At 44.1% G+C, this 144,179-nt stretch overlaps 5 protein-coding genes, 2 long non-coding RNA genes and 1 pseudogene across 7 annotated transcripts; 5 read left to right on the top strand and 3 right to left on the bottom strand.

The window, feature by feature from the left end:
- Positions 1 to 5,100: 5,100 nt before the first annotated feature.
- LOC147961391 (uncharacterized) lies at positions 5,101 to 6,946 on the top strand. The gene is made up of 4 exons (XR_015611390.1): positions 5,101 to 5,728; positions 6,228 to 6,303; positions 6,440 to 6,583; positions 6,664 to 6,946. It is a non-coding gene; the product is annotated as an uncharacterized LOC147961391 (long non-coding RNA).
- Positions 6,947 to 36,348: 29,402 nt separating this feature from the next.
- LOC147961390 (putative F-box protein At4g22170) lies at positions 36,349 to 37,712 on the top strand. Its single transcript, XM_087536178.1, has one exon. It carries the CDS (start codon positions 36,349 to 36,351, stop codon positions 37,567 to 37,569), a length of 1,221 nt encoding a protein of 406 aa, XP_087392304.1. The 3' UTR covers positions 37,570 to 37,712.
- Positions 37,713 to 48,699: 10,987 nt separating this feature from the next.
- LOC147961389 (uncharacterized) lies at positions 48,700 to 50,048 on the top strand. The gene is made up of 3 exons (XM_087533788.1): positions 48,700 to 48,930; positions 49,123 to 49,329; positions 49,398 to 50,048. Exons 1-3 carry the CDS (start codon positions 48,700 to 48,702, stop codon positions 50,046 to 50,048), a joined length of 1,089 nt encoding a protein of 362 aa, XP_087389914.1.
- Positions 50,049 to 51,124: 1,076 nt separating this feature from the next.
- Positions 51,125 to 52,375, top strand: LOC147961388 (putative F-box protein At3g25750). The gene has a single exon (XM_087537607.1). It carries the CDS (start codon positions 51,125 to 51,127, stop codon positions 52,373 to 52,375), a length of 1,251 nt encoding a protein of 416 aa, XP_087393733.1.
- A 22,128-nt stretch (positions 52,376 to 74,503) lies between these two features.
- On the bottom strand, positions 74,504 to 75,749 carry LOC147961387 (putative F-box protein At4g22170; annotated as a pseudogene).
- A 1,680-nt stretch (positions 75,750 to 77,429) lies between these two features.
- On the top strand, positions 77,430 to 80,908 carry LOC147961386 (protein FAR1-RELATED SEQUENCE 5-like). The gene is made up of 2 exons (XM_087533787.1): positions 77,430 to 77,588; positions 78,308 to 80,908. The coding sequence occupies exons 1-2, from the start codon at positions 77,430 to 77,432 to the stop codon at positions 80,906 to 80,908; spliced, it is 2,760 nt and encodes a 919-aa protein (XP_087389913.1).
- Positions 80,909 to 81,542: 634 nt separating this feature from the next.
- Positions 81,543 to 83,459, bottom strand: LOC147961385 (putative ubiquitin-like-specific protease 1B). Its single transcript, XM_087537732.1, has 7 exons — positions 83,290 to 83,459; positions 82,991 to 83,168; positions 82,771 to 82,869; positions 82,553 to 82,675; positions 82,226 to 82,332; positions 82,037 to 82,109; positions 81,543 to 81,870 (listed from the first exon to the last, which is right to left on the bottom strand). The coding sequence occupies exons 1-7, from the start codon at positions 83,403 to 83,405 to the stop codon at positions 81,829 to 81,831; spliced, it is 738 nt and encodes a 245-aa protein (XP_087393858.1). The 5' UTR covers positions 83,406 to 83,459; the 3' UTR covers positions 81,543 to 81,828.
- A 1,996-nt stretch (positions 83,460 to 85,455) lies between these two features.
- Positions 85,456 to 87,248, bottom strand: LOC147961384 (uncharacterized). Its single transcript, XR_015609642.1, has 3 exons — positions 87,076 to 87,248; positions 85,802 to 86,027; positions 85,456 to 85,680 (listed from the first exon to the last, which is right to left on the bottom strand). It is a non-coding gene; the product is annotated as an uncharacterized LOC147961384 (long non-coding RNA).
- Positions 87,249 to 144,179: the final 56,931 nt, after the last annotated feature.

Here is a 144,179-nt window from a genome sequence, read left to right as displayed (position 1 = left end):
AGATGTTTAATTTAGTGGTTCTACTTGGGAGGGCGTCAAATAGTTACTACCTGATACAGTGATACTAACACCATTGTACGGGTCTGCTTCTAAAATTTGTATCACATCAACGCCTCAAGCCATATAGGATCTGTCCCATCATTTTATGGTTTGAAATTATGAATATTATTTACTCTCGCTGGCAGGTTCTGATTTATTTATGGCTCTAAACATCAAATTTGCTTTCATTTGTAACAACACAAGTAAGCTCATACTGGTAGGTACCGCTAAGCAAACACAAGTAATGAATGGATTTTAAGCTAACTTGGCACACCTGTCGAGCAGTTTTCAAGAAAAAAGCCCTTGGCTGTCCATAGATAGAGAAAAGAAAGGTTACTTTCCCCCTAATTGAGCGATGGCTAGCTTCCCTTTTGTAATGGATCCTTATGATCTTCTTTCGTTCCCTCTTCTCCTTTAATTATTCAATATATATTTAACTAGCAGGGGTGGTAACCCCTCCTGGTTATTAAAAAATGTTATATATGTATTATTACATAAGAGCTAGGAAGGGATCATTTATATTTAAGATACACGCGCCAGACTGGGAGGATCATTGCATCATGACTGGATCAGAGTGCTAGCACTAGCAACAATCTATAGGAGTAGTAGGAATAGCAGTAGCATTTGAAGTCGTCACAAGCGCCAGAAAAGGTGTTGGGCTTTCAGCTTGGCATACACCATTGCAACCGTAGCCATTGGCACCAAAGCACGGTCTGTGATAATTGCTGCTTATGTGTGTGTACAAAGAGTATCCGATGGACACCGACTGCGTGCATGCAGGGCATTGAATATACTAGCACACGCGATGCAAGAACGTGGTTATAATTAGCCCAAAGATTTTTCGAAACAACATATTAATATAAGTAGCATCAACCAACCAATTTAATGCCAAAACGACTTAAGCTGCTAGGAAAGATACGGACAATTCACTTATACTTCCACAGTTCATACATGTGCACATACATACCGGTGGCCACGATGACAATTAGGAGCACGATCGCACAGAGATTCTTTTCTGAAGGCGCCATTAGTTGTTTTTTGGAAAGTTTTTGAACGTTGAAGAAAAGAATGAGCTAGCAGTTTGGTGGACGATCGAGTGAGAAGTCTGACAATATATATAACACATGCCTAGTGTGTCGCACCATAAAATAAAGGCATGAACATAGGATTCTCCGATCTTAGTCTCCTAGTGTTTTTCAACAGAAGCACAAGAGTCTGTAAACATGTTTGTATTCGGTGTTCTATTTACAACCAAAGTTTCTCATCAACCACATTATATATTGTCAGCATTTGATGACCAGGTCCTCTCTGGATGTGGACTGAAGGACAGGCTAACATAGCTTAATACGCCTGACTAAGTAAACATGACACCAAGTTGCATTGGTACTAACCTACCTCGCTTGTCCACTAATACACTTGTTTTCACTGCATGAATATCAAAACACACTGCTGCGTTAAAAAATATATTCCTGCATGTGTGTGTTTCAGTTTCATTTTCTGATCCTCCATCAAAGCAAGCCTAATAATATAGCCTACTGCTGGTTGTATGGATCTTTGCAACCGGGCTCTTATAACCTACTCATACAGTAGTTAGGTATTCACTATTAATACATGACCCGCTTTCTTCTCTCACGGAGTTTCCTATTTCTTGTGCGTAAGGCCCTGTTTGGATGAGCTTGGACTAATGATTAGCTAACCAGTGATTAGCTGACTATTAGGCCATGTCTTACATGCGTCGAATATTTGGTGAGCATGGCTAGCATGCAGCATGCGTGATCAGTACTCCCTTCGTTTCCTTTTACTCCGTGTATAAAATTTGGTCAAAGTCAAATTACACAAAGCTTGACCAAATTTATAACAAAAAATATGAACATCTACAATACTAAAACTATATATTATGGAAATACATTTCATGACGCATTTGATAATATTGATTTCATATTGTGAATGTTGATATTTTTATAAAGTTAGTCAAACTTTACAAAGTTTGACTTTGACCAAACTTTATAGAGTTAAAAGCACCCCAGGTATCTCAACTTGCACAGAATATGATGATTTAGTCCCAAATTTGTAAAACTACACTCCACCATACCCTAACTTGCAATGGATGTGACGATTTGGTCCTGGGCCTATCATAGCACGACACTTGGCAGTCAGGTGGCCAGACCGGTCGTAGTGGCACTTCTGCAGATACCCCTCTGCATTTTCATTTTATTGCAGGCTGTAGAGAGGAAGAACCAATGAAGATAAAAATGACCAAAAACGGAATGCTTTATATCTAATATATAAAAATGACTGATCTGTTAAAGTGAACGCAGCATGCTCTCCCGAGTCACCATTCTTCTCATCGCCATCTCGCTCTACGTTTGCACTCCATGCATGGTTTAGTACTTTAGTTTGCTCTGGAATGGAACGTGCTAGTTGCATAACCGAGCATACACTTGTACATCCAATATTCATTTGCTGCATTTTTTTCCAAACAGATTTATTAATAAGCAATACATGGCGTAGGAATCTCATGGTCAATGTAGTGCTACATTGCAGTGCCCTCTTATCTCTACTCCTAATAAACGAGTTGGTTGAATAGTCCCATCATTTTCGTCTCGATTTTTTCCGTCTTGTTTTTTTTTTGTCCGCTCCCACCACCTCTTTGACCAAAAAAAACCCGACCCGCAGTTGTTCGCATCCTGAGAATGGTTTTTCTACCATGCACGGGATCTCCCATGCATGCTAGTGTCCCACCGTACTACCTATGAGGCTATGACTTGTAGTTACTCCACCCTATGACCCTATTTGATTCTTCCCCTTCTTATATTTACTCATGCATTTTAAGTCAGAGTCTGAAATTTTAATACCATGTAGCTTTTGAATGAAAATTTTGATTTCTTGTTTGTTTGCATATTTGGGGTCCTGAAAAGGAGATCTTTTAAACCAGATCAATCATGGATGTATTTCCATAATTTTTTAAAGGAATTTTATAACTTGGTGCAACTATAGAATATAAAGCCCATCAAATTACAAAACTGTATACGATGTTCTTAATAGAAACAAATTGACATGAAATGAGTTCCGCAGACTATATCATAGAATTTTACACCATGTTTCATGGAATTTCACCATATTTCGTAAGGTTTTATCATGTTTCAAAAATTATGAAAAATATATTGAAGAATGATCTTGTTTAAAAGTCCTCGTCACCAGGAACATAAATATGCAAACGAAAGTGAAATTGGGATTTCGGTTCATAAGATAAAATGATTTCAAACTTTGAAATCACATGAAAAAGCATGGGTCTAGGGTGCTGCATGGGAGAGGGTGGGTTCATTAATGGGTGAAATGCAACTAAAAAAGGTGTGCATGCATCCAAATCTCCATCTAAATCCAACGGTTGAGCCATGCACGGAACCTCCCATGGGAGAATTGCTTTTCTCTTCGCATCCTTCCTCTCGTCGCTCCTCGTCTCCACTCTCTCTCTCTCTCTCTCTCTCGTCTAAATCTCCGCCGCCCCTGCCTCTGATTCTGGCCAACGCCATCCGGCTCTCGCGTCGGCCACCATGCTGACGAGGCGCAACCACACACGCCGCCGCCGTCGCGGATCACCAGGACGCCGCCCCCGCCGGCGCTTCGGATACGTCGCGGATCTGCAGCCCACCATCTTTGCCCGCCTGCACCGCCCACCGTCTTCGCCCGCCTGCTGCCGCCCCTTCGCCCGACCTTCCTCCACCGGCGAGGCCTACCCACGTCCAGATTTTTCGTTCGTAGGTATCTGTATCTTCCTTTCCTTTTCCCACCCTCGCTTGATCTGGATTCAGAGGAGGGGTTGCTTCCCGTTCCGTCCCTTCCATCCAGAGAAGGAGCGCGGCGGTGGCGCTGGCCTAAGCAGCTGCAGAGGAAGAGGTGTGCTCGTGGCGCTGTCCGGTAGAAACGAGGTCGGTGTGCAAAGGGACGGAGCCCCGCTACTGTGGTGGTTGACCAACCAAGATAGAATTTGCGCCGGCCATGAAGATAAAGAGATAGGAGAAAACCCAACCACGTGGAGAGGCGCCTTGTCCCCGGTAGATTGCACCCAGCATGGCGTTCGCCCTCAGATCAGATTTGGCCAGGAGGGTGCAGTTATGGTGCGTAGAAGCCTTGGGGAGGCAGGGAGTGGAGGGACAGGACCATGGCGATGGAGGAGCAGCACCGCGACAAGGTACACGCATAGAGCGGCCACTGTCGTCAAGTCCCCGCATTGACTGGGGCTCGTCGCTCTGCGATGGTGTCAACTTCTCCTTAACAGCCTGCTTGTTGCTCCCTTCTGATCATCACATTAGGGATCAAGGTTTGCTAACTGTGGTTTTAACTTGCCACAAACATTGTACGTAATTGATGTTTTTAAACATGTATTATGTGTTGGGTTTATTCACCTGCTTTTTCTTAGTTATTTTGTTCAGGTTGCGATCTTCAACCTCCCGTTCCACCCGATCTGCTTGGATTGGCTAGGAAAGCACAGTGGCAAGTAAGCATATCTTAAGCTGAACGCTTGAACATCAGCTTATCTATTCTTGGAGATCTTCTTACTTTCTGAATTTTTGAAATATTCTTCCGTTCTGAATATGTGTGCTCACTTTGATCTACCTACTACCTTAGGTATGTGTAACGGGGCTGGTCCCTATTATGATACTGGTGACTGGTCTATGAGGCATCTGCCGGGGGTATTTTGATGTAAGTGGTCTTACTATCTTAGGCAACCTAACTTATTTTGCTTCCCAAAATCTGCAATATTATTTTAGGCAACCTCTTTCTGAACATGATCAATGACGCGCAATGTTATGCTGACTATCGTTAGTGATTTAAGTTCATAATATAATTCAGTCAGAGGAGGTTTAAACTGCCCCTTGTCATGCTGTAGTAGTTAACTTTGCTTTTTTTACAGATATATTGACATAATATGATCATTACTTCTTGATAATAGTTTCATGATGAAGTTCATACATTTAAACAAGCTTAACTTATACAGCGAGGCTCGCGTATGATTCTACTTGCTTGTATAAACCAAAGTAACATTCCTGAAAAGAAAACACCAAGGTAACGTCCTTGCTCTTCTTTATACTAGCAAGAATTTGACACATACTATCATCATTTTCTTGTCCGGAAGTTAATCCTCTTGCCCAACACACTGCGAGACTCAACCACACGATTTTTGCTGCCTAAGGAGGGAGAATCATGTTGCCCATGATATACTTACAACTATGAACTGTGTTGCAAGAGCTCTAAAGTAGGTTGACAGTTTGGAATATTAATGCACTTATAAATATAAATAAGAGGTTGTTCTAAAATACCTAGCATATGGATTGTAGTTTCAGTAAAGAGGCAACACATAACAGTTTGGTGATCTAATTTATGGTTTGACCATGTATCACGCTAGAAATTATCTGTAGATAATGTTTTTTTTTCTAATTTGAAGACGTGTTCGCTTTTTTCCTTGATTTGGTTTTATGTATTTTTTTCCTATATGACTTCGAATTGTTGTAGCAGACATCCGTAGATTAAACAGATAATCTGACAGTGCTCTTTGTGAAGGCCAACCTGATACTTATCTTTGTTTGTGTGCTACCTTTAGTTTGAAGATCCTGGTGCCCCATCTACGTAACAGATCATTCCTAAATGTTTGAGCTTCAATATTCATTCAAGTTCTGGTTTCTTTCAGGTTTGTAATTTTAAATGGCTCCTGGGAGTCGGCAGATATTCATTTTTGCATATGAGCTATTTAGAAGAATATCTCATCGCTCAATATATTCTAATGAGTCTTTGCATATATTCTAATGAGTCGGCGGATATTCATTTTTGCATATGAGCTCTAAAGTAGGTTGGCAGTTTGGAATATTAATGCACTTATAAATATAAATAAGAGGTTGTTCTAAAATACCTAGCATATGGATTGTAGTTTCAGTAAAGAGGCAACACTTAACAGTTTGGTGATCTAATTTATGGTTTGACCGTGTATCATGCTAGAAATTATATGTAGATATTTTTTTCCTAATTTGAAGATGTGTTCGCTTTTTTTTCCTCGATCTGGTTTTATGTATTTTTTCCTATATTACTTCGAATTGTTGTAGACGATGGGAGTCGGAGATTAAACTATAATCTGATGATGCTCTGTATGAAGGCCAACCTAATGCTTATCTTTGTTTGTGTGCTACCTTTAGTTTGAAGATTCTGGTGCCCCATCTAATGTTTGCAACTTTGAGCTTAAATATTCATTCAAGTTCTGGTTTCTTCCAGGTTTGTAATTTTTAATGGCTCATGGGAGTCGGCAGATATTCCTTTTTTGCATATGAGCTATTTAGAAGAATATCTCATCGCTCAATATATTCTAATGAGTCTTGCATATATTCTAATTCCTTATCATCTTCTACAGTGGGATGACTCAGAATTGTCTGGAACATGGAATTTCAGCTATTGAACTATGTCATCAGTATGACAACCTGATAAGAGGTGACTTCTATAATGATGTTGATGAATTTGAGGAGGAAAGTTAAGCAACTATGCCATTCTTGATGAGGTACCAACTATCTGGAATTTTAATACCTTGTACTGCGGATGCTCCTATATACCTTTACGGTCTCCTTTTCCTCTGAGCAGAACAGTGAAGGTTAGTCTTGTGCATCAAGGATTGGATGGTGTTGAGAAATATGAGAGGCGATGGTGGATGGTAGTTACTGTTGTAGTGTCGCTTATCATACAATAGTCAAAGTTGTGGTTTATCATAATGTAGTTGAAGATTAGTACAAGCAAAAGCTGTTTGGCAATCTGTAGTTTCTGACTGCAAGGGATGCAGCAAAATGAATCCTGGATAGTCAGTACAAGGTTTCTTGAGTAAAGATTAGTGTGTGTAAACTTTGTATCTTTAGCTCTCTAAATAAAAGCCTCGATTGTTAACATGGTTTATCATGATATGTTTGGAGCTTAGAAGGCTTCGACACACTGATGTTTATCAAGATGAGTCTGAAACATGCTTTGATCCCAATGAGAACATTTATTTGTATTTTTTGTGCAGGAATGGACATTATTAGTAAATTTTTTGCATGAAATGCACACTTAGCACTGAGACGGTAGGCTGCGGCATACAATGATTCATGACCTTGCTAGAGGTAAAAAAAAATTGCCGCTTGCCATGTCACTGATGACACATGAGAGGCACGGGATAAAAGGATTCGAGTGAGGGGTGCTGGAGGTCGGTGGCACGGGAGACTATAGGGTTTAGAGGGATGGCATGTTGACGATGGTGATGGAGGCGTGACTTGAATAGGGGAAGGGCGAGGTGGCGTGCGTGAGCACTCGTCAACTGCGGGTGGTGGTGGCGGGCGGTTAGGTAGGGAGTCATGGGTGACACTGGTTGGTTGTTAGAGCATCTCCAGCCGTTCGGCCCACCAGGCGTCTGAAATATCGCTGCCTGGGGCGCGCCGGTGTTATTTTAGGCGTGGGGCCGGTCGGATTCCCAACCACCGCCTCAAGCCGAACCCAGGCGCCGTCCTTTTGAAAAGTAAACTCGGCAAAACACGACAAAATTCGGTCAAATTCGACACATTTCATTGATTTTTTTACATAAAAACTTTAAAACATAATTAAAAACTACTGTGCCGCCTTCTACCGCACCTCCTACAGGCTGAAGAACGCACCGAAGGCGCTGTAGTCATCGCCATCGTCGTCGGCCTCCTTCTTCATGCCGCCGCCGTCCTTTCTACACCCCTCGCCAGCGTCGCCTTGGCGGACGGGTTTGGTTGTCAGCGGAGGTGAGTTGTCGTCACTGTCCTCGCGCGCCCACTTGAGTGCGGCCTTGTCGGCGGCGGCGGCCAAGTCGTTATGCTCGCTTTTCACGGCGACCAGCCTCGGCTCCGTCTTCGGCTTGACGAGGCGGGAGGAAGGGGAGCTACAGCCGCCCTTGTTGATGACGAGGGTGCCGCCGCGGGTGCGTCACTATAGCGACGTCTCCACAGGCTCGGCCTTGACGCTGGCGAGCGCCGGCGATCCAGACGAGTGGGAGTGGAAGGAGGAGGACCCACCCGCCATGCGCCACGGCAACCAAATGCCGACGCCGCTTCGGCGGGGGACAGGCACCAGGGCCAACGAGTACTGCAGCGGCGGCTGGTTGCCGCCCCGGGGAAGTACGAGGGGTGGTCGACGTCGGACTGCGGGGGGACTGGGACGCCTCCGGCGCTGAGCCTCCACCGCCCCAGCGCACGCATGTCAGGCGGCGCCGGGTAGTTGGCCTGGTGGAGGAGTTGTGCCTCCCACTCATGCAGGGTGCGGCGGACGAAGCCGTTGGCCGCCGCATCGTCGCCAGAGAAATGCTCACCCATCGGAGGACGTAGACGCGGTGGCTGGTGTCGGGGAGAGAGAGGGACAGTGGGCGAAGGAGAGTGCGTCTACCGGCGAGGAAGGGGTGGCTTTTTATAGCCGTCGGGGGGTGGTAGACGTGTGTCTACGCGTGGCAGAAGGTGGACGGCGCGTCGCCGGGTCTTCATTGCGCCGCCCGTGGGGAATCAATGGAAGGTTGACCGGCGACAACCTTGGCATCGATTCCCCGCGGGAAACGAGGTGCTGAGGAAGACGAGACGCGGCTGGTCAGTGACTCGGTGGGCCCGCCGTTCTTTCACACCAAAAATGCTTCCCCCGGCGCCCTCGGGCACCCCCAGTGCGTCGGGTTCGTCCTGGGTCCGCCGACGCCAATTTAGGCCCTAACCGGCAAAATTTGGGTTTCTGGGAGCACTACTGGGCCGATTTCTAGACGCCGGTGGTAAAAGAACGCCTTGGGTGGGGGGGCTGTTGGAGGGGAGGGGTGAGTGGAGATGCTCTTAGGCAGGAAGAGTTAGGCGAGTTGATAGGGTAGAGGAAGAAAACGGCAGCGGGGTGAGAAATAATTAGAAAAGTAGTAGCAGCGAGTAAATTCGAATGACACTGGTTTATGTTTTCTAGCTAACCGACACAGAGATGCTTCTTCAAAATTGTGTTGTCTAACTCATATTATGACAAATCTCACAAGGTTAAAATATCAATAATTTTCTGGTCGCAAATGGGAAATAGTATCCTCGCACAGTAGATGATATTTTGGGGATTTTTTTGCTGGATTAGGAACTCCCTATTTTGTACACCTTCTCTAACCCATTATGTCTACAGGGGCGTTACATGCTAATTGCAACTACATGCTGCAGTAATTTGTTTGCGCAATCCATCGTGAACAATCAAAGAAATAGAAGAAAATAGGTGAAAGTACGTTAGAGATATCTATTTGAATGGAGAGACAAGGAAGAATGTAACTTATGAGGGTCGCTCCCATCGTCTACTTATATGTCATTTGATTATCTGTTTGCTTAATACACCTATATTATCAACATCGAGACACAAATTATGTGTTACTAGTCGTTGACCCGTGCATCCGCACGGGCTAGTCATCTTGAGAACACATGAAGATATTAATAGGTTATCCGATACACATAGATCTACATATTAAATTATATAAAACTCTGAAATACACCTATTCAATATTAGTAATGAAATAGTTGAAGAAACTGCTTAACATATAGCAAAAAGTCTGAAATTTGTTATCTAGGAGAAGCACATAGGTCATAGACAGAATTCAAAAAAAGAATGCAACTTTGGACATAGACTACATCAAATATTTATTTGTCATGCTCCAAAATGTAAGATGAAAATGCATTCTCATCTACAATGCAAAGCATCGTGAATATATTGGCAAAGAATTTCGCTATCTCGCTTTTATGTGAACTCCTGCACTCTCCAATGTCTTGCAACAGTCTTAAATAAGTCCTCTTTCTTTAACTTGAACTGATTAGGTAGGAAAATAAAAAAATTGTTGGTCATATAAATAGTAGAATGAATCGACAACTATTGGATCATAATAAATAAGACTTGAAAGAAATATTTGGCATGTTATAACAAAATCAAGTGATAACTTTGGAAATTTTGGTCACATGATTCTTAACACATACACCTCATTATTGTGTTATTTTTTCAGTTACAAATGAACAATGAGAACCTAATTAAGAGGCACTATGATGACACCATCTTTACCAAACTCCATGAATTATTAATTACAAATCACCTAAAAATTAGCGACAGCAAGAGGAGAACCACCACAATAAGAAAATTACCAGGTGACTCCACATGTTCCTTTCTTTACCATTGGAAGTGCATAAAATATAAAAATATCTAAAGAAAATAAAAGCAAACATTAGCTTATACAACAAAACTCATAAGACAACTATGCACCCATAGCATCCAGATGTTCATAGCCCATGGAACATTTTTAAAACACTTAAATTATATTTGGAACTATGTTAGGTAATTATACTCGCTAGGTACTTCGAAAGTCAAACAGTTTGACTGGTTCTTATCATAAAGTAAAATATTCTCAAATGGTATTTATAAAAATCAATCATCTGTCCAAACAAAATTTGAAAGGGCAATCTCTAAAAGGAAAATGGAATAACTGCGTACCATTAACAATGCAATAAAATTACAAACCATCTTCTAACAAAATAGTACACCACAGACAAGAACCCACAGTGAATTAGTATGTGGCACAAACTAATATACCTATGGTCAGATCAATTGACAAAAAAATATTGTCGTATTAATGTTTCAGTACACGCAACCATGGAATAGAATAGAAGCCAAAGGAACAATTTTTAATTTGTAGTATGTGTTTAAACATAGTTGCAGTTTTGTAATCAAAAAGTATAATTTTATTTAATGAGAACAAAAAACATGATAAATGTCAGCAACTACAAATTAGCAGGAAAATAACAAAACAGATAATAATCCGGCCAAACTGCTGGCAGGTGTTTGCCAACATGCTAGCCTTAGCATCAGATAGCATAGCTTCGGCAGGGAGTTCATTTCACATAGACATTGCCATGTACCAGTTTATATATAGCCCCTCACCTGAGAACCATGTGAGCTGGTTCCCTTACCAGTCATTATAGTCCAATGGTATCATAACAAAGCTAGGGATATGTTAAATTCAACTCACATATGGAAGATTATTATATTCTATAAGTTAGAGCCTCATCCGATTTATTTGAACAACTTATTTAGGAGGTAATATATGCATCCACTATAAATAGAAATCAATCTCAAGGCAGAAGGATCTGCTCCTGACTTATGAATGTGTATCTATATGTTTGCATCGGATAAAATCCAATGGAAGCATATCACATCATTGTTCCAAGAAACTGAAAAGGTAAGAGCACATCTTAAACTCTAACGGCTACTGCTCAACTAAACGTTCAGTGTTGTATATAAATTTGGTACTATCATGTCGCTTCCAAGTATGCTTTGGCATGTCAACATGGGGATGATAATGCAACGGTAAATGTGTAAACAGTGTAATCATTGCTTTAATATTTCCTTACCTTTTAGTAAATCAGTAACAATTCGCCATATTCTTGCATCTAAAGTTATTGGATAAGCTGCGCAGACTGGTCCAATTCATCTGCATAAGTGATGACTAACATGAAGAGAACTAAATAGAGCAATAGTCAGTAGATGCTAATTGGAAAAGAATGCTCTGGGTTGTCGAGCAATGTGATCATTCTTAGAGTGGTCTGAAGTCTACAAATATCTCAATGCAGCATGAGAAAATCAAATCAATGAACCTAAAATTTGCGCCCTAGTTATTTGGCACAATCGTCCACAATACGCATATGTAAAAAATAAGAAAGTACAACTCTTGTATGAATTAGTTTATTTATATAGATGAAGTCAGTGCTAAGCTGCTGAAAATAAATACTTTTTAACCTAAAAGAGGGTTGACATAACGAACTAAATTCTGACTTTAGCATTGTTGTAAATTAATTATCCAAATCTCTGTTGACTGAACAGAGCATAACAGTAAATCTAATGTGGTATTTAGCCAAAGATACTTATTTTTTTTCAGATTTACTTCTGTACAAAGGATCAATGTATGCACGACACATACCTATTAGACTTTACGGAAGAACGAAATAACCAAAAAGAGAGAAGATGAGGCTGAATATATAGAGTCAACATAGCAAACAGTCACTTGGCTGCCCTACACACTCGCTGCTGATGCTCCTTCTTTATAGCGGAGATAATCCATCTGCATGCTTGCACATCCGGCTTGTATATATATGTACATGTGCGTATCGCTGCTGACTGAAGCATCGGCCATCAACTATATATATGTACATGTGCGTATACCTGTGCAAGTTGTGCAGCCGTTCAAGTAGTAGTAGGCCTAGCTTGATCCTCGTCGGGTAGTAATCACCAAGGGCAACAATATATGCTCAAGTTAGCTAGGCGGCTGCACTAAACTATCTCCATTGGGGTTGAGACATGTATACGGTTACTGCTCAACTAAACAACTTGCTTTGATGGAGAATCCATCAGTGCAGCAATGGTGAATCCATGGCATGGAGCAGAGATGCTAAAGTAAATCTGTCTTCCCTGATGGATGGATGCATCCTGGTGTGTGATGTGTACGCCAGCGCATGGACATTGGGTAAAAAAATCCTGCTTTGATGAAGAGCCTAATGGTGCTGCGATGGAAAGAGGAGAACAGCGGCGGCTAGACCCACACCACGAATCGGAGAACCTATGGGCTTTACGAAGGAAAGATGCAGGGTTGGGATACCTCACGACTTCAAAGGGATCGTATGGAACTCTTTTTCTTTTTTGAAGCTACGGGACTCTTTTTTCTATAGATATAATCGCACGGCATTGTTTTTTACCTAAATTGCAGAAAATGAAGAAAGTAAAACTTTTATATAACAGATCAAAAGAACATGCATTTTGAAGATTATTCAAGGCGCAAATCAAAAAGTAAGGAGTACTAAAATTGAACCAAATCTTGGTTTACCTGTTACTGTAAGCCATACAAACTGCATGCATACTCTCACAACATGATTTAAAAACGGTACAGAAAATCGCTAGAAAATAATTGGACAGAAGAGGCTTCGCTAATCCGAATCCAATGGTAAAGTTGTGATGGATTCAAGTATAAATCAGGAAAAGGATTAAATACCTGAACTTAAATTTTTTAACACGTGGTTGCGACAGGCACGACATGATAAAGAGCCATATCACTGCCTCTCACATCTCACACATTACACTCTCAGTTTTCTTCCATGTCACCGAAAGGGGAGTAATCTTTTTTTCAGTAGGATTGATAATAATCAATTCATATTATTCATGAAAGAAAGGCCTATTCCTACCCTCTAGCGAACAAACAACTACCATAACCACAACTGGGTATTATTTAAGAACCATAAGAAGTCAGAAACTCACAATAAGAAAAACTTATGCAAACAGGGAGAAAGAAGTACACACTTGGATAGAATTGGTGAGGAGCGATACAGAGCACTTGTGCTGTTTGCGTAAAGTGTTGGATCCTGTACTCTTGGATCTCCCCAAATGCGAATACTGATCCGTTGAATGCTTATAAACTGATTCACGTGTTGGTCCGGACTGGGCTCTTCTTTAACTGAGATGATCCGTCGAGTTGCGACATACTTTCTGGTGAAAGAGATATGTAAAAACTTGCTCCATTTGCTCCCTGTTGCGATGTTGCCTGAATCAATCTCCACGTATACAGCTAGCTTGTGAAAAACAAATTAATCAACCTGCAATAACTCACACCAAAATACATAATGCCAGAATCTATCTATGGCCAAAGACAAATAACGACACGTGTACATGCATGCACTGTACGTGAATCAATCAGCTTGCTGCCATGTACTTGCCTGCTTTCCGCATCCAGTCAGTTCAAAAAGTAGTCGAATTAGCTTCCATAGGTGTGTGATCGCTGGAAAGAACTCTGCTTATTGCATTGGCGAGGTCGGGCTGTGCCACCAGGACATCAGTCAGAATTTGGAATCCTTCTTCATCAACCAAAGACGTGTTAGACTTTGATGGGGAGATTGGATCGAAGGCCTCCAACAATTCTTGGTATGATTCAACGGTTTAGAACCAACAGGAAGATCATATCAATGCATTCATGTATGGAAAACCTATAAGTAGCCATCTATATTGTACTCCTAGTCTGTCAGATGTTCTGTATCAAAGCAGCACATGGTTTGACTTTGAGTAGGAGAGCATGGTTGCCTGAGATACGCGATATTTGTGTCGGAGCGGAGTAGAGGGGAAAGCAAGAAATAGCTGCAGAATATACTGTGGGATCTCCATGTAGTGTGGCCGATCTAGATGAGGAAATCAAATTTGAGGCATTAAGGTGTTGATCAATTGGATCCATGCCGCCAAACTCGTTTTCTTCAGGTTGGACAGAGATGATGGTTTCCTTTTTCATCAAGAAAGAGAGATTGGAGAGAGGAAGGGCTGGTGGAGAGAGACATACGGGGGAGAGAGAGAGAACAGAGAGAGATTAGCATACGGAGAGAGAGAGAGAGAGAGAGAGAGAGAATAAATAAAGGAATGTGAGATAACGGAGAGATAAAGGAGAGGGAGAATTAAGGAATATGGAGGGCTGCGGATGTTGTTAGGATTCTATTCTAGTTACAAATAGAAAGGTTTGTGGGCCTTTTAATAGTTTTTTTTGAGAATTGTAAAATAGAGATCTTTTTAATGCAGGATTTTATGAATGAGTCGATCTACATCGTAATAATTCGGTCCCACCAGATTGCTGCAGAATATACTACGGGATCTCCATGTAGTGTGGCCGATCTAGATGAGGAAATCAAATTTCAGGCATTAAGGTGTTGATCAATTGGATCCATGCCGCCAAACTCGTTTTCTTCAGGTTGGACAGAGATGATGGTTTCCTTTTTCATCAAGAAAGAGAGAATGGAGAGAGGAAGGGCTGGTGGAGAGAGACATACAGGGGAGAGAGAGAGAACAGAGAGAGATTAGCATATGGGGAGAGAGAGAGGGAGAATGAATAAATAAAGGAATGTGAGATAACGGAGAGATAAAGGAGAGGGAGAATTAAGGAATATGGAGGGCTGCGGATGTTGTTAGGATTCTATTCTAGTTACAAACAGAAAGGTTTGTGGGCCTTTTAATAGTTTTTTTTGAGAATTATAAAATAGAGATCTTTTTAATGCAGGATTTTATGAATGAGTCGATCTACACCGTAATAATTTGGTCCCACCAGATTAACGGCTCGTAAATTCTAATTATTATGGAAATTTCTAAGGAGTCACAAATTAGTATAGGTATAGACAGATTGCCCATAGCAACACACGGGCATTCAACTAGTATATATATACTAGTATATATATATATATATAAGAGGGCACTGCAATGTAGCACTACATTGGCCATGAGATTCCTACACCATGTAATGATTTTTTTTTTTGAACAAGCAAAGGCACCAAGAGGTGCCTAATTTCATTCAGGTCAAAGAGATAGTACAAGAGAGTTACATAGATCTGCAGATGATAAGAGGGGAGGATAAGCAGAAACTATGAGAACGAGCTGAAGAAAAAAAATCCTATAAGGCAAAGTGGAAGGACCACAATGCGATGACCAACATGATCAGGAGAAGCAGGATTACATACTGCAGCCGAAACATGGCAGCAGGCCTGAAGGGGAAAAGAGATTTAAAACAACCAAGCACTGCAGCCGCTAGATACTCCAAAGACTGTCCATCTTGACATAAGAAGCTTGCAGGTGCCGATAAGAGCAGTTACAGCAAAGCCAGACCTATGTAATGATTATTAATAAATCTGTTGGGAAAAAATGCAGCAAATGAATACTGGATGTACAAGTGTATGCACGGTTAAGCAACTAGCACGTTCCATTCCGGAGCAAACTAAAGTACTAAACCATGGAATGCAAATACAGTGCAAGATGGCGATGAGAATGAATGGTGACTAGGGAAAGCATGATGCGTTCGCTTTAACAGATCAGCCATTTTTACACATTAGATATAAAGCATTCTATTCTCGGTCAGTTTTATCTTCACTGGTTCTTCCTACCTACATCCTGCAATAAAATGAAAAAGCAGGGCGTATCTGCAAAAATTCCATGACGACCGGTCCGGCCACCTGGCTGCCAAGTGTCGTGCTGTGATAGCCCCAGGACCAAATTGTCACATCCAGTGCAAGTTGGGGTATGGAGGAGTGCAGTTTTGCAAGTTTGGGACTAAGTCATCACATTATGTACAAGTTGAGGTACCTGGGGTGCTTTTAACTCTATATAGATTGGTCAAAGTCAAAGTTTGTAAAGTTTGACTAATTTTATATTAAAAAATATCAATATTCACAATATGAAATCAATATTATCAGATGCGTCATGAAACGTATTTTCAAAATAAATAGTTTTAGTATTGTAGATGTTCATACTTTTTGTTATAAATTTTCTCAAACTTTGTGTAGTTTGACTTTCACCAAATTTTTTGCGCGGGGTAAAAAAAAATGGAGGGAGTACTGATCACGCATGTTGCATTCTAGCAGTGCTCACCAAATACTCAAGCATGTAAGATAGGGCCTAATAGTCAGCTAATCACTGGTCAGCTAATCATTAGTCCAAGCTCATCCAAACAGGGCCGTACGCACAAGAAATAGGAAACTCCTTGAGAGAAGAAAGCGGGTCATGTATTAATAGTGAAGACCTAACTACTAGTACATGAGTAGGTTGAGAGCCCGGTTACAAAGATCCATACAACCAGCAGTGGGCAATATTATTAGCCTTGCTTTGATGGAGGATCAAAAAATAAAACTAAAACACACACATACAACAATATTTTTTTTAGCAGTGTGATTTGATATTCATGCAGTGGAAATGAATGTATTAGTGGACAAGCGAGGTAGGTTAGTACCAATGCAACTTGGTGTTGTGTTTACTTAGGCGCATTAAGCTATGTTAGCCTGTCCTTCTATCCACATCCAATGGAGGACTTGGTCATCAAATGCTGACAATATATAATGTGGTTGATGTGAAACTTTGGTTGTAAATAAAACATTGAATACAAACATGTTTACAGACTCTTGTGCTTATGTCGGAAAACACTAGGGCCCTATTTGGAATGGGTATAAATTTTTACACCTGTATTTATTTTACAGGTGTAAATTAACGGTCACATCTAGGTTCCTGCCTGGAATGAAAACGACAGGAGGAGATCTGTATCCTAAACTAGCCAGAAACAAGCTGAAACGCTAATCCAATCGGGGGATCGTAGAATCCTATGTTTATGCTTTTGTTTTATGGTGGAACACACTAGGCATGTGATGTATATATATTGTCGGACTTCTCACTCGATCGTCCACTAAACTGATCGCTCATTCTTTTCTGCAACGTTCAAAAACTTCCCAAAAAAAACAACCAATGGCGCCTTCAGAAAAGAATCTTTGTGCGGTTGTGCTCCTAATTGTTATTGTGGCCGCCGGTATGTATGTGCACATGTATAAAGTATAAGTGAATTGTCTGTATCTCTCCTAGCATCTTAAGTCGTTTTGGTGTTAAATTGGATGGTTCAGGCTACTTATATTAATACGTTGTTTTGATTAATCTTTCGGCTAATTATAACCATGTTCTTGCCTCGGTGTGCTAGTATGTTCAATGCCCTGCATGCACGCAGTCGACATCCATCGGATGCTCTTTGCACACACACCTAAGCATCAATTATTACAGACTGTGCCTTGGAGCCAATGGCTACAGTTGCAATCGTGTATGCCAAGCTGAAAGGCCAACTCCTTTTCTGGCGCTTGTGACGACTTCAAATGCTACTGCTATTCCTACTACTCGTATGAGATCATTGCTGGTGCTAGCACTCCGATCCGGTCATTAACTTAAATATAAATTATCCCTTCCTGGCTCTTATGTAATAATACATATATAACATTTTCTAATAAACAGAAGGGGTTACAACCCTTGCTATGCTATATATATATATATATATATATATATATATATATATATATATATATATATATAATAATTAAAGAAAAGAGAGAAAACAGAAGATCATAAGGATCGATTACAAAAGGGCAGCTAGCCACTGCTCAACTAGGGGAAAAGTAACCTTTCTTTTCTCTATCTATGGACTACCAAGGAATTTTTTTTCTTGAAAGCTGCTCGACGGGCGTGCCAAGTTAGCTTAAAAAACATTCATTACTTGTGTTTGCCTAGTGGTACCTACCAGTATTAGCTTACTTTTCTTGTTACAAATGAAATTGTTGGACTTGTGGATCAAAATAAATTTGACTTTTCTCGAGCAAACACACACACACACACACACACACACATATTCGATTTGTCCCACCAACATGTCACGTGGATTTTTGACGATGAAAGCAAAAAATGATCTAAATATGATGTCCGGAGCCATAAATAAATCTGAACCTGCCAGTGAGAGTAAATAATATACATAACTTCAAACCATAAAATGATGGGACAGATCCTATATGGCTTGAGGCATCAATGTAATACATATTTTAGAAGCAGAACCATACGATGGTGTTAGTATCACTGTATCAGGTAGTAACTATTTTATGCCCTCCTCCCCCCCACCCCCCCACACACACACAAGCAGAACCACTAAATTTAAAATCCCAACACCGAACTTTTAGTCACTCTTATAGGAATATTTACATCATATAAATTTTATCTTATTTACAACATAAAAAGAGACAGTAAGAAAATATAATTGCTGTAAAAAATATATTACATTATGTAAAATTATAAACGTAAAAACATAGTGTAAAATATACATAAACTGCAAATTTTCCTTGTCTTATGACCTATATTTCTATTTTCTTATGCCAAATTTTACGTAGTGAATCAATAGAATGTAACTATTTGAATTCCCAATGTAATTTAAGTATGAAGTGATCGTAAGATTACCTCGGGTGAAGAATAACTTATTCTACACCCTGGGTGATGAATAGTAAAATTTATGGAATGTAAAATTATGGTGTATTCTGGACTTCTCGCTCGATCGTCCACCAACCTGCCTGCTCATTCTTTTCTTCAACATAAAAAACTTCCAAAAAAAACAACCAATGACGCCTTTAGGAAAGAATATCTCTGAAGTCGTGCTCCTAATTGTCATCTTAGCAGCCGGCCGGTATGTACGTGCACATGTATTAACTATTGTAAATATTAGTCTCTCCTAGCAGCTAAAGTTTTGGCATTGAATTGGCTGGTGTATGCAACTTAATATGTTGTTTGGATTAATCTTTTTCGAAAGATGTTTTTTTGATTAATCTTTTGGCTAATTAACCATATTCTTGCATGTGCTAGTATGTCACTGTGTTCAATGGAGTCTCCATGAGCGAAGCCAAGTCAATGTCGGCACCCGAGCGGCAATTATAGAGGGCCGTGCTTTGCCTTTACCGACGGTTGCGATACTACATGCCAACATGAAAGCTTTGATAACAGGTGGGGCGAGTGTGACTGTGACTTTAAATGCTACTGCTATACATGCTAGTCTGAGATTGTTATTGTATCTAGCGCTCCAATACAGTCATGATGCAGTTATCTCAGCCCGACGTTTCTTAAAAATAAATGTAAATTACCCCTTCTTGGCTCATATGTAATAGTAATACACACTCTCCATACTAAAAAATAGAGTCGTTTGAGGGTGAGATTCTATTCAAACATGAAGTTGTTTTACTTGCCCAAACTATATTTTGGACGACGTTACCCCTGCCCGGTCGTTTCGTATCCTGTCAGCTGTCATCAAGTCCCGATTTATAAAATTAATCATGCCTCGCGCCGTGTTGATAGAAAGAGTCCCTCGTGCCCCGCATGGAGGCCGGGAAGCGATGCATGGAGGCCGTCGCGTCATAGGACGTCATGGAAAAGTCCGTCCATCGAGCAGACTCCATCCCACCATAGATTGTTGTCTCACCAAACCCATCGCCGGAGTCTGTCGAGGCATACTCCATCGCGCCATAGATCGTCGTCTCGCCAAACCCATCGCCTTCCTCCTCGCCGATGTTCATCCGTCTCATGCGTGCGTGCTACAGCTACAGCACAGGCGCAGGGTTGCCGATGCATATACACGCATCGCCTACATAACCTGGAAAGCCAAGTCGCTGGAGCAGATCCCGGCATACGGGAAGCTAAGTTACTGAATCAGAGTAGTATTTGTTCGATCAAGATTAACGGCTATTTGGTTCGGATGACTGTAACCTAACTTATTTACAGAGGGTAATAGATGTCGTTGGATAGTGTTTGTTTTAAGCCTCGTGTAATCGGATAACGCGGTAATGGATACCCGACTTCACAAAAGCGATAACGCTCGAACCACAATGCTTTCAATCATGCCTAATAAATCATACCACGACTATATCTCGGAATTAATCTTTCCCAATGCTCATGCCTGCACATAACAATCTTGTTGCACAGATGATCTCAAGATCATGTTGCACTAGATTTGAACCAAAATTGATAGGAATTAGAGCAAACACACCTTGAGTAATAAATATGTCAAACATAGTAGTCTTGTATTTGCTGGAATTTGCTGGAGAGAGCACTAGGGCTTCTTCTTCTTCTCTGGTTTGCTCCTGCTGCTTGTGGAAGGAGCCGGAGATCTATTCCGGTGGTTGGCTGTGTTGGCTAGGATTGGGCAACTAAAGGTGATATGCATGTGCATCCATTATCACTTAGTATCCCATAAGGACTTCTCCTCTTATATATTTTATAAGCACAGTGCCACAGGGGGACCCACCTGTTAGATGATATTTGTGTGTGTGCGCCCTCAATCAGGGCAAAACGTCATACTGTAGCAATTCTGTAGCTACTGTTGCTACACTGTAGTAGCCTTACACTGCTAGGGAAACCTTATACACATAATCTTATCAGTAGCGCTAGATAAAAATAGGCGCTATTGCTACTTAGCAGTAGCGCGTGGTCAAAAAGGGCGCTACTGCTATCCACATAGCAGTAGCGCGTCAGGAAGAAACAACGCTACTACTATAATTGCCACACCATTGCCGCTAGGCTAAGTATAGTAGTAGCGCGCTTGCTGAAACCGAGCTACTGCTATGGCGTTTAGCAGTAGCACCTTCCCCTGACACGCGCTACTGCTAAACCCATCCTATCTTCTCCATCGGTCGTCCCTTACTCTCCCCTCTACACTCCAGTCTCACTCTCCCCCGCACCCCGTACGTCGTCCATTGCCGCCGACGTTTGGCCCTCCCCGACGACCGTCGTCTCCCGCCGCTGCTGACGCTCCTCACTAGTAGAAAAAGGCCCATTTGTCCTGGTTCGGAAACCGGGACTAAAGGGTCGGTACTAAAGCCCAATACCTTTAGTCCAGTCCCGGTTCTTATACGAACCTGGACAGATGGGGCTCCACGTGGCCGTTGCGGCTTGCCCAGGCAGGGGGGCCTTTTGTCCCGGTTGGTACCACCAACCGGGACCAATAAGCGTCCACGCGTCAGTACTTCAGGGGATGGGGTTTTTGTTTTTTTGAAGGGGGGGGGGGGTTGGGGATTTTTGGGGGGGGGGTTTATAGAGAGAAGTGTCCCTTCTTATCTCCATGCTTGGTCGACGCTACGTACTATACGTATAGAGAGGGGACTCGACATGCTAGCTTGTAAGCAAATGAAAGAAACCATTAAGTACACAAGATCGTCATGAACATATACAAAGAGAAGTGATTGACCTCTCTTTCTCCGAGAGATTGGTCGGACAATAAGTTTTCGTACATCTGTCTGACGCTACTAGCTACATATATACAATATAAGATCTCTTACAATCCCTAGCATCTGATGTCAAGTTCCACATGGTATTCTCCGTCTTTATCTATGACGTGGTCAAGAAAGAATCCCGCCAATTCCTCTTGAATTTCTTTTATGCGATCTTGTGGTAGGAGTTCATCCCGCAGCTACCAAAGGTAATTTGAAGAAGGGGGTCAATACATATATATGAATGAAACTCAACACAAATGATGGTAATAAATTAAAATTGTGAATATTATTGCTTACGCACTTCACAATCTTCTTTAGAGTAGCCCCGCTTAGAGGTCGTCGCGTTGTAGATGTACTCGCAAATGTAGTATCCACAAAAATTATTCCCGCCTTCTTGCCACAACCACTTTACGAGAAATAGAGGTCAATCTAACTGATAATCAAGCATTATAAATGGTATTGATGAAACTAGCTAGCTAGAATCAATGGGAGATGCGCGGAACTAGCTAGTAGTACTTACTTTCGGATGTGTAAATCGCAGCTTCCCCGGCAGTCCCACAGCTTCTACGGTGAACACTTTCCAAACCCCGCGAGACAAAGAAAATAATTATTACTTGATATCAGGAAATGAACAAAATTACCGATATGGTGTGATAATGATCGATTGAACTTACTTCTCGAGCATTTCAGTCATGGCCGCATACTCCTTGGGATCTTTTCGTCTTGAGTCTAAGACGGTTACTAGTCCCTGCTCAAGCTTAATCCCTTGGAGAATAAAGTGGAAGCTGCGCACGCATGCATAACTCATAAATTACATTACTATGACCTAGAGTAATAAGGGAAACTGAATATGCACTAGATAGTAACACTCATTTGAAGTTGTAAGGAAAGAGTATTTTATCTTTGTTCTGATTTTGAAACAACGATTTTAGCAAGTTGGCCTCGGCTTCTTTGGCATCATGTTTAACCGTCCATTCATCTATGATATTTGTGTTAATGACCCCAATATCATAGATTTGTCTTTTCTTGCATTCGACGATCTTCAATCTGCATAATATAGTGAGGATAATTATATATACATGCAATGAAAGAGCTAAGCTATATATAGAGACTTAATTACAGAAGTAGTACTTACAGACAGTAGCAAGTGATGATTATTTTATCGAGGACCTTCTGATTGAAAAAATGGAAGAACTCCTCAAATGGAATAGGCAACAGATCAATTCCAACGAGGTCGTGCTCCTCTTTAACTCTCAGCGTTAAAATATCCTTCCCAGACTTGCAGGTGTCCATGGACTACTTGTGGAATCTTCGCATCATCATTGATAGAGGAGGATATGACCAGGTTTGACGAGAGGCTTCCCGTACCCGTATTTCTGTTCGTCCACCTCCATTGTATCAAAATGTGCAAAGTCGGGCAGGTAATCACCAGGATTGGTACCGGGCAGCATCCGTGGCAGATTTGCAACGATATCGCTAGACATCTTCGGCGGGGTGCAGGATTGGTTCGCCTGTTCGCCGAGCTGGGGAATTTTTTCCCACTTGTTCGTTCTTGTAACCTTTTGTCACTTGAAGTGGTTCCCGACCGGCGTGCTTCTTGTGCTGCCTTTTTACGAGCGCGAACATGTTTGTCATCTGGCGGAGGCGGTTGTGGTCGCTTCAGGGCATCCAAAGTGCGCTTCAATTTCAATGAATCTATCCTCTCCTCCGGAGGTGGATGTTTCTTACCTCTTTGCATTTCAAAGAAGTCCTTCACATAGGCTTGATAGATCTCTGTGTTTTCCTCCATAGTCCTCTCATATGGTAACTTCTGTAGAGGTTTGAGAGATGGACCGAATCTGTATTCACTACTGCAGGATGCTGCTAACACGACACTACAATCAGAGACCCTTTGAGAAACTGTGTGCGATGCCATAATCACAAACGGTGCTGTATGAAAACCGTTAGAAATGTATAAAACGTTTGCGATGACGGATGCATCAAACACGGTTTAGGTTTTAGTTGCGTGTGCGATGAAGGGCATACGCTTCAGTTCAATTAACTGTTTGCGATGAGGAGGAACAAAAGAAACGTGCAGCCAGATGAAGGCGTGTGCGATACACAGCATACGGTTCACTCGGATGAACTGTTTGTGATTAGGCAACATAAAAGATACGGGCAGCCAGATGAAGGTGTGTGCGATATACATCATACGGTTCACTCGGATGAACTTTTTGTGATTAGGCAACACAAAAGAAACGGTCAGCCAGATCAAGGTGCGTGGGATATATGGCATGCGGTTCACTCGGATGAACTATTTGCGTTGACACAAGAGAACAGAAACGGTTCAACTTAACAAGACGTGTGTGTTGTGCGATGGGATTGCATGCGGTTCACTCGGCCCTTGTCATCAGTGTGTGACCTCTATGGCAACCGTTCACTCCCCATGCGCCTCTTCGTGTACCGTGGCAACCGTCCACCGACTCTTCGCCTTTCCCTCTCGATTTGGAACTGTTGTCGCACGCTAGCTCTTCCTCCCTCCTCCATTTGCATTCACCCTTCCTTCTGCCATTGTTTGATCATCTTCTCCATGGAGGGAACAAGCCGGAAATGACCCCGTTATTCTTGCCCCGATCTGAATTATGACGTGGTGGAGGAACTCATTGATTGGTGCGACGTCATCACCTCGGCTAGCATGACAGGTTTGTTCAAGACCATTCTCGGCTCAACTAATAACATCATTACAAGGAACCCAAAGGTTCAGGAGTGATTTGATCTCCCCTATCTTCTTCGCCATGACCCTGCTGATTGGCGCGGGGACGAGGGAAGCCTCGCATTGTGCAAGTTGATGCCGCTTGATGGTGATACGTATGATGTTAAGATGCCATCGCTTGAGGGCAAGGCTTGGGCAGGCGCAAATGGAGATTGGGTTGTTTATATTGGGTACAACTGCGAGTGGGAACTTGTGAATGTGTACACTCATCACCGGGTTCCACTTTGAAAAATCTCAGACGACTGCCCATAGGTTGAGTACACCGGTATTCTATGTGAGTTCAAATACGATCATGCTGACTATCGTCTACGGAAGATAGCAATTTGGCGATTTCCCAACCGCTCTTGGGGTTATAGGAATGCTTATGTTGTCGCTATCTTCAACAAGCTTGTTGCCGTCCTTCATGGTTCGACTCGATGAGTATTGCTCAAAAATCAGTTTCTATACACGGATGAGTACTGTGATGCAATTCAATACGAGGGTCTTGTGTTTGCTGCCACCACTCGTGGCACTATTTTTGCGTGGAATCCTCATGATTTTGGTACGTTTGTCTTCCACCGTAATTATAATTGTTTCATCCACATGCATGCGGGTTAGCTAGTTTCCCTTTACTAATTAACCTTCTTGTGTTTCCAAGGTCCTGTGAACATTCCACCACCTATACTTGAAAATTTTATTCACGAGCATGAGGACGAGTAGGACCCATATACTCAGTGGCGCCTGGCAACGTATTCCGATGGATTACCTCTTGTCTGTATACGGGCACTGCTGATGTTACTAAGGAAGCAGGTGTTGTCTCGTATGGTCGCACTCTCCAGACATATTCCAACATGCGTTGCAGGGTATTCGGGATGGATACTGGTGTACTAGCGCCAACACCTTCTCCCTGGTTCAGTATTGAAAGTCTTGGAGGAAACTCGCTCTTCCTTGGACAAAACTATCCAATGATGGTGGAAAGCGATCTAGCTGCTGTTGACACAACGTTACTACCATTTATGAGAAGCAATTATATCTATACCATGGACATTACTATGCTTCCCTACCGTCCCAATATGGGTATTGAAATAGGCCGCTTCAGCCTAGATGATCAGTCATGCGTTGGTCTCGAGATTGACAGTAGCTAGCCCTTCCCATAGAATTACGTCTGGTTCAAAGCAAGTGTTTCCAATGCCGACGAGTGGTTGAGCTGAAGTTCATTTCATCACTTTGTTATTTATTGTGTGAGAAAAACTTTACTAGAATGTTTTCTTGGAAATGATCTATAATTCAATGTGTATCCTCGTTGTCGCTGTGGGTTGATGACTTGTTGTATGTAATCAATGGTACATTTGCATATGCGTCCATGAACTCACGCCTACTAGTGGTGTCCATATGAACAGTGCTAGTGATTTTAGTTACAAAAATTAGATAGTGCTAGTGATTTGTAGCAGCATATTTTGACAAATCGCAGTGTTACAAGGTTAACAAATGGCAATGTTACTAGATAAACAAATGTCAATCTTTCCAGTTTGAGAAATGGCAACATGCCCAAAATGACAGATATGCAAATCTTACCCAATTGTTTGTACGTGCTTGCACACGGGTCATGCAAAATAACTGTTTGCTTTGAAGGGATGCAGAAATCCTGCTCGACACATTTTCTCTTGGCTTCCTGGGGAAGCTGTGGTTTACATACGGATGTTCTAACTAAAACGTTTGCGATGAGTGTTTTATATTTAAAAACCGTTGACGTTTTTTTCAGAAGAAAATCGTTTGATAAGTCTGTACATTAAGAGAGAGAAACGCAAGTTCGTTCAAACTATATCTTTCATTCAGTCACACTGGGAATTTATATTCATATGATCGAGAATTCGAGATACAGTATTAAACCCCAAAAAAACTATTTCCGGCGGCGGCGGAGGGGGCGTGCTGCGCCGTCGTTGTCGTTGTCGTCCTCCGAGACATCGTTGTTGAAGTCTTCAAGGCAGCACAAAATGTTCTTCACTTGTAAGTCAAACATCATATCATCGCGCGATCGACGGGCGGGGCGCGGGAGGACGGCAACTGGCACCGCTGAGAGGTAGCGGTCGATGGCAGCGTCCCATGCCGCCGAGGGGGGGGCACGGGAACGGCGGGTGCAGCCAAACGCATGGGGACCGGCGCCACGGTGGCTGGAGGGGCGTGCACGGGCACGGGCACGGGCGCTGGCGCTGGAATGTACACGAGCTCGCGCGGGTCCGCGGAGACCTCGCTGACGCCCGCGGCTTCCAGATCTGCGATAGTGCTCGGCGACCAGCCCGTCAATGCTACGGGGATGGTCGCTATCGCTGTCGCGGGGACGGGAGCTGGGACGGGAGCGGGGGCAGCAACCGCCGCGGCAAGCTCGTTCTGGGCCATGTCCATGAGGCCCCATTCCTCCTTATTTTCTATCTCCTCCGGCTTGGAGTCGACTTCACCAAACTTGAAGAATAGTGGCAGATGATCATTCTATGCCATGGCGGTGGAGGTCTGCGGGGGGGGGGGAGGGGAATGGGAGGCAAACAGTAAGGTTGCCCGTATTAAACAGCGGCTCGGGCGCCATTAATGGAGAGGGAGGCGGGTGGCTATGGAAGTCAAAAGGCTCGCTTCCCAGTGAGCCTGTGCAGCGTAAAGCTCGCACGCTTCCCGGTGAGCCTGCGCATTGGAGGACAGCTTGCACGCCTCTCGGTCAGCCTACACACCGGACTGCGGTCGCACGCCTCCCGTTCAGTCAAGGTCAAGCAGTTGTCCGCACGGCACCTCCTACAGCCATTAAAACCAAGACACGTGGCGTTACGTGAATGGTTAATAGAACGCACACTTTTTGAATTATACAAACGTTTGAGATATTAAAGTGGCGGCTATTTTTTTCAAAATGCCTTTGTTGGCTGTCATTATTCGAGTGCGCCTACTCTCAAAATGGACACGAAAAATACCACATCATGTCGGGTGCCATTCCATGATAGCATGCAAAGTTTCGTGAATTCCAAACGAGTTTTGGATTTACTAGAATTAAAAAATCAGGCATCTCAATGTTTTGTCGGCAATCAACGGTGCCCCGGTGTTTGAAATTCATTCATATTTATTGCATGGGACCTAAGAATGCACCCAATGACACATATTTGATTTTTTAACCAATTTATATGCACTGGAGCATGTGCATGTAGTTCAAATTTGAATTATGCACATAAATGCATTAAAAACTCAGTTAATGCATAAAAATGTCCAAAAGAACCTCGAAAATCACAAAATTTGACACAATACTGCTGTTGTTCTATGTTGACATGAGAAAAAAATTGAAAGCAATAAGAGGCAGTGGATATCGTTTCATCCCAAAACACTACTAGGAAAACCCTTACCAGTAGCACTGGTTTTTTGACTATTAGTAGCGCGGGCAGACGCGCTACTGCTACGGCGCTACAGCTATTTTTTAGCAGTAGCGCATGTTTGAACCAGCGCTACTGCTATCTATATCTAGTAGTAGCGCGCCCCTGTCCATCGCTACTTCTAATACTAGTAGCATGCCCCTACAACCAACGCTACTGGTAAGGCAGCGCTGCCACTACTCCAATGCCCCACGCTACTGCTAGTATTTTCTTTTTTTATGTTGTTGTATTTGTATTTTTACAGGTTTTATACCATTACAACATACACATACACTGAAACTATATGAAAAAGGAATGTCTCATCATCATCATTGAAGTGGTACAACATAGTCTCATCATATCAACTTAGTCTCAACACAAATGATGTCGATCTCATCATCATCTCGAAATAGCGATACAACGAATTTATGAGGACCCAAAGATACGGGAAGGTGCATTACGGAACGAGTAAAGAGACTTGCCGGTAACGAGATTGAACTATGTATGATGATACTGACGATCGAATCTCGGGCAAGTAACATACCGATGACAAAGGGAATAACATATGTTGTTATTGCGGTTTGACCGATAAAGATCTTCGTAGAAGATGTAGGAACCAATATGAGCATCCAGGTTCGGCTATTGGTTATTGACCGGAGATGTGTCTCGGTCATGTCTACATAGTTCTCGGACCCGTAGGGTCCGCACGCTTAACGTTCGATGACGATTTGTATTATGATTATGTGTTTTGGTGACCGAAGATTGTTCAGAGTTCCGAATGAGATCACAGACATGACAAGGATCCTCGAAATGGTCGAGAGGTAAAGATTGATATATTGGAAGGTGGTATTCGGACACCGGAATGGTTTCGAGTGGTTCGGGTATTTTTCGAAGTACCGAGGGGTTACTGGAGCCCCCTCCCCCCCAGGGAAAGAATTGGGCCTCATGGGCCATAGGGAGAGAGAGGGCAGCCCACAAGGGGGTGGTGGCCCCCCCAAGGGGAGTCCGAATAGGACAAGGGGAGGGGCGCGGCCCCCCTTTCCCTCTCCCTCTCCTCTCCTTTCCCCTTTCCCCCTCCGTTAGAACGAAGGGGGGCCCGAATAGGACTTGGAGTCCTAGTCGGTTTCCTCCCCTATGGCGCGCCCCTTGGTCGGCCTCCTGCCTCTCCTCCTTTATATACGGAGGCAGGGGGCACCCCAAAGCACATCAGTTATTCTCTTAGACGTGTGCGGTGCCCCCCTCCATAGTTTACTCCTCCGGTCATAGCGTCATAGTGCTTAGGCGAAGCCCTGCGCAGATCACATCACCAGCACCGTCACTACGCCGTCGTGCTGAAGAAACTCTCCCTCGACCCTCTGCTGGATCAAGAGTTCGAGGGACCTCATCGATCTGAACATGTGCTAAACTCGGAGGTTCCATAAGTTCGGTACTAGATCGGTTGGATCATGAATACGTTCGACTACATCAACTGCGTTAACCTAATGCTTCCGCTTTCGGTCTACGAGGGTACGTGGACACACTCTCCCCCTCTCGTTGCTATGCATCTCCTAGATAGATCTTCCGTGATCGTAGGAATTTTTTTGAAATTGCTTGCTGCGTTCTCCAGCACATCCCCCATAGTGGAGGACCAAGCATCGTCGGGGATGTAGGTCGATGGACTCAATGGCACGGGGTCGTCAGACACCTTACGTGGTGGGGCCTTCCTCTCCTTAGCTAGCGGATTCTTCTTGGCCAGATCCTCAAAATACTTTATTAGGATCAGCAGCGGGTTATTATCAATGAGCACCGCCAAGCGGTCCTCGTCGCACTCCTAGACCGCGGAGTTGACCCTAATGGAAGCTGCGTCTTCGGAGGAAGCCATAGCCGTGAAATCTCAATGCGTACACCTTTCATCACACAATGAAAAAATTATAAGAATCAAACATCAAAGATTACTTCTAAGCAAATTAATCGTGATGGACACTCTCTCACGGATATTTTTACTTTTGGTGATGGTCGAATGTATATCACAGGACGAACTCGCACAGATTGACCTCCATTGGCAAAAGTTGATTTACAAGAACAACTCTCATCTCTCTCACGTATATATGGTGGACACTCTCTCTGGTGGTGGTGTATATGGTGGACACTCTCTCACTGGTATTTCGATTTCCGGTGATGGTTGAACTGGGTGAGCCCATCGTGCATTATCAAGATATAACATGAAAAGCTCACCCAGATCGACCGTCATCCTCAAAAGTCGGTTTTCTTTCCGGTTATTGGCCATTTGCTGAGTGTTCGTGGCACCCAGCTCCGTGGCACTCTGCATATAGGGCGATTCCAATAGCGCAAGGACACGAGCTACGGCACGCGGCGTGTACGCGAGGCGCCGGCGGTGGCCGTGGAGGCAGACCGCCATGACGTGCAGGCAACCCGGAAGGCGAGGGCCTCGGGGAGCTCGAGGAGATGCATGTAGGAATTTTTGGTGTCTTCCAAAACATTATATACTACATTTATTTGGTTGATGAATGAAATCATACGGAATTGGTGTATGAATGATTGGTACAAATATTTGCAATTGAACTTGAGAAAATTTACTCAAGGAAGCCGGGTACAAACTATACTGGAATACAGTCTATATATATGTACTGAAATTATATGCTTGGGCACAGTATGGGTTTGGAATTTGCTAGACTATTTACAGGTTTGGCCCTATAGATTGATAAGTCTACATTTTTAAATAGGAACCATATACTATTTAAACGTGGCATATATCTCACATACATGTGCTTAGGGATAAGAAGGAATTTGACTCGGAAAATAATCGGTTATGATCGTGGTTGGTTAATTCGATTAGGAGTCTAACTGAATTCTATCTGGATACAGATTTGAACATTCAGGAATATAGTATAAATATGTTCCTGCCCTCTAGCCTCATATACGCATTGTGAGCTGCACCACGGATTTGGCGGAGGAATTAGAGGGTAGATAAATATACTCGTGCTATATTATTTTCACAACATTGGCATCGGAGCAGATTGCAACAAGTTTTGACGGCCGTACAATATCTCTTTATTTGAGATAGGAAAAAGGACGTCAAACTCTTGTATTTTCCTGGAAACAAACTTCCACTGCGTACTCGTACTTTTGCCATAGCCGGAACCAAGCCACAAAAATCGATCTCGCCGAAACTGCTTGCCCGATCTCGTGATGCCCAACCTCGCCGCCTCCTGCGACTTCCGACCGCGGCCGCCGCCTCGCCATTCCCGTCTTGGTCGGCCGCCGCCTCGCCATCCTCGCCGCGGCCGCCGCCTCGCCGTCCCCGTCTTGGACGGCCACCGCCTCGCCGCCTTGTCGTCTCGCCGTCCCCGCCGCGGTCGCCGCCTCGTCGTCCCGACCGTGGCTGTTGGCTCGCCGTCAACCAGCCGGGACCTCCGACCCGCTGGAATCGCCGCTGCTCCAAGTCCTCTGCCTAGAGAAGTCACCAAGCCACACGAGCTGTTGTTGGGTACTCTGAATCTGCAGGTCACGGCCTTTACTTGTTCCTGCTTGCTGCTACAGATTGATTTCTGGAATTTTGCTATGGTAATCATCCTTCCCAATGGCTTCCAACAGTGTGTTTGCTGGATTACTTAGATCTTGTAAATTGGATGGTTCGAATTTTACTGTCCGGAAGAGAAAGATCATGTTTCTCCTCACTGCTGATAACATTGATTATATCATTATTCAATCTAAGCCTACCCAACCATCTGACGAGGCTGAAGATGAGGAAAAGGAAAACTACCGTGAGAAAATTACTCAGTGGACTAAGGACAACAAAAAGGCTAGAGTGTTTATGCTTGGATCCATGTTTGATTCTCTAGCCGGAGAATATGAACTAGAGGAATCAGCTCGCAAAATAATGAGGAGATTGGAAAAGGACTTTGGGGAAGTTTCACTTATCAAAGTTCTTATCTTGGTGAATCAATTTTTGACTGCGAAGATGACAGAAACCACTACTGTTAGTGCACATCTGAATAAATTATGTGTGCTAGTAGAGGAACTAAAGAATGCTGGGTACCCTTTCCCTGAAGAAGTTCAAGTTATGGTTGCTCTTAACTCTTTGCCAAACTCTTGGGAACAATTTAAAATATCATTTTGTCATACTGAGCGTGTGCTAAACATGAGGACACTAAGGCATCATCTACTCATGGAAGAAGACAGGAAGTCCACACAAGGGAAAGAAAGAAGGTCTCAATATGATGAACTACACCTTGGTGAGGACAAGTCTTCAAGTAAGAGGAATTGGCAAAAGAGGAAATATGGGACAGATTTGAGGGATAAAATAAATCAGAAGCGTGATAGGAATGATTACAATGGAAGAAACTCAAATCAGAAGGTTGACAAGAGGAAATTTAATTGCCATAATTGTGGTGAACAAGGACACTTCAGATCTGAGTGCACTAAGAAGAGGAAGCCAGATGATAAGAAGTATAACAACAACCAGTCCAAGCATCAGGATAATAGAAGGGGAAATTCTTCACCTGATGGTATGTCACATGTTTTTGTATGTTCAGAATCTCTATTTATAACTTCCTTGTCAAATAGTTGGGTGGTTGATTTTGGCTCCACCTCACACATTGTAAGAGATAAGAATTCTTTCTGTTCATTTAAACCAATACAAAAGGGAACTAGATTTATTTATCTAGGAACAACATCAAAGGCAGATATACTAGGAATTGGGGACTATAATCTAAAACTCCCAAGTGGAGGAATATTACTCCTTAAGAATACTGTATTTGCTCCAGATATGAGGAAAAATCTCATATCGGTATCTAGACTAGAATCTGCAGGCTTTGATGTTAACTTTGGCGATGGGAAGGTTAAAATATTGCTAAAAGGAAAATTAATACAATCAGGGAACCGTGTGGAAGGCCTCTATTATATTGAAGATATTTCCGATATTGATGCTATGGACAGTTTAGTTGCTGAAAACCACTCCATTGTGAGGAATATAGCCGGAAATGACAATTGTTCCGAATCCTACCTATGGCATTTAAGGCTAGGACATATATCAAAGAACAGGATTAAAAGATTGATTAGTTCTGGAATTCTGAATTTTAAATGGGAAGATTATGGAATTTGTGAAGCCTGCATCATGGGAAAAATGACTAGAGCTCCCTTTCCTAAAGCCGAAAGATCTAATGAGCCCTTAGCCATAATCCATTCAGATATTTGTGGGGAAATGACAACACCCACGATAGGACAGAAGGTGTATTTATCACACTCATTGATGACTTCTCTCGATACGGTTATGTCTACCTCCTTAAACACAAGTCTGAGGGTTTTGACATGTTCAAAACTTTCAAGGCTGAAGTGGAAAACCAATTAAATGGGAAAATTAAAGTCCTTAGGACCGATAGAGGAGGAGAGTACACATCCGGAATTTTGGATGAATTCTGTAAAGAACATGGCATAGTACACCACTACACATTACCCTACACACCCCAACAAAATGGTGTAGTGGAAAGAAGGAATAGGACGTTGATGGATATGGTTCGATCCATGATGGCTTACTCGGATTTACCTTTAAGTTTTTGGGGGGGGGAAGCACTGCTTACTGCAGTTTATTTGTTAAATCATTCACCCTCAAAATCATTAAAGGTCACTCCCTATGAGCTTTGGAAAGGGAGGAAACCAACACTAAGGAACCTGGCTGTTTGGGGTTGCAATGCTCAAATTAAAATCCCGAGCCAGAACCGTACTAAAATTCAACCTAAGACCACTCCAGGAATCTTTGTTGGATATTCTACTGGTTCCAATGGTTATAGGTTTTATGATCCCAACAATAAGAAGTTATTGGAAAGCAGAGATGCTATGTTTTTAGATCAGGACACTCCTCGTCGTGCTAAGAGAGCTAGAGTGGAATTGATAGAAGGAGAATCCGAGGAAGTAGCAAATGACTCTGCCGGTAATCTTTCAAGCCAAATCCCTGACATAAATATGGAAGAAACTCCCTCAACTAGTATGCCTAGAAGAAGTGGGAGGAACACACAAACACCATCTTATCTAGATGATTATTTTGTGTTTCTAGGGGAAGTACACTCTAAAGTGTCTTTAGAGGAAGAACCTAAAACTTACAAACATGCCATTGATTGTGAGGAATCTGGACTATGGTTGGAAGCTATGCGGGAAGAACTAAACTCCATGGAAAGAAATGGTGTTTGGGAACTTGTTGATTTACCCCAAAACCGCAAGGCCATAGGATCTAAATGGATATTCAAAAGTAAACTCAATGCTTCAGGAGGTGTGGAAAAATATAAAGCTCGATTAGTTGCTAAGGGATATACACAAAAGGAAGGAGTAGACTTTGTGGAAACATTTTCTCCTGTTGCAAAGGTCACTTCTATTCGCATTTTATGTGCCTTAACTGCTTATTTTGATCTTGATCTCCATCAAATGGATGTCAAGTCAGCTTTTCTAAATGGTTATTTAAAAGAGGAAATCTATATGACACAACCAGATGGTTTTGTGGAAAAAGGAAATCAGAATAAAGTATGTAAGTTAAAAAGATCAATCTATGGTTTGAGGCAGGCTTCTAGGCAATGGAATACCTTATTTGATGCTGCAATCACATCATATGGTTTCTCTATGATGGAAGGAGACCACTGTATTTATTTCAAAATAGTGGGAGGAAACTTTGCATTATTATCTTTGTATGTCGATGACATTTTAATTGCTTCAAACCATGAGGGAACCTTAATGGAAGTGAAATCTTGGTTATCATCCACTTTTGATATGAAAGATTTGGGGGAGGCCTCTTATGTTTTGGGGGTGGAAATACATAGGGATCGGAGAAGGAAAGTTTTGGGGCTGTCTCAAAAAGCTTATCTCAAAACTATTTTGAAACGATTTTCTATGGAAGATTGCAAATATGCAAATGTACCAATGATAAAAGGAACTAAACTTAGTGAGGAACAATGTCCTAAAACTCCCAAGGAAATAAGGGAAATGAAAAATATACCTTATGCTTCTGCTCTGGGGTCTCTTATGTATGCAATGCTGTTTACTAGATCAGATTTGTGTCACACTGTTGGAATGTTGAGCAGATTTCAGAAAAATCCCGGGGAAGCTCATTGGAAGCAAATAAAATATGCTATGCGATATATAAAAGGAACGATGGACTTTTCTCTTTGCTTTAATGGTGATAATCTTCAGCTGCAGGGATATACTGATGCTGATTGGCAGGGAGACCTTGATGAAAGGAAGTCGACGCCAGGTTGTCTATTTACTTTGGCCGGAGGTGATATCTCTTGGAAGAGCAAGAAACAAACTTCTGTGGCGCAGTCTTCTATGGAAGCAGAGTACATTGCTGCGAATGAAGTTGTAAAAGATGGCGTTTGGTTGAGGAACTTTCTGGTTTCTCTAGAGATAGTTGAAAATGCGTCTGATCCGGTCACTGTTTATTGTGATAATCAAGCTACGATTAAACTTTCCAAGGATCCCAAGTTTCATAGCAGGGCTAGACATATTGAGGGAAAATACCATTATATTAGAGATGTAATAAATTGGCTGAAAACTGTTCGGCTTGAGTTTTTGCCGGGTATTGATATGTTGGCAGATCCACTGACTAAACCTCTTAGTCAGGAATTGTTTTACAAACATGTCAGGAACATGGGCCTTAGGATTTTTGATTGAATGTTTTTCAGACAAGTGGGAGATGTAGGAATTTTTGGTGTATTCATTTATTTGGTTGAAGAATGAAATCATACGGAATTGGTGTATGAATGATTGGTACAAATATTTGCAATTGAACTTGAGGAAATTTACTACATTTATTTGGTTGAAGAATGAAATCATACGGAATTGGTGTATGAATGATTGGTACAAATATTTGCAATTGAACTTGAGGAAATTTACTCAAGGAAGCCGGGTACAAACTATGCTGGAATACAGTCTATATATATGTACTGGAATTATATGCCTGGGCACAGTATGGGTTTGGAATTTGCTAGACTATTTACAGGTTTGGCTCTGTAGATTGGTAAGTCTACATGTTTAAATAGGAACCATATACTATTTAAACGTGGCATATATCTCACATATATGTGCTTAGGGATAAGAAGGAATTTGACTCGAAAAATAATCGGTTATGATCGTGGTTGGTTAATTCGATTAGGAGTCTAACGGAATTCTATCTGGATACATATTTGAACATTCAGTAATATGAGTATAAATATGTCCCTACGCTCTAGCCTCATATACGCATTGTGAGCTGCACCACGGATTTGACGGAGGAATTAGAGGGTAGACAAATATATTCATGTTATGTTATTTTCGCAACAATGCATAAATCCGGATCAGGAGATTGACGGGGAGGTCCGACCAGCCTTGACTTGCCATTGTGAAAAGATCACGTTATCGGTTCATTCTTAGAGAGGACAGAAAATGCATGTCAGCAGATTTAATTATAGATAAGAGCCTATACGGATTGAAATCGGTTTCCCAGTCTGAATCATATACTTTTTCTTGTCCGATTGGGCAACGTACGCGGGCGTGTTTGTGTCGCTATAAAAATCTGCTCATATGTAAATTTTCCTGACGTGATTTTTTCTCAATGACAGGACCTTATGCAAGTCCAGGCTGGTCGGACCTCCCCATCGATCTCCTGATCCGCATCCTGCTTCTCCTCGAGTTACCTGAGGCTCTAGCCTTCCGCGCTGTCTGCCCGTCATGGCGCTCTGCCTCTATGGCCGCCCCCAGTGTCCCACCTGGCTGCACACCGTGGCTTGTGTCCTTGGCCACCGAGCCACTTCCTGGAGGGGAACACAGTCGCAGACTATGGGATCCCACAGTTACTTCCAAGTTCCGCAACCTCCTAGACGAGAAAGAATTTAAGGTCAGTTTCCCCCGGGGCCAGGCTGTGGCCTGCTGCGGCTCCTTCCGCGGCTGGCTGGTCGTGGCCAACGAGCTCTCAGACCTTGTCCTCTACAACCCCTTTACAGCGGCATTGCTCCCGCTCCCGCCGCTCACCGGCTTCTCGTCGTGCATCGAAGGGAATGTCATTGGCTATCGTTATAGGTGTCTCCATGGTGGTAATGGCAGTGTTTATGACATGGATTCTCTGGGCAGGCATTTCTATTACAAGGTTGTGTTGTCTGGTTCTCCATCTGCCGGTCCCGCAGTTGCCTTGGCCATCCACTTGGACGGCAAGCGGCTCTCTTTTGCGAGGGTAGGAGATAGTTCTTGGCGACAAGTTTCAGTGATAAGGAGAAGCCAAGATAGTTTTGCCGATTGTGTCTACCTGCGAGGCAGATTCTACGTGCTGTCAATGACAGGTAAATTGAAGTCTTGGGACCTCGGTGGACTGGAGGACATACCACGAAAGAAAACGATCATCGCCGAGGAAGACGATGACTTTTTCGAAGTTATCACGAGATACCTGGTTCCAACTCCCTGGGGGCATCTTCTGCAGATTCGTGTCTTGGACAAGGATCAGGATCATTGCGTCAGTGTTTATGTAGACAGGCTGGATCGCAAGAGCTGCCAAATGGTAGGAATAAGCCCCGCGAAGGCTCTAAGGGGGCATGCTGCGCTCCTCGGACAGAATAGCCCGGGTCTCTTGTCCGTGGAAAAGTTCCCTGAGCTGAGACCGGACTGTATCTACTTCACGACTCCCCGTCTCAGGGGTGACATTTTTGAGCGTCGACATAACCAATGGAAGGGTGTGAAGGTCTATGATTTGAAGAATCTGACGCTGGAGGATGCATTCCCGTCAGGTGGTGGTCATTACGGAACAATCTATCCGTCAGAGGTCTGGTTCATGCCGGGCCTGTGATCACTTAGGAACCATGTCGACTGGAAGATGTTGTGTGCTGCATGCGCATGTTGGTGCTTTGCTATGGCTGTTTTCTTCTAAATTTTGTATGCAATAAATTGATGAGTTGTGTTGGATGTATATATAGTACTAGTAGTAGCTGGCATGCCGGCGATCATGAGTTTGTATGATGTCCTTGTTGGAAAAATGAGCAAATCACTACGAGATTTAATCCGAATAAATAGGAAATAGATCATGACAGCAATATCAAAGATTAAACTAATCATACGAATTAGCATGGTAGATGAATAGATCACATCTAGGGCACATACTAGAAATATGAATTCTACCACGATTTCGAACAAGAAGGATAGAATAATATACGGTGCAGCAGGTGCAGCACCGCCGGCGTTCACGTTGTCGCCCATGTCATCGAGGATGAGGTTGCCGAGGTCGGGGAAGAAGTCGTCGTTCGCGAAGTCGTCGCTGCCAGCAGTCGCGCGAGTGCGCTCCCCAAAAACCTGATCGCCTCTCTCTCGTACAGGATCACGAGAGGCGGGGTTCCGGAGGCTTGCTGTCCCTTCTCCCGGTGCACGTCGAAAAGAGGGATGGAGAAGACTTGCTTGGCGGCGCAATGATCTGGAACGGTGGTGAGAAACCATACGAAGCGGCTGCGGCTAGGGTAGACGTCTGCCTGACTATATAGTGCGGGCCGGGTAGGGTAGAAGTCGTCACGATCCAACAGAATCGGAAATGGTTCAGTAATTAACGTTTCCGTTAATTATTAATTAATGACTCATTAATTTTTCCCGAGCAGCAAAAATATAGACAACGTGCATAGCTCTGTCCTCGGCTCGGCTCAATCCCACAACCCGCGGCGCGTCGTGACGAGGCGAGGCGTGGCGTGGCGTGGCGAGGAGGAGGAGCGCGCGTGTAGGTCTCCTCTTCTCATGCTCATACAAGTGGTAGAAGAGCTCATCTTATAAAGAGGTGCAACTCTCTCTCAACTTATGAGGTGGGACTAAACTTTAGCCTCACTCACTCCACTAACATGTGTGCATGAATGGGCCAAGAGAATTTCAAAATTTTAGTTGGGCTTTGGGCCAAAGGCCTACTAGCAAAATTCCAACAATCCCCCACAAAGTCTCATTGGCACATCTCATCATTTAGTTCCAAAACATTGTTTATATACCGGTGCTTAGTGGAGACTGTGAAGTTGAACTTCCACTTAGAGATTTATGCTACACTAGATCACAACTTGAATAGTGGACTATGCCTTGAACTACAAGTTTTCTGCGAGACAGTTTCACACAAATTCTTAACCGATACTGGGCTGCCGCAAGGCTTCCCCGCGGGTGGAGCGTATACGTCGTACTCCAGGGCCTTTTCATGAATTTATTAGAGAACACCCAATTCTCACAGACTGCGACGTTAACGGTCAAATTCATATAGGTGTGTTCCTCAGAAGATGTTCTGCAAGACAACATCTCTGCTTACCCGAATAAGCCACTTGGAACATATTAAGATAAGTATCAACCTGCCATGCAGATTAGGAGAGTATTGCATCTTCACGGAGTGGGATAGTTAATATAGGGATACTCTCCTCCCAGCTAACCAACAGCTTGTCTCCCACTTCTACTTCACGGGATCTCGGATCACATAGAGTGGGTTACCACTATGGACAACTCACGCGGTGGGTCTCAAACCCATCTCCATCGATGCATTATCTATCACATTACGTGATAGACCCTTTGTGAAGGGATCTACCAAGTTTTTCAACGTTTGGATATAATCCAACGTAATAACTCCGGAGTTCCTCATTTTTCTGACAGATTTTAGTCTCCTCTTCACACGTCTTGAGGACTTCATATTGTCCTTCGAACTGTTTATCTTGACGATCACAGTTTGATTATCACAGTTCATCAGGATAGGGGGTATTGGTTTTTCAACCGTAGGTAAGTCCATCAAGAGTTCACGAAGCCACTCTGCTTCAATAGTGGCAGTGTCTAATGCTGTGAGTTCTGCTTCCATAGTTGACCTCGTTAAGATGGTCTGCTTGCAAGACTTCCAGGAAACAGCGCCACCACCAAGTGTAAAAACATAACCACTTGTGGCCTTTATCTCATCAGCATCAGATATCCAGTTTGAGTCACTATAACCCTCCAGTACCCTTGGATACCCGGTGTAGTGAATCCCATAGCTCGCGGTGCCTTTCAAATAGCGCATAACTCTCTCAAGCGCATGCCAATGATCATCTCCCGGTTTTGACACAAACCGACTCAGCTTGCTCACAGCAAAAGAGATGTCAGGCCTCGTGGCACTCGCCAAATACATAAGCGAGCCAATAATCTGAGAATATCTCAGTTGATCTCTAGCAATCCGTTGATTCTTTCGAAGCAATACACTAGCATCATATGGAGTTGGAGAAGGTGTGCAGTCGCTATACCAAAACGACTCAAGACCTTTTCCACATAGTGAGACTGAAGCAGTGTGATCCCACCATTCTCATCTCTCAACAGCTTGATGTTTAAGATAACATCAGCTACTCCTAGATCCTTCATCTCAAAACAACGAGATAAGAAATCCTTAACCTCCTTGATTAAATCAAGTTTGGTTCCAAAGATCAATATGTCGTCGACATATAGACAAAGAATAACTCCTTCGCCCCCACCATAGCGATAGTACACGCACTTGTCACCATCGTTTACTACAAAGCCGACAGCAGTTAATGTTCTTTCAAACTTCTCATGCCACTCCTTAGGAGCTTGTTTAAGGCCATATAAAGACTTTAATAACTTGCACACCTTTTCTTCCTGACCAGGTACTACAAAACCATCTGGCTGATCCATGTAAATTTCCTCCTTCAACTCTCCATTGAGGAAAGCCGTCTTAATGTCCATTTGATGAACGAGAAGACCATGTGAGGCAGCCAGTGATAGTAGCACCCGAATTGTGGTTAGTCTAGCCATGGGTGAGTAAGTATCAAAGAAGTCTTCACCTTCTTTCTGGGTATAACCCTTGGCCACAAGCCGTGCCTTGTACTTTTCAATCGTACCATCAGGTCTAAGCTTCTTCTTGAACACCCACTTACATCCTACAGGTTTGCATCCATAAGGACGGTCAGTGATCTCCCAGGTACTGTTAGCTAAGATGGAATCCATCTCGCTACGAACAGCTTCCTTCCAGTAGTCAGCATCAGGAGATGCATAGGCTTCTGAAATAGTCCTGGGTGTGTCATCCACAAGGTACACAATGAAATCATCACCAAAAGACTTTGCAGTCCTCTGTCTCTTACTCCTCACAGGAGTTCCATTGTCATCCTCAACAGGATTCTCAACGTGTTCCATCGCAATGGTGGGTTCAGGAATTATAGCGAATTCCTCACTAGATGGAGTAGGTATCTCCTGATTTGATGAACTCGACATATCCTTCATAGGAAATATGTCCTCAAAGAAAGTTGCATCATTCGACTCCATAATCGTACCAACATGCATGTCGGATACCTCAGATTTTATTATCAAAAATCTATAGCCGATGCTATGAAAAGCATAGCCCAGAAGAACACAATCCACGGTTTTTGGTCCAAGCTTGCGCTTCTTGGGAATTGGTATATTGACTTTCACCAAACAACCCCAAGTACGTAGGTAAGAGAGTTTCAACCTTTTCCTTTCCCATTCCTCAAATGGAGTCATGGTCTTATGCTTTGTGGGAACTCAGTTTAGGACATGACATGCAGTCATTAGCGCCTCCCCCCACCATTCCTTGGATAGACCCGATGTGTCTAACATGGTGTTAACTATATCAGTTAGAGTTTGGTTCTTTCTTTCGGCTACCCCATTTGACTGAGGTGAGTTGGGAGGCGTCCTCTCATGGATTATACCATGTTCCGCACAAAACAGATCAAATTCATTGGAAAAATACTCTCCACCACGATTGTACCTAAGACGTTTAATTTTCCGATCAAGTTGGTTCTCTGCCTCAGCTTTATAGTTTTTGAAGAAATTTAAAGCCTCATCTTTTGATTTCAGAAGATACACATAACAATATCTAGTGGAGTAATCAACGTCATGAAGTATCTCTTTCCACCTTTTGTCAACACGCCATTCATCTCACAAAGATCAGAATGTATAAGCTCTAGTAGCGCCAAGTCTCTTGCCTCTGCAGTCTTATGGGACTTACGAGGTTGCTTAGCTTGCACACATACTTGGCACTTGGAGCCTTTGACAGTAGAGATTTTCGGAATTAAATTCATAGTGGCTAGCCGCGTCATGCAACCAAAGTTAATATGACAAAGTCGTGAATGCCAAATATCAGACTCATTATTGTGGCAAACATTATTAATAACTTTAGTGCAAATATCTAACAAAGATAGGCGGAACAAGCCTCCGCTCTCATAGCCTTTTCCAACAAATTGTCCATACTTAGAAATTACAACTTTATTGGATTCGAAAACCAACTTAAAACCATCTCGGCATAAACGGGAACCGCTAACGAGATTTTTATTGATGGACGGCACATGATGAACGTTCTTCAGACGCACGGTCTTCCCCGAAATAAACTTCAGATCGACCGTACCAACACCTCGAACGATGGCATGTGACCCGTTCCCCATCAGCACGGGTGAAGTCTCTGTTGCCTGGTAAGAAGAAAACATGGAGGCGTCAGCACAAACATGTACATTGGCACCGGTGTCAATAAACCAATCAGGGGATTGAAATACTGAAAGGATGGTAGGAAAAATACCGTACCCTGATTCCTTCATATCAGTATCACCAATGACAACATTAGCGGACTTGCCGCTCTTCTCATGTTCGCGCTCCTCGAAGCGGTTAGGACACTTCGGAGCCCAGTGATTAGGATCACCGCAGACATGGCAAAGTCCCTTCCCCTTCTTATGAGAATTCTTCTTGAAGTTGGTAGAATGTGATGACTTGTTCTTTGTATCAAACTTGCCTTTGCCCTGAGTTTTGTTCTTGTTGTTTTTGAACTTGTTGGGCTGGAAGTTCTTCTTCTGTACCATGTGGGCACTAGAACCTCCCTCAGCAACTCGAGCACGTGTGTCCTTTGCTCTCGCCTTCTCTTCAACATCAAGAGTACCAATGAGATTTGCAACGGAAAACTCCTGTCTCTTGTGTTTCAGGGAAGTAGCAAAATTGTTCCACGAAGATGGAAGCTTGGCCGGCAACAAATTTGTCCGGCAACACACACTTGAAGTACTCAAGTTCTTTTGCGAGCGATTGTATCTCATGAGCCTGCTGTACAACAGGGCGCTCATCAGTCATCTTGTAGTCATAGAATTGCTCCATGACATACAACTCGATGCTGCGTCCGAGGCACCAAACTTGGCCTCGAGCACAGCCCACATGTCCTTGCCGTTGTCAAACGACATATACGAATCCACAATGGAGTCACCAAGAACACTCAGAAGAGCGCCTTTAAAGAAGGTATCGATCTTCTCAAAAGCTTCCAGTTGTGCTGAATTAAGATCGCCCTCAGGCTTGCCCTTGGTGGCGTCATAGCAGCCCATGGTATAAAACCAGTAGACTACTCTCATGCACCACCTCTTATATTGCGCCCCCTTAAAGGCAGGCGGCTTCAGATGCGCAGCAAAACCACTCGGGGTAAATTGCCTATAATCAGGTTTTTGGATTGTTGGAAAAATGAGCAAATTACTACGAGATTTAATCCGAATAAATAGGAAATAGATCATGACAGCAATAGCAGAGATTAAACTAATCATGCGAACTAGCATAGTAGATGAACAGATCACATCTAGGGCACATACTAGAAACATGAATTCTACCACGATCTCGAACAAGAAGGATAGAATAACATACGGTGCAGCGGGTGCAGCACCGCCGGCGTTGACGTTGTCGCCCATGTCGTCGAGGATGAGGTTGCCGAGGTCGGGGAAGAAGTCGTCGTTCGCGAAGTCGTCGCTGCCAGCAGTCGCGCGAGTGCGCTCCCCAAAACCTGATTGCCCCTCTCCCCGTACAGGATCATGAGAGGCGGGGTTTCGGAGGCCTGCTGTCCCTTCTCCCGATGCACGCCGGAAGGAGGGATGGAGAAGACTTGCTTGGCGGCGCAATGATCTGGAACGGTGGTGAGAAACCATACGAAGCGGCTGCGCCTAGGGTAGACGTCTGCCTGACTATATAGTGCGGGCCGGGTAGGATAGAAGTCGTCACGATCCAACAGAATCGTCCGTTAATTATTAATTAATGACTTATTAATTTTTCCCGAGCAGCAAAGATATAGACAACGTGCATAGCTCTGTCCTCGGCTCGGCTCAATCCCGCAACCCGCGTCGCGTCGCATCGTGATGAGGCGAGGCGAGGCGTGGCGTGGCATGGCGAGGAGGAGGAGCGCGCGTGTAGGTCTCCTCTTCTCATGCTCATACAAGTGGTAGAAGAGCTCATCTTATAAAAAGGTGCAACTCTCTCTCAACTTATGAGGTGGGACTAAACTTTAGCCTCACTCACTCCACTCACATGTGTGCATGAATGAGCCAAGAGAATTTTAGAATTTTAATTGGGCTTTGGGCCAAAGACCTACTAGCAAAATTCCAAGAGTCCTATCCCACCGCAAGGGGGAGGAGAACTCCTATTCCGCGCGTTGTGCGCCAACTCAGCCGAGCTCTCGCATGGGGCGGCCCAGTAATTGCCGCTCACACATCTTTTACTGGCTCGTTCGCTATGTTGTTTCCTCGTTTGCTCCCTCAAATAGACAGGGTGGACTGTTGACTGTTAACTCTTTGAAAAAATCACGGATTTGAAAAGGTTAAAAAAGTTCATAAATCTAAAGAAAATCAAGAAATTGAAATAAGTTTGGGATTCTGAATTTGAAAAAAGTTCACGGATTCAAAAACTGTTCACGAAATTGAAGTAAGTTTGTGATTCTAAATTTGGTATAAGTTTGTGGATTCAAAAAATGTTCACGAAATTGAACTAAGTTAGTGATTCTGAATTTGAAAAAGGTATCGGGTTCAAAAATTGTTCATGGATTTGATAAAAAGTTCATGACTCTGCATTTAAAAAATGTCTCAGATTCTTAAAATGTTTGCAGTTTAAGAAAAAGTTCATGGATTTGAAAAGGGTTCATGAATCTGAATTTGAAAAAGGTTCACAAACACAAAAATGTTCATGAAAGAAGTTCTAGAATTGATTTTTCATGAGTTTGAAAATAAATCTAAAAATTTCGCCAATATGTAAAAAGTTTATGAACATGAAAAAAGGGAAAAGGGAAAAGAATAAAGGAAAAATGGAGCATTTCTTAAAACAAAAAAACTTAGATGCTTCTAGAAGCTTCCAAAAACCGGGTGAGCTTCCCACAATAACATGGCTAATGGGCCAACCCAAAACATCAACGCGTGTGCGCCATGTTGGAAAGTAACTAGAACTGGCAAGAAGGCGCTAAATAGGAATCAACAACATTTCATATTCAGCACTTCAGGCGCCGGTTACAGTGCAAACTTTAAACCGGCGCAACCCCCCCCCCCCCCCCCCCCCTCCCTCAGCTATGGGTCGGCCCATTTTACATCTTGTTTCTTCCGTTTAAACGTCAAAAAAGGTGTGACCGACGGGGTTCAAACTCGTGAATTCTTCGTTGCAAGGGAACCGCGGTAGCCAGTAGGCCATCAAGCCGCTCATGCACAATTATTCTTGTTTTTCCTTTTTTTCTTTCCACTCCGATTTTGGGAAGCTTCCAGAATCTTCCCAAACTAGTTTTCGCTGCTTCGCTGGTCAGTTTCCAAACGGTTTTATTCAGTTTTTCTTTTAACTTGGTTTTCTTTTTTTTCAAAAAAATCAAAAATCAATGTACTATTATGACAATTGGTAAACCTTTTTCAACATCGATGTACTTTTTTCAAAAATTGATGAACTTTTTTAGAAAATTGTCCAGCGTTTTTGAAAATCAATAAACTTTCTTCAAGTTTATGAACTTTTTTCAAAATTTTAAACTTATTCTCAAATTCTATGAAGTTTTTAAACTTTATGATATATTTCAAAATTGATGAACTTTTTTCAAAATTGATTAACTTGTTTTCAACATTGTGATTTTTTTCAAAATTGATGACTTTTTTATCAAATTCGTGAACTTTTTTAAAGATTGTGAACTTTTTTCCTAAATCCATTAACAATTTATAATTCAGGATTTGTTCTATTTCTTATTTTTATTTTTAAAGACAACTATTGACCGGTCATCTAGTCAAGCATTAACCACCTTTTAGGCGTTGCGGTCATCACTACGAGTCAAAGCAACGAAGCAGTCGTTGTTGGTCTCGTCGCTTGATAGTCCGTTCAAATCGAATCGTTGATTTGATGGGCTGCCCCACTCGCGTTCCCTTCACGTGCCAGGAGCCTACACCGGCGCTGAGAGGGTCGTTTAGGAGGCTCCCGAATCAACCCTTACTGTCACTTGAGAGTAACTAATTGAGGGGTACCCGGGAGCCCCTTAAGGGTCACTTCGGGTGGGTAGCGCGTCGCGTGCAGGGTATTTTCTCAGAATTTTGTTTTTTATTATGTATGTGTTTTCGGGTTATAAATGTGTTTTTTTTCTTCAGTTTTTCAGTTTTTGCCCAGTTTCCCCTAGGTTTTGGACCAAAATAAAAAAAAATTGCGTGAAAAATATGTTTTTTTTTCATCCTCAAAAGGCATAGATTTGCTCCTCATGAAGGCACAGTTGTGTCTCTCGAAAAAGGAAAGAAAGTGGATAAAAAATTCATGCTTTTAGCTCGTTTTTTTCTTTCGGTTTTTCATGAAAAAAAAATTGGTCGAAACCTTTTAACATGGGACCTAGACTCAAAGATCTCGACGCGAGAAATCCAATATGAAAACAGTTTGCGATGCCATCCAACGGCACTACGCGCACCCGACGCGACGCTGAACCAGTCGGTCGAATACAAGCATTTGCCTTAGAGCATATCCAGCCGCGCCCCCAACAGGCCCTCCCCAGGCGTTTTTGCCGTGCCGGCGCTGAAAAAACGGCCCAGTCGCGCCCCCAGAAGCCCGTTTTTCGCCGCCTCGGGCCGAAATTGGTGTCGGCGGACCCAGCCCAAACCAGGCGCCCTCGGAGGCGCCTGTGGGCACCGGCACAAGCGAAAAGGGCGGGTGGGTCCGCCCTGTCGGCGAGTCGAGCGCCTCTTCCCACCGTTTCTTCCCGCTTTTCTCCCACTTCCCTCCCGTTCTCTCCATTCCTTCCAGCAAGCTCCCTCCCGCTCACGTCCCAGTCGGCCGCCATGGCACCGAAGAAGCACGTCGTCCCCCGCGCCGCGGCAACCGCGACCGCCTCCGTCGCCCAGCCGAAGCAGAGGAAGTCGAGGGCACCGCCGTCCAAGTCACCGGGCATGTCAAATGCCGAGTGGAGAGCGGAAGTTCAGCGACGGGAGGCTGTCACCGCCGACTGGCGGAACAGGGCAATCGCCAAGAAGGCCTGTGACAACGCGGCGCGTGCGGGGGCGGCTTCGGCGGACCAAGCCGAGGCCGAGGCGACTCGCGCGGGGATGATGCACTAGTAGAAAAAGGGTCAAACATGAAGCACATTAGTGCCGGTTTGATTTTGGCCCGGTACTAATGGTACCATTAGTGCCGGTTCGGATGGATTTGCATTAATCCCGGTTCGTGTTGAACCTTTAGTACCAGTTCGTGGCACGAACCGGTACTAAAGGGGTGGTGGCAGGCTGGCGTCAGGCCGGGGCCCCACGATCACCTTTAGTACCGGTTCGTGGCACGAACCGGTACTAAAGGTCTAACCTATAGTACCGGTTCGTGCCAAGAACCCACGCTAAATGGGACAAGCCTTTAGTGTGGGTTCGTGCCACGAACCCACACTAAAGGGGGCAATTTTCAAACTCTACCCCCCCCCCCCCCCCGTGTGTCTCCATTTCAGTTCTGAAAAAAATCAAAAGAAAATGATAAAATCTTCAAAAAATAAAATCCTTCGAGAGGTAGTTATATTACTACATCTACTAGTTAGGAAAATTTGAAAACTACAATTTGGACATGTTTTAAAAAAGTGTAGGGAAAATGTAAAACGGCTATAACTTTTGCATACGATGTCGGAAAAAACCGTATAATATATCAAAAAATTCAGCACGAAAATCCGCATCCGATGGAGACGGCCTATGGCCTGTTTGCAATTTTTTAGAATCCTCAAATTTCAAAAGGAAAAAAAGATATGGTCAAATTTCAGTTTTTAAAAAAAAATTGGTTAAATCTGGTCAAACTACTTATTCAATAAGTATTAATGTTACTACATAATTATTCAAGAATATTAGTGTTACTAAATAATTATTTCAATTTTTTAAATTTTGGTCAAATCTGGTCAAACTATGGTCAAACTGTGGTCATACTATGGTCAAAATTATTCAAGAAATATTAGTGTTACTAAATAATTACTGTTTTTTAGAATAATAGTTTCAAACTCAAACGGTGAAACGTGTGACCTAATGCTCAAGCTAAACTGCTGAGGGTTAATAGGATTGACAGCTTACATTTGTCAGGAAAACAACAAGTGCAGACTTGAAATGTAGGGGGAATAGAACTCCGAAGTTAAGCGTGCTCAGGCTGGGGGAGTGAGAGGATGGGTGACCGGCCGGGAAGTCAGGCGATTTGGAATGAGTGATCCACACTTGAGCAGTTAAGAGAGGTGATTAGAGACTAAATCATCAAATTATTCAGAAAAATTAAAAATAAAAAAAATCAAAAAAAAATTCCAAAAATTTAAAAAGAAAAATTCAAAAAAAAACCCTTTAGTACCGGTTGGTAACACCAACCGGTACTAAAGGTCCCCCATACCAGGGCGCGAGCTCACGCCACGTGGTGGCACTTTAGCGCCGGTTCGTGCCGAACCGGTACTAAGGGGGGGGGGCTTTAGTGCCCACCCTTTAGTGCCGGTTACGGAACCGGCACTAAAGGCCCTTACGAACCGGCGCTAAAGCTCCGTTTTCTACTAGTGATGAATCCACCCGGCGGCGCCGCCCAGTACGCGCCCTGGGGCCAGCAAGGTGTCGGCTCTCCGTCGCCGTAGCCATGGGGATGCACGCCCTCGCCGGGCTACACCGACGGGGACGCGCACGGTGGGTTCAACCCCAACGTCACCTTCCCCCATGGACACCCGGCCCAGCGCACGCCCTCGCCCGCCTTCGCCGGCATGCAGTACCCTCCGCACAACTACTCGCCGCCCGCCTACGCGTCCTCCCCGACGCCCCTTCTCCGCCATGGCGCGCTGCCCTTCTCGCACCTCGGCGACACCGACGAGACCGAGGCCGACATGGACGAGATCATCGCGACAGGCTCGACCGCGGTCGCCGCGTCTCCCGGGTTCGTCACCCCGGACAACACGGTGGATCTCAGCGGCAGCATGGACGGCGAGCTCGGCTATGTCTACGGCGAGGAGGAGCAGGAGGAGGAGGAGGAGGAGGAGGAGGCAACTGCTCCGGCGAGGCGGCGCAAGAAGAAGAAGCGGACGGCCAGGTCCGGCGAGCCGCGCATCAAGTGGGCATCCAAGGAGGAGGAATGCCTCGCCGAAGCATGGAAATTCGTTTGCCTCGACCCGACCACCGGCACGAACCAGAGTATCGAGACGTACTGGGAGCGCATCAAGACCGAGTTCGACGAGCGCAAACTCGTCGACCCCTACTTTAAAGGCGTCTACATGCAATGCGGGGCGAAGGCGATGGCGAACCATTGGGGGCGTATCCTGGGGGCGTGCAACAAATGGCATGGGATGGTCGAGGAGGTCGCGGCTCGCCCGGAGAGCGGCGCCAGCGTAGAGGATAAGGTATGCCACGCCGGTCTCCCGCCTCTCTTCGCCGTGTCCGCCCACCAACTGTTTGTTCCTCCGCGCAGTTGCTGTGCATATTCGCCTTGTATCGGCAGGGCAACAATGACGCCGAATTCAAGTACCTCCACGTCTACAAGCGCATTGACATGTGCGAGAAGTGGGCGGAAGTCCGGCGCACCCTCGACAAGGCCAAGGAGACCTACAAGCCGGACGCGCCGACTCCGGGCGCGTCAGAAGGGCGGCCGGACGGCAACAAAGGTGCCAAGAAGGGGAAACACGCCGACGCGGCCACCGCTCGAGTGCAGGAGTCCATCGAGCACTGCCTTGCCGACGCACAGGCTCGGGCCGTCCTTCGTGAAGAGAAGACCGAGGCGAGGTGGTCCGCGTTGATGTCGAGCAGCGCCGTCAAGCTCGACCTACTCCGGACCAACGTCGCCGCGAAGAAGAGAAACCCCGACCTGGCTTTCCTGCTGGGCGGGGCGGACATGCTCCAGAGCACTGACGAGGCGGTCAAGGCGTGGTACTTGGTGGATCGTGGCCTCATCCTGAACCAGCTTCCCTCGACAAAGCCGCCGACGCCGCCGCCAAGCCCGAGCGATGATGCCGCCGAAACTTACCGCAGCACAGAAGCCACGCCGACGCCGCCAAGCACGGAGACCCCGCCAAGCCCGCGCACGCCGACTCCGCCGACGCCGGAGGCCGACCTCGCCGTCTGATGCGCACGCGCGTCCTTTCTGCTTTTTGTACGCCGAACTTGTGACCGCTTGATCGCCGGACTTGTGGCGTTTATTTTGTGAGCGCAAATGATAACGTTTGAATTTGCCGCGGCTGGGGGGGGGGGGGGGCGGCGTCTGGGAGCATGGCTGGGAGGTAGGTTGCCCCCAGGGGCCAATCTATCGCCGGTTCGCCCCCAGGGCGCTCTTTTTCGGCGCCCTGGGGGGCTGAACGGCTGGAGATGCTCTTATCATCTCCCCGGCTTGACCGCCCTGCCCAGCCGGCTAGACCCCGCTCTACGCCGCCGCAATCCAGCACCCCTCCCACAGTCCCACCCCACATGGCCCCCGCCATGGCACATGGCAGCCCTCAACCTACGCCGCCGGCACGATAGTGACAGCATCCCCCCTGCCGTTCCTCTTCATCGACCCGGCCGGATTTCACGCATCCCCTAATCCCCATCCCCTTTCTTTTGTTTCAGATGAAGAGAAGACCACGGGAGATACTTCCACAGCTGCCCCTATTCCCGATCCCCTTTCTTCCCTTTTCAGATCAAGGGAAGACCATTAGAGTATCTCCCTCGATGACCAATTTCCGAAGGCAACCACTATTGGTAAGCATACCGTAATCTGTCCCACAACGACTAGAAGGATCCCTTCTTTATGAGTTGTGTGTGGAGTGTTGTTGAGGGGACAGTTTTTTGTCCGCAGATATGCGAGTTGCTGGCAAACAATATGCGAGTTCCTCATAAAGATGAATCTGTTGGTTTCTACCGAAAATGTTGATGGAATCCGCCTTGTGGACATGCCTTTTCTTATTATCTACTCCTAGGCCGCGGCCTTCAGTTAGCTCGCGCGAATGGAATTGCGAATACTATGGCGCTGTGCTGTAAAGTTTTGTTTTGCTCTTTCAGTGGCTCAGTCAATCCAAACGATAGTAGAAATCGGTGTTGCCAATTTGAATTGTATACATATACTCAAGGGGACAAAGGGGAAGGGGCCTTGTCCGAGTGGGCAACGTACACGGCCTTGTTTACTTGGTTATATACATCTGCTTACATGTTCTTTTTTCCTTAACAATGGCAGGACCTTATGCAAGTTCAGGCTGGTCGGACCTCCCCATCGACCTCCTCATCCAGATCCTGCATCTCCTCGAGCTCCCCGAGGCCCTCACCTTCCGCGCAGTCTGCCCGTCATGGCGTTCTGCATCTGCGGCCGCCGGCAGTGTCCAACCTTGCCGCACGCCATGGCTCGTGTCCTTGGCGGATGAGGCTCTTTTGTCAGGGGATCAGCAGCAGCCTGTGCGTCGTGGATTATGGGATCCTACTGCCACTTCTGAGCTCCGCAACCTCCTGGATGCTGAGAAAACTTTCCAGGTCAGCTTTCCCTGGGGCCAGGCCGTGGCCTGCTGCGGCGCTTCCCATGGCTGGTTAATCATGGCAAACGAGCTCTCGGATCTCGTCCTCTATAACCCCTTCACCGCGGCGTCGCTCTCGCTCCCGCCAGTCACCGGTTTTGCATCGTGCATCGAGGGGGTTTACGGAGACGAAGGGAACGTCGTGGGCTATCGTTACGGTTGTTACGAGAGTGACAGTGTCTATGATGTGTGGTCTCTTGGTGGGTTTTTCTATGACAAGGTTGTGTTGTCCGGTTCTCCATCGGCTGGTCCTGCAATTGCTTTGTCCATGCACATGGACGGTAAGCGACTCTCTTTTGCGAGGGTCGGAGATAGTTCTTGGCGACAAGTTTCAGTGATAAGGAGAAGCCTGGATAGCTATGCCGATTGCGTCTACCACTGCGGCAGGTTCTACGCGGTGACAATGGAAGGTAAATTGAAGTCTTGGGGCCTCGGTGGACCGGAGGACAGACCAAGAAAGAAAACGATCATTGCCGAGGGAGATGATTACTTTTTTGAACTTATCACGAGATACCTAGTTTCAACTCCCTGGGGACATCTTCTGCAGATTTGTGTCGTCCTCGACAAGTATCAGGAGCACTACGTCAGGGTTGATGTAGAGAGGTTGGATCTCAAAAGCAGCCAAATGGTAGGAGTAAGCCCTGCGAAGGCTCTAAGGGGACACGTGGTGTTCCTTGGACAGAATAGCCTGGGTATATTGTCAGTCGATAAATTCCCCGAGGTAAGACCAAATTGTATCTACTTCACGACTCCCCGTCTCAGGGGGGACGCTTTCGAGCATCATCATAACCAATGGATCGGTGTGAAGGTCTATGATTTGAGTAGTCGGAAGCTGGAGGATGCTTTTCTGTCAGGTGGTGGTCATTATGGAACAATCTGTCCATCGGAGGTCTGGTTCACGCCGAGCCTGTGATCACTTAGCAACCATGTCGGAAGATGTTTCATGCTGCACGCCTAACTGGTGCTTTGCTTTGATTGTTTCCTTCTAAATTCTGTTTGCAGTTGTTTGTTCCAAGAACATGTTGCATAATGTGGAAAGTGTGATTCGTGTGTATATAGATTAATGAGTTGTGTGTATATAGTAGTAGCTGGCATGCTGGCGATCACAAGTTTGTATGATGTCCTGTCCCAGCACAAGGTTCAGCCTGATCTTAAGAGAAAAGTTCAATGCTGAAGCTTTGGTTTTTCATAAAGATGCATTTTCTCTGTTGGTTTCATTCTGTGCAATGCTTAGACCTCTGATTCTACCCAACAAAGAAATAATGGATTTTTTTCCTGTTCAACTTCATCTTGTAAACATGCTTTGTTTATTATCTACGCCCCAGGCTGTAAACTTATTTCGCTATTTCATCACAGCTTCGAAGTGAAAGAAACAATTGATTTGCTAATTCTCATCAAGATTGGAATTAGCAAAGTCTCATCTAACACCTTGTAACGACCAACCTAATAAGGTCTAGGTGTATGTGCTTACCATTCCAGCCCTGAATTGATTCACCAACATACACGGTACTGATGTACTTAATACCAAACGCAAATGCATCATTCTATTGCATCACAAAAGATCCAGAATAACATACTCCCTCCATTCCAAAATAAGTGTTGTGGTTTTAGTTCAAATTTGAATTAAAACCATGCACTATGCTCTCAAAGGAATAAAAAATATATGTGCTGCAATCATGCCATTTTCGAGCATCAAACACTTACTTTCTACAAAGATACCAACATAAGTGATGGATTTTATGTTATATTTGCAGCTGGTCTCAGCTGTTGGCACTCTCTTCTTTTTCCCAAAGTAAGTTGAAGGTAAATTTCAAAGTTAGTGGTCATTTTTTTCCTTTAGTTTAAATTGGTGTGCGCACAGCCGCACACTGTCTTGAGGAAACAAATCAGTTTTCTGTAGCATCATTTCTTTGAGCATTGTATAAAGTTTTAGAAGTTCAATATTTTAAAAATTGTGCTATATATATAATCTCTAGTGTATAGAAGATAAAATCCAAACTTTTACATGCTTTTTCCAAGGTCGCGAGCATAGCCATGTCCTATAAACCTCACATCATGAGTTGATTCATCATATGTGTGAATTCAAACTCTCATCATATTAGTGAGCATATCACTAGTAGAAAACGGGCCTATTGTCCCGGTTCATAAGGGCCTTTTGTCCCGGTTTCAGAACCGGGACTAAAGGGTCGGTACTAATGCCCTGACCCTTTAGTCCCGGTTCTAACCAGAACCGGGACAGATGGGCCTCCACGTGGCCTGCGCGCTGAGCCCAGGCAGGAGGGCCTTTGGTCCCGGTTGGTGGCTCCAACCGGGACCAATAGGCATCCACGCGTCAGCATTTCTGTGGCTGGAGTTTTTTTTTGAAGGGGGGGTTGGGGGTTTTGGGGGGTTAATTTAGGTATTTCATAAATTGTGTTAGATAGCTAATTAATAGAGAGAAGTGTCCTCTCTTATGTCCGTGCTTGGTCGACGCTACGTACTATACATATGTATAGAGAGGACTAGACATGCTAGCTAGCTAGTAAGCAAACGAAGGAAACAGAAGATCGTCATGAACATATATGCATACAGAGAGAAGTGATATCGACCACCTCTCCTTCTCCGAGAGATTGGTCGAACAACAAGTTCTCGTATATCTATCGTCCGACACTACCGGCTACATATATACAATAATTATCTCTTACAAATATAATCTCCTAAATTACGGACGCATGGTCCACATAGTATTCTCCGTCTTCAGCGATCACGTGGTCAAGAAAGAATGCCGCCGATTCCTCTTGAATAGCTCGCATGCGATCTGGTGCTAGGAGTTCATCCCGCATCCGGAACATCTAATTTGAAGAAGGGCCGAGGTCAATATATATATATATATATATATATATATATATATATATATATATGAATGAATGAAACTCAACACAAATGATGGTAATAAAATAAAATTGTGAATATTGTTATTTACGCACTTCATATTGTTCGGCAGAGTACCCGCCCCGCTCACAGGTCGTGTGGCGGATGGACTCGCAGACGTAGTATCCACAGAAATCATTCCCTTGTTCCTGCCACAACCACTTTACAAGAAATAGAGGTCAATCAAACTGATAAGCAAGAATGCCAAATGGTATTGATGAAACTAGCGCTTGAATCACTAGGAGATGCGCGAAACATGCTACTATAGTACTTACTTTCGGGTGTCTAAATTGCAGCTCCTTCGGCAGTCCCGGAGCTTTTTTGGTGAATTTTCTCCAAACCCTGCCGGACAAAGAAAATGATTACTTGATATCAGGAAATGAACAAAGTTGCTGATATGGTGGATAATGATCGATTTAACTTACTTATGGAGGATTTCAGTCATGTCCGCATACTCCTCGGGATCTTTTCGTCTAGAGTCCAAGACAGTTACTACTCCCTGCTCAAGCCTAATCTCTAGGAAAATATAGTGGTACCTGCGCACGCATGCATAACTCATCAATTACATTACTATAACCTGGACTAATATATAAGGGAAACCGAATATGCACAAGACAGGTAACACTCACTTGAAGTTGTAAGGAAAGAGTATTATATCTTTGTTTTCATTTCTTTTGAATGATCGTAGCAAGTTGGCCTCGGTATCTTCGGGCCTTTTTTCAACCTCAGTTGCATCTATGAGATATGTGTTAACGAATCCAATATCACCGATTTGTCTTTTCTTCAATTCGGCGATCTTCAATCTGCATAATATAGTGAGGATAATTATAAATACATGCAATGAAAGAGCTGAGCTATATAGAGAGACTTAATGACAGAAGTAGTAGTACTTACAGACAGTAGCAGGTGACCGTTGTTTTATCGAGGGCCAATTGATTGAAAAACTGATAGAACTCCTCAAATGGAATAGGCAACCGTTCAATTCCAACGAGGTCATGCTCCGGTTTAACTCTCGCATACAAAGTACTCCTCCCCTCAGACTCTTTGCAGATTTTCAAGTACCAACCACGCAATCTTCGCATCATCGTTGATAGATATTTTTCATCTTTGACGAGAGGCTTCCCGTACTCGTATCTGTGTATCTGCACCTCCATGGGATCATAATGTACCTCGTCGGGCAGGTAATCGTCAAGATTGCTATAACCGGGCACCATCCTCGGATCGACGATGTCGCTAGGCACCTTGAGCGGGGGGCACGATTGCTTCGCTTGTTCGCCGAGCTGGGCAATTTGTTTCCCAGCTGCTCGTCGTTCTTTCATCCTCTGATCACTGACTGTACTTCCCGACCGCTCCGCTTCGGCCCATGTCTTTGCAATAATGCGCTCATAGTTGCCTTTTGGCGGAGACTTGGGTGGTTTTGCCAGGGCAGCCAGAGCGCGCTTCACTTTCACCGGATCTACCTTCTCCTCCGGAGGTGGATGTCTCTTTGCTTTCAACCCTTGAAACTAGTCATCCACTTCGGTTCGCGCGATCTTCGCGTTCTCCTTCGGGGTCCTCTCATATGGTAACTTCTCTGGAGTCTTCAGAGAAGGACCGAATCTATATGTCCTCCCGCCTCTGGCTGTACTGCTAGACGCCGGCCGAACAGACGGGGCGGCTGTCTTCTTTACTTGCTTATGAGGCGGAGGAGAAGGACTACGACGCGCCGGAGCAGCTGCCAGAGCGGTGGCGGGTCTCTTCCGCCCTTGCTGACGAGGCGGAGAAGGAGGAGGCTGGCTGCTCGGGCGCACCGGCGCAGGCGGAGAAGGAGGCGGAGTGCCGCCACGCGCCGGAGAAGGAGCCGGCTGAGGGCCCTGATCGTTACTCGCCGGAGGAGGAGGCGATGGAGGAGGCGGAGTGCCCTGACTCGCCGGAGGAGGAGGAGGAGGCGGAGGCGTCCAGTTCGGAAGGTTGATGAGCTCCTTCCGCCATAGGCATGGAGTCTTCTGAGAAGAACCCAGCCGAGTCTCCCCTTCTCCGGTAGGGTGGTCAAGCGGGAGGTCCCCAAATCCCTCCGTTATTTCATCCACCATCACCTTAGCATATCCTTCTGGAATCGGCCGGCAGTGAAAAGTTGCGCCGGGTTCATTAGGAAAAACAGAGCCAACAGCCGCCTTGACCTTCATATTAATCCATTGCGTCATAAGGTGGCAATTTTGAGCCTCTGTGATAGCATCCACGGGATAGCTGGCAGGAGCCGTCAAGACTAGCTCCGGCTGAAGCAGCTCGGTGGAAGCCACACTGCTTCTCCGCTGAGATGGCTGAGTAGCTTCAGGGGAAGCTTCGGCAAGTCGTTTGCTGCGATTTGCTTCTCGTTCCTCTATCGCTTGTACCCTTGCGTGCAGCGCCTGCAGTTCGGTCTGCTGCACTTTTTTCCTCCTCTTGTGGCTTTTGTAACCGCCTGTGTCCGGAAACCCAGCCTTCCACGGAATGGAGCCTGGCGTGCCTCGTGTCCATCCAGGGTGCTCAAGATTTCCGAGGGCCTTTGTGAGCTCGTCGTTCTCTCTGTCTGGAAGGAACGTCCCTTTTTGCGCTGCATCGATATAGTACCGAAGCTTCTTCAAGGGTATGTCAAGTTGCTCGTCCGTCCAAATGCACTTCCCTGTTACAGGGTCCAAGGTTCCGCCAACCCCGAAGAACCAAGTCCGGCAACGGTCTGGCCAGTTCATTGTCTCTGGTTCGATCCCTTGTTCAACCAGATCATTCTCAGCCTTGGCCCACTTAGGCCGGGCTACGAGGTAGCCACCTGACCCCGTGCGATGGTGAAGCTTCTTCTTCGCAACATTTTTCTTATTTGTCGCCGACATCTTCTTACTCTTTTTCGATGTCTTGTTGGCCACAAATGCAGGCCAGTGATCTCTGATCTTCTCATGTCTGCCCTTGAATTCTGGTGTCTCTTTTTTAGCGACAAACCTATTCAGATCTTTCTTCCACCTCCTGAATAGGTCTGCCATCCTCTTAAGAGCAAAAGAGTTGATTAATTGCTCTTTAACTGGCTTCTACGGATCATCCTCTGGCGGTAGGGTGAAATTTGACTTCAGCTCAGTCCAAAGATCATTTTTCTGCATATCATTGACGTAAGACACCTCAAGGTCTTCTATAGCCAGCTTGAACCATTGCTAGATGCTGATCGGGATCTTGTCCCTAACCAGAACCCCGCACTGAGCAACAAATGCGTTCTTTGTTCGGATGGGTTCAATCGGTTGGCCGTCGGACGCGATTGCTATGATCTCAAACCTTTCATCCGAGCTCAACTTTTTCTTCGGGCCTTGTCTCTTTACCTCAGTTCTGCTCGATCCGGAGGGCTAGAAAAAAGAACAAAGACTTAATTAATATGTGTACATACCAAAACAATGAATGCATCAATTAGCTAGTCAGGACAGGCTTAACTAATATATATACCTGGCCGGACTCGGTTCGGTCACCGGAGCCGTCATCACTGTCTCCTTCTTGCACCGGCATTGGGTCACCGGAGCCGTCCTCACGTTCTCCTTCTTGCACCGGCATTAGGTCACTGGAGCCAGCTTCTTCACCCTCTCCTTCCAGACCATCGGTGTCGTTGAGAAACAACGAGAAGGCATCACTTCCTTCTGCGATTATGTCCCTCAACAACGCTTCTTTTGCTTCGTCTCGGGCGGCGTCCATAGTTTCTACAAATATTTACAACATGGCAATTATTATTCAAACATGACAGATGGATATATTAGTGGCAAACGTAGAACTAGCTAGCTAATCATAGTAAGGAATCATATATATTAATTAGTGGCCTCGACGCTACTTCTCTAGGGTTTGGGGTGGCCTCGCCAACGCTTCAAGGGTTTGGGGTGGCCTCGAGAGAGTTTGTCGGGGAGGGGCGCGGCGGGAGGGGGTAGGAGACCGACATCGTTTTATCCGAGGGGTATATCGACCCCCCCCCTCGTGTTGAAGTTATCGGGAGAGGGAATAGAGGAGAAGAAGAAAGGAATAGAGGAGAAGATCGAAGAAAAAAAAGAAGAAAAAAAGAGGAGAACAAGAAAGGAATAGAGGAGAACAAGAAAAAAAATAGAAATTTCTATTTTTTCTTCTTCTCCTCTATTCCTTTCTTCTTCTCCTCTTCTTTTTCTTCTTTTTTCCTCTTCTTATTTATTTCTTCTCTTCTTCCTCTCCTCTTCTTCTTTCTTCCCCTTCTTATTTTCTTCTTTCCTATCCTTCTTTTTCTTCTAAATTTTAGCATATTCTAAATTTTCTTCTAACTTTCTATATATGAACAAAAAACTTTCTATGAACAAAAAACTTTATATATATATATGAACAAAATTTCTATGAAAAAAAATTAAACTAACCACATACACATATACATACACATACACATATACATACACATATACATACACATACACATATACATTATACATACACATATGAAAAAAATAAACTAAAAAACTTAAGGGCAGGGGCGGCGGCAGCCAAGGGCAGGGGCAGCCGCGCAGGCAGGGGCGGCGCGAGGCGGCAGCGAAGGGCAGGGGCGGCAGCGCGCGGCGGCGGCGGCCAGTACAGGGGGAGGAGCAGGGGAATGGTGCGGCGCTCACCGCGAGGTGGCGTCGGTGACGAGGAAGGCTCGGGGACGGCGGAGGCGCGCGCGCTCGGGGGCAAGGGCAGGGGTGCGCGGGCTCAGGGACAACGTCGGCGATGGCGATGGGGAGGCACGGGCGATGGCGGCGGCACGGTCGGGGGCGACGGCAGGGGCGGCGGACGGCGTCGGGGCAGCCTGGCGGCGTCGATGAGCTCGGCGTCGTCGGGGAAACTGGCGAGGGAAATTGTGAAAATTTCCTAAGTGCTGCTTATATAGCTAAGTCATTGGTCCCGGTTCGTGGCACAAACCGAGACCAATGCCCACCTTTAGTCCCAGTTGGTGCCACCAACCGGGACCAAAGGCCGCCTCTTTGGGCTGCTGAAAAGAGGCCTTTGGTCCCGGTTGCTGGCACCAACCGGGACTAAAGGTGGCATTGGTCCCGGTTTGTGCCACGAACCAGGACCAATGCCCCCCTTTGGTCCCGGTTCGTCCCACCAACCGGGACCAAAGGCCTTGTGCTGCCCCGCGCCCAAAAGTTTAGTCCCACCTCGCTAGTTGAGAGGGCTCGGGAGCGGTTTATAAGCGCTGCTGCGCCCACCCTCTCGAGCTCCTCTCAACTGCAGGCTTTCGGGCCTAATCTGTCACTGCAATGCATGTGGGCCTACTGGGCCTGCTGCGGGCCTGAATCCTGGCCCATGGTTGGGTTTCTAGTCGTATTCAGGCCGTGGTGGCCCAGTAGGTGGCATTTTTTTGCTATTTTTTTCATTTCTACTTAGAACTAAATACTTATAGTTTTGTAGTGATTTTTTTTATTTTACGTCACAAAAATTATAAACTTTCTGTTAGTGCAATTAGTTTTAAAATTAGAATAGTTTAAATTTGAATTTTTTAAAATGTGTGTGAATCACTAGTTTATGAATAACTTTACTATAAAAATTGATTTTTGAGTCATTCTTTTTCCTGCTATTTAATATTACTGTGTTTTATCATTATACTCAATTTGGTAATTTTAGTTAGTCCTTCACATAGATAACCTGTGCCACATCATTGGCTAGGACGAACGGTTCGTCAATGTACCCAAGATTTTTCAGATCGACTGTTGTCATTCCGTACTGTGGGTCTACATGTACCCCGCCTCCTGACAGATTGACCCATTTGCACTTAAACAAAGGGACCTTAAAATCTTGTCCGTAGTCAAGTTCCCATATGTCCACTATGTAACCATAATATGTGTCCTTTCCCTTCTCGGTTGTTGCATCAAAGCGGACACTGCTGTTTTGGTTGGTGCTCTTTTGATCTTGGTCAATCGTGTAAAATGTATTCCCATTTATCTTGTATCCTTTGTAAATCAATACAGTCATAGATGGTCCCCTGGTACAACTCATCACAAACAGTGTTGTCACCTCTGAGACATGCTTCCAACCAACTTCTGAAAGTCCTAATGTGTTCACATGTAATCCAGTCGTCGCACTGCTCCGGGTGTTTGGAGCGCAGACTGTTCTTGTGTTCATCGACATACGGGGTCACCAAGGTAGAGTTCTGTAGAACTGTGTAGTGTGCTTGAGACCAAGAATGCCCGTCCCTGCATATTATTGAGTCCGCTCCTAGCTTGCCTTTTCCAGTCAGTCTCCCGTCATACCGCGATTTAGGGAGACCTATCTTCTTAAGGCCAGGAATGAAGTCAACACAAAACCCGATGACATCCTCTGTTTGATGGCCCATGGAGATGCTTCCTTCTGGCCAAGCGCGGTTACGGACATATTTCTTTAGGACTCCCATAAACCTCTCAAAGGGGAACATATTGTGCAGAAATACGGGCCCCAGAATGACAATCTCGTCGACTAGATGAACTAGGACATGCATCATGATATTGAAGAAGGATGGTGGGAACACCAGCTCGAAACTGACAAGACATTGCGCCACATCACTCCTTAGCCTTGGTACAATTTCTGGATCGATCACCTTCTGAGAGATTGCATTGAGGAATGCACATAGCTTCACAATGGCTAATCGGACGTTTTTCGGTAGAAGCCCCCTCAATGCAACCGGAAGCAGTTGCGTCATAATCACGTGGCAGTCATGAGACTTTAGGTTCTGGAACTTTTTCTCTGGGATATTTATTATTCCCTTTATATTCGACGAGAAGCCAGCCGGGACCTTCATGCTGAGCAGGCATTCAAAGAAGATTTATTTCTCTTCTTTCGTAAGAGCGTAGCTGGCAGGACCTTCATACTGCTTCGGAGGCATGCCGTCTTTTTCGTGCAAACGTTGCAGGTCCTCCCGTGTCTCAGGTGTATCTTTTGTCTTTCCATACACGCCCAAGAAGCCTAGCAGGTTCACGCAAAGGTTCTTCGTCACGTGCATCACGTCGATTGAAGAGCGGACCTCTAGGTCTTTCTAGTAGGGTAGGTCCCAAAATATAGATTTCTTCTTCCACATGGGTGCGTGTCCCTCAGCGTCATTCGGAACAGCTAGTGCGCCGGGACCCTTTCCAAAGATTACGTGTAAATCATTGACCATAGCAAGTACGTGATCACCGGTACGCATGGCGGGCTTCTTCTGGTGATCTGCCTCGCCTTTGAAATGCTTGCCTTTCTTTCGACATTGATGGTTGGTCGGAAGAAATCGACGATGACCCAGGTACACATTTTTCCTGCATTTTTCCAGGTATATACTTTCGGTGTCATCTAAACAGTGTGTGCATGCGTGGTATCCTTTGTTTGTCTGTCCTGAAAGGTTACTGAGAGCGGGCCAATCGTTGATGGTCACGAACAGCAACACCTTTAGGTTAAATTCCTCTTGTCTGTGCTCATCCCACGTACGTACACCATTTCCATTCCACAGCTGTAAAAGTTCTGCAACTAATGGCCTTAGGTACACATCAATGTCGTTGCCGGGTTGCTTAGGGCCTTGGATGAGAACTGGCATCATAATGAACTTCTGCTTCATGCACATCCAAGGAGGAAGGTAATACATACATAGAGTCATAGGCCAGGTGCTGTGATTGTTGCTCTGCTCCCCGAAAGGATTAATGCCATCCGCGCTTAAAGCAAACCATACGTTCCTTGGGTCCTTTGCAAACTCATCCCGGTACTTTCTCTCGATTTTTCTCCACTTTGACCTGTCAGCGGGTGCTCTCAACTTCCCGTCTTTCTTACGGTCCTCACTGTGCCATCGCATCGACTAGGCATGCTTTCCGTTTCTGAACAGACGTTTCAACCGTGGTATTATAGGAGCATATCGATGTGAACTATGGGTGTTAACCACATAAAGATGTGAACTATTGATGTTAGATCACATGGCGATGTGAACTAGATTATTGACTCTAGTGCAAGTGGGAGACTGAAGGAAATATGCCCTAGAGGCAATAATAAAGTTATTATTTATTTCCTTATATCATGATAAATGTTTATTATTCATGCTAGAATTGTATTAACCGGAAACATAATACATGTGTGAATACATAGACAAACAGAGTGTCACTAGTATGCCTCTACTTGACTAGCTCGTTAATCAAAGATGGTTATGTTTCCTAACCATGGACAAAGAGTTGTTATTTGATTAACGGGATCACATCATTAGGTGAATGATCTGATTGACATAACCCATTCGATTAGCTTAGCACCCGATCGTTTAGTATGTTGCTATTGCTTTTTTCATGACTTATACATGTTCCTATGACTATGAGATTATGCAACTCCCGTTTGCCGGAGGAACACTTTGTGTGCTACCAAACGTCACAACGTAACTGGGTGATTATAAAGGAGCTCTACAGGTGTCTCCAAAGGTACATGTTGGGTTGGCGTATTTCGAGATTAGGATTTGTCACTCCGATTGTCGGAGAGGTATCTCTGGGCCCTCTCGGTAATGCACATCCCATAAGCCTTGCGAGCATTGCAACTAATGAGTTAGTTGTGAGATGATGTATTACGGAACGAGTAAAGATACTTGCCGGTAACGAGATTGAACTAGGTATTGAGATACCGACGATCGAATCTCGGGCAAGTAACATACCGATGACAAAGGGAACAACGTATGTTGTTATGCGGTCTGACCGATAAAGATCTTCGTAGAATATGTAGGAACCAATATGAGCATCCATGTTCCGCTATTGGTTATTGACCGGAGACGTGTCTCGGTCATGTCTACATTGTTCTCGAACCATAGGGTCCGCACACTTAACGTTACGATCACAGTTTCATTATGAGTTTATGTATTTTGATGTACCGAAGGTTGTTCGGAGTCCCGGATGTGATCACGGACATGACGAGGAGTCTCGAAATGGTCGAGACATAAAGATCAATATATTGGAAGCCTATATTTGGATATTGGAATCGCTCCGGGTGAAATCGGGATTTTACCGGAGTACCGGGGGTTACCGGAACCCCCCCGGGGGGTTATTGGGCCTAAATGGGCCTTAAGGGAGAAGAGGAAAGGAGGCAAGAGGTGGCCGCGCGCCCCTCCCCTCCCTAGTCCGAATAGGACAAGGAGAGGGGGGCGGCGCCCCCCCCCCCTTTCCTTTCCCTCTTCCTCCTCTTTCCCCTTCTCCTTCTCCAATTAGGAAAGAAGGGAGTCCTACTCCTGGTGGGAGTAGGACTCCCCCTTGGCGCGCCCTCCTTGGCCGGCCGCCCCCTCCCCTTGGCTCCTTTATATACGGGGGCAGGGGGCACCCTAGAACACACAAGTTGATCTTCGTGATCGTTCCTTAGCCGTGTGCGGTGCCCCCCTCCACCATATTCCACCTCGGTCATATTGAAGCAGTGCTTAGGCGAAGCCCTACGGCAGTAGAACATCAAGATTGTCACCACGCCGTCGTGCTGACGGAACTCCTCCCCGACGCTTTGCTGGATCGGAGCCCGGGAATCGTCATCGAGCTGAACGTGTGCCAAGAACTCGGAGGTGCCGGAGTAACGGTGCTTGGATCGGTCGGATCGTGAAGATGTACGACTACATCAACCGCGTTGATATAACGCTTCCGCTTCGGTCTACGAGGGTACGTAGACAACACTCTCCCCTCTCGTTGCTATGCATCACCATGATCTTGCGTGTGCGTAGGAATTTTTTTGAAATTACTACGTTACCCAACAGTGGCATCCGAGCCTAGGTTTTATGGTTTGATGTTATATGCACGAGTAGAACACAAGTGAGTTGTGGGCGATATAAGTCATACTGCTTACCAGCATGTCATACTTTGGTTCGGCGGTATTGTTGGATGAAGCGGCCCGGACCGACATTACGCGTACGCTTACGCGAGACTGGTTCTACCACCGTGCTTTGCACACAGGTGGCTGCCGGGTGTCAGTTTCTCCAACTTTAGTTGAACCGAGTGTGGCTACGCCCGGTCCTTGCGAAGGTTAAAACAGCACCAACTTGACAAACTATCGTTGTGGTTTTGATGCGTAGGTAAGATTGGTTCTTGCTTAAGCCCGTAGCAGCCACATAAAACTTGCAACAAACAAAGTAGAGGACGTCTAACTTATTTTTGCAGGGCATGTTGTGATGTGATATGGTCAAGGCATGATGCTAAATTTTATTGTATGAGATGATCATGTTTTGTAACCGAGTTATCGGCAACTGGCAGGAGCCATATGGTTGTCGCTTTATTGTATGCAATGCAATCGCCCTGTAATGCTTTACTTTATCACTAAGCAGTAGCGATAGTCATAGAAGCATAAGATTGGCGAGACGACAACGATGCTACCATGGAGATCAAGGTGTCGCGCCGGTGACGATGGTGATCATGATGGTGCTTCGGAGATGGAGATCACAAGCACAAGATGATGATGGCCATATCATATCACTTATATTGATTGCATGTGATGTTTATCTTTTATGCATCTTATCTTGCTTTGATTGACGGTAGCATTATAAGATGATCTCTCACTAAATTTCAAGATAAAAGTGTTCTCCCTGAGTATGCACCGTTGCCAAAGTTTGTCGTGCCCAGACACCACGTGATGATTGGGTGTGATAAGCTCTACGTCCATCTACAACGGGTGCAAGCCAGTTTTGCACACGCAGAATACTTAGGTTAAACTTGACGAGCCTAGCATATGCAGATATGGCCTCGGAGCATGGAGACCGAAAGGTCGAGCGTGAATCATATAGTAGATATGATAAACATAGTGATGTTCACCATTGAAACTACTCCATCTCACGTGATGATCGGACATAGTTTAGTTGATATGGATCACGTGATCACTTAGAGGATTAGAGGGATTTCTATCTAAGTGGGAGTTCTTAAGTAATATGATTAATTGAACTTTAATTTATCATGAACTTAGTCCTGGTAGTATTAGCATATCTATGTTGTAGATCAATAGCTCGCGGTGTTGCTTTCATATGTTTATTTTGATATATTCCTAGAGAAAATTGTGTTGAAAGATGTTAGTAGCAATGATGCGGATTGGATCCATGATCTGAGGTTTATCCTCATTGCTGCATAGAAGAATTATGTCCTTGATGCACCGCTAGGTGACAGACCTATTGCAGGGAGCAGATGCAGATGTTATGAACATTTGGCTAGCTCAATATGATGACTACTTGATAGTTTAAGTGCACCATGCTTAACGGCTTAGAATCGGGACTTCAAAGACGTTTTGAACGTCATGGACCATATGAGATGTTCCAGGAGTTGAAGTTAATATTTCAAGCAAATACCCGAGTTGAGAGATATGAAGTCTCCAACAAGTTCTATAGCTAAAAGATGGAGGAGAATCGATCAACTAGTGAGCATGTGCTCAGATTGTCTGGGTACTACAATCGCTTGAATCAAGTGGGAGTTAATCTTCTAGATAAAATAGTGATTGATAGAATTCTCTAGTCACCATCACCAAGTTAGTAGAACTTCGTGATGAACTATAATATGCAAGGGATAACGGAAACGATTCCCAAGCTCTTCGTGATGCTAAAATTGACGAAGGTAGAAATCAAGAAAAACATCAAGTGTTGATGATAGACAAGACCACTAGTTTCAAGAAAAGGGCAAAAGGAAGAAGGGGAACTTCAAGAAGAACGGCAAGCAAGTTGCTGCTCAAGTGAAGAAATCCAAGTCTGGTCCTAAGCCTAAGACTAAGTGCTTCTACTGCAAAGGGATTGGTCACTGGAAGCGGAACTACCCCAAGTATTTGGTGGATAAGAAAGGATGGCAAAGTAAACAAAGGTATATTTGATATACATGTTATTGATGTGTACTTTACTAGTATTCATAGCAACCCCTCAGTATTTGGTACTAGTTCAGTTGCTAAGATTAGTAACTCGAAACGGGAGTTGCAGAATGAACAGAGACTAGTTAAGGGTGAAGTGACGATGAGAGTTGGAAGTGGTTCCAAGATTGATATGACCATCATCGCACACTCCCTATACTTTCAGGATTAGTGTGGAACCTAAATAAGTGTTATTTGGTGTTGAGCATGAATATGATTTGATCATGTTTATTGCAATACGGTTATTCATTTAAGTAAGAGAATAAATTGTTGTTCTGTTTATATGAATAAAACCTTATATGGTTACACACCCAATGAAAATGGTTCGTTGGATCTCGATCATAGTGATACACATATTCATAATATTGAAACCAAAAGATGCAAAATTAATAATGATAGTGCAACTTATTTGTGGCACTGCCGTTTAGGTCATATTGGTGTAAAGCGCATGAAGAAACTCCATGCTGATGGGCTTTTGGAATCACTTGATTATGAATCACTTGATGCTTGCGAACCATGCCTCATGGGCAAGATGACTAAAACTCCGTTCTCCGGAACAATGGAGCGAGCAACTGACTTATTGGAAATAATACATACTGATGTATGCGATCCAATGAGTGTTAAGGCTCGCGGCAGGTATCATTATTTTCTGACCTTCACAGATGATTTAAGTAGATATGGGTATATCTACTTGATGAAACATAAGTCTGAAACATTTGAACAGTTCAAAGAATTTCAGAGTGAAGTGGAAAATCCTCGTGACAAGAAGATAAGATTTCCACGATCTGATCGCGAAGACAAATATTTGAGTTACAAGTTTGGTCTTCAATTAAAATAATGTGGAATAGTTTCACAAATTCGTGCCACCTGGAACACCACAGCATAATGGTGTGTCCGAACGTCATAAACGTACTTTATTGGATATAGTACAATCTATGATGTTTCTTACCGATTTGCCACTATCGTTCTGGGGTTATGCATTAGAGACAGCTGCATTCACGTTAAATAGGGCACCATCTAAATCCGTTGAGACGACATTATATGAACTGTGGTTTAGCAAGAAACCAAAGTTGTCGTTTCTTAAAGTTTGGGGCTGTGATGCTTATGTGAAAAAATTTCATCCTAATAAGCTCAAACCCAAATCAGAGAAATGTGTCTTCATAGGATACCCAAAAGAGACAGTTGGGTACACCTTCTATCACAGATCCGAAGGAAAGATATTCGTTGCTGAGAATGGATCCTTTCCAGAGAAGGAGTTTGTCTCGAAAGAAGTGAGTGGGAGGAAAGTAGAAATTGATGAAGTAACTGTACCTGCTCCCTTATTGGAAAGTAGTTCATCACAGAAATCTGTTCCTGTGACTACTACACCAATTAGTGAGGAAGCTAATGATGATGATCGTGTAACTTCAGATCAAGTTACTACCGAACCTCATAGGTAAACCAGAGTGAGATCCGCACCAGAGTGGTACGGTAATCCTGTTCTGGAGGTCATGTTACTTGACCATGACGAACCTACGAACTATGAGGAAGCGATGATAAGCCCAAATTCCGCAAAATGGTTTAAGGCCATGAAATCTGAGATAGGATCCATGTATGAGAACAAAGTATGGACTTTGGTTGACTTGCCCAATGATCGGCGAGCCATTGAAATTAAATGGATCTTCAAGAGGAAGACGGACGCTGATAGTAGTGTTACTATCTACAAAGCTAGAATTGTCGCAAAAGGTTTTCGACAAGCTCAAGATGTTGACTACGATGAGAGTTTCTCACTCGTATATATGCTTAAGTCTGTCTGAATCATGTTAACAATTGCCGCATTTTATGAAATCTGGAAAATGGATAAACAAAACTGCATTCCTTGATGGATTTATTAAATAAGAGTTGTATACGATGCAACTAGAAGGTTTTGTCGATCCTAAAGGTGTTAACAAAATATGCAAGCTCCAGCAATCCATCTATGGACTGGTGCAAGCATCTCGGTGTTGGAATATACGCTTTGATAAGTTGATCAAAGCATATAGTTTTATACAGACTTGCGGTGAAGCCTGTATTTACAAGAAAGTGAGTGGGAGCACTACAGCATTTCTGATAAGTATATGTAAATAACATATTGTTGATCGGAAATAATGTAGAATTATTCTGCAAAGCATAAAGGAGTATTTGAAAGGAGTTTTTCGAAGAAGGACCTCGGTGAAGCTGCTTATATATTGAGCATCAAGATCTATAGAGATAGATCAAAACGCTTGATAAGTTTTTTCAATGAGTACATACCTTGACAAGATTTTGAAGTAGTTCAAAATGGAACAGTCAAAGAAAGAGTTCTTGCCTGTGTTACAAGGTGTGAAATTGAGTAAGACTCAAAACCCGACCACGACAGAAGATAGAAAGAGAATGAAAGTCATTCCCTATGCCTCAGCCATAGGTTCTATAAAGTATGCCATGCTGTGTACCAGATCTATTGTATACCCTACACTGTGTTAAGCGAGGGAGTACAATAGTGATCTAGGAGTAGATCAACGAACAGCGGTCAAAATTATCCTTAGTGGAATAAGGATATGTTTCTCGATTATGGAGGTGACAAAAGGTTCGTCGTAAAGGGTTACGTCGATGCAAGTTTTTTGACACTGATCCAGATGACTCTAAGTCTCAATCTGGATACATATTGAAAGTGGGAGCAATTAGCTAGAGTAGCTCCGTGCAAAGCATTGTTGACATAGATACTTACAAAATACTTACGGATCTGAATATGACAGACCTGTTGACTAAAATTATCTCACAAGCAAAACATGATCACACCTTAGTACTCTTTGGGTGTTAATCACATAGCAATGTGAACTAGATTACTGACTCTAGTAAATCCTTTGGGTGTTGGTCACATATCGATGTGAACTATGGGTGTTAACCACATAAAGATGTGAACTATTGATGTTAGATCAATTGGCGATGTGAACTAGATTATTGACTCTAGTGCAAGTGGGCGACTGAAGGAAATATGACCTAGAGGCAATAATAAAGTTATTATTTATTTCCTTATATCATGATAAATGTTTATTATTCATGCTAGAATTGTATTAACCGGAAACATAATACATGTGTGAATACATAGACAAACAGAGTGTCACTAGTATGCCTCTACTTGACTAGCTCGTTAATCAAAGATGGTTATGTTTCCTAACCATGGACAAAGAGTTTTTATTTGATTAACGGGATCACATCATTAGGTGAATGATCTGATTGACATGACCCATTCCATTAGCTTAGCACCCGATCGTTTAGTATGTTGCTATTGCTTACTTCATGACTTATACATGTTCCTATGACTATGAGATTATGCAACTCCCGTTTGCCGGAGGAACACTTTGTGTGCTACCAAACGTCACAACGTAACTGGGTGATTATAAAGGAGCTCTACAGGTGTCTCCAAAGGTACATGTTGGGTTGGCGTATTTCGAGATTAGGATTTGTCACTCCGATTGTCGGAGAGGTATCTCTGGGCCCTCTCGGTAATGCACATCACATAAGCCTTGCAAGCATTGCAACTAATGAGTTAGTTGTGAGATGATGTATTACGGAACGAGTAAAGAGACTTGCCGATAACGAGATTGAACTAGGTATTGAGATACCGACGATCGAATCTCGGGCAAGTAACATACCGATGACAAAGGGAACAACGTATGTTGTTATGCGGTCTGACCGATAAAGATCTTCGTAGAATATGTAGGAACCAATATGAGCATCCAGGTTCCGCTATGGGTTATTGACCGGAGACGTGTCTCGGTCATGTCTACATTGTTCTCGAACCGTAGGGTCCGCACGCTTAACGTTACGATGACAGTTTCATTATGAGTTTATGTATTTTGATGTACCGAAGGTTGTTCGGAGTCCCGGATGTGATCACGGACATGACGAGGAGTCTCGAAATGGTCGAGACATAAAGATCAATATATTGGAAGCCTATATTTGGATATCGGAATCGCTCCGGGTGAAATCGGGATTTTACCGGAGTACCGGGGGTTACCGGAACCCCCCCGGGGGGTTATTGGGCCTAAATGGGCCTTAAGGGAGAAGAGGAAAGGAGGCAAGAGGTGGCCGCGCGCCCCTCCCCTCCCTAGTCCGAATAGGACAAGGAGAGGGGGGCGGCGCCCCCCCCCCCTTTCCTTTCCCTCTTCCTCCTCTTTCCCCTTCTCCTTCTCCAATTAGGAAAGAAGGGAGTCCTACTCCTGGTGGGAGTAGGACTCCCCCTTGGTGCGCCCTCCTTGGCCGGCCGCCCCCTCCCCTTGGCTCCTTTATATACGGGGGCAGGGGGCACCCTAGAACACACAAGTTGATCTTCGTGATCGTTCCTTAGCCGTGTGCGGTGCCCCCCTCCACCATATTCCACCTCGGTCATATTGAAGCAGTGCTTAGGCGAAGCCCTACGGCAGTAGAACATCAAGATCGTCACCACGCCGTCGTGCTGACGGAACTCCTCCCCGACGCTTTGCTGGATCGGAGCCCGGGAATCGTCATCGAGCTGAACGTGTGCCAAGAACTCGGAGGTGCCGGAGTAACGGTGCTTGGATCGGTCGGATCGTGAAGATGTACGACTACATCAACCGCGTTAATATAACGCTTCCGCTTCGGTCTACGAGGGTACGTAGACAACACTCTCCCCTCTCGTTTCTATGCATCACCATGATCTTGCGTGTGCGTAGGAATTTTTTTGAAATTACTACGTTCCCCAACAACCACATCACCTTCGCAGGAACCCTCTTCCTGTGGGGCTCGCCGTGAACATCACCAGGGTCATCTCGTCTGATCTTATACTGCAATGCACCGCATACCGGGCATGCGTTCAGATCCTTGTATGCACCACGGTACAGGATGCAGTCATTAGGGCATGCATGTATCTTCTCCACCTCCAATCCTAGAGGGCATACGACCTTCTTTGCTGCGTATGTACTGTCGGGCAATTCGTTATCCTTTGGAAGCTTCTTCTTCAATATTTTTAGTAGCTTCTCAAATCCTTTGTCAGGCACAGCATTCTCTGCCTTTCACTGCAGCAATTCCAGTACGGTACCGAGCTTTGTGTTGCCATCTTCGCAATTGGGGTACAACCCTTTTTTGTGATCCTCTAACATGCGATCGAACTTTAGCTTCTCCTTTTGACTTTCGCATTGCGTCCTTGCATCGACAATGACCCGGCGGAGATCATCATCATCGGGCACATCGTCTGGTTCCTCTTTATCTTCAGCAGCTTCACCCGTTGCAGCATCATTGGGCACATCGTCTGGTTCCTCTTGATCTTCACCAGCTCCCCCCCGTTGCAGCATCACGGTATTTAGGGGGCACATAGTTGTCATCGTACTCTTCTTCTTCGTCGTCTTCCAGCATAACCCCTATTTCTCCGTGCCTCGTCCAAACATTATAGTGTGGCATGAAACCCTTGTAAAGCAGGTGGGTGTGAAGGATTTTCCGGTTAGAGTAAGACACCGTATTCCCACATTTAGTGCATGGACAATACATAAAACCATTCTGCTTGTTTGCCTCAGCCGCATCGAGAAACTCATGCACGCCCTTAATGTACTCGGAGGTGTGTTTGTCACCGTACATCCATTGCCGGTTCATCTGCGTGCATTATATATAATTAAGTGTCCGAATTAATAGAAGTTCATCATCACATTAAACCAAAGTACATACATAGTTCTCATCTAACAACATATAGCTCTCCAGAGCATCTAATTAATTAAACCATACATTGAAACTATGTAAAACATTTTAATGCGAAAACAAACGCGATCATAATCGCAACCAAGGTAACAATTGATCCAACGGCATAATGATACCAAGCCTCGGTATGAATGGCATATTTTCTAATCTTTCTAATCTTCAAGCGCATTGCATCCATCTTGATCTTGTGATCATCGACGACATCCGCAACATGCAACTCCAATATCATCTTCTCCTCCTCAATTTTTTTTATTTTTTCCTTCAAGAAATTGTTTTCTTCTTCAACTAAATTTAACCTCTCGACAATAGGGTCGGTTGGAATTTCTGGTTCACATACATCCTAGGTAAATAAAATCTATGTCACGTTGGTCCGCATAATTTTCATAAACAATAAATGAACCAATAGTTATAAAGATAATATATATACCACATCCGAATCATAGACAGGACGAGGGCCGGCGGGGGCGGATACCAAAACCATCGCACTATATAAGATGCAATAATAAAAGTAAGAAAATGATACAAGTATCTATCTAAACATACAAGTAAGAATATTTTTCCTTTCAGAAAGAAGATTAGAACAAGAGGCTCACCACGGTGGTGTCGGTGATGAGATCGGCGCGGGTGATCGACGGCGATGAAGACGGGGGTGGGGCGTGACGGACCGCTAAATCTAGACAAATCTCGAGGAAAATGGAGTTTTGAGGTCGAGCTTCGAGAGGAGAAATCTTAACTAGTGTGGCTCGGGCATTTCATCGAACACCTCATGTGCATAGGAGGTGAGCTAGAGCACCACAAACCCCTCCCCTCGCCGGCCAGAGAAAAACAGAGCACTGGAGTGCTCTGCTCGCGGGCGAGGGTATATATAGGCACGTCATTGGTCCCGGTTCATGGCATGAACCGGGACTAAAGGGGAGCCTTTGGTCCCGGTTCAGGCCACCAACAGGGACCAATGGTGGTGGGCCAGGAGCCAGGCCCATTGGTCCCGGTTCGTCCCACCAACCGAGACCAAAAGGTCCAGACGAACCGGGACCAATGGCCCACGTGGCCCGGCCGGCCCCCTGGGCTCACGAACCGGGTCCAATGCCCCCATTGGTCTCGGTTCTAGACTGAACCGGGACTAATGGGCTGACCCGGCCTGGACCGTTGCCCTCTTTTCTACTAGTGTATTAAGCTCCCATCCAAATGTAATTAGGCAAAGTCATATAATATGTTTCAACACTCTCTTGGATTTTTTTGATGCGACACTATCTTGGAATTTTGTTAGTGGCGTGATGCTAACTCAAGTTTTATGAACAAAACAGGCAACAATGCTTTGCCTACAATACCAAATGGTTCCCAGCCAAAGTATCTTGTGCATTGTTATTTCCATGACTACATAAATGCGCGCCAACCTTTGGAAGAAAATGTTTTTGAATTACAGTATTCTTTGAGAGCACTGATTCGGGTTAGTTATGATATAAATTTGGAAATGGGCAGTGATTTTCTGAAACTTTACTGCAATAAGAATATTGTCTAAAACAACCGGGAATTGTACTAACTTCTCCACTTTTGCTTTATCTTAAGGCTAAACTTATCTCCGTAAAGAAGTGCTAATTTTATCAGCTAGGCATTACTCCTCGTTCTAGCTGGATTGGTCAGTAAACAAGCTCTGTATTTTTTAACCTTTGTCGGTGATGCCAAAATGACATTTGGATGCACAAATCCAAGAGAAGCTCGCATATCTAAAGTGATGCTAATGATCCTAGGTTGAGAAGAAGTTGCGAAACAAGCAACAATATTAGGAGTTGGGTTACACGTTTTAGTAGTTTTAATTTTTTTTATGCTCTGTAAATTCTTTTACTCTATAATATGGAAAATCTGCTCAATGAGATTAGAGCATCTTATATGCAAGCTATGTGTGCCATGGCCTATGTGTTACTTTCATGTGTTCAACCTTTTCAATTTAATTCTGATTCATGATTCAAGGAAACAACTTTGTATGCTCAAAACTTATTTGATATTGGTTTCTTCAGGGTTCAAGCAATCATCTAAGTTTAAAATGGCACAAAACTTATTTAATATTGTTTTTTTTTCGCCAAAAGGGCCAAAAAAATCCACAGAAACATCACACATAAAAATTAAATTAAAGCGTTGCACTTCAGAGGTTCTGCGAAATACAGCGGCAGCGACATTGAGCCAGGTCTCTATTCAGGTCGCCTGATACATGTGTTTTGAACTAGGACCTGTGCAACAACTACTCCTACAAAATAGTACAAACTCTTGTGTCTCCAGCATTCACACAAGTGACACACAACTCACTGATCTTCTACACAGAACTCACATTTTGCACATCTTGCAACGCTTTACTCTGAAACAATCAAACATATATACACTATATAACAAACCAACACCAAAAGCGAAGCAACGGTGTAGGTCTGTTTCGGGCAACCTTCTCCCATGCTAACACACGAAAACAGCCAAAAGAGAAACATGAGAAATTATCCGGGAGACAGATGATTCACTTTATGAAAGGGAACTCCCATCAACTCGAGGCAGATTTCCACCCTGAAAATGATTTAACAACAGTGAGACTGATGCTGCTTAATTATGACCGAAATAGCACTTACAAGTTACAGCACGGCTATCAGACTACACTCGGCGTGAACCAGACTTCCAATGGATAGATGGTTCCGTAAAGACCTCCACCAGACGGGAAAGCGTCCTCAAGTGTCTGTCTTTTCAGGTCATAGACCTTCACGCCGCTCCATTGGTTATGGCGATTCTCGAAAGGGCGGCGCTCTCTGAGGCGGGGAGTTGTGAAATAGATACAATCCGGTCTTAGTTTGGGGAATTCTTTGGTGGATAAAATGCCTGGGCTATTCTGTCCGACGAAGGCCGCATGTCCCTGAGCTCAGTGCTACCCTTGTCTGACTCTTGAGGTCCAACCTGTCTATTTCAATCCTGACATTGTTTCCCCGGAGCGTGTCAAGAAAGACACGCACCTGCAGGAGTTGACCCCAAGGTGTCGAAAGCAAATACCTAGTGATAACTGGGTCGTCGAACATGTCTTCGTCATCCTCGGCGATGACCGTTTTCTTCCTCGGTTTGCCTGGTCCACAAAAGTCCCATGACTTCAATATCCCTTCCATTGTCACCGCATAGAACCTTCCGCGGTGGTAGATGCAATCGGCAAAACTGTCCCCGCTTCTTCGGATCACCGAAATTTGTTGCCAATGGTTGTCTCCTATTCTTGCAAAAGAGAGCCGCTTGCCGTCCAGGTGGATGACCACACCGACGGCGCGACAACTGGACGGAGGACCGGACAGCACAACCTTGTCGTAGAAATACCCGCCGGGAGACTGCACATCATAAACACGTCCTATCATGTAACACCCGTAACGATAGCCCACGATCTTCCCTTCGTCTCCGTAGACCCCCTCGATGCACGATGCAAAACCGGTGACTGGTGGGAGCGGGATCAACGCCGCGGTGAAGGGGTCATATAGCACGAGATCCGAGAGCTCGTTCGCTATGATTAACCAGCCATGGGAGGCGCCGCAGCAGGCCACGGCCTGTCCCCTGGGAAAGCTGATCTGAAAAGTTCTATCAGGATCCAGGAGGCTGCGGAGCTCAGTAGTAGGAGCAGGATCACATAAATCACGACGCACATGCCGATGCTGATGCCCCGCTGGAAGAGGATCATCCGCCAAGGACACGAGCCACGGCGTCTGGCGATATGGGACACCGCCTGCGGCCGCTGATGCAGAACGCCAAGATGAGCAGACAGCACGGAAGGCGAGGGCCTCGGGGAGCTCAAGGAGATGCAGTATCCAGATGAGGAGATCCACGGGGAGGTCTGACCAGCCTGAACTTGCATAAGGTCCTGCCATTGTGAAAAAATCACGTTATATTCTTTTAGGAAGAAAGAACATGTAGGCAGATTGTATATAGCGAAGCAAACAAGCCCGTGTACGTTGCCCACTCGGACAAGGAGTCGGACAAGGAGTCACTCGGATACCGAAGGAACAAGCTCAAGGAACAAGTTTGCCATTCAAATTGGGAGACCGATTTCTACTATCGTTGGGATTGACTGAGCCTTAGTTATTGCACATCTAAATGACACAATTAAGCATAGAAAAAAAGAAAAAAATCCAAACGAATCTTCGTATAAGATCAATGATATAGGACTTAGATGTGCAATACTTATGGCACATATGTGGTTTAGCAAAACTGTAAAATAAACTTTCTACTGTCGTTGGAATTTCACAAGGAGGATTCCATCAACATTTTTGGTAGAAACAGAGGGCTCAACACCCCGGTTCCGTTGAACAGAACAAAACCAACAGATTCATCTTTATAATAATAATAATAATAATAATAATAATAATAATAATAATAATAATAATAATCCGTAGAATTGATTGCCAGCAAAATCGCATCTTTGCAACAAAAAAAAAACTGCCCCCCTCAACAACACTTCACAGACAGCTAATCGTTGTGCGACAGCTAATCACAGACAGCACGAAAGGCGAGGGCCTCGGGGAGCTCGAGGAGGTGCAGTATCTGGATGAGGAGATCGATGGGGAGGTCCGACCAGCCTGAACTTGCATAAGGTTCTCCTGCCATTGTGAAAAAATCACGTTAAGGAAAAAAGAACATGTAAGCAGATGTATATAACGAAGCAAACATGTATACAATTCAAATTGGCAAACCGATTTCTACTACCGTTCGGATTGACCGAGCCACTGAAAGAGCAAAACAAAACATTATTCCGTTGAACAGAACGGAACCAACAGATTTATCTTTATATGAGAATGGGTAATAATAATACTATAATGCTATTTTCCGGTCGGCGGGAATTCTGCCACAAATCCGCACGATGTGGTTACCCTTCGATCCAGATCGCACGTCCGCAAATAGCCCAGTTTTTTCGGAACAGAACTGTTGTTTTCTTTTGCACGCAAGTTTTGCGGGACCCATGCACGATCCACTCCTGATCCCTTTTTTGCTCGATAAAAGTCACACGCCGTCCTTTCGATCCTGTTTTTCCGCCACGATCAAAATCTCACGATCCCCTGTGTTTTTCTTGCGTAGGACTCGAAGACAGGTCCAATGAGATTGAACTCAGCCACACTAACCACCTCGCCGAGCTCACCTTTTTGGAAAGGCGGCTGCTAGGCGTCATCCGCCTGTTAATATCGCAGTTAGCATCCCGCAAAACAGCCGTTGGATTTTATTATGCGCGGGCGTCGGATTTAAGCCACGTGTACACCCTCCCGACCAGTTCCTGTTGTCGTTACCCGTGTTGCTGCAACCGTTTCGTGGAAGCATAATCCCCACCTTCTCTGTAGCTCCTCTGCGCCCGTCCGACGCCAGGGCGAGGAGGAGATCCACGCCGCCGACGCCGCGTCGCCTCTACCACGGCTGCCGCCAACGCAACATCGACTCTGCCACCGCCGCAAACGACGCCGCATGCCTCTACCTCGCCGCCGTCGAGGGAGCAACGCCCCTGTTCACCTTCCAGCGCCATGGCAGCTCACCACATAGTTCGATCTATGTTGTCGGCCGCCATGGATCGAAGCTCCGGTGCTCCATCGAGCAGCAGGAAGGCCAGATCGGCCCCGATTCTCGACGGCGAGCCGATTCGCCGGAGTGGAGCTGCAAGGGAGCTCCGTGATCCTCATGTCTTCTCTGCTGAAGCCTCCCGGGCAAGCTCCTCACAAAGTTTGGTAAGTTTCAAGCTCATCACATGCATGAAGCATTCAGGTTGTTTTGACTTCTGCTATGTCAACTGAAAAAAAGCAGTATGAATTGCAGCATATCTCCTTATGCCAACTGAAAAATTCCTTAAAGTGTGTACAGAAAAAACTCCTCCCAATTTCAGTTTAGAAATGCTCCAAACAAAATGTGCTGGGGGAGGTAGTCTGAAAAAATGCTCCTTACACTTTCAGTTTAGAAAATGCACCAAATAAAAATGCGCAGGAGGAAGTCAATTCATGACTGTGTATAATTTGCTACTTGCAAAATTCAGTTTAATATTTGCAAAAACAAAAATGCTGGGTGGGGGTTATCTGTATGTTGTGAAAATTATATAGCACCGGTGCTATTTTGACTATGTTGCATCGTTTTAAACAGCGATCATGCTGGATAAAAGTTCCTTTACTAGAATTTTTTTTAAATAGAAATGTTGCATCAGGTAGGAAAAAGCTAAATTGTATTACAAAAAATTTATCAACTTGATTACTTTGCTTGTAGCACTGTGATCATTGAAGTAGAAAAGATGTGAAAGCATTTTGTTTAGTAACATGAGGTGAAAACATGGAAACATGAACACAAAAATCGGATGTAATACATCTTTTATGCTAGAAGCACTACTTTCTTGCATATTATACCTTTTTACCTTTTTTACTGACATTGTGATAACTTTTTTCTGCAACAACAAAAATAGGATGCTGGTGCTGGAGGTGATGATGATGAGAGCTACGTTGTGGGGCGAATTTCTGCTGCAAATGGAGTTAGTATGGAAGGGGTGATTAATGCTGGTGATATCCAACAGGATGTGGATGATGCAGATGATGATGCAATATCATCGCAATCACTTGTTCCATATGTGGGCATGACCTTTGATTCAGTTGACGATGCAAGGAAATTCTACAACACATATGCTTTCAGGCATGGGTTTGGAATCAGAACATCTGCTTCAAAAAACAGCCAGGCCAGAGGATCCACAAAGCTAATTAGCAGGACTTTCACGTGTGTTCATGCACGAACTGATGGAAGCAAAAGTGAATCTGATAGCACTACAGAGAGTATTGCAACAGAGTCAAGCAACACTGGCAAACGCCCTGGACTTTGGATGAACATGGCAGACACAAGAAAAAGGAATAGGTTGCAACGTCACGATTGCAAGGCTCACATGATAGTTGGACTCCGAGATAACCGATGGACCGTCACGTGCTTTACAGACGACCATACACATGCTCTGGTGCAACAGGAAGAGAAGGTTAGGTTTTATCGGTCTCATCGAAAAATCCCACGAGAAGACCTCCAAATGATAAGGACATTGCGTGAGCGCAACTTGTCAACCTCGGATTGCATGGGAATCCTTGGAGATTGTCACGGAGGTGATCAGAGGCGCCTTGGTTATGTCAAAAGGGATGTTTCAAATGCATGGTCCGAAATGCGGCAAACCATGGCGTTTCAGGACATGGCCATGACAATTGAATACTTTGAGAGGCGGCAAGCTGAAAGCCCACAGTTCTTCTATGCAACACAAGTGAATAAGGAGACAAATGAGGTAGAAGCATTGTTTTGGGTGGATGGAAGGACAAGAGCACTATACCCCAAGTACAAGGACTGTGTCTTTTTCGATACAACCTTTTGCACAAACAAATATAATATGCCTTTTGCTTCGATCGTAGGCATCAACAACCATCTTCAGACTATTGTCCTAGGCTGTGCATTGCTTCCAAATGAGCAAACTGAAACCTTCAAGTGGGTCTTTCGGCAATGGTTGCTTGCGATGAACAATGAGTACCCAACAAACCTTATGACCGACCAGTGCAGAGCAATGGAAACTGCAATTTCTGATGTGTTCCCTCACACAATCCATAGATGTTGCAGGTGGCATGTACAGTGGAAGGCGCGTGAGAAACTTGGGAGGATGCTTACAAGGGATTCAATTTTTGAGAAAGCTTTCTATGAATGCATCAATGAATCTGAGACAGTGGATGAATTTGAAGAAACATGGCAACACATGTTGCATTGCTTCGAATACACGGAGAATAGGCACTTACAAAACATGTGGGAATGCCGTCAGACATGGGCTCCTGCATACTTCAATAATGATTTCTTCCCTTTCACAAGCACAACCGGGAGATCGGAAGGGCTGAATTCTTATTTCAAGACATTGGTGCATCCACAAAACTCGGTTTTCACATTTGTAAGGCAGTATGAACTCCTACAAGAAACAATGCTAGACCGTGAAGATAATGCTGCTTTCACTGGAGAAACGACAACAGCACCCCTATGGGGTCGATACAGAATAGAGCGCCAAGCTGTTAACTTCTACACACGCAGCGTCTTTGGCAAGTTCCAAGAGCAAGTGCCAGCATCAACAGCTTATATAATCAACCAAGTGCCTAATCTTGAGCAAGAAGGTATCATGTTTGAGCTTTACTCAAACTTGTATGATAATCCAAAGTTGTACCATGTGCATGCTATGATAGAAGAGGGGATGTACTCATGTAGCTGCCATTACTTTGAGATGAATGGTGTGCTTTGCTCACACATCATAAGGGCGATGATACAACTAAATGTGCAAGAAATTCCAAGTAGATACATGCTGGAAAGGTGGTCCGAAGCAGCTACGACAAACATGGACACATCTGGGAGGTTCCTTGAGTTTGGACTACCAGAAACAAACACTCTCAAGTACAACTCACTGTGTAGAGACATGAATGCATTGGCAGCAGAAGCATGCTCTGTTGATCCAGCTTACAACTTACTGACAGATGTGATGAAGCAGCTCTGGCCCATAGTTGCTTCAATGAAAAAAGAGCAAATGGCAAGGAAAGATGTGGTGCAGCAGCAACAACCCCCTCGAGCAGGTGAATCTAATGATGAAACTGGAGCAAACCCACAACCATCAGCACCGCTACAAAATCCTGCTCGTGTGCCGAAGCAAGGTCGACCAACAGAACGAGCAAAAAGAAAAAAGACATTGTTGGAGCAGCGAGAAGAGGAGCATAAGAAGAAGCTTCAGAAAGAAGCCAAGAAAGAAAGCAAAAAAGCATCCAAGAAAGAAAGCAAGAAAGAAGACAACGTGGAGTCATCGAGCAAGCCAAAACCTAGGAGGAAAGTTACTTGTTCATTTTGCAGTGAAGAAGAACACACTATCAAAACATGTGAGTCATTCCGTGAGTACAAGGCAATGATGGCTGCTAATCTTACAACAAAATGTCAGTTTTGCTCCGAGGAAGGCCACACAATGCAATCATGCATTCACTTTAAAGCTGCGATGGCAAAAGTCGAGGGACATGCTCAATAGGGTCATCTGTAGTTGAATTTCATGTATTAGCAATTTTAAAAGTGTAGTTTCGAAAGTAGCACATATTTGTACTGGGTAGAAGTACTGAAAAATTATGTGCACTTTGTCAGAGGTTTTGGTTCATATTACTGCTCATGTTGCTGCTCATATTGCTCGTGTTACTGCTCATGTTACTTCTCAAAAAACCATGTATGTTCAAAAAGTTCATATTGCTGCTACAAAAAAAGGTGACGGCGAAAAAATTATGAAGCATTCTTACTGTGTTTTGTGGTGAGTTGAGAAGGATCTATTTTAAATAATGTTACATAATTTTCAGTTATTAAATAAAAATGAGTTTCTCAACATGTGTTGATTCTCTCAAAATAATTTCAAGTAATTTTTTTTGAGAATGCTTCTAGCCCTCACTGCTTAGTTGCAAAATCTCCCAGAATGCTTCTTCCAGCAACATTTATCACAAAAAGCTGTTGCTTCAAAAAAAGAAATTGTACAAAAAATGTTTCATGAACATGCTTCCTCTAGCCATTCCGATTCCTTAACATTGTGGCTGATTTTGTGACAACATAAGGAAGCACATGGTAGAAAAACACACATGAAAACCCAAAAAAATGAAAAGCATTCCATGAACTTGTAAAACTTGAGCACCAAACAGCGAAAAATTTATAACTTGCTTACAAATTCACCACATAGTTATAGCTTCCATCAAATCTCGAAACAAAAAAATATGTTTCCTTACTACAAACTACTGATAATCATTCCAGCCATCCAAAAGAGCCCAACATCTGGTTTCATTACATGGAGTCTCATTTGGCACACAAAGATAACAGAGATGCACTACTAGCAAAATGAATTGCCCAAAATTGCAAAGTTGCATCTTCAAGGCCGCTGCAAACGCCTTCTACAATGCGATGTGGTCACTTCCTTCAAGCCGCTATGATCGCCTTATGCACATCAGCAGGGAAGACCTTGTTCAAAGGATGGAAAAACAACTTCGAAGCAATGGTCTTCCGCACATCAAGCATATTTTGCTGCATTAAAAAGGTGAAAAAATGGAGAAAGAATAAACCAAACATTATCAGAGACGCAAACTTATGAAAAATTACCAAAAAAGCAAGATCATCAAATTTTTACCTTCTTGAAATCTTTCATCATTTGGCCATCAAAATTTTCAAGGTACATTGTTGAAAACAATCCACAATCAAAGCTGTTTTCATTGCACCATACATAAAAAAATTGGGTTGAGAAAAAGGTTTAAGGTTTTACATAAAAAGGACATCGAAAAACACTACTTTTATGGATGGGGCGTATGATTAGACTTACTGAGTTGATTGTTGTGGGTAGTCAAGCACGGGCCAGTCTGTTTTGAAAGAAGATAGATCCACTGTGAAATCCGACTCTTCGGTAGCAATCCTCTTGAAATTGATAAACTACAGAAATGTGAAACATTAGCATAAAAAAAGTAGTGGCTATGTCAAACATGAAAAGTGATGGGGGGGGGGGGGGAATGCTACCACCACTAAAACATGAGACACATTCAGATTCAATCCCAACAAAAAATTGAGCATGTGTTCATTGGGGGATCTTCTTTTTTCATTTTAATAAACAAATGAAAACTACACATAGAAAAATATAGAAAGTGTTACTTGCCAGATTCCTTGCAGCAACGTCCAATTTCCCGTCACCCAAAGAGTCAAACATATTGAACTCCTTGTGCAAGAGGTTAACCACACAAACAATCCAGTGGCCATCACGGACGATGGTGAAGAAAAGCTAGAAAAGAAGTAAAGACAAGATATATGTTAAAATGGAATAAACTATAGGGAGCATAGAAAAATTGAGTAAAAAAATGTTGGGAGCAGACTTACTAGGTCGAAACCTGAAATCTGAAAATTTTGGCACGCCTTCCTCAGCTCTCTTGCACAAACACTCGGATCAAAAACTTCTGGGTGGACAGAGAGTTGAAGCTGCAACACATTGGACATAAGGAGAAGACATGAGAAAAAATGATGGGTAACTTCTGCAAATAGGGCATAAAACTCTAGAAAACTGATGGCAATAAAACGGAGCAACAATAGATGAACTAACACTCATTAAAACAGAGAAAGCAAATTTCTTCTGCTTCTTTGAAGACGACAACTGTTCAATGTTGAAGGTTTCGATGAATAAAGACAGGACTTCGTTACAAATCTGAGCACGTGGCTTCAACGACTTCTGGAAGTTGGGGTAGGTAATGTGGAAATCACCAATCCTAATGAAAGGAGGCCTGCAACAAGAAGGATGGAGCACAAAAAATTAGAGTGGAGCGTTTTGACAAAGGCGAAAATGTAATAAATATGAGATAACAACATGATGGAAGCAAAAATCAGTAAAAAGATGACACTTACTCAATTTCCCCTCTCTTCATCTTCTTCATCTTGTACCTCTTCATGACATAGTACTGGTACATTGCTTCCATCTTTGAATCTGTCTTGATTTTCTTGTACTTTGATCCGGCTGACATTGGACTCCCTACTCTTTTCTTGCTCTTGAGCTTCTTCTCGTCCTTACTCTTCAACTTCTCCTTCTTGAGGTCCGGACTTGGTTCCCTGCTGCTAACTAGAACAACTGGCTCTTCTTGTGTTTTCAATGGTCCATCTTACAAAAACAAAGGAAAAATTGATTTTCTAGAAAAATGTTGCGAGCAGAGATTTGTTCAAAAACAAACTAGTAGTAGGGCATACCTGCAGCCCTGCTCGAGAATGGAGCCATGGAGATTGGTGTCACATCAAACACTGGAGCTTGTGCTTCTGTTGAGATTGGAGCCCGAGGAGTCACATCAAAAACAGGACAAGACTTTGGTGTTGTAGCAGTGTTTCCATTGCCATTGGGTGGAGCATCGGAGTTCCCATCTTGACTTTGGACACTAATCCACTAATCATACTCCTCGGTGCCCTCTTGGAACAGACACATCGATGGCGCATCACTCCAATCTCCAGCCACAGTAGTATGTATGTATTGATTGCGCTGGCTGAGTTGGTGACCATGCTCAATATCTTCACAACTAGCCACTTTATCCTTTGCATTCTCAAAACACTCTGCAGGGGGGTCACTAACAACAGGACTAGTTCGTGTGCCCTTCTCAACCACATTGCTGCCATTACACTCATGAGCATTGTTGCTTGCATGATTGCTTCGAGCTCCTTCAGCAGACTCAACCACCTTGTGTGTTGTTGGCTCATCTGCAGCCTTCCTGCTAGAAGTTTCTTTGGTACATCCATGATGATCTGACTTGTCTACATCATTGCTGCGAGGGGGTGGCACGTGAAAACTAACATCCGCTGCTTCCTGAGAGCTTGGCGAAGCAGCGTGCACATCTTTGAGTAGGTGCCCCATTCGCTTGCAATGCATTGCTTGCAACACTTGCCCAAAAGAGCTTAGAGCACCTTTTAACTCCGAAGAAAAAAGTTTTGTGTGCTTGTCGTAGATTGCAGCCAGATTTGATGGTAGCTGACAAAATGTATAGAAAAAAATTGTCATCAGTATGGAAGCAACATATAATAGAACTAGAAAAAAGAAAAAAGCGATAGAAAGGTATTTAAAAAAAATTAAAAAACAGAAAAATAAATACATAAAAAAACCTCACCTCGAGCTCTGCCCCAAATGGTGTTGGGTTCTGAAGCCAATCATCTAGTGAACCACACACATCTCCATCGGTGCTTTTGCCATCTTCTGTTGGATTGCTACCTTCTGTAGGATTCTGTTTCGCAGCCATGTCATCTTGGTTATCATCAATGTTGATATTTTCATCCCCACGATCTTGAGTATCACTGCAATCTGGGTTGTCCGAAACATGCTGATCTTGAGCAACTTCACTGTTGTTGCCTTCATGTCCTTGGGCAAGCAATGTTGCATAAGGTGTCTCTGACAAAGGGCGAAACTACATGACACAAAGTAAAAAGAAACAAGTATTAAAACCATGAGTACACAAGCATAAAATAAAAAAGGGCAGATAAAAATGGGAAAGAAACAATACTGCAAAGATGGATAAGGAGAGTAAAACCAAACAAAAAACTTACCCGACACTTCCCGAATGATGGTTTGCCCAAAGAAAGCTTGTTCCTATCATATTCCAACACAATATCAAAATCAGTCTGATGCACGAAGCAAGCCCTTGGGAGAGAATAGTTCAATTGGTGCTCGTTGATGGCAGCTTGAGGAAATATCAAATGGTCCATGTAAATAACCTGAATAGGAAGACAAGACATAATATATCAGGCACAAAAAAGAAAAAAAACTGTGATTTTAAAAAACACAAACATGTTGTGATATATAGAAAAATTCCAAAAAGAAAGAATTGTACAGCAAGCATAGGGAAGCATCCCCCAACCCAGAATGAAGTAGAAGCATGTTTTTTAATCTTGTCCTAACACTTCTTGACCTGTCTCATTGCAACACTTAAAACATGCTCATCCCAAGCAAAATCAGTGACCTTGTCCATATCTTCGAGGCTTTTCAAGTACTCTAGGGGCACCATGTTGCCAGTGCTTGGAGTTAAAACTGTTGCAAGCGCTAAGAGCACCCATGACCTCTTTGTAGTATTTCCATCATGGTCCCCTGCCCGATGAAGCACATCCACTGTATGCGCAATTGGAGCCCTGCCATTCTTGTGATAAATGTTGCGGAGCTCGCAATGATGGTGTCTCTTGAAAAGCTCAACTGGTCTGTTGCCTGATGGGATGTTGAAAACCTTCTTCACCATGTCTCTAGTGAACACAATGACCTTATTCCGACTCAGCCTGAAAACCCCCCAAAAAATATTGTATTAATTCCTTGCTATCAACATGGCCTAAAGAGAAAGACAGAAAGTATATGATGCAGGGGAAAAAAGGAAGAAAAGAAAAAGGGTGGGTGCAATACCTCAGCTCACGAGTGTCAGTGTCGATATTCATAGTTATCCACTCCATCAGATCATGTGGTATTGTGAAAGGGGAGATGCTCGTGAGATCACCAAAGCCAGTTTCATTTTATGTATTCCCTCTTCCTATCATTGAGCTTTGTATTCGCAACTTCACGCAAGCGTTTTGCTGCAAAGCGTTGACTGAATGCAGTATCAGACTCCATTACTTCTTCCTCCGACATGAAACTGCAAAAATCAAAATGAATAAAAAATGTAGTGGGGTACAAAAAACATTACATAATTACTACAGAAGCGACGGTCATTCAGATTTTAGCATACTCGACATCTACCAAAAATCATAACAATGAAACAAAAACAAAAAAGTACCATATGTTCAAAAAGTTATTAAACTGAGCTGGTTTTGCAGCATAAGTGATGGTCGTCGCGGCATAGTCTATAAGTGATGTGTCTCTAGCTAGTTAAGTTTTCCTGATGCAGTAGATTTGGCTTTGTAGATCAAGTATCTAATATCACACACTGTAGTTTGTATTTTCCTAACTAATGGGAAGAGAGTTATCAATGTGAGAAGGCAGCATCTCCACCCGAAAAAGTAGAGTAAGGCAGTCTAGCTCTGGTTCAAAAACAGTCGACCAGAGCAAGTAAAAGCTACAGGCAAGTAAAGTCAGAGCAAAAAAGCAAAGGAACCACACTTACAGCATGTATCTATACATCAATTCCAAAAACACTGACTTTCATTCTAAGAAAACCCCCTAGGCTAAACAACAAATGTAGCATAAAATTTGCCTGACCACATAGCAGCATAAAAACGTATGCAACATAAAAAACATTCCTGACCAGATAGCAGCATAAACACCTACCCAAACATAAAAACTTGCCCTGACCAGATAGCAAGCATGAACACCTATGCAACCATAAAAACTTGCCCTGATAAGATAGCAGCATTGCAAAAATGTAACATCACTGACAAACCTAGTCATCCACTCTCTGAAAATCTTGTCCCCTATCCCTAAAGTCTCAACTACAAACATTTCCAAACCCTATCTACAACATGGAACGATCAACACACCAACCCCTAGGTGAAATGGATGTGAATTTGGCGACATAGAGGGAGTAACTGCTCAATTGAAACCCCTGAACGAACAAAACTCATGAAATTCGACCCGGATCTACTCATCCAACATTGTGAACTACTGGGATTAATCGCGAAATGAATCACTAAAAGGAGATCAAGCAGCGCGGGGAGAAAATTGCTACGAACCGTAGGACACCATACCTCTCGTCCGCCGCCGCAACTAGAGGGGGGTCATGTAGCTTGGCGCCGTCGCTGACGATGCTCGCCGTCGCCCGAACCTCCGGTTCCCTTGCCATCCCCGCAGCATCCAGTTCCCCTGCCGCCACCAGGATTCTGGATCTAGCAGTCGCCTGCGTCGTCGCCCGAGCTAGAGAGAGGATGGGGATCGCAAAGCGATGGAAGCAGGAAGGGAGGGCGAGCTAGTGGGGGGTCGAAGCAAAAAAAACACCTGGGACACGTGCTTCAACGCCCCTGGTAGTAACACCCCTCCACCGTCTGATGCCGCGTGATCCGACGGCTCGCGAGACGGTCGCTCGGATGGCTGCGTCCATCCGGCTGTTTTAGAGCGTTTTCCTTTTGGAAATTGAATTAAAGTCATGCTATTTGGCCTTGTTTTACCAGTGTGTTCTTTAAACAGATTTTACTAGTCTTTTTTTTTGAATGTTCACGGGGGGGGGGGGGAGGAGAGAAGAGATAAAAGAAAACAACAAGCACCAACAAAACACCTCACAGGGAGAACAAAGAGGGAAAACACAACACAAACAAAAGCACCACCAGTGTAGTCGAACGGCATCGGCCAACCGAGACCAAGCCAAGCCACTGCATCATCGACGCCATCGAAAGGCATCACGCACCGAAACTGCACAACGCCGCGACACCACCTGCGTCGTGGGGTACATTCGAAAGGACACGCAAGGCCGAGACGGCGCCACGACACCTGTGCGTCGCCGGCGAAGTCGAAGGGCATCGCCTGGCAGACCCAACCAAGACACTGTTCCGTCGACGCAATCGAGGACGACGCGCTTCCGAGACTACACAACGCCGCAGCACCACCTATGCCATGGGGCGCAGTCGAAAGGTCACGCGGGGACAAGAGGCGCCACGACACCCGTGTGTCACCGGCGAGGTCGCTGGACACCGCCTAGCAGAGACACACGAAGGAGCACTCGAGCACGACCCATAAGAACACCAACGAGAATGAAATCCCGTCAGGAAGGAAAGACGACCAGCCCCAAGCCTTGGCCCTCCCGGGTGGGAGGAAGCCGCATCCATGGCCGCCACAACGAAGCCATGAAGCTCGACAACATGACGGACAAGCGTCCATCCAGACTGACAGCAAGACAAGGGGGACCTCCCCGTCCGCCCACGGCTGCACCCCACATGGAGAGCAGGCCGCATCCATGGCCGCCATCTGCCTGCCAAGGAACCGCCGACCGGTGCAAATGCAGCAGACCAATAGACGATAGAAGAGCTGACCAACGGCGTCGCCCGGCACCACGCCGGCCAACACCACACCGGTAGCCCAAGGACACCCACCAAGCACCACCCAACGCCTACGCAGGCAAACGACAGGGGGAGCTCGAACTTCAACAGAGAAGAGGAACGGGGGGCGCCCCACAATGGATCCAAGCCGGACCCGGCCGGATCCGGCCGCGGCACGGTCGAGCAGCGACAGATCTGGGGCGAGCCCGGTGCAGCGCCGCCGCCTGGGAACCACCTCCCGCACCGCGCAGAGGCCCTCGACGCCAGGCCACACCGCAGCCGTGGACGGACGGCCGCACGCACCATCGGCTGCACGAACCGGAGCACCGCCGGGAGCAGTCAGGGGCCGCCACGCACGCACCACCACCAGAGCACCCCAAACTCCGCAGATCTCGCACGAGTGAGCCGACAACCGCGCGAGGAACAAGACCCGCCGCCGCCAGCCGCCACCGGGGCTTTGCCCAGCGACGTGTGCCGGCGGCGGCAGGGGAGGGAGGGGTGGAGGGGGCGGCGGTGGGTGGCGGCTGGGGTTTCCGCCCGAGCCGCTCCCGTGGAGCGACGCGGGGGAGGGGAGGGAAGGGGGAACTGGGCCTCTCTTTTACTAGTGGATTATTATACATTCATGTTGGGGAACGTAGTAATTTCAAAAAATTTCCTACGCACACTCAAGATCATGGTGATGCATAGCAACGAGAGGGGAGCGTGTTGTCCACGTACCCTCGTAGACCGAAAGCGGAAGCGTTATATCAACGCGGTTGATGTAGTCGTACGTCTTCACGATCCGACTGATCCAAGCACCGATACTCCGGCACCTCCGAGTTCTTGGCACACGTTCAGCTCGATGACGATCCCCGGGCTCCGATCCAGCAAAGCGTCGGGGAGGAGTTGTTGGGGAACGTAGTAATTTCAAAAAAATTCCTACGCACACGCAAGATCATGGTGATGCATAGCAACGAGAGGGGAGAGTGTTGTCTACGTACCCTCGTAGACCGAAAGCGGAAGCGTTATATCAACGCGGTTGATGTAGTCGTACGTCTTCACGATCCGACTGATCCAAACACCGAAAGCACGACACCTCTGAGTTCTACACACGTACGGCTCGGTGACGTCCTCGCCTTCTCGATCCAGCAAGAGGGGCGAAGTAGTAGATGAGTTCCGGCAGCACGACGGCGTGGTGACGGTGTTGGTGAAGAACAATCTTCGCAGGGCTTCGCCTAAGCACTACGAAAACTATGACGGAGGATAAACTAGAGGAGACGGGGTTGCCGGCACACATCTTGGTGTTTCTTGATGTGTCTTGGGTGCTAGCCCTACCCCTCTATTTATATGTTGAGCCTTGGGGTCGAAACTTGGAGTAAAAGCCTCCACAAAGTCGGTTTCACCCGAAAGGCAAGAGTCCTTCTCGGACTCCAGGGCCAGACGCCAGGGTTCCAGGCGTCTGGACCCAGACGCCAGGGACCCTGGCCAACCCTGGCGTCTGGCCCCAGACGCCAGGGACCCTGGCGTCTGCCCCCTGGACTCCGCAAAACTTCCTTTTGTGTTTTCCAAAAACCTCATGGGCATTCCCCTTTGGCCCAGATAAAGTGTTCTCGTGCCCAAACATTTCGGGAAACATCCGGAACCCCTTCCGATGGATTCCGGAACCTTTCCGGAGATCAAACACTACTATCCACATATCAATCTTTACTTCCGGACCATCCCGGAGTTCCTCGTCATATCCGTCATCTCATCCAAAACTCTGAACAACATTCGGTCACCAACATACATAACTCATAGTACTATATCGTCAACGAACGTTAAGCGTGCAGACCATACGGGTTCGAGAACTATGTAGACATGACCGAGACACCTCTCTTGTCAATAACCAATAGCGGGATCTGGATGCACATATTGGCTCCTACATATTCTACGAAGATCTTTATCGGTCAGACCGCATAACAACATACGTTGTTCCCTTTGTCATCGGTATGTTACTTGCCCGAGATTCGATTGTCGGTATCTCAATACCTAGTTCAATCTCGTTACCGGCAAGTCTCTTTACTTGTTCCGTAATACATCATCTCGCAACTAACTCATTAGTTGCAATGCTTGCAAGGCTTAAGTGATGTGCATTACCGAGAGGGCCCAGAGATACCTCTCCGACAATCGGAGTGACAAATCCTAATCTCGAAATACGCCAACCCAACAAGTACCTTTGGAGACATCTGTAGAGCTCCTTTATAATCACCCAGTTACGTTGTGACGTTTGGTAGCACACAAAGTGTTCCTCTGGCAAACGGGAGTTGCATAATCTCATAGTCATAGGAACATGTATAAGTCATGAAGAAAGCAATAGCAACATACTAAACGATCGGGTGCTAAGCTAACGGAATGGGTCAAGTCAATCACATCATTCTCCTAATGATGTGATCTCGTTAATCAAATGACAACTCATGTCTATGGTTAGGAAACATAACCATCTTTGATCAACGAGCTAGTCAAGTAGAGGCATACTAGTGACACTCTGTTTGTCTATGTATTCACACATGTATTATGTTTCCGGTTAATACAATTCTAGCATGAATAATAAACATTTATCATGAAATAAGGAAATAAATAATAACTTTATTATTGATTCTAGGGCATATTTCCTTCAGTCTCCCACTTGCACTAGAGTCAATAATCTAGATCACATCGCCATGTGATTCAACATCAATAGTTCACATCATCATGTGATTAACACCCATAGTTCACATCATCATGTGACCAACACTCAAAGGGTTTACTAGAGTCAGTAATCTCTATGTGATTAACACCCAAGGAGTACTAAGGTGTGATCATGTTTTTCTTGTGAGAGAATCTTAGTCAACGGGTCTTTCACATTCAGATCCGTTATGTATTTTGCAATTTTCTATGTCTACAATGCTCTGCACGGAGCTACTCTAGCTAATGCTCCCACTTTCAATATGTGTCTAGATCGAGACTTAGAGTCATCCAGATCAGTGTCAAAACTTGCATCGACGTAACCCTTTACGACGAACCCTTTTGTCACGTCCATAATCGAGAAACATATCCTTATTTCACTAAGGATAATTTTGACCGATGTCCAGTGATCTACTTCCTAGATCACTATTGTACTCCCTCGCTAAACACAGTGTAGGGTATACAATAGTTCTGGTACACAGCATGACATACTTTATAGAACCTATGACTGAGGCATAGGGAATGACTTTCATTCTCTTTCTATCTTCTGCCGTGGTCGGGCTTTGAGTCTTTACTCAACTTCACACCTTGTAACACAGGCAAGAACTCTTTCTTTGACTGTTCCATTTTGAACTACGTCAAAATCTTGTCAAGGTATGTACTCATTGAAAAAACTTATCAAGCGTTTTGATCTATCTCTATAGATCTTGATGCTCAATATGTAAGCAGCTTCACTGAGATCTTTCTTTGAAAAACTCCTTTCAAACACTCCTTTATGCTTTGCAGAATAATTCTATATTATTTCCGATCAACAATATGTCATTCACATATACTTATCAGAAATGTTGTAGTGCTCCCACTCACTTTCTTGTAAATACAGGCTTCACCGTAAGTCTGTATAAAACTATATGCTTTGATTAACTCATCAAAGCGTATATTCCAACTCCGAGATGCTTGCACCAGTCCATAGATGGATCGCTGGAGCTTACATATTTTTTTAGCACCTTTAGGATTGACAAAACCTTCTGGTTGCATCATATACAACTCTTCTTTAAAAAATCCATTAAGGAATGAAGTTTTGTTTATCCATTTGCCAGATTTCATAAAATGCAGCAATTACTAACATGATTCGGACAGACTCAAGCACAGATACGAGTGAGAAACTCTCATCGTAGTCAACACCTTGAACTTGTTGAAAACCTTTTGCGACAATTCTAGCTTTGTAGATAGTAACACTACTATCAGCGTCCGTCTTCCTCTTGAAGATCCGTTTATTCTCAATTGCTTGTCGATCATCGGGCAAGTCAACCAAAGTCCAAACTTTGTTCTCATACATGGATCATATCTCAGATTTCATGGCCTCAAACCATTTCGCGAAATCTGGGCTCATCATCGCTTCCTCATAGTTCGCAAGTTCGTCATGGTTTAGTAACATGACTTCCAGAACAGGATTACCGTACCACTCTGGTGCGGATCTCACTCTGGTTTACCTACGAGATTTGGTAGTAACTTGATCTGAAGTTACATGATCATCATCATTAGCTTCCTCACTAATTGGTGTAGTAGTCACAAGAATAGATTTCTATGATGAACTACTTTCCAATAAGGGAGATGGTACAATTACCTTATCAAGTTTTCTACTTTCCTCCCACTTACTTCTTTCGAGAGAAACTCCTTCTCTAGAAATGATCCATTCTCAGCAACGAATATCTTGCCTTCGGATCTGTGATAGAAGGTGTACCCAACTATCTCCTTTGGGTATCCTATGAAGACATATTTCTCCGATTTGGGTTTGAGCTTATCAGGATGAAACTTTTTCATATAAGCATCGCAACCCCAAACTTTAAGAAACGACAGCTTAGGTTTCTTGCCAAACCATAGTTCACATGGTGTCGTCTCAACGGATTTAGATGGTGCCCTATTTAACGTGAATGCAGCTGTCTCTAATGCATAACCCCAAAACGATAGTGGTAAATCGGTAAGAAACATCATAGATCGCACTATATCTAGTAAAGTACGGTTATGACGTTCGGACACACCATTACACTATGGTGTTCCAGGTGGCGTGAGTAGTGAAACTATTTCACATTGTTTTAATTGAAGGCCAAACTCATAACTCAAATATTCGTCTCCGCGATCAGATCGTGGAAACCTTATCTTCTTGTCATGATGATTTTCCACTTCACTCTGAAATTCTTTGAACTGTTCAAATGTTTCAGACTTATGTTTTCATCAAGTAGATATCCCCATATCTGCTCAAATCATCTGTGAAGGTTAGAAAATAATGATACCTGCTGCAAGCCTTAATATTCATCGGACCACATACATCAGTAAGTATGATTTCCAACAAATGTGTTGCTTGCTTCATTGTTCCGGAGAACGGCGTTTTAGTCATCTTGCCCATAAGGCATGGTTTGCAAGCATCAAGTGATTCATAATCACGTGATTCCAAAAGCCCATCAGCATGGAGTTTCTTCATGCGCTTTACACCAATATGACCTAAACGGCAGTGCCACAAATAAGTTGCACTTTCATTATTAACTTTGCATCTTTTGGTTTCAATATTATGAATATGTGTATCACTACCATCGAGATCCAACAAACTTGTTTCATTGGGTGTATGACCATCGAAGGTTTTATTCATGTAAACAGAACAAAAATTATTCTCTGACTTTAATGAATAACCGTATTGCAATAAACATGATCAAATCATATTCATGCTCAACGCAAAAACCAAATAACACTTATTTAGGTTCAACACTAATCCCGAAAGTATAGGGGAGTGTGCGATGATGATCATATCAATCTTGGAACTACTTCCAACACACATCGTCACTTCACCCTTAACTAGTCTCTGTTTATTCTGCAACTTCTATTTTGAGTTACTACTCTTAGCAACTGAACCAGTATCAAATACTGAGGGGTTGCTATAAACACTAGTAAAGTACACATCAATAACATGTATATCAAATATACTTTTGTTCACTTTGCCATCCTTCTTATCCACCAAATACTTGGGGTGGTTCCGCTTCTAGTGACCAGTCCCTTTGCAGTAGAATCACTCAGTCTCAGGCTTAGGTCCAGACTTGGGCTTCTTCACTTGAGCAGCAACTTGCTTGCCGTTCTTCTTGAAGTTCCCCTTCTTCCCTTTGCCCTTTTCTTGAAACTAGTGGTCTTGTCAACCATCGACACTTGATGTTCTTTCTTGATTTCTACCTTCGTCAATTTCAGTATCGCAAAGAGCTCGGGACTTTACTTTCGTCATCCCTTACATATTATAGTTCATCACGAAGTTCTACTAACTTGGTGATGGTGACTAGAGAATTCTGTCAATCACTATTTTATCTGGAAGATTAACTCCCACTTGATTCAAGTGATTGTAGTACCCAGACAATCTGAGCACATGCTCACTGCTTGAGCTACTCTCCTCCATCTTTTAGCTATAGAACTTGCTGGAGACTTCATATTTCTCAACTCGGGTATTTGCTTGAAATATTAACTTCAACTCCTGGAACATCTCATATGGTCCATGACGTTCAAAACGTCTTTGAAGTCCCGATTCTAAGCCGTTAAGCATGGTGCACTAAACTATCAAGTAGTCATCATATTGAGCTAGCGAAACGTTCATAACGTCTGCATCTGCTCCTACAATAGGTCTGTCACCTAGCGGTGCATCAAGGACATAATTCTTCTGTGCAGCAATGAGGATAAACCTCAGATCACGGATCCAATCCGCATCATTGCTACTAACATCTTTCAACACAATTTTCTCTAGGAACATATCAAAATTAACATATGAAAGCAACAGCGCGAGCTATTGATCTACAACATATATATGCTAATACTACCAGGACTAAGTTCATGATAAATTAAAGTTCAATTAATCATATTACTTAAGAACTCCCACTTAGATAGACATCCCTCTAATCCTCTAAGTGACCACGTGATCCATATCAACTAAACCATGTCCGATCATCACGTGAGATGGAGTAGTTTCAATGGTGAACATCACTATGTTGATCATATCTACTATATGATTCACGCTCGACCTTTCGGTCTCCGTGTTCCGAGGCCATATCTGTATATGCTTGGCTCGTCAAGTATAACCTGAGTATTCCGCGTGTGCAACTGTTTTGCACCCGTTGTATTTGAACGTAGAGCCTATCACACCCGATCATCACGTGGTGTCTCAGCACGAAGAACTTTCGCAACGGTGCATACTCAGGGAGAACACTTCTTGATAATTAGTGAGAGATCATCTTAAAATGCTACCGTCAATCAAAGCAAGATAAGATGCATAAAAGATAAACATCACATGCAATCAATATAAGTGATATGATATGGCCATCATCATCTTGTGCTTGTGATGTCCATCTTCGAAGCACCGTCATGATCACCATCGTCACCGGCGCGACACCTTGATCTCCATCGTAGCGTCGTTTGTCGTCTCGCCAATCTTATGCTTCTACGACTATCGCTACCGCTTAGTGATAAAGTAAAGCATTACAGGGTGATTGCATTGCATACAATAAAGCGACAACCATATGGCTCCTGCCAGTTGCCGATAACTCGGTTACAAAACATGATCATCTCATACAATAAAATTTAGCATCATGTCTTGACCATATCACATCACAACATGCCTTGCAAAAACAAGTTAGACGTCCTCTACTTTGTTGTTGCAAATTTTACGTGGCTGCTACGGGCTTAGCAAGAACCAATCTTACCTATGCATCAAAACCACAACGATAGTTTGTCAAGTTGGTGCTGTTGGGCGTAGCCACACTCAGTTCAACTAAAGTTGGAGAAACTGACACCCGCCAGCCACCTTTGTGCAAAGCACGGCGGTAGAACCAGTCTCAAGTAAGCATACGCGTAATGTCGGTCCGGGCCGCTTCATCCAACAATACCGCCGAACCAAAGTATGACATGCTGGTAAGCAGTATGACTTATATCGCCCACAACTCACTTGTGTTCTACTCGTGCATATAACATCAAACCATAAAACCTGGCTCGGATGCCACTGTTGGGGAACGTAGTAATTTCAAAAAAAATCCTACGCACACGCAAGATCATGGTGATGCATAGCAACGAGAGGGGAGAGTGTTGTCTACGTACCCTCGTAGACCGAAAGCGGAAGCGTTATATCAACGCGGTTGATGTAGTCGTACGTCTTCACGATCCGACCGATCCAAGCACCGAAAGCACGGCACCTCCGAGTTCTACACACGTACGGCTCGGTGACGTCCTCGCCTTCTCGATCTAGCAAGAGGGGCGAAGTAGTAGATGAGTTCCGGCAGCATGACGGCGTGGTGACGGTGTTGGTGAAGAACAATCTTCGCAGGGCTTCGCCTAAGCACTACGAAAACTATGATGGAGGATAAACTAGAGGAGACGGGGTTGCCGGCACACGGCTTGGCGTTTCTTGATGTGTCTTGGGTGCTAGCCCTACCCCTCTATTTATATGTTGAGCCTTGGGGTCGAAACTTGGAGTAAAAGCCTCCACAAAGTCGGTTTCACCCGAAAGGCAAGAGTCCTTCTCGGACTCCAGGGCCAGGCGCCAGGGTTCCCGGCGTCTGGACTCAGACGCCAGGGACCCTGGCGTCTGGCCCCTGGACTCCGCAAAATTTCCTTTTGTGTTTTCCAAAAACCTCGTGGGCTTTCCCCTTTGGCCCAGATAAAGTGTTCTCGTGCCCAAACATTTCGGGAAACATCCGGAACCCATTCCGATGGATTCCGGAACCTTTCCGGAGATCAAACACTACTATCCACATATCAATCTTTACTTCCGGACCATTCCGGAGTTCCTCGTCATATCCGTGATCTCATCTCGGACTCCGAACAACATTCGGTCACCAACATACATAACTCATAGTACTATATCGTCAACGAACGTTAAGCGTGCGGACCCTACGGGTTCGAGAACTATGTAGACATGACCGAGACACCTCTCTTGTCAATAACCAATAGCGGGACCTGGATGCCCATATTGGCTCCTACATATTCTACGAAGATCTTTATCGGTCAGACCGCATAACAACATACGTTGTTCCCTTTGTCATCGGTATGTTACTTGCCCGAGATTCGATCGTCGGTATCTCAATACCTAGTTCAATCTCGTTACCGGCAAGTCTCTTTACTCATTCCGTAATACATCATCTCGTAACTAACTCATTAGTTGCAATGCTTGCAAGGCTTAAGTGATGTGCATTACCGAGAGGGCCCAGAGATACCTCTCCGACAATCTGAGTGACAAATCCTAATATCGAAATACGCCTGTAGAGCTCCTTTATAATCACCCAGTTACGTTGTGACGTTTGGTAGCACACAAAGTGTTCCTCCGGCAAACGGGAGTTGCATAATCTCATAGTCATAGGAACATGTATAAGTCATGAAGAAAGCAATATCAACATACTAAACGATCGGGTGCTAAGCTAACGGAATGGGTCAAGTCAATCACATCATTCTCCTAATGATGTGATCCCGTTAATCAAATGACAACTCATGTCTATGGTTAGGAAACATAACCATCTTTGATCAACGAGCTAGTCAAGTAGAGGCATACTAGTGACACTCTGTTTGTCTATGTATTCACACATGTATTATGTTTCCGGTTAATACAATTCTAGCATGAATAATAAACATTTATCATGAAATAAGGAAATAAATAATAACTTTATTATTGCTTCTAGGGCATATTTCCTTCAGGAGTTCCGTCAGCATGACGGCGTGGTGACTATCTTGATGTTCTACTGTCGCAGGGCTTCGCCTAAGCACCGCTACAATATGACTGAGGTGGAATATGGTGGAGGGGGGCACCGCACACGGCTAAGGAACGATCACGAAGATCAACTTGTGTGTCTAGAGGTGCCCCCTGCCCCCGTATATAAAGGAGCAAGGGGGGTGCGGCCGGCCAGGAGGAGGGCGCGCCAGGAGGAGTCCTACTCCCACCGGGAGTAGGATCCCCCCCCCTTTCCTAGTTGGAATAGGATTCGGGAGGGGGAAAGAGGAGAGAGAGAAGGAAGGGGGGTGCCGCCCCCCTCTCCTTGTCCTATTCGGACTAGGGGGGCGCGGCCCAGCCCTGGCCACCTCTCCTCTCTTCCACTAAAGCCCACTAAGGCCCATATACCTCCTGGGGGGTTCCGGTAACCTCCCGGTACTCCGGTAAAATCCCGATTTCTCCCAGAACACTTCCGATATCCAAATATAGGCTTCCAATATATCAATCTTTATGTCTCGACCATTTCGAGACTCCTAGTCATGTCCGTGCTCACATCCAGGACACCGAACAAACTTCGGTACATCAAAGTGCATAAACTCATAATGAAACTGTCATCGTAACGTTAAGCGTGCGGACCCTATGGTTCGAGAACAATGTAGACATGATCGAGACACGTCTCCGGTCAATAACCAATAGCAGAACCTGGATGCTCATATTGGCTCCTACATATTCTACGAAGATCTTTATCGGTCAGACCACATAACAACATACGTTGTTCCCTTTGTCATCGGTATGTTACTTGCCCGAGATTCGATCGTCGGTATCTCAATACCTAGTTCAATCTCGTTACCGGCAAGTCTCTTTACTCATTCCGTAATACATCATCTCGCAACTAACTCATTAGTTGCAATGCTTGCAAGGCTTTATGTGATGTGCATTACCGAGAGGGCCCAGAGATACCTCTCCGACAATCGGAGTGACAAATCCTAATCTCGAAATACGCCAACCCAACAGGTACCTTTGGAGACACCTGTAGAGCTCCTTTATAATCACCCAGTTACGTTGTGACGTTTGGTAGCACACAAAGTGTTCCTCCGGCAAACGGGAGTTGCATAATCTCATAGTCATAGGAACATGTATAAGTCATGAAGTAAGCAATAGCAACATACTAAACGATCGGGTGCTAAGCTAATGGAATGGGTCATGTCAATCAGATCATTCATCTAATGATGTGATCCCGTTAATCAAATAAAAACTCTTTGTCCATGGTTAGGGAACATAACCATCTTTGATTAACGAGCTAGTCAAGTAGAGGCATACTAGTGACACTCTGTTTGTCTATGTATTCGCACATGTATTATGTTTCCGGTTAATACAATTCTAGCATGAATAATAAACATTTATCATGAAGTAAGGAAATAAATAATAACTTTATTATTGCCTCTAGGGCATATTTCCTTCAGTCTCCCACTTGCACTAGAGTCAATAATCTAGATTACACAGTAATGATTTTAACACCCGTGGAGTCTTGGTGCTGATCAAGTTTTGCTCGTGGAAGAGGCTTAGACAACGGGTCTGCTACATTCAGATACGTATGTATCTTGCAAATTTCTATGTCTCCCACCTGGACTAGATCCCGGATGGAATTGAAGCGTCTCTTGATGTGGTTGGTTCTCTTGTGAAATCTGGATTCCTTTGCCAAGGCAATTGCACCAGTATTGTCACAAAAGATTTTCATTGGACCCGATGCACTAGGTATGACACCTAGATCGGATATGAACTCCTTCATCCAGACTCCTTCGTTTGCTGCTTCCGAAGCAGCTATGTACTCCGCTTCACATGTAGATCCCGCCACAACGCTTTGTTTAGAACTGCACCAACTAACAGCTCCACCGTTTAAAGTAAACACGTATCCGGTTTGCGATTTAGAATCGTCTGGATCAGTGTCAAAGCTTGCATCAACGTAACCATTTACGATGAGCTCTTTGTCACCTCCATATACGAGAAACATATCCTTAGTCCTTTTCAGGTATTTCAGGATGTTCTTGACCGCTGTCCAGTGATCCACTCCTGGATTACTTTGGTACCTCCCTGCTAGACTTATAGCAAGACACACATCAGGTCTGGTACACAGCATTGCATACATGATAGAGCCTATGGCTGAAGCATAGGGAACATCTTTCATTTTCTCTCTATCTTCTGCAGTGGTCGGACATTGAGTCTTACTCAACTTCACACCTTGTAACACAGGCAAGAATCCTTTCTTAGCCTGATCCATTTTGAACTTCTTCAAAACTTTGTCAAGGTAAGTGCTTTGTGAAAGTCCAATTAAGCGTTTTGATCTATCTCTATAGATCTTAATGCCCAATATGTAAGCAGCTTCACCGAGGTCTTCCATTGAAAAACTCTTATTCAAGTATCCCTTTATGCTATCCAGAAATTCTATATCATTTCCGATTAGTAATATGTCATCCACATATAATATCAGAAATGCTACAGAGCTCCCACTCACTTTCTTGTAAATACAGGCTTCTCCAAAAGTCTGTACAAACCCAAATGCTTTGATCACACTATCAAAGCGTTTATTCCAACTCCGAGAGGTTTGCACCAGTCCATAAATAGATCGCTGGAGTTTGCACACTTTGTTAGCTCCCTTTGGATCAACAAAACCTTCTGGTTGCATCATATACAACTCTTCTTCCAGAAATCCATTCAGGAATGCAGTTTTGACATCCATCTGCCAAATTTCATAATCATAAAATGCGGCAATTGCTAACATGATTCGGACAGACTTAAGCATCGCTACGGGTGAGAAGGTCTCATCGTAGTCAATCCCTTGAACTTGTCGAAAACCTTTTGCGACAAGTCGAGCTTTGTAGACAGTAACATTACCGTCAGCGTCAGTCTTCTTCTTGAAGATCCATTTATTTTCAATTGCTTGCCGATCATCGGGCAAGTCAACCAAAGTCCACACTTTGTTCTCATACAAGGATCCCATCTCAGATTTCATGGCTTCAAGCCATTTTGCGGAATCTGGGCTCACCATCGCTTCTTCATAGTTCGTAGGTTCATCATGATCTAGTAGCATGACTTCCAGAACAGGATTGCCGTACCACTCTGGTGCGGATCTTACTCTGGTTGGTCTACGAGGCTCAGTAGTAACTTGATCTGAAGTTTCATGATCATCATCATCAACTTCCTCACTAATTGTTGTAGGTGTCACAGAAACCGGTTTTTGTGATGAACTACTTTCCAATAATGGAGCAGGTACAGTTACCTCATCAAGTTCTATTTTCCTCCCACTCACTTCTTTCGAGAGAAACTCCTTCTCTAGAAAGATTCCGTATTTAGCAACAAAAGTCTTGCCTTCGGATCTGTGATAGAAGGTGTATCCAACAGTCTCCTTTGGATATCCTATGAAGACACATTTCTCCGATTTGGGTTCGAGCTTATCAGGTTGAAGCTTTTTCACATAAGCATCGCAGCCCCAAACTTTTAGAAACGACAACTTTGGTTTCTTGCCAAACAACAGTTCATAAGGCGTCATCTCAACGGATTTCGATGGTGCCCTATTTAACGTGAATGCAGCCGTCTCTAAAGCATAACCCCAAAACGATAGCGGTAAATCAGTAAGAGACATCATAGATCGCACCATATCTAGTAAAGTACGATTACGACGTTCGGACACACCATTACGTTGTGGTGTTCCGGGTGGCGTGAGTTGCGAAACTATTCCGCATTGTTTCAAATGTACACCAAACTCGTAACTCAAATATTCTCCTCCACGATCAGATCGTAGAAACTTTATTTTCTTGTTACGATGATTTTCAACTTCACTCTGAAATTCCTTGAACTTTTCAAATGTTTCAGACTTATGTTTCATTAAGTAGATATACCCATATCTGCTTAAGTCATCTGTGAAGGTGAGAAAATAAGGATATCCGTCATAAGCCTCAACATTCATTGGACCACATACATCTGTATGTATGATTTCCAACAAATCTGTTGCTCTCTCCATAGTACCGGAGAAGGGTGTTTTAGTCATCTTGCCCATTAGGCACGGTTCGCAAGTACCAAGTGATTCATAATCAAGTGGTTCCAAAAGCCCATCAGTATGGAGTTTCTTCATGCGCTTTACACCGATATGACCCAAACGGCAGTGCCACAGATAAGTTGCACTATCATTATCAACTATGCATCTTTTGGCTTCAACATTATGAATATGTGTATGACTACTATCGAGATTTAATAAGAATAGACCACTCTTCAAGGGTGCGTGACCATAAAAGATATTACTCATATAAATAGAACAACCATTATTCTCTGATTTAAATGAATAACCGTCTCGCATCAAACAAGATCCAGATATAATGTTCATGCTCAACGCTGGCACCAAATAACAATTATTTAGGTCTAATACTAATCCCGAAGGTAGATGTAGAGGTAGCGTGCCGACCGCGATCACATCGACTTTGGAACCGTTTCCCACGCGCATCGTCACCTCATCCTTAGCCAATCTTCGCTTAATCCGTAGTCCCTGTTTCGAGTTGCAAATATTAGCAACAGAACTAGTATCAAATACCCAGGTGCTACTGCGAGCATTAGTAAGGTACACATCAATAACATGTATATCACATATACCTTTGTTCACCTTGCCATCCTTCTTATCCGCCAAATACTTGGGGCAGTTCCGCTTCCAGTGACCAGTCTGCTTGCAGTAGAAGCACTCAGTTTCAGGCTTAGGTCCAGATTTGGGTTTCTTCTCCTAAGCAGCAACTTGCTTGCTGTTCTTCTTGAAGTTCCCTTTCTTCTTCCCTTTGCCCCTTTTCTTCAAACCAGTGGTCTTATTGACCATCAACACTTGATGCTCCTTCTTGATTTCTACCTCCACAGCTTTTAGCATTGCGAAGAGCTCGGGAATTGTCTTATCCATCCCTTGCATGTTATAGTTCATCACAAAGCTCTTGTAGCTAGGTGGAAGTGATTGGAGAATTCTGTCAATGACGCAATCATCCGGAAGATTAACTCCCAATTGAATCAAGTGATTATTATACCCAGACATTTTGAGTATATGCTCACTGACAGAACTGTTCTCCTCCATCTTGCAGCTATAGAACTTATTGGAGACTTCATATCTCTCAATTTGGGCATTTGCTTGAAATATTAACTCCAACTCTTGGAACATCTCATATGCTCCATGACGTTCAAAACGTCGTTGAAGACCCGATTCTAAGCCGTAAAGCATGGCACATTGAACTATCGAGTAGTCATCAGCTTTGCTCTGCCAGATGTTCTTAACGTCGTCAGTTGCATCAGCAGCAGGCCTGGCACCTAGCGGTGCCTCTAGGACGTAATTCTTCTATGCAGTAATGAGGATAATCCTCAAGTTACGGACCCAGTCCGTGTAATTGCTACCATCATCTTTCAACTTTGCTTTCTCAAGGAACGCATTAAAATTCAACGAAACAACAGCATGGGCCATCTATCTACAATCAAACATAAACAAGCAAGATACTATCAGGGACTAAGTTCATGGTAAATTTAAGTTCAATTAATCATATTATTAAAGAACTCCCACTTAGATAGACATCCCTCTAATCCTCTAAGTGATCACGTGATCCATATCAACTAAACCATGTCCGATCATCACGTGAGATGGAATAGTTTCAATGGTGAACATCATTATGTTGATCATATCTACTATATGATTCACGCTCGACCTTTCGGCCTCCGTGTTCCGAGGCCATATCTGTTATATGCTAGGCTCGTCAAGTTAAACCTGAGCATTCCGCGTGTGCAACTGTTTTGCACCCGTTGTATTTGAACGTAGAGCCTATCACACCCGATCATCACGTGGTGTCTCAGCACGAAGAACTTTTGCAACGGTGCATACTCAGGGAGAACACTTTTACTATGATAATTTAGTGAGGGATCATCTTATAATGCTACCGTAAATCAAAGCAAGATAAGATGCATAAAAGATAAACATCACATGCAATCAATATAAGTGATATGATATGGCCATCATCATCTTGTGCTTGTGATCTCCATCTTCGAAGCACCGTCATGATCACCATCGTCACCGGCGCGACACCTTGATCACCATCGTAGCATCGTTGTCATCTCGCCAATCTTATGCTTCTACGACTATCGCTACCGCTTAGTGATAAAGTAAAGCATTACAGGGCGATTGCATTGCATACAATAAAGCGACAACCATATGGCTCCTACCAGTTGCCGATAACTCGGTTACAAAACATGATCATCTCATACAATAAAATTTAGCATCATGCCTTGACCATATCACATCACAACATGCCCTGCAAAAACAAGTTAGACGTCCTCTACTTTGTTGTTGCAAATTTTACGTGGCTGCTACGGGCTTAGCAAGAACCAATCTTACCTATGCATCAAAACCACAACGATAGTTTGTCAAGTTGGTGTTGTTTTAACCTTCGCAAGGACCGGGCGTAGCCACACTCAGTTCAACTAAAGTTGGAGAAACTGACACCCGCCAGCCACCTGTGTGCAAAGCACGTCGGTAGAACCAGTCTCATGTAAGCGTACGCGTAATGTCGGTCCAGGCCGCTTCATCCAACAATACCGCCGAACCAAAGTATAACATGCTGGTAAGCAGTATGACTTATATCGCCCACAACTCACTTGTGTTCTACTCGTGCATATAACATCAACACATAAAACTAGGCTCTGATACCACTGTTGGGGAACGTAGTAATTTCAAAAAAATTCCTACACACACTCAAGATCATGGTGATGCATAGCAACGAGAGGGAAGAGTGTTGTCCACATACCCTCGTAGATCGAAAGCGGAAGCGTTATATCAACACGGTTGATGTAGTCGTACGTCTTCACGATCCGACCGATCCAAGCACCGATACTCCGGCACCTCCGAATTCTTGGCACACGTTCAGCTTGATGACGATCCCCGGGCTCCGATCCAGCAAAGCGTCGGGGAGGAGTTCCGTCAGCACGACGGCGTGGTGACGATCTTGATGTTCTACTGTCGCAGGGCTTCGCCTAAGCACCGCTACAATATGACCGGGGTGGAATATGGTGGAGGGGGGTACCGCACACGGCTAAGGAACGATCACGAAGATCAACTTGTGTGTCTAGAGGTGCCCCCTGCCCCCGTATATAAAGGAGCAAGGGGGGTGCGGCCGGCCAGGAGGAGGGCGCGCCAGGAGGAGTCCTACTCCCATCGGGAGTAGGATTCCCCCCTTTCCTAGTTGGAATAGGATTCGGGAGGGGGAAAGAGGAGAGAGAGAAGGAAGGGGGGCGCCGCCCCTCTCTCCTTGTCCTATTCGGACTAGGGGGGAGGGGTGCGCGGCCCAGCCCTGGCCACCTCTCCTCTCTTCCACTAAAGCCCACTAAGGCCCATATACCTCCCGGGGGGTTCCGGTAACCTCCCGGTACTCCGGTAAAATCCCGATTTCACCCGGAACACTTCCGATATCCAAATATAGGCTTCCAATATATCAATCTTTATGTCTCGACCATTTCGAGACTCCTAGTCATGTCCGTGATCACATCCGGGACTCCGAACAAACTTCGGTACATCAAAGTGCATAAACTCATAATGAAACTGTCATCGTAACGTTAAGCGTGCGGACCCTATGGTTCGAGAACAATGTAGACATGACCGAGACACGTCTCCGGTCAATAACCAATAGCGGAACCTGGATGCTCATATTGGCTCCTACATATTCTACGAAGATCTTTATCGGTCAGACCGCATAACAACATACGTTGTTCCCTTTGTCATCGGTATGTTACTTGCCCGAGATTCGATCGTCGGTATCTCAATACCTAGTTCAATCTCGTTACCGGCAAGTCTCTTTACTCGTTCCGTAATACATCATCTCGCAACTAACTCATTAGTTTCACTGCTTGCAAGGCTTTATGTGATGTGCATTACCGAAAGGGCCCAGAGATACCTCTCCGACAATCGGAGTGACAAATCCTAATATCGAAATACGCCAACCCAACATGTACCTTTGGAGACACCTGTAGAGCTCCTTTATAATCACCCAGTTACGTTGTGACGTTTGGTAGCACACAAAGTGTTCCTCCGGCAAACGGGAGTTGCATAATCTCATAGTCATAGGAACATGTATAAGTCATGAAGTAAGCAATAGCAACATACTAAACGATCGGGTGCTAAGCTAATGGAATGGGTCATGTCAATCAGATCATTCATCTAATGATGTGATCCCGTTAATCAAATAACAACTCTTTGTCCATGGTTTGGAAACATAACCATCTTTGATTAACGAGCTAGTCAAGTAGAGGCATACTAGTGACACTCTGTTTGTCTATGTATTCACACATGTATTATGTTTCCGGTTAATACAATTCTAGCATGAATAATAAACATTTATCATGAAATAAGGAAATAAATAATAACTTTATTATTGCCTCTAGGGCATTTTTCCTTCAATTCATGGGTTCTCTAGTTCGTCATCGGCATTTTCCATGTCACTCTAGTGCACCAACATATAAACACCACATTAACTTTGAACTAGAAAAAAAGTTGGTGAAAAACTTATGTGTAAATAGGATGATAATTTACACACAGTAGAGTTGATAACTCAGGTACAAACACGGTGGTAACTTTTTAACCCAGGTAAATATTTGTTGAAAAATGCCCCGTTAATTTTTATGTAAATAGCATGATATATGCAATGCAGACCTGATAACTTAGATACAAACATCTCGATAACTTTGACCCGGGAAAAAGTTATTCAAAACATACTAATGATAAATTCTGTATAAATAGCATGGTAATATAAGCACAACACAAATGATAACTCACGCACAAACATCGTGGTAATTTTGACCCCGGGGAACGAAGTTGTTTAAAACACACCCAAAATAAATTGTGTATAAATAGCATGGTAACATACGCACAATGGAGATGATAACTCACACGCAAACACCGCCGTAACTTTGAACTCCTTTTCCCCCACGCGCGCGCAGGTGTGTGGGGGATTGCTGAAAACATACCCCTGATATCATCCTTGTAAATAGCATGGTATTATACGCACCACATACCTGATAACTCGCGCACATACATTATGGTAACTTTGACCCCGGGGGAAGAAAGTTTTTTGAAAACATACTCCCGATAACCTGATAACTTATGTGTAAATAGCATGATAATATATGCACCATAAGCCTGGTAACTCACGCACAAATACCGCCGTAACTTTGTCCCAGAAAAAATTTGTTGAAAACGTATCCCGATAACCTCTGTGTAAATAGCATGATAATATATGCACCGTAGTCTTGATAACTTAGGTGCGAACACTGCGCTAACTTTGACCCATGGGAAAAAAGTTATTAAAAACACTGTCCGGTAATTTCTTTTGTAAACTACATGATAATATATGCATCGCAAACCTAATAATATAGGTATAAACACCGCAGTTGACTCAGGGAAAAAATTGTTGAAAACATCCCACGGTAACTTATGCATAAATAACACGATAATATATGCATCGCAGACCTGATAACTCTGGGTACAAACACCATGGTAAACTTTTTAAGCCGATGAAAAAAGTTGTTGAAAAATACCCCGGTAACCTCGGCATAAATACATGGTGTTGGGGATATGACTATTTGTGTAAGCCGTCCAGGAGGGGGCCGGGTTACGCAAAGAGAGGCTCATCAGAATCCCAAGACCAAGGCATGAAGATGGCGGTTCACTAAAAGGCCTAAAGGCCCACAGGCGACTCTGAGGCCCGTAAAGATAAACCGCCATGATGGTATAACTTGTACTGTAAGGTAAAAGTAACTAGTCGCCGAGCCGGACACTGTTTATGAGCCGGCCGGGACTCTGTAGGCCGCAGGGCGTCAACCCATGTATATAAGGGGACGACCCGCCCGCGGCTTAGGGCAAGAAACAACTCATCGAGAGCCAGGCATAGCGTATCTCGCTCCCTGGTCATCGAAACCTCAAGCAATACCAACCCAACTAGACGTAGGCCTTCCTTCACCGCAAGGGGCTGAACTAGTATAAACCTCGCGTGTTCTTTGTCCCGATTAACCCCTTTAAGCTTCCTAGTTGCGATGGCTCCACGATTAAGTCCTCACAAGAGGACATCTGCCGTGACAATTCCACGACAGTTGGCGCCCACCTTGGGGCCAGCGCACGGTGGATTTGAGTTCTTGAAGGGCAGCTTCGAAGGGCTCAAGGGATACGCGATTGGCCGGATGACCAAGAGTCGTCGCGGCAAGATCTACATCGACGACGAAGGCTGGGGCCCCGACGCCGGCTCAATTGAGTACGGGTACCGGGTCCCCTTTGGCGGAATTCACATCTTCATCGGCCGGATTTGTGAGCCGGGCCCTGAGCCAGACAACTGCACCGACCTCGTCGAGACGGCTCAGCGTGCGAGACCCGCCCGAGCTCAACCCGTCGTGAAGCGTGCCTTTGTGGGTTGCATCCACGGAGGTGAACTTTCTGAAGGATCTAAAGATGATGGTGAGCCGGCCGTCCTCTCTGACAGTGATTCGTCCGCCGGCTCAACAGATTCGCTGTATCAAGTTCAAGGTGGTGTGCTTGGGGGCTGTTCCGATGGCAGCACTATTCCGGACCCCTCAGAGTCGCCAAACTGGGCAGGAGTCTTCATGGCTGGCACTCAACCCGGCCAAAATTCTACGGCCTCAGTGGCGATAACGTCCGGGTTAGAGCAGCCGGGGCAGGAGGCCCTGTGCGCTCACCGGCTCAGGTGCTGATGGATCTCATGGATAAACTTACAGCCCTGTTAACTACTACAGTCATCCCTGCAAACCAATCTGAGCATGAGGCAGAGGTGGCACAGGTTCGTGAGGAGATCGCCCGGGCTAAGGAAACCTTAGCAGCTGAAGATACTAGATTAGCCACACAGCGCGCGGCTTTGGACGTACGGGCGCAGCAACTTCAGGCAGAGGCCTTTCAGCTCATGTTCAGCCTAAACACATCTAATGAGGTAATGAGGAGGAGACATCAGAAAACTCAGTCCCGTTTACCTTAGATTTATGATCCTCGGAATCTCTTTGCTACACCCGGAGCCTGCCCAAGTAACCCGCCAGGTGCAAATCAGTTTATGACATCCGGAGCGGGAGGCCCGGTCCAGCCTCAGGTGACGACGCCTCTTCACGGCAATATGGCATCGCCCCGTTACGTACCAATAGCACCGGGTCACTTCTCCAATCCCATGGAGAACTTAATCGCAGTATTAGCACGTTTGGCGGCTCTCCCAGTAGATGGTGATGATCCGACAGCGGTGGAAACCCGGAGGATCAGGGAACTTGTCCAAACAGCTCTGGTTCAGCAAGAGACCTACTCCTACAGCCGGGACAGGATTCACTCAACTCCTCCGCCCTGGTTAGCTCCGCCTCGTCAAAACCGGAGCCCGAGTTACAGTAGACACATGGAGTCAGAGGCCTTGTCAAGTAGCGCTCAGCGCCGGAACCAGCCCGGCGGGTATAACCCGGTTCAGGATCGGATACGTCAGGAGGACGAGCGGGCGGCTCAGCTAGCGGCTCAGCTAGCAGCCCAACAGGACTCACCGGCTTACCCAACGACTTCCGTTGAGGCGGGTGTTGCTACTAGAACCGGAGGTGTTCCTTGTCTGGTACCGGCTCTACGGAATGTACGTCTGCCCAAGGATTTCAAGGGACCTCGAAAGGTGCCGAATTATACGGCCGATTTACAGCCTGGGGCATGGATTGAAAGTTACGAGATGGCCATGGAGCTGCTGGAGGTTAGCGATGAAGCGATGGCTAAATATTTCACCATGATGTTGGACGGAACGGCCCGTTCTTGGTTAAAGGGTTTGCCACCCAATTCCATTAGTTCATGGGCAGAGTTAAAGGCCCGTTTCATCCAGAACTTCAAAGACACTTGCAAGCAGTCTATGTCGATTGTGGACTTGACAAATTGTAAGCAGGAGGAAGGTGAATCTACGACTCATTGGGTGCGCCGGGTCAAAGATATAATACATTCGTCTGACAAGATGGATGCCGGCTCAGCAGTTCTCATGCTGGAGAATAATTACCGCTTTGAGCCTCTGAGACAGAAACTGGGGCGCCTTAAGCATGATTGCAACGATATGGGGACGCTGATGGCGGCTTTAGTCAAATATGCCGATTCTGATAGTACCAAGGATCCTGCGTCTGATGAGGAAAAGACAGGGAGGGGAAAGAAGAACGGTAATGGAAAGGATCAGCAGCATAACCCGGCGAATCAAGGAGGCAATAAGCGTAAGGCGGACGGTAACCCGGAATTTGTGGCCAATGCACAGGGTAACAATCAGAAGTGCAAAGGAAAGCCACCCCCTCAGTTCGGTGGGTCAGGTCCATCTCTTGAGCAACTACTCAATGAGCCCTGCCCAAAACACGACACCCGGGAATGGTCAGCGACTCATTTATGGAAGGATTGCGCAATCATGAAGGCTTTCAAGAATTCTAATATGTTTGATGGTAATCAAGGCCCGGGTGGCGGCTCAGGAGCCGGCGGCTTTCATGGCTTGGGCGGTGGTTCAGGTTCCGGTTTTCAGGGAAACCAGGGCGGTTATAACCAACAGCAGTCCGGTCAAGGAGGACAGCAGCAGCAGCAATCGGGTTACCAGAGCCATCCAAAGCAGCTAAATAGTGGGCAGTATCATGTGTTCACTACTAGTTTGTGCAAACGTGATCAGAAAATCCATAAAAGTGATGTGGATTCTGTTGAGCCGGCAGTCCCTCGTTACTTGAGATGGTCGGAACAGCCCATTGTCTGGAGCAAGGAGGATCACCCTCCCCAGGTTGATAATCCGGGTCAACTGGCCCTGGTGGTGGCACCGCAGGTTGGTGGTTATAAATTTACTATGGTGCTCATGGATGGAGGTAGCAGCATCAACATCCTCTCTTACGAGACCTTTCGGCGCATGGGCTTAACTGACAAAAATTTAAAGACTTCCAACACCGTCTTCCATGGAGTGGTGCCTGGTAAGTCGGCGTATCCTGTGGGTAAGATTGAGCTAGAGGTGGCTTTTGGAGACGGGCATGATTCTAGGGCTGAAAAGTTAACTTTTGAGGTGGTCAAAATCAAGAGTCCATATCACACTTTGTTCGGGCGGCCGGCTTATGCCAAGTTCATGGCGCGGCCGTGTTATGTTTATTTACAGCTCAAGATGCCGGGTTACAAGGGCACCATCACTGTGCATGGAAGCCGAAAGGTGGCCCTGGAGTGCGAAGAAGGCGATGCGGCTTATGCCGAGTCTGTCTGTGCAGCATAGGAGCTCAAATTTTATCAAGATAACGTTGACCCGGCGGATATGACCTCCCTCAAGAAGCCGACTACGGAACATGACCCGGCCATGAAGTTTAGATCGGCTGCAGAGACTAAGCTTGTTGATTTTACTCCAGGCGATTCGTCTAAGCAATTCAGCATCAGTGCCAACTTGGATCCTAAATAGGAAAGCGCGCTCATCGAGTTCATCCATGAGAACCGGGACATCTTTGCATGGAAGCCTTCTGACATGCCGGGTGTACCGAGAGGACTCGCTGAGCACACTCTTAATATTGATCCGAAGTATAAGCCGGTCAGGCAGTTTCTGCGGCGATTCAATGAGGAACAACGAAAAGCTATAGGAGAGGAGGTCGCCCGGCTCTTGGCGGCTGGGTTCATTGTCGAAGTTTTTCACCTGGAGTGGTTGGCTAACCCGGTGCTCGTGCTCAAGAAAAACGGCACCTGGCGGATGTGTGTGGATTACACGGACTTAAATAAGGCTTGTCCGGCTGATCCTTTCGCTCTCCCCCGTATTGATCAAATCATTGATGCTACGGCGGGTTGCGCTCGTTTGAGCTTTTTGGATGCTTACTCTGGTTATTATCAGATCAAGATGGCAGTTAAGGACCAGGAGAAGACGGCTTTCATTACTCCGTTCGGAGCCTTCTGCTATGTGTCTATGCCTTTTGGGCTCAAGAGTGCCCAGGCAACTTATCAACGATGTGTACAGAATTGTCTCCACAATCAGATCGGGCGCAATGTTCATGCTTATGTGGATGACATAGTGGTGAAATCCAGAGAGACGGAAACCTTGATACCTGATCTCAGAGAAACCTTTGACAATCTCCGGGTTTACAAAATGATGCTTAACCCGGAGAAGTGTGTATTTGGTGTGCCTGCAGGCAAGCTTTTGGGATTCTTGGTCTCAAACAGGGGCATCGAGGCTAATCCGGAGAAGATTAAGGCAATCACTTCTTTGGCTAAACCGGCATGTGTCAATGATGTTCAGCGACTGGCGGGTCATGTTGCTGCTTTAAGCCGGTTAGGTGAGAAGGCCCTACCGCTGTACCAACTAATGAAGAAGGCAGACACCTTTGTCTGGAGTAATGCTACTAATGCTGCTTTTGAGGATTTGAAGAGGCAGTTATCTGAGCCGCCGGTTCTTGCAGCTCCCATTGACAAAGAGCCTTTGCTGTTATATGTGGCTGCTAATTCACGAGCTGTCAGTGTGGCAATTGTGGTAGAGCGCAAGGAGGCTGGTAAGGAAAATCCGGTTCAACGGCCGGTTTATTATGTCAGTGAGGTACTCATCGAGTCAAAACAAAGATATCCTCATTGGCAGAAACTTGTTTACGGGGTGTTCATGGCAAGCCAGAAGCTGAAGCAATACTTCCAAGGTCACCCTATCACTGTGGTAAGTTCTGCCCCCTTGGGAGACATTATTCAGAACAGAGAGGCTACAGGACGAGTCGCCAAGTGGGCCATCGAGCTCGGGCCTCATGGTCTGAAGTACGTACCACGCACTGCCATTAAGTCTCAAGCTTTGGTGGATTTCATCAATGACTGGACAGAGCTACAGGCACCTGAGGAGAAGCCCGATAACACATATTGGACTATTCACTTTGATGGGTCCAGACAGTTGGAAGGCTCGGGGGCTGGAGTCGTGTTAACTTCCCCTCGAGGTGACAAATTTTGTTATGTGCTCCGGCTTATGTTTCCTTGTACTAACAATGCAGCTGAGTACGCAGCCCTACTCCATGGTCTCCGGATGACCAAAGAGATGAACTTGAGCCGGGTAAGATGCTTGGGAGACTCAGACCTTGTGTCTCAACAGGTGTTAGGCAAGTGGGACTCTAAGGATCCCCTTATGGCGGCTTACCGTCGTGAAGTTGATGCTGTGGCTGGACACTTCAAGGGTTATGTGGTGGAACACATTGATCGAAGGAAGAATGAGGCGGCTGATGCCTTAAGCCGGCTGGGATCTCAGCGTAAGCCGGTGCCGCCTAACACCTTTCTTGATGTTTTGCATAATCCTTCTGTTAAGTTACCTATAGAGGAAGATCTGGCAATACCAGACCCGGAGGCACAGCTGGTGGCGGCTCTCCACGTAATCCCGGATTGGACAGTGCCTTATTTGGCTTACATGACCCGGGGGGAGTTGCCTGAAGATGAGACCTTGGCAAGACAAATCGTCCGGCGGTCCAAGTCCATGACAATTGTCAATGGCGAGTTACATCACTGCAGCGTTACTGGAGCGTTTCAACGTTGCGTGTCACCTACAGAGGGTCAGGAGATCCTTCGTGAGATTCATGAAGGCGATTGTGGTCATCACGCCGGCTCAAAATCTCTTGTGGCCAAAGCTTTCCGTCATGGGTTTTATTGGCTGATGGCTCATGCTGATGCAGAGGATCTGGTCAGTAAATGTGACGGATGTCAGAAGTTCTCACGACGAGACCATGTGCCGGCTAAAGAATTGAGGATGATTCCAATTACTTGGCCGTTTGCAGTCTGGGGGCTTGATATGGTCGGGCCTTTCAAAAGGTCTAAAGATAAAAAGACGCACCTCTTGGTGGCGGTTGACAAGTTCACAAAGTGGGTGGAGGCGGAGCCAGTCAGTAAGTGCGATGCAGCCACGGCGGTCCAGTTTATGAAAAAGGTGATTTTTCGTTTTGGTTTTCCACACAGCATCATAACTGATAATGGCACTAACCTTTCCAAAGGAGCTATGGAAGAGTTCTGTCAGCGAGAGCATATCCGGCTTGACGTCTCAGCTGTGGCTCATCCTCAATCCAATGGTCAAGCAGAACGAGCTAATCAAGAAATCTTGAGGGGTATCAAGCCCCGGCTCTTGGTCCCCTTACATCGGACGCCGGGTTGTTGGGTGGAGGAGTTACCTTCTGTACTTTGGAGCATCAATACCACACCTAATAGATCTACGGGTTACACGCCTTTCTTTATGGTGTATGGAGCAGAGGCGGTCCTGCCAAGTGACATCTGTCATGATTCACCCCGTGTGGCGGCTTATGTTGAGGCGAACAATGAAAAAAGCTCGGCAAGATGCACTGGACCTGTTGGATGAAGAGCGAGACTTGGCAATAGCCCGCTCGGTGATTTACCAGCAAGACCTGCGCCGCTACCATAGCCGTCGGGTAAGTCCAGAACCTTTCAGGAAGGCGACTTAGTACTCTGGCTCATCCAGGATCAATCTGACATGCACAAGCTATCCCCTCCTTGGGAAGGACCCTTTGTGGTCAGCAAGAATCTGAACAACGGGTCATACTACCTTATCGATGTTCGAGAGCACAAAGACTCATGTAAGTCGGAGGAGGAGACCCGTCGGCCGTGGAATATCGCTCATCTTCGGCCTTATTATACCTGAGCCACCGGCTCTAATATGTGTATATTTATCCTATGTATATATTACATAAAGCAATAAAGCAGGACCTCTGTCCTTTTTTTCATCCCAAAAAAGTTTTTATGTGTTTTCTGTCAGGTGGTGGAAATAACCAAGAGGGAGCGGGTCACATCTGAATCCGGCTTTCCTTTGGCCCGGCTTATGATCATATCTGAATCTAGCCATGATCACCTGGGGGCTTCCTGTTCAAACATAGGTCGTATTCGAACCAAAGAGAACATAGCTGTCGATACCCACTTGATCGGCATACTGCCAAACCCGCTTGGGGGCTTCTTGATCATATTTGAATCATAGGTTAACCCCTTTGGGTCTGACGTGGATTGTATTCGAATCAGCGTCATTAAACAACTCTTATGGTCACTTGGGGGCTTCCTGCTCAAACAGAGGTCGTATTCGAACCAAAGAGAACATAGTTGTCGATACCCACTTGATCGGCATCGCCACAGCCACTAGGGGCTAACAGATCGCATCCGAATCTTAGCTCAACCCCTTTGGAACGGTTCACTGGTCGTATTCAAATCAGAAACCCATGAATTTTGTTCATCGTATTTTACAAGTATCAGTATTGGATATCTTGAAAATACAATGGAGTACATTGCAATCCTCCGGGATTAATATTGGTTACATCAGGTTGTTAAGTACCAGGTGAACTTTTATGTGCCAATTTTCAGGAGTTAAACTTACCCTCAGGGGTTGGCTTATATAAGCCGGAAAAGTAACCGTAAGCATCACAGGTATATCATTATGATTACGTCTACTAAGTTTAATCATAAGTTGGTTTTCCTGTAATTATTTGGTGTGTATTCCGGGTTATTAGAAGCTTATGTGACCCTCAAAGCGATAAGTCGCCAAGGGGTTTTCTGTTTGTCTTATGTGTAGGGCAATGCAAGACATTTCTGCAAGGACATAACAGATTCATAGAAACTACGAAGTGCATAGTGACGGCGGCTTATGCAAGTATTAAGGGCCATAAGCATGCGCGAAGGCATAACAAAACTCAAAGTATTTTCTACTCTATTACAAGACTCCCTGAGTCTGAATGATGTGGCATTGTTTTTCTACAACGACATAAGCAGGTGGCGCCTGGCAATTTACTCTTGGGGTTGACCTGAAGCTTCCGGGTTATCCTTCTCCGCCTCTCTGCCGGCTGCTTTGTCCTAGAAGGATGATGAGGCCCAGTCAATGCCACTCAAGGCCTCAAACTCAGCTTCATCATCGATTAAACCAGTTGGGTTGACGCCAGGGGCAAAAGTGTGCTTACGAGTTGGAGGAACCAGGCTGACTTCATGGTAATGAGGTGTTGGAATCCTTCGGTTCTCCCTATCGTACCCCGGCTGATATTTGGTCAGATTAGTGTCATTCCCAATAAGAGTAGCCACCGGGCGTTTGTCTTTCACACAGGAGGTAAAGACTGCCTCGTCAAATAAGGTGCCATCCTCCTTTAGACTCGGGTATCCAAGAGCGATGTCGGCCGGGTCTAGTTCTGGAATCCATGCTTTAGCCCGGCTCAACGCTGCTATAGCCCCGGCTCTCACGGATGCCCGCCTTAGCTCTTGAACCCGCTGAGGGAGTACGGCAAGTCGTTTCAGCACATCCTGAAGGAGATAAGGAACGTCATTAGATAAAGCCACAATGGCCAGAGCACGTTGTGACCCAGTGTAAAGTTGTTCCACTAGTGTATACACTGCCTTCAGCTTGATCAGCATATTTTGCTTAAGGTTGGTACTCCGAGGGCCTATATTGTCACAACGCATAAGGTAAACCGGAGATAAGAAAAGGTATTTATCAACGAAAGGTTTGCAGTATTTAAGTTTTCATATCTGGATACTTACCAAAGATTGCTGAGACCATTTGAGATATCTGATCCTTTAAGCCGCACAGTTCGGTGTTTACTTCTACAAGTGATGCTTCTGCTGTCTCGGCCCGGGTCACCAGTAAGGCTTTTTTGTCAGCCCAGATTTTCTTATCCGCTTCAAAATTCTTCTTCAACTTCTCTTGTTCAGAGATGCTGAATTCAAACTTGGAGTTGGCATTTTGAATTTCAAGTTCCTGGGCTGACAGGCGGCTCTTATGGTCAGCAATATCCGATTCAAATTGACTTATGGTGGCCTGCATTATCCCGGATTATAGTCAGAATCATGATAAATAATTTTAAGTCCCAAGCACTTTGCAAGCAAACATACTTGACACTTGGGGGCTAATGTGTATTGAAGCTTTCTAAATTATTAAGCCGGTCCTGGATATTAAAGTCCCAAGCACTTTGCAAGCAAAGATGCTTGGCACTTGGGGGCTAATGTGTATCGCAAGTCGAAGGTATTGTGTTACAGCCGGTTTAAATATTTCTTCTTTAAGTCGGGCAAGCAGCTCTAACAATGTTTCTAAGTCTACAGCATATTTATTCATAAGCAATAGACTTGGGGGCTGGTACAGTAAGTATGATTGAAAGTAAGGAAGCGTAAGTCATACCTCAGATTTTTTTGTATTTGCTTCACCATGTCAATTTCCAGGTCACAGCTGCTATGCACCTGGTTGATATAACCCGAGACGATCTCTCCAATACTCAAATGAGTATAGTCAGTAATGTCCGTTTTGGCTTTACGGCGTTCCAATAACTCCTCTTTAGCAGAACATCTGGCAAGAACTGTGGGCTGGGCCGGCTCAACAAACTGAGTCTTGAGTATTTCCACTTCTGGATCAATCGTCTTGGCCGGGCTAGGTGCTTCCAGGTTAACAGAACCAACCAGAATATCTTCAGCAGGCGGATCAGATGTTGGTATTGCAGTATCCTGAGCCGGTTCAGGCGGCGGCTGATGTTTGGGAGAGCCGGGAGCAGCTGTGCCCAGATCCGGTTCAGTTACCACAGGGTCTTCGGCCGGCTTATCTTTCTTTGTTTTCTTCCTGGGCTTAACTTGCACGCTATGGACAAAACAGAAGAATGAGTACAGAAACATGAGGAAGAAAAAACATAAGGTAAATAAATTGATATTACCCAGGAGCAGTCTTAAAAGCCGACATGTTTGACTGCATGGACTCGCCGGATGAAGGAGAGTTATCCTGGTAATTGGAGTCAGATGAATTGAGAGGTTGACGGATTAGACCCGCCAAAGGTAAAAAAGGGTATAAGTCGGAGATAACCTCAGTCCGACGCTTCCGGGTTGTGTCAGGCAAGCCGGAGGATAGCTCTGCATCCTTGCTGGTCCGGGTCTGCCTCCGGCTTTCAAATTAAAGTTGCTTCAAAAGAAAGTCAGGATCTTGGTAAGCCAAAGGGTGTGAAAATCTTACTTTCCGGGTTACTCTTCGAAATTTCTGACGCGGCCGAAGCTCGGAGTCGGAGGAGATTATAGTTACCTCTTCCTCGACGGGTTGGCTATTCCCCGTGTCTTCCTGAAAAAAGGAGAATAATGTTAGTAAGGTAATGATAAAAGAGTAAGGGAAGTTGAAAGGTTACCTCTTCTTCGTTATCATCAGAGTCATCGAGCTGGAAAATCTCTGAAGCACTTGGTTTTCTTTTCTTTGAAGTAGAAGGCCTGGTGGTTCTTTTTTCGGCCCTCTTTGCCGCCCGGGCTTGTTTGGCCGCCTCATGATCATACCGGACTTTCCAGAACTTGTTGTTTGCCTGTAAAGAGTTGTAAGGGGGTATGAGTAAAAATAAGGTAAACATAATAAAAGGTGATCATTGAGGCTGATGACTTACTGTGGGGGCCGGGTTATTCTTACAGAAGGGGAGTAAGCTGAAGGTATTATTCACCACAGTCCCCTCTTTCAGCAGTGACTGGATCATAGCCTCGACCGTGTCATCTGGTAAATCATCCGGGCTGTGACGCAGCGGGTCATCCTTTTCCCCTGAGTAAGTGCACATTAAACCAGGTCAGCGGCTTAACGGAATCACCCGCCAGGTAATCCAGGTCCGGACCAAATCAATGCCGTCCAAACCATTGCCCGAAAGAGCCTTAATCTTCTTTATGGTGGGGGCAAGTGGAATACGTTCAGCGGGGGATAATTTGTCAGCCAATGGGTGGTTGGACTCCAAGCGCAGAGCACGAAAACCGGGCAGCGAATTCTCACCATCCGGAGAGGTAACTTGGCAGTAGAACCATGTCTGATTCCACTCTTTTGGATGGCTTGGCAGCTCTGCATAAGGAAAAAGGCAGTCTCTTCGCCGCTGGATCGAGATGCCACCGAGTTCCAGACTAGGCCCATTGGCACATTCATTTTGCCGGTTCAAATAAAACAGTTCTCTGAACAAGGTCAAATTCGGCTCTTCTCCAAGGTACACCTCGCAAAACACTTGGAAGTTGAAGAGATTCGACACGGAGTTGGGCCCGATGTCTTGAGGTCTGAGGTCAAACAAATGCAAAACATCTCTGAAGAATTTTGACCCGGGTGGAGCAAAGCCCCGGTTCATATGATCCGTAAACATAATTACCTCCCCTTCCTTGGGTTGAGGTTTCTCCTCTGATGGGTTAGGAGCACAATAGGACATAATTTCCTTTTGGGGCAGATGGCCGGATTTCACAAACCTAGCTAAAGAGCTCTCTGTAATGGTGGATTTGACCCAGTTGCAGGTCACCGGGGGTTTAACAGCTTTGGGTGCCATTGTGTACATTGAAGCCTACAACAAGATAAAGGAAATTTTCCGGTTTATTATAACCCGGAGAATAAGCATCATTGGGTTATTTAAGATGGCGGCTTAAGAAGGGGCCTAATGACATACAGGTAACTATGTGATAATGTTTAACAGCTGCAGGTATTAAAGATGATTAAGATTTTCTTAAGTCGCCAGAAGCAAGCGGTGCTGACAGCCGGTATTATCTTAAACCGGTTACACGAACTACTATGGCTGAAACAGAGTCAACAGACGCAGTTTTTGGCTAAGTGTGGAGCAAACAGGTTTCACAAATTGCAATTATTATTTTGGATCAAACGATGCTCTAGAAAGGAAAAAATTCTAGACCTAAAACAGTACAGGGAAGTTCATATACTCAAGGAGGGCTTCCAAAACAAGGAAATGAGATCTGTTTTTGTACAGAATAAGCAGGAAACATCCTCCGCAGCAGTTCTATGTGGTTTTTGCGATCTGAGCAAGGTATTAGAGGTAAGAACTAATGGAGGTTACGTCGGGCGGCGATGAACGTCGACGAACTCAAGGCAGTACTAATGCAGATCTGAGAAAGGGGGAAAGAGAACTCACCGATGCGGAAGAACTGCGGAGGGTTGCCGTCGTTTTCTGATCAAGAAACAGGGTGATGCAGCAGCCTGAGTCGGTGAAGGCGAGGGTTCCGACGGTGGCGGCGGCGGAGATCGAGCGGCAGAGAAGGGAGTGCGAGGAGGAAGACGACCGGAGGAAATGAAAAAGACCTAGGTCGCGTCTATTTATAAGGAGGGCCGACTGAGACGGCGCGAGAAACGAGGAGACCAAGACATCATTATCCAGCGGCCCGACGCCTCGATTTTCGGGAGGGTCAGTAAAGGCAGAGATCCGTTGAAGATATGACGAGTTAAAATATAAGTTTTATTGAAGATGACGTCACGATGATTTAACCCGGATCCAGATGATGACGTCACGGCGGGTTACAATTTTCACACAAGACAGAAGACTAAAAGCCAGTTCATAAGGTTTTCAAAGATTGACATGAACCGGTTCAAATCAATCTGGGGCCTAATGTTGGGGATATGACTATTTGTGTAAGCCGTCCAGGAGGGGGCCGGGTTACGCAAAGAGAGGCTCATCAGAATCCCAAGACCAAGGCATGAAGATGGCGGTTCACTAAAAGGCCTAAAGGCCCACAGGCGACTCTGAGGCCCGTAAAGATAAACCGCCATGATGGTATAACTTGTACTGTAAGGTAAAAGTAACTAGTCGTCGAGCCGGACACTGTTTATGAGCCGGTCGGGACTCTGTAGGCCGCAGGGCGTCAACCCGTGTATATAAGGGGACGACCCGCCAGCGGCTTGGGGCAAGAAACAACTCATCGAGAGCCAGGCATAGCGTATCTCGCTCCCTGGTCATTGAAACCTCAAGCAATACCAACCCAACTAGACGTATGCCTTCCTTCACTGCAAGGGGCTGAACTAGTATAAACCTCGCGTGTTCTTTGTCCCGATTAACCCCTTTAAGCTTCCTAGTTGCGATGGCTGCACGATTAAGTCCTCACAAGAGGACATCTGCCGTGACAATTCCACGACACATGGTAATATTTGCACGCAGGTGTGATAACTTTTTTAGCCCAGACGTGGTAAGTTTTGACCCAACGACAAATTCATCGGAACGTACCAACATGAGATCTAGTTTCGAAAGTCTTGCCGTGACGATTTTTTATTAAAACATATTTTGAATCGGACCGATGGTTTGAAGTAGAAAACATTTTGAAGTTTTCAAAATAGGAAGAATATAGGTTGACATCAGTTTTTTTTCTCTAGTGCATACATACAAGTGCATGTGGGGAGAAAGGTTGTATGTCGATTTTTAAGCCTGGTAATTTCTATGTAAATAACATGATTACTTAGGTACCATACAGGTGATAACTTACATAGTCATGGCATGATAACTTTTCACCAAAAAAAAGAAGTCATCGGAACATATCAACATGGGATCTAGTTTTGAAGATCTCGTCACCACGATTTTTCTTATATGAAAGCGGTTTTTAAATCTGAGCAACGGTTTGAGCTACAAAACATTTTTAAAGTTTAATTAGGAAAAAATCTTTGTTGAAATCATCTTTTTTGTTATTATATGCATGCATGTTTGAAAATGGAGTGGCTGGAGCTCGCCTCCTGTGCATGCAAAGTCACAGTCGCTCTCCTCACATGCACCTAGTTCGGTTTTCTTACTAACCACCTATCCTCGTGTGGATCTATTGCTTAACATCCGATTGATAGGACGTTAGTCGTGTCCATAATAATAATCCGTACGATTGATTGCCAGCAAAGTTGCATCTTTGTGACAAAAAGAAAAAACTGCCCCCCTTAACAACACTTAATAACACACAAGTACACAACTAATCGTTGTGCGACAGATTACGGTTTGCTTACGGCTTACCCATAGCGGTGGCCTTGGAAAATTCATCATCGATGGAGATGGAGATGGGAGGGGGCAGCTGCGGAAGTATCTCCAATGGTCTTCTCCTCATCTGAAAGGAAAGAAAGGGGATCGGGTTTAGGGGATGCGTGAAATCCGGCCGATGAAGAGGAGCGGCAGGGGGGTGCTGCCACTCTCGTGCCGGCGGCGTAGGGTGAGGGCTGGCATGGCGGCGGCATATGGGGTGGGGGGTTGCTGGATTGCGGCGGCATAGTGCGGGAGCTACCCGGCTGGGCAGGACGGCGTAGGGTGAGGGCTGGGAAAATGATAAGGAAAACGTTTGTATTCGACCTGACTGATTCGGCGTCGCGTCGGTCGCGCGTAAGTGCCGCTTGATGGCATGTGATCTGGTGGCTGAAACGTAACTACCCAAATCATCCATCGCTCCGGTTGATCGGCTCATCGCGCACGTCTACCACTACCAGGCCTGAAGCCCAGCAAGAGCCCAAGGCCCAAGGACCTGGCGCATGTGAGCCCAGAGAAGCAGAAGGCCGAGCACCAAAGTGACGGGGAACAGCATATACCCCTCAAAAAAAAGTTGGTGCAGCATATAAACCATTAAACCACACTGTAGCTTGCGACTGATTATCGAAGAGGACTTGAAAAATCCAATCAATATAAACCACATTGTAGCTTGCACACAACGAAACCAACACATGCATCTTTATGTGAGAATAAAATCAGTATGGTTGCCAGGAAAACCGCATCTTTGCGACATAAAATTGTCCCCTGTGGTCGTCAGAAATTCGTCACCAACAGGGGTTGGAGGGGCAGCTGCGAAAAAATCGAATCAGCTTGGCCTCTTCTCTTAAGAGGCTCCTAACATAAACTCAGAGGCAATGATATTTAGGCCCTGTTCGGTAGTCACTTGCTCCTGGAATCTGCGGAGCGGGGCAAGTGCAGCTCCACCATTTTGAACTGCAGCTCCGCCAACTCCGCTCCTGGAGTTGTGGAGCGGAGTGGTACCGAACAGGTCCTTAGCTCGGTGCACATCTGAACTATGCGGACATGAACCTTGTGTCGGGACTGGACATCATACAAACTCATGATCGTCACCATGACATGTACTACTAGTCTGTAGAGATACTAAGCTCCCATGATTTGAAGCCTTCTGGTGCTTCGAGGGTTGTGAAACTGCTGAGGGCCCTACCTGTAAGGTGTGTCCTGTTTAGTTTTATTTCTACTTCTCGTTTTTATTTTTTTTACACACTATAATTCATGGGCACTTATTAAAATTTGAATATTAAAACGAAAAATAATAATTACCATTCACATTTTTAGATTCATTCATATTTATTAAATTTGTGGATATTTCATAATCATGTTAAATATCTGTGAATATTTTTAAAATTTGAAAGCCCCATAATTTAAGCGGTCTGGTTCTTCGAGGGTTGTGGGGTCGCTGAGGGTCGTACATGTACGGTTGTGTGCTATTTAGTTCTATTTCTGCTTCTCTTTTTCATTTTTTACACATTTTAATTCATGAGCGCTTATTAAAATTTGTGAATAATAAAACAAATTACCATTCAAATTTTTAGATTCAATCATATTTATTACATGTTTAAAATTGGAAAATATATTTAACTTGCTGATTTTAAAATTCATGAATATATTTTAAATTCATGAAAATTTTCTAAAATTCTTTCTTTTTTATGATTTGAAATAATTTTTAAATCCTTGAACATATTTTAATTAAATTAAATTTTCCAAATTTTAAAAAGATAGCCAATTTATCTGAGCTAATAGTAGGGCGAGCAGAAAAAGCTAAGCAAACGAGAGCTTCGTAGGCCGGCCCATGTGGGCATTATAACAACAATTCCACGGTTTCATCGTGGAACATGAACTCCAAAGATGCTTGAACGACTGCCACTGACTGACAATGGGGTCAAAAAATGTAAAGACACCACAACCACGCAGCAAACAACTTGATTCTCCTCTCAAAACAAATACTATCTTCAACATCAACTTGACACGATATACAAATAAAAAGACACCGCCAAAACATAATTTAAAGACAAGTCAACAAAGAAAAAAAATCCAAACAACACAACCAATTGCAATAATCTTCTAGATATAAAAGAGTTCTCCGACGAGTGAAGAACGGAGTGGCGAACCGCGCGTTAGCCTCTAGTACTATATATACACACACAACACAACTCATCAATCTATTGCATACAGAATTTAGAAGAGCACCCATAGCAAAGCTCCAACGTTGGCATGCAACACGAAACATCTTCCGATCAACATGGTTGCTAAGTGATCACATGCTCGGCTTTAACCAGACTCCCTACAGGTAGATTGTTCCGTAATGACCCCCACCTGACGGGAAAGCATCCTCCATCGCTTCAAATCATAGACCTTCACACCCTTCCATTGCTTATGTCGACACTCGACAACGTCCCCCCTAAGACAAGGAGTGGTGAAGTAGATATAGTCCGGTCTCAGCTCAGGGAATTTTTCCACGGAGAAGAGGCCTCAGGCTATTCTGTCCGAGGAGCGCAGCATGCACCCTTAGAGCCTTCGCGGGGCATACTCCAGGAAATATGCCCTAGAGACAATAATGAAGTTATTATTTATTTCCTTATTTCATGATAAATGTTTATTATTCATGCTAGAATTGTATTAACCGGAAACTTAGTACATGTGTGAATACTGCTACCTCCTGAGCACTGCGTTGGTTTTCCCTTGAAGAGGAAAGGGTGATGCAGCAAAGTAGCGTAAGTATTTCCCTCAGTTTTTGAGAACCAAGGTATCAATCCAGTAGGAGGCCATGCACGAGTCCCTCGCACCTACACAAACAAATAAATCCTCGCAACCAACGCGATAAGGGGTTGTCAATCCCTACACGGTCACTTACGAGAGTGAGATCTGATAGATATGATAAGATAATATTTTTGGTATTTTTATGATAAAGATGCAAAGTAAAGAAAGTAAAATAAAAACGGCGGTAGAAATAACTTGTTGACGGAAGATTAATATGATGGAAAATAGACCCGGGGCCATAGGTTTCACTAGTGGCTTCTCTCGAGAGCATAAGTATTTACGGTGGGTGAACAAATTACTGTTGAGCAATTGACAGAATTAAGCATAGTTATGAGAATATCTAGGTATGATCATGTATATAGGCATCTCGTCCGAGACAAGTAGACCGACTCCTGCCTGCATCTACTACTATTACTCCACACATCGACCGCTATCCAGCATGCGTCTAGAGTATTAAGTTCATAAGAACAGAGTAACGCTTTAAGCAAGATGACATGATGTAGAGGGATAAACTCATGCAATATGATATAAACCCCATCTTGTTATCCTCGATGGCAACAATACAACATGTGCCTTCCTGCCCCTACTGTCACTGGGAAAGTACACCGCAAGATTGAACCCAAAGCTAAGCACTTCTCCCATTGCAAGATAGATCAATCTAGTTGGCCAAACCAAACTTATAATTCGAAGAGACTTGCAAAGATAACCAATTATACATAAAAGAATTCAGAGAAGATTCAAATATTGTTCATAGATAAACTTGATCATAAACCCACAATTCATCGGTCTCAACAAACACACCGCAAAAGAAGATTACATCGAATAGATCTCCACAAGAGAGGGGGAGAACATTGTATTGAGATCCAACAAGAGAGAAGAAGCCATCTAGCTAATAACTATGGACCCGAAGGGAAAACCAACGTTGGAGACGTATCAAGCATCCCCAAGCTTAATTCCTGCTCGTCCTCGAGTAGGTAAATGATAAAAACAGAATTTTTGATGTGGAATGCTACTTGGCATAATTTCAATGTAATTCTTCTTAATTGTGGTACGAATATTCAGGACAAAAGTTTAATATTGACATAAAAATAATAATACTTCAAGCATACTAACTAAGCAATTATGTCTTCTCAAAATAACATGGCCAAAGAAAGATATCCCTACAAAATCATATAGTCTGGCTATGCTCTATCTTCATCACAGAAAATATTTAAATTATGCACAACCCCGATGACAAGCCAAGCAATTGTTTCATACTTTTAGTGTTCTCAAACATTTTCAATCTTCACGCAATAAATGAGCGTGAGCCATGGACATAGCACTATATATGGAATAGAATGGTGGTTGTGGAGAAGACAAAAAGGAGAAGATAGTCTCACATCAACTAGGCGTATCAATGGGCTATGAAGATGCCCATCAATAGATATCAATGTGAGTGAGTAGGGATTGCCATGCAACGGATGCACTAGAGCTATAAGTATATGAAAGCTCAACAAAAGAAACTAAGTGGGTGTGCATCCAACTCGCTTGCTCACGAAGACCTAGGGCATTTTGAGGAAGCCCATCATTGGAATATACAAGCCAAGTTCTATAATGAAAAATTTCCCACTAGTATATAAAAGTGATATCATAAGAGACTCTCTATCATGAAGATCATGGTGTTACTTTGAAGCACAAGTTTGGTAAAAGGATAGTAACATTGTCCCTTCTCTCTTTTTCTCTCATTCATTTTTTTATTTGGGCCTTTTTTATGGCCTCTTTTTTCCGTCCGGAGCCTCATCCCGACTTGTGGGGGAATCATAGTCTCCATCATCCTTTCCTCACTTGGGACAATGCTCTAAAAATGATGATCATCACACTTTTATTTACTTACAACTCAACAATTACAACTCAATACTTAGAAAAAAAAATATGACTCTATGTGAATGCCTCTAGCGGTGTACCGGGATATGCAATGAATCAAGAGTGACATGTATGAAAGAATTATGAACGGTGGCTTTGCCACAAATACAATGTCAACTACATGATCATACGAAGCAATATGACAATGATGGAGCGTGTCATAGTAAACAGAACAGTGGTAAGTTGCATGGCAATATATCTCGTAATGGCTATAGAAATGCCATAATAGGTAGATATGGTGGCTGTTTTGAGGAAGGTATATTGTGGGTATATGATACCGGCGAAAAGTGCGCGGTATTAGAGAGGCTAGCAATGGTGGAAGGAAGAAAAGTGCGTATAATCCATGGACTCAACATTAGTCATAAAGAACTCATATACTTATTGCAAAAATCTACAAGTTATCAAAGCTAAGTATTACGCGCATGCTCCTAGGGGGATAGATTGTTAGTAAAAGACCATTGCTCGTCCCCGACCGCCACTCATAAGGAAGACAATCAATAAATAAATCATGCTCCGACTTCATCACATAACGGTTCACCATACGTGCATGCTACGGGAATCACAAACTTTAACACAAGTATTCCTCAAATTCAAAACTAATCAACTAGCATGACTCTAATATCACCATATTCATATCTCAAAACAATTATCAAGCATCAAACTTCTCATAGTATTCAACACACTCATAAGAATTTTTCTTTTTTTTCTTGAATGCCTATCATAGTTAAAGAAAACTACCATGCTGTTTTGTAGGACTCTCAAAATAATCTAAGTGAAGCATGAGAGAACAATAGTTTCTATAAAACAAAACTTAACACCGTGATCTAAAAGATATAAGTGAAGTACTAGAGCAAAAACTATATAACTCAAAAGATATAAGTGAAGCACATAGAGTATTCTAACAATTTTCCGAATCATGTGTGTCTCTCTCAAAAGGTGTGTACAGCAAGGATGATTGTGGTAAACTAAAAAACAAAGCCTCAAATAATACAAGATGCTCCAAGCAAAACACATATCATGTGATGAATAAAAATATAGCTCCAAGTAAAGTTACCGATGGAAGTAGACGAAGGAGGGGATGCCTTCTGGGGCATCCCCAAGCTTTGGCTTTTTGGTGTCCTTAGATTATATTGGGGTGCCATGGGAATCCCCAAGCTTAGGCTCTTGCCACTCCTTGTTCCATAATCCATCAAATCTTTCACCCAAAACTTGAAAACTTCACAACACAAAACTTAACAGAAAATCTCCTGAGCTCCGTTAGCGAAAGAAAACAAAACACCACTTCAAGGTACTGTAATGAACTCATTATTTATTTATACTGGTTTTAAACCTACTGTATTCCAACTTCTCTATGGTTTATAAACTATTTTATTAGCCACAGATTCATCAAAATAAGCAAACAACACACGAAAAACAGAATCTGTCAAAAACAGAATAGTTTGTAGTAATCTATAACTAACGCAAACTTATGGAACTCCAAACATTCAGCCAAAATAGGACGACCTAGACAATTTGTTTATTGATCATAAGAAATTGGAATCAATATTTTATCACGTTCTGGTGATTTTTAACAAAAACTTTCGTGAACAGAAAGTTTCTGGAATTTACAGCAAGATCAAATAACTATCATCCAAGAAGATCCTATAGGTTTAACTTGGCACAAACACTAATTAAAACATAAAAACAAGTCTAACCAGAGGCTAGATCAAAGATTTATTCCTAAACAGAAGCAAAAAGAAAAAAAACTAAAAATAAAATTGGGTTGCCGCCCAACAAGCGCTATCGTTTAACGCCCCTAGCTAGGCATAAAAAGCAAGGATAGATCTAGGTATTGCCATCTTTGGTAGGCAATCCATAAGTGGCTCTCATAATAGATTCATAAGGTAATTTTATTTTATTTCTAGGAAAATGTTCCATTCCTTTCCTTAAGGGAAATTGGAATCCAATATTTCCTTCCTTCATATCAATAATTGCACCAATCGTTCTAAGGAAAGGTCTACCAAGAATAATAGGACATGAAGGATTGCAATCGATATCAAGAACAATAAAATATACGGGCACATAGTTCCTATTTGTAACAATAAGAACATCATTAATTCTTCCCATAGGTTTCTTATTGGTGGAATCCGCAAGGTGCAAGGTTAAAGAGCAATCATCAAAATCACGGAAACCTAACAAGTTGCACAAAGTCTTTGGAATAGTGGAAACACTAGCACCCAAATCACACAAAGCATAGCATTCATGATCTTTAATTTTAATTTTAATAGTAGGTTCCCACTCATCATAAATTTTTCTAGGGATAGAAACTTCCAACTCAAGTTTTTCTTCATAAGATTGCATCAAAGCATCAACGATATGTTTGGTAAAGGCTTTATTTTGACTATAAACATGAGGAGAATTTAGCACGGATTGCAACAAGGAAATACAATCTATCAAAGAGAAATAATCATAATTAAATTCCTTGAAATCCAAAATAGTGGGTTCATTAATATCTAATGTTTTGATCTCTTCAGTCCCACTTTTACCAATTTTTGCATTTAGATCTAAAAACTCCGAATTTTCGGAACACCTTCTAGGTAAAGGTGGATCATATTCAGTCCCATCATTATCAAGATTCATATTGCAAAACAAAGATTTAATAGGGGACACATCAATAACTTTTAGATCTTCATCTTTATTTTCATAGGAACTAGAAGAACACGCTTTAACAAAACAATCTTTCTTAGCACGCATCCTAGCGGTTCTTTCTTTGCACTCGTCAATGGAAATTCTCATGGCTTTGAGAGACTCATTGATATCATGGTTAGGTAGAATAGATCTAAGTTTTAAAGAATCAATATCAAGAGAAATTCTATCAACGTTCCTAGCCAATTCATCAACTTTAAGCAATTTTTCTTCAAGCAAAGCATTGAAATTCTTTTGTGAATTCATAAATTCCTTAACACTAGTCTCAAATTAAGAAGGCATCTTATTAAAATTTCCATAAGAATTGTTGTAGGAATTACCATAATTATTAGAGGAATTACTAGGATACGGCCAAGGATTAAAGTTTCCTCTATACGCGTTGTTACCAAAATTATTCCTACCAACAAAATTCACATCCGTAGATTCATTATTATTCTAAATCAAAGTAGACAAAGGCATATCATTAGGATCAGAAGAAACACTCTTAGTAGCAAATAATTTCATAAGTTCATCCATCTTTCCACTCAAAACATTAATTTCTTCTATCGCATGCACTTTTTTATTAGTAGATCTTTTAGTGTGCCATTGAGAATAATTAACCATAATATTATCTAGGAGTTTAGTAGCTTCTCCTAAAGTGATTTCAATAAAAGTGCCTCTCGCGACCGAATCTAAAAGATTTCTAGAAGCAAAATTTAATCCGGCATAAAATTTTTGTATAATCATCCACAAATTCAAACCATGAGTAGGGCAATTACGTATCATTAATTTCATCCTCTCCCAAGATTGTGCAACATGTTCATGATCAAGTTGCTTAAAATTCATAATATCGTTTCTAAGAGAGATGATCTTAGTGGGAGAAAAATATTTAGAGATAAAAGCTTCTTTGCACTTATTCCAAGAATCAGTACTATTTTTAGGCAAAGATGAAAACCAAGCTTTAGCACGATCTCTAAGCGAAAAAGGAAATAGCTTCAATTTAACAATATCATTATCCACATCTTTCTTATTTTGCATATCACACAAATCAACGAAGCTATTTAGATGGGTAGCGGCATCTTCACTAGGAAGGCCGGCGAATTGATCTTTCATGACAAGATTCAATAAAGCAGTATTGATTTCACAAGATTCAATATCGGTAAGAGGAGCAATCGGAGTGCTAAGGAAATCATTGTTGTTGGTATTGGTGAAATCACACAATTTAGTATTATCTTGAGCCATCGTGACAAGCAAACAATCCAACACATGGGCAAACAAGAGACGAGCAAAAAGAGGCAAACGGAAAAGAGAGGGCGAATAAAACGGCAAGGGTGAAGTGTGGGAGAGGAAAACGAGAGGCAAATGGCAAATAATGTAATGCGGGAGATAAGGGTTTGTGATGGGTACTTGGTATGTTGGCTTTTGCGTAGACTCCCCGGCAACGGCGCCAGAAATCCTTCTTGCTAGCTCTTGAGCACTGCGTTGGTTTTCCCTTGAACAGGAAAGGGTGATGCAGCAAAGTAGCGTAAGTATTTCCCTCAGTTTTTGAGAACCAAGGTATAAATCCAGTAGGAGGCCACGCACGAGTCCCTCGCACCTACACAAACAAATAAATCCTCGCAACCAACGCGATAAGGGGTTGTCAATCCCTACATGGTCACTTACGAGAGTGAGATCTGATAGATATGATAAGATAATATTTTTGGTATTTTTATGATAAAGATGCAAAGTAAAGAAAGTAAAATAAAAACGGCGCTAGAAATAACTTGTTGACGGAAGATTAATATGATGGAAAATAGACCCGGGGGCCATAGGTTTCACTAGTGGCTTCTCTCGAGAGCATAAGTATTTACGATGGGTGAACAAATTTCTGTTGAGTTATTGACAGAATTAAGCATAGTTATGAGAATATCTAGGTATGATCATGTATATAGGCATCACGTCCGGGACAAGTAGACCGACTCCTGCCTGCATCTACTACTATTACTCCACACATTGACCGCTATCCAGCATGCATCTAGAGTATTAAGTTCATAAGAACAGAGTAACGCTTTAAGCAAGATGACATGATGTAGAGGGATAAACTCATGCAATATGATATAAACCCCATCTTGTTATCCTCAATGGCAACAATACAATACGTGCCTTGCTGCCCCTACTGTCACTTGGAAAGGACACCGCAAGACTGAACCCAAAGCTAAGCACTTCTCCCATTGCAAGAAAGATCAATCTAGTAGGCCAAACCAAACTGATAATTCGAAGAGACTTGCAAAGATAACCAATCATACATAAAAGAATTCATAGAAGATTCAAATATTGTTCATAGATAAACTTGATCATAAACCCACAATTCATCGGTCTCAACAAACACACCGCAAAAGAAGATTACATCGAATAGATCTCCACAAGAGAGGGGGAGAACATTGTATTGAGATCCAACAAGAGAGAAGAAGCCATCTAGCTAATAACTATGGACCCGAAGGTCTGAGGTAAACTACTCACACTTCATCGGAGAAGCTATGGTGTTGATGTAGAAGCCCTCCATGATCGATGCCCCCTCCGGCGGAGCTCCGGAACAGGCCCCAAGATGGGATCTCACGGGTACAGAAGGTTGCGGCAGTGGAGTTAGGTTTTTGGCTCCATGTCTTGTAGTTTGGGGGTACGTAGGTATATATAGGAGGAAGGAGTACGTCGGTGGAGCAACAGGGGGCCCACGAGGGTGGAGGGCGCACCCAGGGGGGTAGGTGCGCCCCCCTACCTCGTGGCCTCCTGGTTGATGTCTTGACGTAGGGTCCAAGTCCTCTGGATCACATTCGTTTCAAAAATCACGTTCCCGAAGCTTTGATTCCGTTTGGACTCCGTTTGATATTCTTTTTCTGCGAAACTCTGAAATAGGCAAAAAACAGCAATTCTGGGCTGGCCCTCCGGTTAATAGGTTAGTCCCAGAAATAATATATAAGTATATAATAAAGCCCAATAATGTCCAAAACAGAATATAATATAGCATGGAACAATAAAAACTTATAGATACATTGGACACGTATCAAATACATATACAAACAGAGTGTCGCTAGTATGCCTCTACTTGACTAGCTCATTAATAAAAGATGGTAATGTTTCCTAGCCATAGACATGAGTTGTCATTTGATGAACGGGGTCACATCATTAGAGAATGATGTGATTGACTTGACCCATTCCGTTAGCTTAGCACTTGATCGTTTAGTGTGTTGCTATTGCTTTCTTCATGACTTATACATGTTCCTATGACTATGAGATTATGCAACTCCTGAATACCGGAGGAACACTTAGTGTACTATCAAACGTCACAACGTAACTGGGTGATTATAAAGATGCTCTACAGGTGTCTCCGATGGTGTTTGTTGGGTTGGCATAGATCGAGATTAGGATTTGTCACTCCGTGTTTCGGAGAGGTATCTCTGGGCCCTCTCGGTAATGCACATCACTATAAGCCTTGCAAGCAATGTGACTAATGAATTAGTTGCGGGATAATGTATTACGGAACGAGTAAACAGACTTGCCCGTAACGAGATTGAACTAGGTATTGAGATACCGACGATCGAATCTCGGGCAAGTAACATACCGATGACAAAGGGAACAACGTATGTTGTTATGCGGTTTGACCGATAAAGACCTTCATAGAATATGTGGGAGCCAATATGAGCATCCAGGTTCCGCTATTGGTTATTGACTCGAGATGTGTCTCGGTCATGTCTACATAGTTCTCGAACCCATAGGGTCCGCACGCTTAACGTTTGATGACGATTTGTATTAAAGAGTTATGTGATTTGATGACCGAAAATAGTTCGGAGTCCCGAATGAGATCATGGACATGACGAGGAGTCTCAAAATGGTCGAGACGTAAAGATCGATATATTGGAAGGCTATATTCGGACATCGGAAAGGTTCCGAGTGATTCGTGTATTTTTCGGAGTACCGGAGAGTTACGGGAATTCGTATTGGGCCTTAATGGGACATACGGGAAAGGAGAGAAAGGCCTCAAGGGTGGCCGCGCCCCTTCCCCATGGACTGATCCAAATTGGACTAGGGAAAGGGGGCACCCCCTTCCTTCCTTCTCCTTCTCCCTTCCCCTTTTCCTATTCCATGTGGGAGGTGGAATCCTACTAGGACTAGGGAGTCCTAGTAGGCAGTGGCGGAGCCAGGATTGAAGCAAGCCCCGGGCCTAATTTTTTTTTCACCCGGAGGGAAAAACTCGATGTTCATAAGGCTTTTAACTACCTCAAAAGACACCCTAAAATATGGCTCAATTACACGAAAAAATTAGAATTTTAAATTCAATGCTTAACAATAAAACAGAATAGATAAAAACATGTTAAACAATGAACAGTATGTGATAAAAAAATACCAAATCAATGGTTTGCTTCACTTGTGCCTCCCGTAACCTCATCAACGGTGTAAGAAGAGCCAACACCTTCAAGACATCAAAAGAAATTTTTCATAAGAGAAGGCATAACCTGAAATGAAACAATAATCATTAATACAAATGTAAAAACTTACCACTTCAACGAGATAAAAGCCCTTTGTGAGACCTATATATGTTTGAAAGCCATATAAAATATCACCATCGTCAATACTTGCAAATACATCTTGCTCTATTTAGCAAACCGGTGAAAAAAAACTCTTTATCTTCATTTTCTGCAATATGAAATGAAATTGGCAATTACATCAATTTGAGTTCAACAATACCCTAGATATATGACTGGATGCATACATACACATATTATTTCAATTAAATTTCAGTTCGAAGCAGTTTATACACTGATCAGGGGGAAACAGAAAATGCTTCAACGAAAATTAGAAACATACAAGCTGCGGCAGCGGCAGCAAGCAGCGAAATAGCCAGGGATGCTGCGGGGCGAACGAAGAATAGGACAGGAGGGCGGCGACCGGGAGCAGAGGGAGTGACGGGGCGGGTGCGACGCCATTGCGGACGGCGGCGCCGCGCGAGCGCTGGGATCTGGACTCTGGAGATCGCGACTCGGCGGCGGCCGCGCGAGCGCTGCGTTTCCTCTTCTTCTTTTTAGCAACAGCGCCGCGTCTCGTGCGTGGGAGTTAGATCGTAGGATTTTTTTGTTTTGAGAATTGTTAGATCGTGGGATGGTGGTCTTTCCTCGTGCGTTTGTTTCAGGTAACACAGCCCATCAAGGCTTTGGGCTGCTTTCTTTCACTGGGCTGCACCCCGGGCCTGCAGAAAATCATTCAATCATATATAACAATAGCCTGTTACATTTTCCACACCCCGGGCCTAGGCCCTGGGTGCCCGGGGCCCAGCTCCGCCCCTGCTAGTAGGACTCCACACTTTGGGCGCGCCCTATGAGGGCTGGCCTCCTCCTCCCTCCATCATTTATGTACGTGGCCAGGGGGCACCCCATAGACACACAAGTTGATTGTTTAGCCGTGTGCGGTGCCCCCTTCCACAGATTTTCACCTCGGTCATATCGTCGTAGTGCTTAGGCAAAGCCTTGCGCCGGTAACTTCATCATCACCGTCGCCACACCGTCGTGCTGACGGAATTCTCCCTTGGCCTCAACTGGATCAAAGTACGAGGGACGTCATCGAGCTGAACGTGTGCAGATCGCGGAGGTGCCGTACTTTCGGTGCTAGGATCGGTTGGATCGCGAAGACGTTCGACTACATCAACCGCGTCACTTGACGCTTCCGCTTACGGTCTACGAGGGTATGTGGACAACACTCCGCTCGTTGCTATGCATCACATAGATCTTGCGGGATCGTAGGAAATTTTTGAAATTACTGCGTTCCCCAACAGTGGTATCAGAGCCAGGTTTATGCGTAGATGTTATATGCACGAGTAGAACACAAACGAGTTGTGGGCGATAATAGTCATACTTCTTACCAGCATGTCATACTTTGATTCGGCGGTATTGTTGGATGAAGCGGCCCGGACCGACATTATGCGTATGCTTACGCGAGACTGGTTCTACCGACGTGCTTCGCACACAGGTGGCTGGCGGGTGTCAGTTTCTTCAACTTTAGTTGAATCGAGTGTGGCTACGCCCGTCCTTGTTGAAGGTTAAAATAGCACATACTTGACGAAAAATCATTGTGGTTTTGATGCGTAGATAATAACGGTTCTTGCTAAGCCCATAGCAGCCATGTAAAACTTGCAACAACAAAGTAGGGGACGTCTAACTTGTTTTTGCAGGGCATATTGTGATGTGATATGGTCAAGACGTGATGATATATAAATTGTTGTATGAGATGATCATGTTTTGTTGAAGTTATTGGCAACTGGCAGAAGCCTTATGGTTGTCTCTTTATTGCATAAGATGCAAGCGCCATATAATTGCTTTACTTTATCGCTATGCGATAGCAATAGTTGCAAAAGCAATAGTTGGTGAGACGACCATGTGACGACACATTGATAGAGATCAAGATGATGGAGATCATGGTGTCATGCCGGTGATGATGGAGATCATGACATTACTTTGGAGATGGAGATCAAAAGCACAAGATGATGATAGCCATATCATGTCACATATTTTGATTGCATGTGATGTTTATCTTTTATACATCTTATTTTGCTTAGTTCAGCGGCAGCTTTATAAGATGATCCCTTACTAAAATTTCAAGGTATAAGTGTTCTCCTTGAGTATGCACCGTTGCGACAGTTCTTCGTGCCGAGACACCACGTGATGATCGGGTGTGATAAGCTCTACGTTCACATACAACGGGTGCAAGCCAGTTTTGCACACGCAGAATACTCGGGTTAAACTTGACGAGCCTAGCATATGCAGATAGGCCTCGGAACACTGAGACCGAAAGGTCGAGCGTGAATCATATAGTAGATATGATCAACATAGTGATGTTCACCATTGAAAACTACTCCATCTCACGTGATAATCGGACATGGTTTAGTTCATTTGGATCACGTGATCACTTAGATGATTAGAGGGATGTCTATCTAAGTGGGAGTTCTTAAGTAATATGATTAATTGAACTTTAATTTATCATGAACTTAGTCCTGATAGTATTTGTTGTAGATCAACTCGTGATGTAGTTCGCCGTTTATTTTTGATATGTTCCTAGAGAAAAATAAGTTGAAAGATGTTAGTAGCAAAGATGCAGACTAGCTCCATGATATGAGGATTATCCTCATTGCTGCACAGAAGTATCATGTCCTTGATGCACCGCTAGGTGACAGAACTATTGCAGGAGCAGATGCAGACGTTATGAACGTTTTGACAAAAGCTCGGTATGATGACTACTTGATAGTTACGGCTTAGAACCGAGACTTCAAAAGTGTTTTGAACGCCATAGAGCATATAAGATGTTCCAAGAGTTGAAATTGGTATTTCATACTCATGCCCGTGTCGAGAGTTATGAGACCTCTTACAGTACTTTGCCTACAAGATGGAGGAGAATAGCTCAACCAGTGAGCATGTTCTCAGATTGTCTGGGTACTACAATTGCTTGAATCAAGTGGGAGTTAATCTTCCAGATAAGATAGTAATTGACAAAGTTCTCTAGTCACTATCACCAAGTTACTAGAACTTCGTGATGAACTATAATATGCAAGGGATGACGAAAACAATTCCCAAGCTCTTTGCGATGCTACAATCGGCGAAGGTAGAAATCAGGAAAAACATCAAGTGTTGATGGTTGACAAGACCACTAGTTTCAAGAAAAAGGGCAAAGGGATAGAAGGGGAACTTCAAGAAGAACGACAAGCAAGTTGCTGCTCAAGTGAAGAAGCCCAAGTCTGGACCTAAGCCTGAGACTGAGTGCTTCTACTGCAATGGAAATGGTCACTGGAAGTGGAACTACCCTAGATATTATGGTGGATAAGAAGGATGGCAAAGTGAACAAAGCTATATTTGATATACATGTTATTGATGTGTACTTTACTAGTGTTTATAGCAACCCCTCGGTATTTGATACTGGTTCAGTTGCTAAGAGTAGTAACTCAAAACGGGAGTTGCAGAATGAATAGAGACTAGTTAAGGGTGAAGTGACAATGTGTGTTGGAAGTGGTTCCAAGATTGATATGATCATCATTGCACACTCCCTATACTTTCGAGATTAGTGTTGAACCTAAATAAATGTTATTTGGTGTTTGCGTTGAGCATGATTATGATTTGATCATGTTTATTGCAATACGTTTATTCATTTAAAGTCAGAGAATAATTGTTGTTCTGTTTACATGAATAAAACCTTCGATGGTCATACACCCAATGAAAATAGTTTGTTGGATCTCGATTGTAATAATACACATATTCATAATATTGAAGCCAAAAGATGCAAAGTTAATAATGATAAATGCAACTTATTTCTGGCACTGCCGTTTAGGTCATATTGGTGTAAAGCGCATGAAGATACTCCATGCTGATGGATTTTTGGAATCACTTGATTAATGAATCATTTTGATGCTTGAGAACCATGCCTCATGGGCAAGGTGACTAGAACGCCGTTCTTCGGAACAATGGAGCAAGCTACTAACTTATTGAAAATAATACATAATGACGTATGCAGTCCAATGAGTGTTAAGGCTCGCGGCAAGTGTCGTTATTTTCTGACCTTCACAGATGATTTGAGCAGATATGGGTATATCTACTTGATGAAACACAAGTCTGAAACATTTGAAAAGTTCAAAGAATTTCATAGTGAAGTGGAGAATCATCGTAACAAGAAAATAAAAGTTTCTACGATATGATCGCAGAGGTTAAATATTTGAGTTACGAGTTCGGCCTTCAGTTAAAACAATGTGAAATAGTTTCACTACTCAAGCCACCTGGAACACCACAGTGTAATGGTGTGTCCGAACGTCATAACCGTACTTTATTAGATATGGTGCGATCTATGATGTCTCTTACCGATCTACCACTATTGTCTTGGGGTTATGCATTAGAGACAGCTACATTCACGTTAAATAGGGCACCATCTAAATCTGTGGAGATGACACCGTATGAACTGTGGTTTGGCGAGAAACCTAAGCTGTCATTTCTTAAAGTTTAGGGACTGCGATGCTTATGTGAAAAAGTTTCAACATGATAAGCTCGAACCCAATCGGAGAAGTAAGTCTCATAGGATACCCAAAAGAAACTATTGGGTACACCTTCTATCACAGATCCGAAGGCAAGATCTTTGTTGCTAAGAATGGATCCTTTCTAGAGAAGGAGTTTCTCTCGAAAGAAGTGAGTGGGAGGAAAGTAGAACTTGATGAGGTAATTGTACCTTCTCCCGAATTGGAAAATAGTTCATCACAGAAATCAGTTCCAGTGATGCCTACACCAATTAGTGGGGAAGATTAATGATGATGATCATGAAACTTCAGATCAAGTTACAACTGAACCTCGTAGGTCAACCAGAGTACGGTCCGCACCAGAGTGGTACGGTAATCCTGTTCTGGAGGTCATGTTACTTGACCATGACGAACCTACGAACTATGAGGAAGCGATGATGAGCCCAGATTCCGCAAAATGGTTTAAGGCCATGAAATATGAGATGGGATCCATGTATGAGAACAAAGTATGGACTTTGGTTGACTTGCCCGATGATCGGCAGGCCATTGAGAATAAATGTATCTTCAAGAGGAAGACGGACGCTGATAGTAGTGTTACTATCTACAAAGCTCGAATTGTGGCAAAAAGGTTTTCAACAAGTTCAAGGTGTTGACTACGATGAGATTTTCTCACTCGTAGCGATGCTCAAGTCTATCCGAAGCATGTTAGCAATTGCCACATTTGATAAAATCTGGAAAATGGATGTCAAAACTGCATTCCTTAATGGATTTCTTAAAGAAGAGTTGTATATGATACAACAAGAAGGTTTTGTCAATCCTAAAGGTGCTAACAAAGTGTGCAACCTCCAGCGATCCATCTATGGACTGGTGCAAGCATCTCGGAGTTGGAATATATGCTTTGATGAGTTAATCAAAGCATATAGTTTTATACAGACTTGCCGTGAAGCCTGTATTTACAAGAAAATGAGTGGGAGCACTACAGCCTTTCTGATAAGTATATGTGTATGACATATTGTTGATCGGAAATGATGTAGAATTTTCTGGAAAGCATAAAGGAGTGTTTGAAAGGAGTTTTTTTCAAAGAAAGACCTCGGTGAAGCTGCTTACATATTGAGCATCAAGATCTATAGAGATAGATCAAGACGCTTGATAAGTTTTTTCAATGAGTACATACCTTGACAAGATTTTGAAGTAGTTCAAAACGGAACAGTCAAAGAAGGAGTTCTTGCCTATGTTGCTAGGTGTGAAGTTGAGTAAGACTCAAAGCCCGACCATGACAGAAGATAGAGAGAGAATGAAAGTCATTCCCTATGCCTCAGCCATAGGTTCTATAAATTATGACATGCTATGTGCCAGACCTATTATATACCCTGCCCTGAGTTTGGCAAGGGAGTATAGTAGTGATCTAGGAGTAGATCACTGGACATTGGTCAAAATTATCCTTAGAGGACTAAGGAAATGTTTCTCTGTTATGGAGTTGACAAAGAGTTCGTCGTAAAGAGTTACGTCGATGCAAGCTTTGACACCGATCTGGATGACTCTAAGCCTTGATCTAGATACATATTAAAAGTGGGAGCAATTAGCTAGACTAGCTCCATGCAGAGTATTGTAGACATAGGAATTTGCAAAATAAATACGGATCTGAATGTTGCAGACCCGTAGACTAAAAATTTCTCTCACGGGCAAAACATGATCATACCTTATTACTCTTGGGTGTTAATCACATAGCGATGTGAACTAGATTATTGACTCTAGTAAACTTTTTGAGCGTTGGTCACATGGCGATGTGAACTATGGGTGTTGATCACATAAAGATGTGAACTATTGGTGATAAATCACATGACGATGTGAACTAGATTATTGACTCTAGTGCAAGTGGGAGACTGAAGGAAATATGCCCTAGAGGCAATAATAAAGTTATTATTTATTTCCTTATTTCATGATAAATGTTTATTATTCATGCTAGAATTGTATTAACCGGAAACTTAGTACATGTGTGAATACATATACAAACAGAGTGTCACTAGTATGCCTCTACTTGACTAGCTCGTTAATCAAAGATGGTTAAGTTTCCTAGCCATAGACATGAGTTGTCATTTGATGAACGGGATCACATCATTAGAGAATGATGTGATTGACTTGACCCATTCCGTTAGGTTAGCACTTGATCGTTTAGTGTGTTGCTATTGCTTTCTTCATGACTTATACATGTTCCTATGACTATGAGATTATGCAACTCCTGAATACCAGAGGAACACTTAGCGTGCTATCAAACGTCACAACATAACTGAGTGATTATAAAGATGCTCTACAGGTGTCTCCGATGGTGTTTGTTGGGTTGGCATAGATCGAGATTAGGATTTGTCACTCCGTGTTTCGGAGAGGTATCTCGGGGCCCTCTCGGTAATGCACATCACTATAAGCCTTGCAAGCAATGTGACTAATGAGTTAGTTGCGGGATGATGTATTACGGAACGAGTAAAGAGACTTGCCGGTAACGAGATTGAACTAGGTATTGAGATACCGACGATCGAATCTCGGGAAATTAACATACCGATGACAAAGGGAACAACGTATGTTGTTATGCGGTTTGACCGATAAAGATCTTCGTAGAATATGTGGGAGCCAATATGAGCATCCAGGTTTCGCTATTGGTTATTGACTCGAGATGTGTCTCGGTCATGTCTACATAGTTCTCGAACCCGTAGGTCCGCACGCTTAACGTTTGATGACGATTTGTATTAAAGAATTATGTGATTTGATGACCGAAAATAGTTCGGAGTCCCGAATGAGATCATGGACATGACGAGGAGTCTCAAAATGGTCGAGACGTAAAGATCGATATATTGGAAGGCTATATTCGGACATCGGAAAGGTTCCAAGTGATTCGGGTATTTTCGGAGTACCGGAGAGTTACGGGAATTCGTATTGGGCCTTAATGGGATATACAGGAAAGGAGAGAAGGGCCTCAAGGGTGGCTGCGCCCCTTCCCCATGGACTGGTCCGAATTGGACTAGGGAAAGGGGGCGCCCCCTTCCTTCCCTCTCCTTCTCCCTTCCCCTTTTCCTATTCCATGTGGGAGGTGGAATCCTACTAGGACTAGGGAGTCCTAGTAGGACTCCACACTTTGTGCGTGCCCTATGAGGGCCGGCCTCCTCCTCCCTCCATCCTTTATATACATGGCCAGGGGGCACCCCATAGACACACAAGTTGATTGTTTAGCCGTGTGCGGTGCCCCCCTCCATAGATTTTCACCTCAGTCATGTCGTCGTAGTGCTTAGGCAAAGCCTTGCGCCGGTAACTTCATCATCACCGTCGCCACACCGTCGTGCTGACAGAATTCTCCCTCGGCCTCAACTGGATCAAAGTACGAGGGACATCATCGAGCTGAACGTGTGCAGATCATGGAGGTGCCGTACTTTCGGTGCTAGGATCAGTTGGATTGCGAAGACGTTCGACTACATCAACCGCGTCACTTGCCGCTTCCGCTTACGGTCTACGAGGTACGTGGACAACACTCTCCCGCTCGTTGCTATGCATCACATAGATCTTGCGTAATCGTAGGAAATTTTCGAAATTAGTGTGTTCCCCAACACATACTTCAACCATTTGCCCGCTCTTGAGATCCAACATGTCTACATAAACACTGATGTAGTGCTCCTGATACTTGTGAAGGATGACGCGGATTTGCAAAAGATGTCCCCAGGGAGTCGGTACCAGGTATATCGTGATAACTTAAAAAAAGTAATCATCATCCTCGGCGATGATCGTTTTGTTTTGCGGCCTGCCATCTTATTTTCTTATATCCCAAGACTTCAATTTATCTTTCATTAATAACACGTAGAATCTGCCTTAAAGGTAAAGCAATCGGCGTAGCTATTTTGGCTTATCCTTATCACTAAAACTTGTCGCCAAGAACTAACTCCTACCCTCATAAAGGAGAGTCGCTTGCCGTCCAAGCGGATGGCCGAAGCAATTGCGGGACCAGCAGACGGAGAACCAGACAAGACAACCTTGTCGTAGAAATGCAGAGAACCATACAAGACAACCTTGTCGTAGAAATATCTGGCTAGATAATGCATGTCATAAACACGGCCATTGCTACCATGGTGACTCTTATAGCGACAGCCAATGACATTTCCTTGGTTTTCATATACCCCTGCAATGCCAACATGAAGGGGTTGTAGAGGACAAGGTCTGAGAACTCGTTAGCCATGAACAGCAAGCCGGTGGAGGCACTGCAGCAGGCCATGGCCTGGCCTCGGGGGAAAGTGAACTTAAATTCTTTCTCAGTGACCTGAAATCAGGCTGATGAAGAGGAGCGGCAGGGGGTGTTGGAACTATCGTGCCCGTGCGGGGTGAGGGTTGGAATGGCGGCGGCTGCATTTGGGGTGGGAGCTACTCGATTGCGGCGGTGTAGGGTGGGTGGTTAGTGATTGCTTGTATCTGCGTTGGTATTTCCCCGGAGAGGAGAGGATGATGCAGCATAGCAAACGTAAGTATTCCCTCAGTTATGAAACCAACGTATCAATCTAGTAGGAGAATCTAGTAACACTATGTAAACAACACCTGCACACAAATAACAAATACTTGCAACCCAACGCGTAAGAGGGATCGTCAATCCCTCCACAAATTGAGATAGATTAAATTGTATAGGTTTTGGAAAATAGATCTAACAAAAACACACAAAAAATAAAGAAAAACTACAGCAAGGTATTTTTGGTTTTAATATGATAGAAAATAGACCCGGGGGCCGTAAATTTCACTGGAGGCTTCTCTCAAGAAAATAACATATGATGAATAAACAAATTACTATTGGGCAATTGATAGAAAAGCGAATAATCATGACGATATCCAAGGCAATGATCATGTATATAGGCATCACGTCCAACATTAGTAGACTGAAATTCTGCATCTACTACTATTACTCAACACATCGACCGCTATCCAGCATGCATCTAGTGTAGTAAGTTCATGGAAAAATGGAGTAAATGCAATCAGAACGATGACATGATGTAGACAAGATAAACCCACGTATGAATAAATCCCATCTTGTTACCCTTAATAGCGACGATACATGCGTGTCATGTCTCTTTCTGTCACTGAGATTGAGCACTGCAAGATCGAACCCATCACAAAGCACCTCTTCCCATGGCAAAAAAAAAATCAATCTAGTTGGACAAACCAAACCAAAATTTCAGAGAAGAAATACGAGGCTATAACAATCATGCATATAAGAGTTCAGCAAAGACTCAAATAATATTCATGGATAGAACTGATCATAAACTCACAATTCATCGGACCCCAACAAACACACCGCAAAAAAGAGTTACATTATATAGATCTCCAAGAACATCGAGTAGAACATTGTATTGAAGATCAAAAAGAGAGAAGAAGCCATCTAGCTACTAACTACGGACTCGTAGGTCTGTGATAAACTATTCACGCATCATCGAAGGGGCAACAAGCAGGATGATGAAGAACCCTTCCATGATCGTTGCCCCCTCCGGCAGAGTGCCAGAAAAGGCCTCTAGATTGGATCTCGTCGTTCTGAAACTTGCGGCAGCAAAAAAAGTGTTTCATTGACTCCCCCAGAGTTTCTGAGATTTTAGAGTATTTATAGAGGTGGAAGTCGGTCGAGAAGCTTCCCATGGGCTCCACTACCCACCAGGACGTGCTTTTATGCCTAGTGGGACCCACAGGCCTCCTCTCGTGTGCTCCTTTGGCTCCCAGGTGTCTTCTGGCCAGAAACAAAATCTCCAAAAAAAATCGTGGCATTTGGACTTCGTTTGGTATTGATATTATGCAAAGTAAAAAACAAGCAAAAATCAACAAGTGGCACTGGAAACTATGTTAATAGGTTAGTCCCAAAAAATATATAAAGTTGCTAGTAAATGTATATAAAACATCCAAGATTGATAATATAACAGCATGGAATAATAAAAAATTATAGATACGTTCGCGACTCTAAATTTGAAAAAGTTCAGGGTTCAAAAAATGTCCATGAATTAGACAAAAGTTCATGATTCTGCATTTTAAAATGTTTCAAGTTCTTAAAATGTTCATGAATTTGAGAAAAAGTTCATGGATCTGAAGAAGGTCCACGAATCTGAATTTTGAAAAGGTTCACAAACAATAAAAGCTTCGCGAATTTGAAAACAGTTATTGAATTGATTTTTTTATGTATTTGAAAAAAAAAGTTTGCGAGTATGTAAAAGGTTCATAAAATGAAAAAGGAAAAAAAGAAAAAGGGGGAAAAGGGAAAAAGAATAAAGGAAAAATAAAGCATTTTTAAAATAGAAC

The sequence above is a fragment of the Triticum urartu genome, chromosome 7A (assembly GCF_056163025.1).
Source record: "Triticum urartu cultivar PI428250 chromosome 7A, HENAU_Tu73, whole genome shotgun sequence".
Classification (NCBI taxonomy): Eukaryota; Viridiplantae; Streptophyta; class Magnoliopsida; order Poales; family Poaceae; genus Triticum; species Triticum urartu.
This window is presented reverse-complemented; position numbering and strand designations above follow the sequence as displayed.

Excerpts from the sequence above, each read along its gene's own strand:
- LOC147961390 (XM_087536178.1), top strand. The coding sequence starts at position 36,349 with ATGACAGGACCTTATGCAAGTCCAGGCTGGTCGGACCTCCCCATCGAT.
- LOC147961389 (XM_087533788.1), top strand. The coding sequence starts at position 48,700 with ATGCAGTACCCTCCGCACAACTACTCGCCGCCCGCCTACGCGTCCTCC. Across the intron at positions 48,931-49,122 it reads TGGACGGCGAGCTCGGCTAT|AGTATCGAGACGTACTGGGA; the intron begins GTCTACGGCGAG and ends GGCACGAACCAG. Across the intron at positions 49,330-49,397 it reads GCGCCAGCGTAGAGGATAAG|TTGCTGTGCATATTCGCCTT; the intron begins GTATGCCACGCC and ends TCCTCCGCGCAG.
- LOC147961388 (XM_087537607.1), top strand. The coding sequence starts at position 51,125 with ATGGCAGGACCTTATGCAAGTTCAGGCTGGTCGGACCTCCCCATCGAC.
- LOC147961386 (XM_087533787.1), top strand. The coding sequence starts at position 77,430 with ATGGATCGAAGCTCCGGTGCTCCATCGAGCAGCAGGAAGGCCAGATCG. Across the intron at positions 77,589-78,307 it reads CAAGCTCCTCACAAAGTTTG|GATGCTGGTGCTGGAGGTGA; the intron begins GTAAGTTTCAAG and ends CAACAAAAATAG.
- LOC147961385 (XM_087537732.1), bottom strand. The coding sequence starts at position 83,405 with ATGTCAGCCGGATCAAAGTACAAGAAAATCAAGACAGATTCAAAGATG. Across the intron at positions 82,110-82,225 it reads TACCCACAACAATCAACTCA|CTTTGATTGTGGATTGTTTT; the intron begins GTAAGTCTAATC and ends CAATGAAAACAG. Across the intron at positions 81,871-82,036 it reads TGATGAAAGATTTCAAGAAG|GTCTTCCCTGCTGATGTGCA; the intron begins GTAAAAATTTGA and ends CCTTTGAACAAG.